We start from the raw sequence: 121420 nt of genomic DNA on the forward strand, positions 1-121420 counted from the left end.
ATGGCATTAAACGTGCACAACTCTTGTTTCTTAGCAACCTTATTTTTTTAAACAAAGGGGGTTTGAATACGTATAATTTATTAATTTTATGCTGTCAAGGCAGACAATAATGTATAACAGACAAAACTCATGCCCAGCAGTTGCTGGTTGTTTTCCATTATCTCCATAGAGCAAGGCAGAAACATTTGTGTTAGATGATTTTAAAAAAAAAGTATCTTCTTCACCCAAGTGTACAGAGTCACAGCAATTAAAGAAACACTTTCAGCAGCACAGACCAGCTACAAGTGCTCAACTTAAAATGAAGAAGTGAGACTGGGAGGATGGCACTGAGAAGTGTTGTGGTTTCATCCTTGAGTTAGGTAAATAGGTTTGGGTGAGAAATGGTGATTTCCCTACAATATCTCTGCATGCAGACCAATCCTGATGGTCCTCCCTGCTTCAAACCCTCTGTCACTCTCCCATTAATGACACTCAGGGAAGTCTTTGTTCAGTAACACCCACAAAGCATAAATAACATTTAATTAAATAAAATCTCTGCTAGGATTTAATATGCTAAGATCAAAGCATGTGGAAAGTGATCTTTGTCTCTGACAGGAGGTTTCCCACAGACGAGAAATAATCTATGTTCTTGCTGACAACACACTGAAAAGTCAATTTGTATTAAGAATGTGTTTACAGAACGTTCCCCTTGCTCACTGGCAGTCACATTCTAGGAGCTGTTTCCATGCAGGTGTTTGAGCTGTTTCTGCTGTTGGTGTGTTTGGTTTTTCCCTTTTCTCACAGGATTTCCCCAGCTCTGTCACCGAGCACTGTGTTTTTCTGCTGATACAACCAGAGCCCTGCCTGCCTGTTCTGCAAGGTGACAATCCCTCCAGCAGTTACGGGCTGCTGCAGATGTTTTAGCACCCCAGCAGAGCAGAATCCACTTCCCAGCTGCACACAGCCTGGAATCACTTGGCTGGGAAGAGTGTGCATGAACTGAAATGCCTTTATCACTTTATCACACTGGAGCCTCATTTTTCTCTGCAAAGCCTTAATCAGAAATCAAGTGTGGCCAAAGGCAGAGCACGTTTCAGGGAAGGTGTTAGCAGGCAGTGTAGGAAGGAAATCTTATCGGCTCTGCTGAGCTCGGTGGGTGAGTTTTACAGAGGGTTTGTCAGCACAATCCAAAGCACTGGCTGGGGAAATGAGTCCTGAGCCCTAGCCCTCTGGAATCCATGTAAAACAACACTAATTACTCCATCCTTTTCTCTCTGAAGTCAGGGAGATGTTGGCATTTATTTCAACAGAAGCAGCTCCATGGCTTTGATATCTCTCATGTATTTTTCTTCAAATCAAAGCAGAATCAAAAGCTTCTTTTTTTATTCTTCTGAGCACACAGTCCGTCAGAAACGAAAATATGAAATATCTGTGGAACAGACTCTGATGACTTAACATTGGTAAAATGAAGGTTTTTAGTGGTATTCCTAAGGGTAAGAATAAAAACATATCTTTATGAAAGACCGACTCTTTTAATAGCTGGCTGAAAGACTGGCTACAAGAAGGAAAGAAAAAGATGCAACTCTTTGTAATAATGGTTTGTTCCACCCTTCATAATGTCCACCTGGTTTGATTATCTGTCAAATCTTCTCAAAATTCAAAGACACCTTACAAGATGGTATGTGCCCCATGAGAGGTTTGAAACTTCTTAGGGTTGTGACTGTTGCTTTTCAGAACTCAAAAATTATTTCCAGGATTTGTAATTACAACATCACCAGAGCTGACATTATCCCTTAATGAACTAAAGTGACACTGAGACGTGACTCCATTATAGGAATAAATACAGGACCATAACTTCATGCCTTACTGAAATTAGAGTTATCCTAGAGATTCTGAGATTCATTTCTTCTGCCTTCAAAGGAGGAATTTTTCTGATTCATGAGCTTTGAAGAGGCAGGTGTTGGCTAGCTGGTCTGTCTCTCCATGGAACTGCATTTAGCACAGTGTCTTAGGAAATGAACCGATTAATGCTGAATGATACCAGGAACAGGAGATCATCCTGTGCCCATATTTCTTGTATTATTAGAAATTTCTCACCAGTAAAATCCTTTTTAGCCTCAGGGAGGTTTAGCCAGCAAAGACGTGCCCCAAAGAGTGAAATGTCCTGGATTTGTGTGGGTAACATGCATGATGAGTGTGTGAGAAACTGCTGAGGGAGGATGATGAAGGACCCATCCCCAAACTTCCCTAACAAATGAACTCCCGTGGGAAAAAGGCTGGAAAATGAGCTGGGTATGCTTCACAGGTACTCCTGTCTGCCTTTTCTAATGAATCAAAGTGTTTTGAACTCTGCCTCAACAGACCTGTGTACATCTGCTAATGTGCTTGGAAACTTGAACAGAAATGTTGTTTAGAAGGTGGCTCCCACTGGCATAGTTCCTTTATATGCTAAGGGTATTATCTGATACACCCAGGATTGGGTAGGAAGGGCTATTTCCTGCACATGTGGTAAGAAAATCCAGCTATTCCAGGCCCCAGGAAAATTACTTGCTCCCACGTAAAGAATCCAGCTTCCTTTCCTTAGATCTGTTTTCTTTTCCTCACTCTACAAAGCAAAATTCCTCTAAAAGAACCGCCCTAATGGCTTTCTACGTTGATATAAACCAAAAAGAACTGATGAAGGAAGAGAAGAGAAAAATTTGTATTTAGCTACTGATTCTCACCAGAGATAAGCATGATGAGCAACTTCAAATAAATACCCACAGTGGCCTTTCACAGGATGAAATGTCAAGGTTTCAGCCTCATACCAGGGCTTCATCCTCATAACCCCCATAAGGGGAAAAAAATCCTATTACCTGTGCCCTACAGATCACAAACTGATACATGATGAATTCTCCAAGTTATAAAGAAAAGAAGGAATTTTATTTCCTTTTGAAAAGGAAAATTTTTAAAGGAGGGAGCTCAGCATGGTCTCCTGAGAGCCAGGCCACAAGCAGGCCATCCCTCTTGTCTGAAAAACTCAGTTAACTTTGAAGACACCCACAGTTCATCGGAAAGGATCAGACAAGTTGTTTGAATACCCCAAGCAGGGCTTTCATTGTGCTGGATATGCAGATGGGAGCCCATTTACAAGAATTTGAGTAGATGGGCTTGCACAGTCAGGAAAGGGAGTGCTGCACATCACCAGAGAGGGGTCCTGCAGCAGAGTTAGCAGGCACAGCTTGAGTAGTTAGCACCAGCAGTAAGTAGTTAGTACCAGCTAGTAAGTTAATAGTCTAGTAGTTAATACCAGTTAGTAAGGCTGGATTGGTTTGTGTGAGGACCATTCTTATTCCCTTTTCCTCTCCTTTCAATGGAGAACTGAACAAAATTGAGGCTAGGGTTGAACAAATAAAAATTACAAAGCAGCCACACTGTTAAAGAAGGGTTAGGAACTTGGTCTCAGGGGAAGGGGAGGCTGTGCAGCACCCGGGGAAGTTGCTATTTCTCTTTCTGCCTGTGTGTCCCACACCTCAGAGAAGGGAAGGTGGGCTGGGATATCTGTCTTGAGTTACAATACAGAGTGTGATAAAAGGTACCTATGCTATCACCATCTGTTGAGGGTGGGGGCAGTGATCCTTATCTCCACGGGAGATATTCTGCTAATGGGCCATCCATTGAAACCAGGTAGGGCATTGTTCTTTATCTTTTCACAACCCATCCTTCCTCCAGCGAGTCATTTTCTGCTAATGGCCATTGAGTCCCACTGTGGGACTGATAAAATTACTGCATCCCATTGGAAGTTGCTCCAGCCAGGGGGAAGAGCCCAACATTTCTTACCAAGATAAAAACAGAGGTTTTGGGACACTAAGGGAGCCCCTTTCTCCACTGGACTCCAGAGGAAAACCGGATTTCTCCACATCACCACTGGACCTCCGGAGGGAAACTGCACCTTGTACAGGAGCACTGCTCCAACTGAATCACATCTGTCACTGCAGGAGGATGCAGCCACCATGGAATGGGACTGCTGCCAACACCCTGCCTGACGGGGTGTCAGGTTGTACTCTGACTTTGTCAGGGTTTGGAGTTTGTTTCTTTGTAGTACTGTATTTCTATTTTAATTTCCCTATAAAGGAACTGTTATTCCTAATTCCCATATCTTTGCCTGAAAGCCCCTTGATTTCAAAATTATAATAATTTGGAGGGAGGGGGTTTACATTCTCCATTTCAAAGAGAAGTTCCTGCCTTTCTTAGCAGACACCTGTCCTCCAAACTAGGACAATATCCCACAGAGCCCCAGGTAATGCCAGATTGGGGGTCCTGGTTAATGCCTATTCAGCTAATCTTTAATTGATGTGTGCTCATCTTAGCCCAGAGTGACTAGACTGTATCTATCTCAGCTGTGTTTTCCTTTGGACAGAGTAGGTGTGACTGCGAATAAAGAATTTCTTAATTCTGGTTAAGTAACATCTAATGAAACATAATTTTTAAAGACGGTTGTGATAACAGCTTAGTGTGAATGATACAGTCATCTTTCAGCCACTTTCAAAGATCAAACAGTTAATGAGTAAATACACTAATTATAGTTAATAAACAGCAATGTTCCTGCTGGTCTTCATTCAGCCCCTGATGATGCAGGAAAGTTTTGGCAGAACTTGGCAGGAAAGGGTTATCTTTTTAGGAACTTATTTTCTGAGAGGCACGGAGGGAAAAGGACAGTTGTGAAGGTGAACAGACATGTGGGATGCCAAGTGCTGTAAGCATCCTTCCTAACCAAAAAGGAACATCTATCCTCAAGAAAGAAGTTTTGGAGTATTTCCCAGTAGGGGCTAAATTCTTTCAGACTTTGTATTTTCTGGATCCTCTGGCTCTCGGTGGTGGACTGAAACTAGCAAGACTTTGTAAAAAATAATTTAAATATTATTTCTTTCATACACACATCCTCCTTTGCTAACTACTTAAAAAAAAAAAAATCACTTTTTTTTTCCTGGAAGTTTGCCAAGAAGATTTTCTCATTCCTTCTTCTTGCCTTCCCCAAGGCTGCTAAAGATGATAGTCTTTTAGATAACAGGGAAATGGTATGCACCATTATTTCTATATTCTTGCTTTTATCACTTTGAGGAAAAAGTACAGCTAATCTCCTGAAGTTAAATCAGCAGACAAACATACTGCAATTCAAAGTTAATCATTGAGTAAAACTTGGGTTCAGCCAAGCACGACGCAAAAAAACTAGAAGACAAATTTCAACCCAAATAAGAGGTATTCTCTACAACAAAATTCTTGCCTTTAGACCAACAAATTATTTTAGAGAGTTGGCTGAACCACTGGGGTCACTGGAGATGATGTTACATTCAGCTGTGCATGGATGAAAAGGGCCACATTCACACTTTTTCTCTCTACACGTTGTCCAAAAGCTGCTTCAGATTTGGCTAGCAGCTATGGGCTTTAGCTCATCTGCAGCACTTCAAGTGTTTCCTGATTCTTCTTCCTTTTTCATCCAACTTCTCTTCTGCCGTCAGCAGATGCCAGTGCCGATGGCAGTCGGGGTGTCATTAGTTGGCCTTGGACTTTCTCCCCAGCGCTTTTCTGCTTGCCTGCTGACCGAAACCTTGCCGAATACAGAAACGCGACAACACACGGAGCGTGACACCGCTCACAAACACAGAGCTTCGGCAGCCGGGAGGAAGCGCCCCGAGCTCCCCAAGCTGGCAGCGCTTCCCCCTCAGCGCCATCGGGCACCGAAACTGCGCGGAGCGACCGCAGGGGCCGTGGGAAACGGCGGGCAGGGGACAGCAGCGGCGGGGAGCGCACCTTGCACGGGCTGGGATGGGATAGGATGGGCCGGGATAGGATGGGCTGGGCCGGGCCGGGCCGGGCCGTGAGGGGCCGGGCGGGCCGCGGGCCCCGCCCCAAGCCCGGCCAGCCGCGCCGAGCCGCGCCGGCAGCATGAGGAGCGGCGCCGCCGCCGCAGCCGCGGGACGGGCGGAGCAGGTGCGGCGGGGCCGGGAACGGGCTGGGAGCGGGGCTGGAACGGGCTGGGAGCGGGGCTGGAACGGGATTGGGAGCGGGGCTGGGAGCGGGGGTCCCTCCGTGAGCGGGAGGGAGCGAGGGAAGGGAGCGCCCCGAGCCGGGCTCTGCTCCGCGGGCGGCGGCGCTCGGGACTGGCCGGGCAGAGCCCAGCCGGGCTGAGCTGTGCCGGGCCGTGCCGTGCCCCGTGTCGGGTCCGGTCCGGTCCGGTCCGGTCCCGGCAGTGAGGCCCCAGCCCAGCTGATCTTTCCGAGCGTGTTACAACACCGCTGTTGGTTTGGACGCGTCCTAATGAGCGTGTTAATGAGCGCAACATCCCTGTGTGCTCACCTCTCGGGCTGATCGGGGGTGGCATATGCTGGGTTTCTCTCCTGGCGCTTTGAAGTGTTTGTTAAGCTGTGATAGCGATTGTCTTGTCGTGCTCGCTCCGTTTTTCATGTGTAAATTCAGCGTGTGACTCGAGTTCAGACAGCTGCCTCGTGGACTGGTGACTGTAGGTTTGTCCCTACGCCTGTAAGGTTGAGCCAGTACAAGAAAGTTTTACGTTCTCTCTAAAGGTTATTGAAAAATATCTGGAGGTGTCTGTCGACTTTAAAAACTGTTTGTTGGTGCCTTCAGCCAGAATGGGCTCTGAGCGTGGAAATGGGATTGCCTTCTTGTATCTAAAGGTGGTCCCTTGCAGGTCAAAACTTTTCTTTTTCTTAATTTTTTTTTTCCTTTGGAGACTGCAAACCTTGCAGTGAGGTGGAGCGGCAGTCCTCTGCTGCCAGTCCCAGCCAGGGTGTAGCTGCCCCTTCTCTGGCTCTGCTTTTGGTTTTGAGGAAGTTCTTAATCTCCCTGTGACTCACTGTCCTAATCTTTGAAATGACTTAATAAGACTTGTCACGCTTGCCTCCCAGGGACATTAACATCTCATTGATGCTCACCAAGTGCCTTGATCTGGGGGAAAAGAGGGCATCTTGCTTCCTTCATTTCGCCACTTTGTTTTGGGTGCTAATTACATTACATGGGTGGAAAACAGATTATCTGAGAAGCGAGCTGGAATTCACGTCTGTTATCACTGACACAGGGAGTGTGTGCCCACTTATGCTGAGTCTGGGGTTCTCTAAAAACTCTAGGGTTTATCCTTTCTGGAGGATGCATCTGAGAAATTGCCCTGAAGCAGCACTAGACTTTTGCTCCTGACTCTAGAGGTGCCACACAGTTTTTCTCTGAGCATTATGAGGTCAGTAAAGGTTTTAAGAATTAAAACTGATCTTGAATCTTACGTCAGTCTCGGTTTTGTCATGTTTCACTTCTTTAGAAATAGAGAAAACATACAAATTCACAGTTCTCTGCTTGAAAAGTCAAGCTTTAGAATACAAAATGTATGCTTCTCAACCATTTTACGGGTGCTCCAAGGAGTAATTAACCACTTTACTGCCCTGATTTGAATGTTGCCCCCTGCTCCTTATGGCTGAAGGCTGCCCCTAGGCAGAGAGCAGAGCTGCAGGGGCTGGGACACTGGGGTCACACCAACACACACCTTTTACAACGCTGGCTGATGTTTGTTAGTGCTGTTCTCTTCACGGTGCTAGGAAAAAATACTGAGTTGCATCTTAGAGTGTGTGGTGGAGAAGTGAAGTTCTGAAGGGAAATTGAATCATGCTTCATTCCGCTTCCTACTGCTATGTGGTCTGCAGCAAGTGATGTGGCTTTTCCTGTCCTGTCTGTAAAATCAGGTGAACTCTTAACAAATTGGTATAAAGAAAAGCAAGTGAACTCTTAACAAATTGGTATAAAGAAAAGCATGAAGAAAAGGGAAGTCGTTCCACTCTGCATTTACTTTTTTTGTTTGTTTCTGTGAATTGCCTTGATGTTGCTCTGAAGTTGCACAGCGTTACCAGATCCCTGACTTCAGGGTGGTGCTGTTTGTGGGGAGAGCACATTTCCTTCAGTTTCCCCTAGAATCTAGAAGTGTGATCTGAAAAGGTTTGGTTTTTACTAAGGTATGCTGAAGCAGGGTTTTTATTTGGTATCCTGTTCCTCGTGGAGGTTGAGAGAGCCTGTGTTTTGGCAGGAGATGTTCTTGGAGTGTAAGAAACCATAAAACAGGAGAGGTGATTGCTCTCCAGTTTCTCCACGAGTATGCTCTAAGTCTTTCACCTCTTTTAGCACATATCTGCTCCAGCTGTCGCTCTGCTCTGGTATTTTATAACTGATACCTTGAAAACTCAGGGGAGGACTTTGACGTGGCACATGTTTCCATTGGGACTGTGACATTTGCTGTGAGTGCCTGGTAGCCTGTGTCTGTTCCTGCTCCTCACCCTGATGACCCTGGTGTCAGCAGAAAAGCTCTCCTTCCCTGGGGAAGAGCCCGTGCTTATCACTGGGACCACTTTTAGAGGTGTTTGTACGGCAAACTGACTCTTCCAGAAGTGATCTTAGTAGTTCAGGGTACGTTAGGCTGATTCTGGAAAATATAGGTATTCTAAATTAAGGCTGTTAAGTGTCCACTGATTCAGTGACTGTGCAGATATGCAGTTAATATTGTATTGTGACACATTCTGGAAATTGCTGTGTTTATTTTTGACCTGGAGAAGATGACTAACTCTTTCATGTATGCGTAGTTACATTTACAAGCAAGTAAAAAGTTATCCAAAATTATCTTTAGACTCCTAGTTCCATGAAAGGAAAAACATTCAGACTTGTCCCTAAATCTGAGCTGCATGTGCTATCAAACCCTCTTTCTGCTCTGGGTTGATAACCCTGTGTTCAGTGGGGGTTATGTTTGCAGGGGTTTTCTTATCTCCTCCACATTTTTGTGGGCAATTTACTGTGTGGGGAGAGGAACAAGAGCAACCCCATTCTGTGTTGGGAAAGGTAGGTGGTACCACAACACAAATTAGAATGCACTACTGCCATGGGTTATATTTAGTTAAATTCTGATTGTTCTTATTTCAATGTCCCAGTAACACTGGTGTGATGGCAAAACCTGGTGAGGTATGGTATATGGAATTGTGTGATGGAAACAGGTGGACTGGATTTAAACTTTTGTTCTTGGCTCTGGCATCTCCTCTGCTGTGCTCTGCAGAAACGAGGGCAGCAGTTTCTCCAATTGCTGCATTCAGCCAAGGGGACATTACCAATTCAGATTTTAAACTGACTGTGCCTGGCATTGTGTGTTGTGGAGTTTTGGCTTCCTCAAGAGCAGTTTCTTTGGATCTGTTAGTCCACATAAATCCTTCTCAGACCTTTTAAGCTGGCAGCTTATTGCCTGTTTAGACTGCAGTAATGCCCAAAGGGGTGCTGCAGTTCATCCTTCTCTATTGCTGCCATCGCCCAGCATCAAAACAATTCCCAAAGCCATGCAAAGTTGGGAATAAGCAGGGATGCTCTGTAATCAGCTTTAAATAGTGTTATGGTAATTCAGCAGACCTTAGACCACCCTTCCAGGACCAAAAGGAGCTACAAGAGAGCTGGAGAGGGACCTTTTACAAGGGCAGGTAGTGATAGGACAAGGGGTAATGGCTTTAAACTGAAAGAGGGCAGGATTAGATTGGCTATCAGCAAGAAATTCTTTGCTCTGGGGGTGGTGAGACACTGGAACCGTGATATTTTTTATTATATAGTGTTACTTTCAGAAGACTAAGGACATTAAATAAATACCTGATTCTGATAACATATTCTGTCATTTTCTTACTTGAATAGGTGATTCCCATAGCTAACTGGGAAGCTTTTAAATCTTCCAATACTTTTTTTTTCCTAGCCTTTGATGTACAAATCGTGTATGATGGAGTCCAGAAAAAAAAAAAAACAAACTAAATTTTTAAAAACAACAGTTTTGTGAACAGCAAAGCAGAAGGTGGAGCAGAAGACAAATTTTCCCCTCTGAGAAGCCTCGTGTTTGGCAGATAGTGGAATTCTCTTTTGAGTGTAATCGGATAAGAGTGTATTGCAAAGACCATAATTGTGTTACTGGCTGAGGTGAGCCCCATCTGTTAGTGGTGTTGCCCTCTAAACTCCTGCACGCAGGGAGCAGCACAGAAGGATTTGCAGGAACAAATGCAGGCTCTGAAGGCTGTTGCTAAAAGCAAAGGGAGGAATTCAGAACGGAATGCAGTGTTCTCTGCTGACACCCTTTCTAGCTGAGGAAAGCCTCTGGTTAAACAATGACTTTACAAGACACTGGGTCCTTTTTGGGTTCTGCTTATTCATAGTTTACCTCCTTTCAGACAGCTTCACCTGTTATATGTGCTTGCTAGCAGGCTGTTTCTCACTGATTGTCTTTATGGCCCCTTGTGCTGTTCTGGAGAATTATGTAAAATAGCAATCTGAGCTGATTAGAAGGAAAAACGGGCCCTGTGTTGGGCTTGACTCGGTGGTGGTAAGTATGCAGTCAGTGCTAATCACCCCCGTGTCACCACTCACCCCAGCTGTGGGTCGGACACAGGATCTGCTCCTGCACTTCAATTGCCACTGTCTTGCTCCTTCCAGAGGCAGCAAAGCAGTGACCACCCTGACACAAGAGCTTCCTTCTCCAGGTCTCATTTCCAGCCTTGCTGAACTCGGAGAACTCCTGATGGAATGTGATATTTGGGCTTGGATAATTTATGTGAACGGTTTCTCATTCAGATCTGATCTCCTGGCCTTCTGCTTGGTATTTGATTTTCCCCTCTCACTGAGTGCTACAAATTCCTTTGGTTGCTACCTATGCAGCCAACTGTTTCTGTCAGTTCAGAAAATTGTTTCAGTAATTATACGGCTGCGGGGACAGAAGAATATTGAAGGCTGGAGCCATTTTTAAGATTTCAGACTATGAATGTGGAGTGCAGGTTCCTCCCATTTCTATCTATGGATTTCTAAAGTAACAGCTGACATCTCTGTGTACAATATTTGTATTCAGAACGTTAATGTGGGTAAATGAATGTCAGAAACATGCACAGGGTTAAGGCTTGGACACAAGCTCCAGAAATATGAACTATTGGTGGATTCAAAAACTGAGTTTGTGGAGGTAATCAAGTACCTCTTGCTGTAGTTATTCTCTGAAACTCTGCCGTGGCACCAAGACAACATGAGGTGTCCCAAAAATGCCTCAGCCACATCTCATTTGTAGCTGGGATGCTTAGATAAGCAGGCAGGAAAATAGGTTAATGTGCACCAGGCCAGCTTTGTGCACGTGGTGGAGACAAAACTGCCTTTAGTATCCCCTGTGGAATAATTCTGGTGACTACTGCACCTATCAGTGCTCATGTTAAAGACAGAACAGAGCAGAGGGGCACAGCAGAAGGGTTTCTGTCTGGGGTTCATTCCCACTGAGAATGAACAATCACAGTGGAGTTCACCTCTGTGCATTTATGTGGGAAAGGAGAGCCAAGAGGTTTTCATCCCACACTTACCTATGCAAAGGTGCAAAGGGAAGTGTTATTTTCTGTCTGTTTTGGTTTTGTCTGAGCAAAGGGTTGTGATTGCTGAATACATTCACACAGAGGGCCTCCAGCATTGTTGAGTGCATGTTCTGAGAGGCTCCAACTGAGTTTCTGATGCTATTTCATAACAACTGCAGGAACTTGACATCTTAAGGCCCTATTTGTGCATTTAGATATAGACCACTACATCTGTCTACAGCTACTACCTGATTTAATGATTGATGGTATTAGTAACTTGTGTGTAGAGGCATCTTCAAACTCAGTTATGGAATCAAAGCATGTCTCCCAATTATTTGGTTTATCAGGCATTAATAGAGACCAGAAAGAGCTATATGGCTGTTTCAGAGCAAGGTGAGGTATTTTTGCATGTTGTTCACAACACTCTTCCCTTACAGAGGTTAGTCTAAGGTTCTCCCTGACACTCAGTAAAATACATGAATAGCTTTCTTGGCTCAGTTTTTTCTAAGGCAGCACCTGCATGCATCCTTCAGGATGGTCAGGAGGGCTCTGCAAAGTCAGTGTCCATATGAAACTTCTGCCTTTTATCATAAAGTATTGTGAATTCTGACCCACAATTTGTTTGTGAGGCAATTTGGCTTGTTTGAAATCACAAGCCAATAGAACTACAAACACTGGCTTCTGAAAAACAGCAGTGTGATTACCTGAGTGTCTCTTAGTTCATAAATTTCCAAGGTAAATCCAGGAATGACACACATAGTATAGCACACGAGATTTAATTTAGAGGTACATATTATTGCAGATATAGCACAGTTTTTTTTTTTTTTTACTTTAGTAGTTCTAGTGGAAAAAAATGTGAACCTCTAATTTTCAATTTTGTTTGCTCTACTCAGTTACCCAAGGATGGCAAGGTTTTCATTGCCACTCTGCCTTATCACTTGTTATCCAGCCAGTAGGCCGACCCATATACAACATTTATTGAAAGTGTGGGCAAGAGAGAGTAACTGGGACTTCTATAAGTCAGTTTAATTCATGACTTTGCTCAGCTTTCCTGCCAGGACTCAAGAGGCATTGTAAGGTTGTGAGCAGTGCTTCTGATGAGTTCATGGAAGCCATCAGTACATTCAGTTTTAATGACTGTTTCTCTAAGGAAAAAAAAAATACACCTTTGTCATACTAGAGAAGCACCGTGTGTTTTGAATCCAAAATTTCTACTTTTCTTTTGGGTTTTGTCTGTTGTATAATATTTAGCTGGGATATTTTGCCAGTCACAGGGCTGAAATAGGCATTTCTTTTAATTTTGGAGGAGGAGGTGAAATCAAACAATGTTTTCTTCCTTTTGGCCAGTGATTCTATTATGATTATAATTATGATTCTGATTTCTTTGGGAAGAATATCCAGAGGAATGAGAACTTTTCTCTATTCTATGTTTTCTCTATTTTCTCTATTCAGTGAGAGGTCTGGGGAATTTAACATGAAAACCAATAGATTATTTTGGACCTCATCACTAGAAACTAGTGTTGGCAACATAAATATTACCTCTCACAATTAGAATGAAGCAAAAAAAGGGTAACATTTACATCAGTTATTTACTCATTTAATTGCAAAACAGATCTGTATTCACATGGAGAGTCTCCGTGAAGTGTACCTGCATTCTCTTTCTTTCTTTGGCAATGGGATCCATGTTTCTGATACTTCTTGATATCTTGATTAAACTTGATAAAGTTTAATCTCGAAAGGAGTATTTGTAGTGACAGTCCTGTGTGAAGAGTTACTTTGCATCTTGTGACCCACTGGCCTTTTTTCATTCGTAAGGCTTCTCAAAGTCCATTTGCAGTGCTGTGCCTTTCCCGTGTTCCCCATGGGTGGGAGGGGGAGGCCAGGAGAAGTTTTCTCCATCCGTGCTGGGTGCTGGCACAGCAGTGGGTGCTGAGTCATGTGCTGTGCTGCTGCAGTTTCGCCTGGCACACCCCGGCAGGTGCATTCGCAGAGCCATCCTGTCCCTGCTGCAATGCTGGATGACTGGGTTTGTTTTACAGCACTGACACGCTAATGATAACCTTGCTCAGGAGGGGTGGAGACAGCTGAGCTTTCTGCTTGTGTAGCATGTTTTAAAATTTCACTCCAGATATGTGACTTGAAGGTTTGGGTCAGTGTCGCTTACAGGGCTGTTTTGAACTTCTGTCACAAAGTGTCAGACAGACTTGGGCCAAAGGTTCCTTTTCCCACCAAAATTGTACTTTATTGCTCACTCTCTTTACCTTTTTATTTTCTCTTCTAACCCTGTATTCTAGATCATGTTCTTATCACTTTTGATTAAACTTCCAGCAATAAAATTGTCGGCTTTGAGATGTTAGTTGTGTGTGCAGCCTCGCAGGGATCAGAAAAATAGGGTGTAGGCAAGAAAGGGGAGAAAGCCATGTGGTAATTTTGTAGGTAGCTGTTGCTGAAATCTGGTTTCTGTCTGGGAGTGCAAGGACGTTGTATTTACTGCACTTAACCCCAGAAGTGTCTGTGCCTGTGCAGTCACACGGTGTGTCAGAGCTGGGTGCTCTCTCCCCTCTGTGCCCAGGCTGTTCCCTCTCCCCTCCAGCACTTTGCACACCCGGGCTGGTGAAGCCCCATGAGCAGTGGCTGTGCTGGATGCCCTTGTTGTGATCCTTGCCCCTGCCTGCTGGGCTCTGCCCTAAGCAGATTTGCCCAGCTGACCTTTTAACCCGCTGGAGATGATGAGAGCCCTGCCCAAGAGCTGCCAGACCGGGTGACTCCGAGTGGCTCTGCCAGGAAAGGTAAGAGGAGCCAGCACCTCAGTGCATCACCCAGCAGCAAGAGGGTGGGCTGGAAGGGGCTGTGCAAAGCTGCCAACTTCTGTTTTTGGAAGGCAAGGGTGCTCTCAGCCTGGTGCTGTGCTGACCTGAAAACACTGAGGTGAACTGTTCTTGTGCTGCCATACGCTGCCCGCCAGGACTCCTTGGGGAAATGGGCTCTGCAAAACTTGATACATAATCAGTGGATATGCTGGGTGTTAGGTACCAGTGAAGTGCTGCCTTCTGCACTTTTCTCATAGCAGTCTCCCTTAGGCTGTGTTTATATATTCATGGGAACGTAAGGAGGGTTGTAGCAGCCAGCTCGACATCTGTAACTTGTACATCTTGACTAATTTTTAGTCTTCTTTTGTGCAAACCTATGGCATCTTTCGTCCAGTGAGGAAACCAGGCTTCTAGCACTATTAACTTGTCCTGTCAATCACACAAAACCAAGAATAAACTATTCTGGATGTCATTGACTTGTGCTCTAGGGCATCTGGTAAGGAAACCCTTCGTTTGCAAGGCTTTTGAGGTTTTTCTTGGTGTTACCTTGTGTTGCTGGTGGTGTTCTCTGGCAGGACTGGTGGTCAACCAGGGGCAGGGGTGGAAGAGCCCCTGCTGTGTGTGGTGGAGGGAGGCAGAATTCTCATCAGGAGGACACAAAAACCATCAAATGAGATACAGCAAGAACTTCTCCTGGGAGCTCCACATCACAGCAGCAGCAGCAGCGCTGCAGTATGTGCTCACAAGCCAAATCCACACCTGTGATATTCCCTGGATGTGTGTATGTGGTTTTGAACACAGCAGTCAGAGGTAGCAGGTTCATCTGCCTAGAGAGGAGCCCTTTTCCCCAGTCACAGAAGGAAAGTTAGCCTAGGGTTAGTTGGTAGCATCAGTGAAGAAGTCGTGCTCAGCCTGGCTGTGGCAGGGACAGGAGAACTGAGAGCCCTGCCCAGCCCCAGGAGCAGCACTGAGTGCACAGGAATGTTCCCTTGGGATGTTCCCAACCTGTGCTGGGATAGTCTGTGCTGCAACACAGCAGGATTTGAACTTCATGTGCTTCACAGTGCTGTGTGCTGGCAGGAATGAGGGCAGGGGTAAAGCCTCTCATGTTGTACCTTAAGGAAATGAGGAAATGGACTGACTCAGTGACTGCTGCAGTCACTTCCAGACTTTCTTTCATAAGGTTTTCTGATTTAGAAATGCATTATGGAAATGCCTGGCCTTGCCTGGCATATAAGCTATTTTAATGTTGCTGTGTCTTTTTCCTTTTATCCTATTTTTTTTTTTTATTTTTTTTTTTTCACTCTGGCTACTGGTGTGAGAGTTTTCTTTTAAGTAGTGTCTGGCTGTAGTATGACTTGCACACAAAAGAAAGCACTGTTTCTTGAAATTTTTGCTTCCAGAGCTGATATAAATACCCTTTAATCTTCACCTGAGATTTAGTTTTTATGTTGACTCAATATTTTTTCCTCCCCTTTGATGGGGGTGAGCTCATAACGTGCAAATTGTATCTTTTTGGACCTGGTGTGCCAACTGGCCCAAACCCTTTTATGCAGTGTATAAAAACCATATTATCACTGGCTTGTTCTCTTTGGTAATCCAAGTAGCAGTTCCAAGCAGTTGTTGCAGGGGGATAAAATCTATTTTAAAAATCCCTGTCTGGGTAGAAGAGCTGAGTTTCTGTGCTGTTTTTGTGTGTTTATGACCTCCCAGAGCCTGTGTAGTGAGCTCCAAGGATGAAAGATGCTGCAACAAAGCCTGTTCTGTGCATATGGCTTCTGGGGCACTGGTTGTGTTGGTATTTAATCACACTGGTAATGCAGTATTAGGGCATTAGCCAACTCCTCATTCCTTGTTAACTAAACCTTGATAACTAGAGCATAGATGAAGATCTGGTTACACATTTCAGTGAAATAAAAGCAGTCCTGTTTACCTGTATGCAAAAGAGAGGGAGAAATCTGTGCTAATATGGAAGCAGAATGAAGTCCAAGCCAGCATAAGGTCTTGACAAAATTTTTTTTTTTTAAATCATATTTGTAAAGCGGAGAACTAAACAGCATTTCTTTTGTGAATAGTTTAGATTCACATTTTTCTCTGTCCATTTTTTGAAGGTCAGTTCTCTGTTTTCCTTCTTGGTTTCTATAATTGGGGAGTACTAAAGCTGTTTGAACTATGTATTAAGGAACTGTAATGATGGAACACGTCCTCAGTGTTTTCAGTTGGTTTGCTTTGTGTAGGCACGTTGGCTGAACGGGTTCTGGGTTCCCTGGTCAGCAGTTGGATAAAAACTTCCAAAGTTCTGGCAGTTCCCATTCCCCAGTCCCTGCTCTTGGCAGAGCAGCACAGTGAGGAGGAATGTGGTGCCCAGGGGATCAGTGGTGAGGGCTCAGCTAAAGCAAAACCGACTTGACCCAGGATGTTTTCTGCAAACCACTTGCCTTCCTAAATGGTTGTTTTCCCTCCCAAAGCCAGTTCTAATCAGCACCTTGGGCACTCTGGGAGCTCAGAACCAGTTAATCCTTTCCCTTTCTGAAAATTGCAGGCTGTTTGAGAGTTGGGGCACTGAAGCAGCTTTAGTTCTGCCTTGCTGCAGCTGCAGGAAGAAATGTGATGCCTCTTATCTCCTGTGCCCTGAGCACAGCAAGCTGAAGCGAGTACCGTGCAGTCACACGTGGCAGCGTTCCAGGGTCCCCAAACAGCTGTGGCTGCTCCACATAACTCATGTCAATATATGGGGATGAAGCAGCAGCACTGCCCTGAAGGTCCTTGGGTCTGTGTACCATACCTGTGATGTTTGTGCACTTACACAGGCCCGGCTCTCTAAATGCACTGCTCACGTTGCCCCTCAGGTATGTGTGCTGGTGCTGGCCAGAGATGAATGCTTGCACTGAGAGATTTTGACTCTTCTGTGCAGTGAAGTCCATGTTAGGACTGGATGACAGTGAGAAAAACAACCTGTTAGAAAAAATCATCGTCCTATGCCTTGGCACTTTGAAAGTGCTTGCATTCCTACAGTGTCTGCCCACTTAGATGCAGTGAAATACAGGTACATGATAAAAAAAGCTTTTCAAATGGATGGATGACTAATGAGGAGCATGATGATAACATCTATATATTACAGCACAGGTCATTCAGTTTGGGAGATGACTGGAAGCAAATGGCCATTGTTGCATAAAAACTTCAACAGAGAAGGTGCAACCACCTCTGACCTTCATTGCTGTTGACAGGACTTACACAGAGAATTTAAACCTCAGGCTTGTGGAGCCAGGCTGTGTGATGAACCATTACTGTTAAAAAGTGGTTTTTTTTGGTGTTTTACAGTTTCTGGTAAACTTTGCTGTGCTGGAGAAGATGAATCATTATTTAATCCTGACTATATCTCAGCTTGCCTTGTGAAAACAGTGATGCATTTGTCATCCCTCCTGTTCTTGGTTAATGTTGTTCTTCCCTCAGAACATTTGATTTCTTGATGGGACTGCTTCCTAGCATATTACTCCCATGGGTCTTGTTTTTTTTTTTCCCCTTTCTCTAGTGGATGTCCCAAAACGAGTATTTCAGGATGTATTCTATAGCTTGACTGTGAGGATTTGTCTGCAGCAGAAATAGATCATGTTTTTGTAACTCCCTTGGCATCTTTATTTGATTTTTTTATACTTTGTTTTTCTTCGTTTTTTGGGAAGTCTGGGCAGAGGGAGGGTAGAAATTGTCCTGCACATTTTCTTCCAAAAATACTGTTTCTACTTTCAGAAACTATGTCTTTTCCAATCTCTTCTGGTAACTGTGGGTGCAGTTTACAAGGACAAAAAACATAAAACAGATACAAAGCTAACACAGTAGCTTTCTTTCTGTTTTTGTCTTTTTATGTAAACGCTCCTTGGAGCAGAGTTTGGTGTTTAACCTAATCTTCTGGTTTCCCATCACCCTCTGGCTGACTTGCCTGGGTGTGGCTTCTCAGTTCTGCCCTGCCATTCAATGGCTGTTTATTGGCGGTGAATTGGCACTGCTGCACCCAAGGAACCTATCATTTACAGCTCAGAACTGCTTTGGGGTTTCTTTAATTCCTGAACTTTGTGGTTCCCGTGGATTTCAGTGTGACTGATAGTAATTAATGCCCCAGTAAAGCACAGGAAGAACTGTGTGCTACCTTGAGTTAAAAAAAAAAAAATTACAGCGATGGAATGTGTTGATTCCTAAAAATGTGTGTGTATGCATATGAAATACTGCCCAGAATGTTTCATTTCTTTGATCATTGGCAAAGCAATCCTGTCTGTGTTTTCAATGGATTAATCCTCGCTACTGATCTGGAAGTCTGATGTCTACAGATGAGGGCAGCTCTGCCAAGTGAATTATTGTGGACTGGAGCCCTCAGGGTCTTGCAGCCCCAGTGCCAGCTGTTTATTCCTCTTGGGTAATTGCCACAGCCCCAGCAACCAGAGGGACACGAACTGGAGAGAAGAGATCTACAGATCCATGCTTGGAAAGATGATCTGAAACACATCCTGAGAGCTTTTGGCACACACCTATGAAAACCAACACTGGTGCTGTTCTTTTTCTCCCCAAAGACATAACCTGGAGCGTTTGCTTCAGCACAGCCATCGTTTCATATTTTTGCTTCAAAGAATCCTGAACAAATATTAATTTCCTTTCTGACAGAAGTCCTGGGGAGAAACAAAAGACGGCCTTACTTTGGCATCCAGTGCTCTCTGAGGGCACTTTCTGGTGTCTCCAGCTGATGTCTTTGGGCAACTCTCAGAGAAGCAGCATTGCTGCTGACCTTTTTTGCTTTCTGGACTGGAGGGTATCACAGTGAGTGGACAGGCTGTACCTGGGCATCGGGTGGCTTCAAGGATTCCAGACTGGTGACACTCTGTGTGCCTTGCTGCCTGCTGGGCTGCCCCAGAAATCCCACATGGCTGTGCCAGTTCATGCCTATCTTGCTGCCCTATCCTTCTCCATTCTTCTTGTTCTCCAAGTGCCATGAACCAGCATCATGTCTGTGACTGCTGACTAGGAGAATCTGCTTTTTACTGCTGCATGTGTTTGTTTTCTTTGATGGTGTATTTACTCTGTAATTACGTCCCTGTGCACACAAAGGGAAAGCGGCGCTAGAGGAGCCACAGCCGAATGTGGCTCACTTTTGTTGGTATAGCTTTGTGTGTGCCAGGGGTTTTGCTGACAGGGCTCTGTCAGCTGCAGGGTATGCTTTTATTTGTCTTCCTCACAGTCACAGTTGTGCCATCTGAGTTCTGCCTGTGACCTGAGGGTGAGGAGCAGAGAGGAGAGCACAGGACTGTGAGAGAAGTGGGATGTTGAAGTTCCCACTGGCAGCTGGGCAGGAGTGGTGCCAGAGTTCCCTCTCCATCATCCTCTTGTGTCATCCGTCCCTGCTCAGTGTGTCCTGCCCTGCCATCTCCCTGCTGCTGTGATTTTGGGAATGGAAAAATAGAGTATTACTTGCCTTCCAAGTTAGTCTGGCTCCGTGCTCCAAACATCCTATTGAAAGCAGAAAATCTTGTGCTGATCAAAAGACAACCAGCCCTGCCTATTCTGTGATTAATATCTACACTGTTCCAGCTTGTGAGCTTGAAATTAGAAGTGTCACTGTAGGGAAAGAAAGGCAGGAGTTTCAAAGAGCTTGAAGATTGTCCTTTAAATTGTTTTCACTAAGACTACGTCCATAAATCATCTTTCTAGCTTAAATAACAGGTGCTTTTTCTAAAGAGGTATGTCTTGTAGGCTGATGTTGCCCTTCTGTCTTCCTTTGTTCTTGTGATCCTAACTTAGGAAAACATCAGCATAAACTTTCTACTGTTGTTTATATTGTGTTTCTGATCTACTACAACAGAGCTGAAAAATGTTCTTCGTTACCAGTCTAAACAAGAGTCAGGTTTTAATATCTTGTTTATGCATAGCATTAACCCCAAATGACTGTGGTATAATCATCTACAGTTACCTTTGAAGATGCAGACTACATGGAAACTTAGCAACAGAGCTTTCAGCAGCCCTGTAAAAAATATTTAAGTACTTACTGTAACCTGCACAGATTAAGAACTGAGCTAGAGACATTTCTCCTTAAAACCACTGGACTTGAAGGTTTAGAGTTATAATTTCCACTGGTGTAGCTACAACAACATTGCTTTAAAATAAAAAGAAAATTTCTTTATTTTAGAACTCATTCTTCAGAAATGATGGTGTTTCTGTTGAGTAGATTAGTAGTTTGGTTATAAGCTGTGCTTCCTGTGAATATATCTGTAATATTCCATGCCAGGCCTTAGTGTGCACGTGTTTCCAGCTGTGTTTTATTGTGGATACTTCCAGCTGCAGCAGGTTAAACGGGCACAGCAGCACTTGTTGGCCTGTGCTTGAAATGTCTCATATAACTTGAAATGTCTCATGTAACTTGAAATGCCTTATATAACCACTGCAAAACAAGCTGATAGCGTGCACGGTAACCTTGTGAGTTCACAGGCACACAGTGCCTCAGTGGGAGCTGTTTTGAATTCCATACTTGGCCCCAAAAGTTATTTTGCAGGAGTTCTGTGGAAGTCGGCTTTTCATAAAAATACAGAAGAGTAATCTGGCTATTTGCAGAGACAGTTTGTGAGGCTTTGTTTAGAGGCAGCTTCTCTTCATTGATGTTTCTGGTAGGACTGTGCATCTTAAGGAATGGGTTGTCTGTTTGTGACCAGCACAAAACTAGTATTTCAGACCAACCGTGCTTTTAACTAGTTTTATAAGCAAAGCAAATGAGAGCTTCCCTTGTTACCAGAATCACATATAATTCTCTTTTCCTTTTATGTCATTTTCAGGACAACATGCAAAGACACCAAACCACCAAAAAGCTGTGTTTCTTCCAGATAGAAATGTTTACATTTGAAACGGCCTCCACAAAAACAAAGTGCATCACAGTAGAAAGTAAGCTGAAAAACTCAGGAGGACATGTAACGCGGCCAGTTTCACTTGCAAGCTTCACTTTTTGTGATGGCATTGATGTGTTTGACAGTTCAGTCAGGGAAAGAGGCAGCAGAAATGCTGGAGTTTTAACTGATGATGAGGAAGGGCTGGAGTACAGGACTGCTATGATTACCAGGCATTGCAGAACGCAGTCCTTTGTTTCTGTTGTTGTTTCTAACCTCAAGCCAACAATAAATGTATTGTATCCTGCATGCCAAACTGGAGCCTTAATAAAGGAATTTAGTCTTGGTAAACATGGCAGAATTAGGGCTGTATTGAAAATGGAATCAGGATTAGTGGTATTGAAATGCTAGGAATTTAATCCTTTTCTGATCTCCCCGAGGAACATGTTCTCAAGTATTAGAAGCAGTGCATTAAGGGACTAAGGAAGAACTTAAGTGCTTCAAGTTTGAATTAAATTAGGGTTGTTCTCGTTCCAGTGGGACAAACAAAGAGGTTTTTAACTTTTGTGGGTAGTACCTTGAGACCTTGCTGACAAGTAATTTGTATGGGGCTGCTGTCAAAAGTTGTGTTATTTTCCTGCAATGACTCATATGTCAGCTTTACTGCTTGCTGAGAAACTCCATGTGCAGATGTGAACGTACATCCTGTGACTAGAGATACTTGCTGGAATTGCCCTGACAGTGGAGCTGCTTTTTTCAGTGTTCTCAGGATTGTCTGCAGTAGCAGAGCTTGTTTTTCTGGCAGGAAATACCAGCCAAGACTGGAGACATCAGCTTTCCTTTGGATACATCTGTGCGCGTGTCACTGCTTTACCTTCTGCTTTCTCTCTGCCCCTTCTGCACTCCCTTCCTTTCAGCGTAACAAGATCTTCACTTTCTTCTTGGGCAGCCGGCAGGCATGAGCAGCACTTCTCAGCTTTCCTTATCTGACATTCCTGTTACCCTGGCTGGAGGCAGAAAGGGGGGCAGGGATAACTTCATTTTCCCAGTGTACTCCGTGCCCTCCAGAGACTCCTGCAGTGCCAGGGCAAGGCCAAGTTCTTCTGACTGCTTCATACATCATGCGTGGGACCTAAAATGGCAATTCTTGTGTCTTAACCCACGAATGCTTCAGTTCTGACTTAAAAGAACTATTTGTCCAGCCTATTTACTGCTCTCTCCTTCTTTTCCTTTCACTGACCCAAATTCTGAAGTTTCAAATAAAATGCATTTTATTGTTTCAAATCTACTCTAGTAGCATGATCCAAAGTCACTTTAAAAAGCATAGTTTGCAGTTTCAGCATCAATACTCACCTTGATGACATTTTTGGCTCTGTATTTCATCTCTAGAGTGATCTATTATGGTGAAGGAAGTAAAAGGATAAATGATAATACTCTAAGAACTCAAGTACTTTGCCAAGCACTGTTAATTTTTCTACTACAGGTAAGCAGTTAATGCATCACCTCTTAAGTCTTTGAGATGGTTACAGAACAGGAAACTTTAATTACAGGCAAGAATGACCCTGTTGAACTTCTCATCCTTATTGTGTTTCTTCTGAGTTATATGCAACATTGCAGTGAAATATCAGTGACTCTCCTCAGAAAGAAATGCATACTTCCCCATCAGCTGCATATACTTAGAGCACCATCTTCAGCTCTGTCATCTGTCAACACAGTGTTCATGCCAAAAAAAAAAAAAAAAAAAAAAGAAAATAAGTGGTATTCCCAGCAATCCAGAAACCTTAGTAACCAGTCTCCTGTCTCATCTTGCTCTTTTGACCACAAAATGTTACTTTTTTGGAGAGTATGACCTCTGACGCAGCAAGGAGAAATGCTTCACTAGTGAGCAAATGTCTCTTCTGAGATGCCACTCCTCAGTTTTTCAGTATGGGCGAGATCGGAGTGTGTTGGAAGTTCCTGAGGAGAAGGTTTTGTGCCCAGAAAAACCAGTCAGGGTCTCTGCTGTGTGCTGTTGGAGAAGGGAGGCTTTAGGGCTGGAGGAAGGCCAGACCTGTGTGAGTGCAACCCTTGCAGTCCACGCTAAAAATGTTTTTGTCCTTTGCCTGCAGTGGGTGCTGCCTTGTCCTCGCTGTCAGCACTGCCACATGCTGCTTTTCTCCTTTGCTTGGTTCAGATTCTGCTCTGCTCTTCCCTGCTGAGGGCAGCAGCTGAGGCCGTGAGCTCTGGTGTCTGTGGGCACAAAAAGGCAGCGAGTTAAACGCTTGCGATCGCACTCAGATCAGAGTTAACTTCTGAGGAAACTCGTGTTTGTGAGCACCCCGGGCTGGGGCTGAGCTAACAGCAGTGCAGTGTTCTGTAGCTCTGGGTGAGGCAGCAGGATTTGGGGTTATGGTAACAGGAGAGCGTGTCCGGCTGCCGCCGCCTCCCTCAGCGCTGGCACGCGGCACCGGTGCTGCCCCGCTCCCCCGTTTCGCTCAAATGTCTCTCAAATCATTTTGAGAGAAAAGGAAAAGAAATACTTCCACTTCTCTGTTATAGAAATATCTCAGGCAAGTTTAAAGGTCGGGTCAAGGAAGTGTTTAGCCTTGATTTTAAGGGGTTTTTTTTTGTTTTTAAAATAGGCCTCAAATGCTGAGGCGCGCGCCTGTCGAGCTGTTCCAACCCCATGGTTATTCGTGTTTATCTTCACTAAGGGTTCATTCCAACACATGCTAGCCTCTTGCTCTGTGTCACATGGCTGTTCCCTGCCTTTGCCATGGAGCTGTTGGGTCCCTTTAGGCCTGGCCTAAACCTGGGCTGTAGCTCTGCCTACCCAGAGCCAGGCTTGTTCCTGCTGGGGCTGTGCTCACCCATCATCCTGGGCTCCAGCCTGCTATGGTGTCCTGAGCTCCTCCTAAGTCTGTGCAAATTCATGACACTCCTCTGCTTGGAAAATCACATCTTCTGAAAGGTGTCCTGAGCTCTCCTGAGTCTGTGCAAATCCATGGCACTCCTCTGCTTGGAAAATCACATCTTCTGAAAGGTGTCCTGAGCTCCTCCTAAGTCTATGCAAATTCATGGCACTGCACTATTTGGAAAATCACATCTTCTTTAATGTGTCCTGAGCTCGTGCAACTTTTATCTTTTATCTGAGCTGGATATTTGAAAGCTTTGCACAAGCATCAATGTGCAAAGGCACCATGCAGACCTTCAATATTCTCACTTGTAACTTGAATTGGATGCTTTGGACAATAGAAACTTTTTCACCAAACTGAAATTGAGAGTGACCACATGGAAAGCCAAAGCTTTGTGGAACAAGCTTGATAAAAGAGCCACTCTGCTGCTTGGAAAATTACATATTCTGAAAGGTCTCCTGAGCTCTCCTGAGTCAGGGCAACTTCATGGTGCTCAGCTGCTTGGAAAGTCACATCTTCTGAAAGGCAGGGCATGTAAAATGTTCGTGCTTGTACCTTGCAAAACCCTGCAGAAGAGGGCATGAAACATGCTATAAATGAAGTACTCAGAGGGGAAAAGAAAAATTTCCTGACTTATGCTTGGCACCAAATATTTAATCATGACATTTGGTCTAAGAGAATGTACAAACTCTCAACATTGCCAATTTATTTTACCCGCAAACCCACAACAGACTGATGATGTGCATACAAAGGTTATTTATTTTGAGCACAGACAGGGAATGTGAGTGTTCCAAATGCTTCTTTATATCTCCCTGTGGGATCTCTTTAATAAGTTGCATAATATTTTTCTGTATTAGAGGATGGTAAGATAGACATGGTGGGTCTCTTCTTTACTTAAATACACTGGTTATGTTTTCTTTCTTCTTTGAAGGAAATGCAAGCAGAGAATGAATAGTTTGTGAACAGTGTTAAACTGAGAAGCATGACTTCAAAGACCTTTCTAACAATTTATTCTGAAACTATCAGCCAACAGATGACGTTCCAAGTAAAATAACTAATTATGTGAGAAGTTAGGCAAGCATTGATTTAGTTTTTGGTTTCTTGGACTGGCAGATAATTCTTTAATAGCAAGAAAAAGAATACATGACTTAAATTTCTGAACTTGAGTTTAGGTAAACCTCCTTCTGAGGACAAGTTTATACATAACCTGTAACAATTTTCTTGGAAAACGTGAAAGCCCCTTGGATACTTTCTGTGGACCTTGGCTGACTCTAAGATGCTCCCCATTAGAGTTGGAGAACAAGGTTAAAGAAGGATAAGGGAGTGCTGCAATGAAAGTATTTTAGTTCTTTGAAACTCGTGTTAATTTAGAATAGCATTGCTCTTGCAGGATATCAGGGTATTTATCTGGAATATCAGGCACAGTTTGACAGTGATCATGTTACTAGGAAAAGCCAGTGGGGCTTAGCAGGCCAAACATCATTACTTTATATCATCAGCACATGACAAGGTAAGGCTCCAAAGGCATAACTTCAGCATTGAACATGTGGAGACGTGGAGATAAAATTCCTTTCTATGTGCTAGAGCACCAAACCCTTTCTCATTTTGGCAAGACTGTTAGGAAAAGGGGGGCTCTCTGTGATTACTTGTTCTCTGGTTTCTTCAGTTCTGGTGTAACTTGTGATGGTGTTTCTGTGTTGCCTGTTTTGTGCATTTGCTTGTGGCAAGCAATTGTTCCAATTCTAAATTGCTCTGGGTAAGCTGCACCCTTGGCCCTAACTTGTGCAACAGCGTAAAAAAAATCCATCAAACCATCTTGACTTCTGGCTGCAGGTTTCCTTGAATTCTTAAGACCAAAATGTCTCATAAATTCTGCTTGGGGAAAGAATCTGGACACTGAGGGTTTGTTCATCAGCTATCTAGGACTGAAAAAAATACAAAAATTAGAGAAATCTTCAAGCTCTCAGTGAAGCTGGTTTTGTTGTAGCAGTAGGCTTGAGTTAGCAGGGATTTTGTAGCAGGTTTTGTGAGTACAAGTCATGGCAGCACAAGTGTGTTATGTTTGTTTGTAAGAGCACTGCTAACTTTTTGTGCCTTCTTGTCTAGTCTGCTGGGGTTTTGTGTTCACACTGTGTGTGCAGTTTGTGGGTTTAATTTTATCATGCAGAACCTGCTTTAATATGACCTGTGTTTGTCTTTTCTAGGAATAACATGTGTGGAAGTACTTGCTGTTGTTGATCACCTGCACCCAGCACAAGAGCTCCAGCTTAATCATTCTCCTCAAGCTCTGCTCTCAGAACATGGGGGAAAACGATGATGAAAAATACAATCAAGCTGGCCAGATTTTTGAAAATTTTGTACAAGCATCAACATGCAAAGGCACCATTCAGGCCTTCAATATTCTCACTCGCCAACTTGAATTGGATCCTTTGGACAATAGAAACTTTTACACCAAACTGAAATCGAGAGTGACCACATGGAAGGCCAAAGCTTTGTGGAACAAGCTTGATAAAAGAGCAAGTCACAAAGAGTATAAACGTGGGAAGTCTTGTATGAACACTAAGGTAAGTGGAGTTCAGTTTTGGACTTCATAGCTTGGGAATTTTTAAACTTGTTTTTCTGCAGAAGCAAGGTTTCTACCATCACATCCAGTGTGTCTGTTCAGTACCCTTCCTTTAATGTGCTGGAACTGGTTATCCACTGATTAGGACAAATTTTAAGGTATTTTTCTTCTGAAAGTTCTGTGGAAACCCACAATATAGAGGAAGGAGCCTTAAAACATGCTGTTTTCCAGTCTGTCTCAGACTTTCTGTCCTCTTTACACCTCATCACCAAACAGGTGTAAGATGCAAACCTCTGAAGAAGCAGGCTGCATTCATCCCAGGCTCTCAAGAACTACTTGCTGTATTAACCAGGGGGTTGCAGGGTACAGCCTGTGACAGATGCAGCAGGCTGCTCAGCTTTGTGTGTGCTCTAAGACACCAGGGCTGGCCAAATGTGTTTCAGCAGCACTTCCTCAGCTGCTCTCTGAAGGTGCTGCTCAGAGCTCTGAGGATGTGTCTCTGTCACCTGGCACTGGCCCCAGTTGCTGAACAACAGCAGAAGACAATCCTGCCCTATTTATGGATTGAAGTCCTTTCCTGGCTGTGCTTTTTCACAGGCAGAGTGTGGATAATTGCTCTGTGGTAGTTACTGAGGGAGAAGGTCTGCTGGGTTGTGTTTGCACAGTACTTACTTCCGTAGAGTTCACCACTGAGCACTGGTGTAAATCCTGCTGACAAAACTATGCACAATGCTCTAGTTCCTGCCAGTTGTTTCATCTGGCTATATCAGAATATTTCTCTAACTTTGTCCAAGGGCAGTTTATTCATTTACTGCCAAGTGAAGGCTAAATGTTACCCCAAGAAGGGTAACTTTTAAGAAACTACTTAACTGTGTAGAGGTAGAGCAGAGGGGAGGGGCATACTGGGGGATAACTAGACACCAAAATGTGGTGGGCTTTTTAATTAAAGCTATCACTGGAGTGTTCTTTCAGGGACTTAGTAGATAGGCAGTGTTGAAAGTCTCTTTCTTCTGGTTTGCATCATTGACTGGGACTTCTCAAAAGCATGAGGGAGAAGGACACCAAGTTACCTTCAGTACAGAGTCCTCTGGGTTTATTCATTTTTCACAAGCTCCCAATGATGATTAATGTTTTTTAAGGTCATAAGGGTCCTTAATATAGTTTTATTTAGTAAAGGAGTGTCATTGCAGCTATTTGCACTGTGTTCCTGGCAGGCTCTGTTTTTCTCCTCTCCTTTTTCCCTTCATTTCCCTTTTTGACCTGTGCTTCCTTCCTCCCTTTTTGTTCTTTGCAAAAGTCATTGAACATATGTCATGGAGCATCTTTGTGATGAAAACAGACAGGAAAATGAAGGAATGAGAAAGTGTCTGATGATTAACAAATTATGGGAAATATTCCACATGTACCTCACCATACACAGAGCCCCAGGTCCAAATTTCCATGGTGGTGAGTTTGAGGAAGTATTTGCAGCACAAAAAAAGCAGTTTTAAGAGCCATGTGAAATGTAAAAACTAACTCTTCTCTCAAATGGTGGCATTTCAAAGCCAAGACTTTGTTCTGTCAACTTCCTAAGCCAAGTGATTAATTTTTATTTTGTGAGAAGACTCTTGGAAATGGGCTGGTACATAAAATATATAGGCTGTGTAATGGTTTACAAGGCTGCCAAGGAGGAGGCTAATCAACACCTTCCACAGTGTTGGAAGAATGGTATTGCTGCCCCTTGAGATTAATGGTTTATTTTTAGTGGCATGGTGTAAGTATCTGCAGCAATTCATGGGCATTTCTATGATGCACTAATGACCAACTTGCAGATGGCCATAGAATGTCTGTATGAGAGGAGTGTGGGGATAGATATTCCGTGAAATACTTGGGGATGTTCATCACGAGCCTGGCCCGTGCCCAGACCTGCACCTGAGTGTGTCATCGGCGATTTAACTGGAGAAACATCAGCCTCCAGATGGCTGGGGATGAGAGCAGGGCAGCAGTCTGGGCTCCATGGGGATATCTTCCAGGAATTGCTGGGCTGTGAGTCACAGGCTGCTGCAGAGCCTGTGTGAGCCTGTCCTTGGGGAGGGAGGCTGCTGTGCTGGACAGGAGTGTCCCTGGGCAGGGAGGATGCTGGGCAGGGCAGGAGTGTCCCTGGGGAGGGAGGATGGAGGGCTGGGCAGGGCAGGAGTGTCCCTGGGGAGGGAGGATGCTGGGCTGGGCAGGGCAGGAGTGTCCCTGGGGAGGGAGGATGCTGGGCTGGGCAGGGCAGGAGTGTCCCTGGGGAGGCAGGATGCTGGGCTGGGCAGGAGTGTCCCTGGGGAGGGAGGATGGAGGGCTGGGCAGGGCGGGAGTGTCCCTGGGGAGGGAGGATGCTGTGCTGGGCAGGAGTGTCCCTGGGCAGGAGTGTCCCTGGGGAGGGAGGAGGAGGGCTGGGCAGGGCAGGAGTGTCCCTGGGGAGGGAGGATGCTGGGCTGGGCAGGGCAGGAGTGTCCCTGGGGAGGGAGGAAGCTGGGCAGGGCAGGAGTGTCCCTGGGGAGGGAGGATGCTGTGCTGGGCAGGGCAGGAGTGTCCCTGGGGAGGCAGGATGCTGGGCTAGGCAGGAGTGTCCCTGGGCAGGGAGGATGCTGTGCTGGGTACTCAGGAGTTTTCACCCCTGTGTGCATGTGGTGCTGGGCTCTGCTCACAGATAAGGGATCTCAGCTCAGAAGGGCTGTGCCCAGCAGTGCAGGGATGAGGCTGCAGGATGCACAGCACCCTTCCCTGCAGTGCAGCTACTGATTTTAGCTTGCTGTCTGACTATGTGCTTGGCAGTGAAACAGGAGTTCACAGCTGCATCCTGGCAGCCGTGCCCAGCCTTGCCCAGCAATGCCCATCTCTCACCCCCATGGGTGCTGCCCAAAGCAGATCAGCCCTGGAGTACAAACCCTACTTGTTAAAGCAGGATCACATCTCCAGCAGTGAGTTAGAAGTGGGTTTTTGCAGTTGCAGCTCTGTAAACAGAGCCAAGGTTGCTCGTAGGCATCATTTGAAAGAAAAAAAACAGAACATCTGTGACTTCAAGGCTTTAAGTGAGGTTGTGACCTTGAATGCTGCAGCTGAGCCTGCAGCTCATGGTTCTTAGATAGGGCTTTGCAATCTTCCCAATCTTTGGAGGAGATAAAGAAGATGCAGTTGGGTTCTAAATGGCTCATTGACTCATAGGAGGTTTTTGGTGTTTATTTGTTTGTGCTTTTGTTTGGTTTTTTGTTTTGTTGTTTTTAAATGAAAATCTGCTGCCTCATCCCAAAACTACTCGGGGTGGGTTTTTTTTGCATGGTATTTAGGAGCTGAATGCAGTACTTGATTTTTGTGCTTGTAAACTCTTCAGCCACACTTAAGTTACTCATTGCAATACACACAAGTTTTATACATACAGAACGTTCCACTCCAGCTAAATAACAATAATCCTGTGTCTTAACTGCTCTTGAAGAACATTGCCAAATATGGCTTTCAAAGTTTCTACCCTGATCCAATTTTAAGCTGGATGAATAAAACCGGTTGAGCAATTTTCAAGGAGTTCAAACCCACTGCTATCTCAGAGCTGTCTTACTGGGAGCATTATTTTTCCTTGAATTCTTTGTAAAAGAAAAAAAAAGCCATAAATGCCCCAAAATAAAACAAGAGTGCTGTAGAAAGATGTGCACAGAACTGGGGCAGAAATGAACTTTGTGAAACTGTAGGAGTCCACCTGTATGAGTCTTAAATCTTCACAAAACAAACTTCCTTCAATCTTGAACTTTTAAGTTGGGTCCTGTTCAAGATTTGTTTCTGGAGCTGGCACCTGCCCAGTTCACCAGCATTAAAGAGAAACACAAGTTTGTCCTAAACTGTAGCTATCACACTGTTTTTTGCAAATATGTGCAGAAAAAGCACAAATTTGTTATGCTGACCAAATTTCTCTCTAGTTTTCATCTTCTGCTAATTAATGCAGAGGAGCACAGTTGGACTCTGAAGTGATTATTTGTTTCTTCAGGGAATGAAGCTGGACTGTTGAAGAACATGAAAGGTTTAATGCCTGTTGTTCCCTATGCTAGCAGTTTGAATGTCAGTCTAAATTTTTGAATATGCAAAACATCATGAACCAGAATTCATCCAACTACTGTTAGTATATTCATTAGCCTTTTTAGGACATCTGGGAGCGTTACCTCTGTGTATGGAGCAGGTTTATTTGCACCTGATTTACATTTACTTTCAGTTAACCTGTGCAAATGATATGAGTATGTGCCTTAACATATAAATGAGGCTCCCACTGATGCTTGAGATAGGTATGAATATGTATTGGGGGGTAGGACCTGGCTCATGCTGTGCACCCGAAATTCAGGCTCTGCCATGCTTCAGGAGAGCAGGGATTTCTGCCATGGAAACATCCCAGGCTCACTCTCAGAGGTGTTGGTTCTCTAAAGCATGCAAATGTGATGTTGCCTTCCCCTTCAAAGGTGCGTGCTGTTCTTGCAAAACACATGCTTACCCTGAGAACCAAGAAAACTTTGTGTTTTTAAAGTTTTAAAGTGCTACCATGTAGTTATCAGCTGCCTTGGTAGACTCTGGCTTTTTTTTCTGCATGTACAAGTTTTTGGGACAAACCTCCTCAGTGGAGGAGGCACAAATTCCTGGGCACAGCTTTGGTTTTCTGAGCACTGTCTGTGTCGTAGACCCCACCTTGGGGCACAGTTCCTGGGCAGGGGACTTGTACAATCTGAGCTGCTGTTTCAAGGATAAACAATATTAGCTTAAAGCAAGGAAACAAAATTAAGCTAAGACATTTTGAAAGCTTCAAAATTTGAAAGCTTCAAAACGGCACATCTAAAAACATACATGTGCGTTGGTAGGTATATGTGTCTATGGAGCCATATAAAATCCTAAAAAAAATATTCAATCATCTTGAAGTCTGCCACAGAATCATTTAGGTTGGGAAAGGCCTCTAAGACTAAGTCCAGCTGGTTAACCCAGCACCACTGTGTTCACCACTAATCCCAGTCCCCAGAGGCCTCTCTTTTACTCACTCCTCAACTCGGCCTTGTTTCACAATGGGTGAAGTTTCCTTCCAAAAACTGCTGTTGGGAGACTTACTGCAAGAGAATGACTCTGGAATTGCTTTTAAGCATGTTTCCATGGCTTAGGTAAGGATGGAGTGGCTCTTGTAGGTCCTGTCAGGTGGCAAAAATCCCATTCTGCAGCCACATCCCTGGTGGTAAATCAGGCAGCTTGGGTTCCACATGGCTTCCCCTCCCCACCTTCCTGTGCCGTGCTAAACAAATACTTGTCTCTCGATGAAGCAAATCATGCAGCGTGTATGAACCTGCAGGTGAGGTGGCCAGATTTCCTCCCCAAGTGCTGACATTGTTGATCTTATAATGAGGATTTTCAGCCAGGTTTCTCCAGTGCTGTGTGTACCAGCACAGAAGGCAGCGAGTTTGAGTGTTCAACTGACGTGACTGATTGCATCCCTCAAGACAAACATTTGGTTTTTAATTGAGTAATTGAATTGAAAGATGAAAGCAGGGAAAGCCAGTTATGCTCCAACGGAAAAAATAGCCATATTATAATGAAAATTTTAACCTCCTTACTCTCTGAAGAGTAAATGCCCATCCCTTTTACTGGATTTACTAATTCCTTCGAAATAATTATTGGAATGGGTAGATTTCCAGACTTTATAATCAGTGTTTATAATGAACACACCAAACTTGTTGCAGATATATATTAGATAGTGTTGCTTATTTTAATAAAAAGGCATTCCTGTGAAGTCCACAGAACTTTTGACTGCCAGGTTAGGAAGCTGAGTGAATAAAACGTTGTGGCTTTTTGCAAAGAGGCATTCAGCTGCTTTGTGTGTGTGTGTTTTGTTTTTTAAAAACAAACAAACAGTGCTTGGACAGTAGAATTCAGAGGTTTTGGGGAACATTAAAGGCCACACTTTCTACTGACTTTTAAAGTAGCACCTGGGTGTGTTTGGTGTACTTGCAAGACAAGCTGTTATCTTGACACTGGTGCTTCTTGGCTTTTGCCTTATTTAGGACAGGGCTTCTAATGCCTTGCACCAGATTTCCATTGTAGATTTGTTTTTAAGGATTTTAATAAGCAATACTGTTTCAAAGTTGTAGAAAATAGGGAGCTGATGAGGATGAGTGGCAAGGAAGATCTGAGATGAGTACAGAGGCAGTAAATCACCCATGAACATGCAGTGAAACCACAGTTGTTGAACACTGCATTTGCACTCATTTCTCTCAGGATTTTTAGAGAGGGGATAGGGAGAAGCTGGGGTGATGACAGGACACAGAGCAGACAGTTCTTTGAAAACAAAACAAAGTGTTTGACTCCTTGTGATGTGTTTTAAACTGAGATTGGGCCAAATTACATCAGCAAAAACAAATGTTTGGCATGTGATTTGGTAATGAAATCACTTTATTTTCATTTTCCTGGAGACACTTCCACAAACACACAGTTTTTTCAGCTTTATCAGTCATGAAAAGGAATGAAGCCTGGCCAAAGCAGAGCAATCAGACAGTCTAGATAAGACTTTTTAGGCATGTGGAATTTAAATTGTTTTTGGCTTGGAAGGTAACAGTAGCTTTATATCTGTGCTGTTTCTCTGTCCCTCGCTTAATGGCTTTGCAAGTAATGGAGAGAAGGGAACTGTCCCACCCTGACCTGATTTCCTAGATGTTTTACAGAGACTCCCACAGGGAGCGACACGCAGCGACTTTCACACGAGCCACCACTATTGTCACCGCGAGTGGCTTAATGAGGTCTGAATGAAACAAAAGGTCAGGGCAGGGTGTGTGCCTGACCCTGGCTCTGCTGGGCTTTGGGGTTGGGTTCTTTGTGGCCGTGTCCATCCACCAGGCAGGCTGGCAGCTCAGGGCAGGATGCTGTGCTGGGCTCAGGTCCTTCTCCTGCCCTCCAAGGGAGCCCTGTGGTTGTTCCAGATGTGGTCCTTAGGGGTTTGCTGTTGGCTGCGCTTCCAGCTGTGCTCTGGTAACGTTTGTGTGCTGATAAGTGAGGAAATACATAACTTTTGCTACCAAGGAGTGATTAAGCACTTGGCTGCTAAACCCCGGGTTCCAGACAATAAGGCAATTTCCTGTCTCCTGCAGCTGAGGTCCTTCCCGAGGTTCCCATGTCTGCCCTGAGAATGGGGTTTGGGGATGTGGTTGCTCTCTTTCTGCTGACAAACAAAATTCTGCATTATCTGCTCCTTAGGGCCTCAGTGCAGATAGCTTTGAATACACTTTTCATAGAAAGCAAAATACCAGAGTTCTAAGATGCTGCATGAGAAGAGAAAATGTAAAATATATTAGTAGAAGATTACTTTTGTAAGCAAACAAGAAAATTTCTATTTGTGTTTTCTCTCTAAAAAGCCATAGCACTGCTGGCATTCCTGGTGAAAAAGGTTTAGCTGGTATCTGTTGAAAAGAAAAAGTAAAATTCCCTTTTGGTGCCCTTGAGCATTAATTTGCTTTATTTTCTCTGCTACACTGTTTAAAGGGCGATTGTTTTTGTCAGATAGTTCTTGAAATTTCCACATTCCCTAACAAGTCTGCACTTATATAATTTGTTTCTACAGACAGCCAGGTTTCTGCAAACTGTTTGCCATCTCAGGTCTCTGAGATATTTGTCTCTTAACCTGGGATCAACAGGGTAAGATTGCTAAAAGGTATTAGGACATCATGAACCTTCCAGCAGAGGAATGTAATACCTGGAGAAAATTGGGAATAGGCTGCAGAAAATGGTCTGGTGCCTGTAAGGACCCACACATCCAGCCACCTCCTTGGGGCAGGTGAGACCCCAGCTAAAGTATCCTGGCAGATAAACTGGGGCAGGTCCAGAGCAGAGCAGCAGGAGTGGTCAGGGCTCTGGAGAATGTTTCCATACCTTCACCTAAGCTATGCTGGGGAAAGCCCAAGGGGAGCACATGGGGCTGTTGGAGCACAGCCAGAGCTGCTGTCACCTTCTGGCTCTGGTTGTCTTGCTGGTGCTGATAGATCAAGTTCTGATCAGCTTGTCACAGTTTGTGTTTTGCCCTGGACATTTGCTGCTCCTGAAGATCAGCTCGTGTTTTTCCAAGAGTGCTGTTTCTAATTGACAAGCCAGCTAGGAGACACTGCCTGACTTGTCTTGCACCACTCTCTGGGTTTGTTCACCTAACTGAGATCCTGTCTGAGCAGAAGCCATGTGGTTCTGCCATGCTGGATTAGCCTTGTGCTGTTTCCTTCTCCTGCCCCTTGCAAAGGTTTAGGAGAGCAGCTCTGAAAGGACCTGTGAGCCACAAGTGTTCCTTCCTCCTGTCCCTGTCCTGGCTGCTCTGTGCCTGCCATCCTTACAGCACTTACAGTTCAGGTGAAACAACTGCTCCAGGGTAAATTGCACTCAGATCAGAAAACATTGCAGAGATGGCAGTGAGCTTCCTGCCAAGGACTACACACCCAGAGCACTAATAACAAGGTATGCAGATCAGCAAGTGCTCGGTGCAAGACAAGGACATTCCTCTCAGGTTTCTCCTGCCCCCCTTCTTCTCCTACTTGTGCTTCAGCAAGCTGGGAAACAAGGGGCTGGGGTGGGAAACAAGGGGCTAAGGTAGGAAGGAAGCCATTCCTGGCTGCTGGGGCTGCTCCCTTGGCCAGCTGTGCTCCTGCCTGCCCTGCCCTGCCTGGCTGGAGGCACCTGGGCTAGGAGGTTCACTCACCTGCCAGCCCAGGTGCTGGTAGTGGCAGAGCAAGCATGGCCAGTGCTGTTGAGGCAGGTGCCTGCATCTGCATCTCACCCTGCCTGGAATGCACAAACAGGCTCATTAAATGTGTAAATAAACACTGCTCTTCTGTGTGTGCTTATCTCCCTTCTGCTGCCTGCGATGTTGGTGTCAGAGACTCGCACCTCGTGATGTGCAACTTGCTGCCAAAGCTTATGTCTCTCTGCCCCTCTTTTTGAAGCATGCTTCTTTGTATATTTTTTCACCATTTTATATTTATTTTCTGAGACTCTTTCCCTCAGTAATAAGGGTTATTACGTACCACCTTTGTTTTCAGCCAAAAAAGGTTTTGGAAATAAGAACTAGAGGTGCTGAAATGAAACTTTCACTGTGTGATAGGCTGCCAGCAGCCTGGTTTGTGGGCTCTGTGACTGCTGTTAACTTTGCCCACTGTCAGAAGCCTTCTTAAAAAATCTTGTGCTAAAGGTAAATATTCTTAATTCTGGTTGTTTGAGCAATTCAAGTCTTTCTTGCTTGCTGGCACTTTTGGATGCTGTGTTACTTAGGAGTGCTGGTTGGTAATTCATAGTGTTCTCAAATTGTAAGAAAAACTGTAAAAAGTAAAGGCATTGTCTACCTATGGTAAACTGGTTCGTGCAAGTAACCAGTTAAACTAGAAAAAAAATCAGATTATCACTCTTTTTGGAGCTGTCTTTAGCTTTACTACTGAAATGTCTGTGAGTGCTGGCAGTGGAAATGCAGTGACTTTGAATGCTGCATGATGAGCTGGGGGAATAAACAAAAAAGAAAAAAAGACTCCAAGAGCCCAGAACTGTTGCCTTCTGGTACAGGATTGCATTTTGAGCTCATCTATAGCTGATGTACACTGCTGTACAGTCATTCTGCTTAGGAGAGTTAGGAATGATGGGATTAAATGATTAAGATCTTTAAAAATAAATAAATAACATTTAAAAATCTGGATTCTGCCTCAGACCTGATGTCTGGTTCTATATGAGCTCATTTACTCAGGACTGGCTTCTGAAAGCCACGTCTGAAATGGGTGTTGGTTAACAATTCACCTAATAGAAAAATGGATTTTAGAATGTATTTTAAAATATTCTGTGAAACACCTTCAAAGTAACTTGACTCCCCAGTTAGGTGAAAAAGCCAGTTTCCAAGTAGGAGCTCAGCTCGTTTATTAGATTGTTGTGACATTTGGTTCCAAGCTCCAGGTTTCTCTGCAGACTGGACACCAGGGTGTATTTTTAAAGCCTTGTTACCAAGCTCTTGCTGTGACAGAGCCATGGTTGCTGACCAACCTGCCTGCATGGTTCAGATGCCATGGAGCCTGAGAAATCCTTTCCTCTGGGTGTGCTGGCTGCCCAGCAAAGCCCCTGCAAACCATGCAGAGGATGAACAATTTTCTGTCTCTGCTCATGGGTCTCTCCCCACACTCATGGCTTGGAGCCTCTTGGTGCCTTCATTCCTTTCTCTCTCTCCATCAGCTCTCTGGATGGATTCTTTGTGTCCTGGCTTTGTTCTGGGCTCTTTCTGCAGAGTTTTTGAGCGTGTCCCGGAGCAGTATCTCAGTGTGACAGGCGTGAGCCTACAGAAAACAGGCCAGGTACTCGAATGCTGCCAGCCCTGTTCATGGCTGGGATAGTCAGGCAGCATTCTTTCTGCAAGGTTTATCTTGTTTTCCTTTTGATTGTTTAAGCAGCTGGCCAAGAAAAGAAAAGAAAGCAATCTCTTCTGGCTTTTGGGTGTGGGCTTGTTTTTCTTTTCTTCCCTGTGTTTTGGTTACAATGAAAGGCAGGTAAGAAAACAGCAAACACACTTAATTCCAAAGGATGTTGGAGGGCTTATTTTGGGCTTTATTTGAGGAGCATTTTGGATTAAAGCACTTACCTGGCTTCACGTGGATATGTTTACTGAAATCAGTGTAACATTTTTTTTTGCTAGTAATGTCTAGGTTTTTTTTGATAACTGGAACTGGTGCAGGGCAACAGGAAGTTTCCAGGCATACTTTGCTGTATTATGACTGTCAATTGCAGTTTTTTGGAAGTGATTTTGCAAATTGTTCTAAAAGGTCTGAGATCAAATCACCAGATTTAAATGCAACGAATGCCACCTGAGAGAGCTCTTCAGAAAAGCTCCAAAGTCCTGACAGCTGTGGTGCCTCATGGAAGGCACTATTGGCTTTCTAACACCATGAGTGCACACAGCCCCTCGTTAATGTGAGGCATAGCAGAATATGAGTTTCAGACGTCCTTCATACCATTGTTTTAATTTCAAACTATGGAAAGGGCTTTTTATTAATACACAGGTCTAATATTAGTACATGTATCCATGTGACAGAGAGCTGGATGGACAAGTGTGTCCAAATACATCCAGGAAAAATGAAGGCACGTGCTTTTTTCCGTGCAGAAGCTTATCTTCCAAAACAGAGAAAAAATTCCCAGTAAAGATGAGCCAGATGAATGCAATAAATGTACTAATGTTTCACTTGTGGCATTCTGACTCCATAAAACAGGAGGGCAGTAAAGATAGATCCTGTGATCCCTGCGCTGTGTGCGTCCAGCTGCGAGTGCAGCAGCTGCAGGACAGGGGCTGGGGAAAGAGCTCTGGCCAAAGTCACCCTGGCTTGGGTGGCCTCACACCCATGGCACAGTCCTAGAGGGAAAACAAAAATATGTTTATGCCAATCACTGATCTAGGAGAGGACAAAACTGCACATTTGAGGTGCTCAGGTGGGAGTACAAAGTGTAAAATACTGGAGGGATGTAAAGCAGAAATGGGCTCGTAGGGAAGCACTGAATTCATGCACTGACACAGGGTTTTGTTGCAGTTAGGGGTCTGAACTTCCCCAACAGTGATATTCATGTGGTGTTCACTCTCCAAAAATGCCCATTCAGCAAGATCCAGCTAGTCTTAACAATGTTTTAAGGTAGATTTTTGGACCTATCTGTAGTGTATTTAAGCAGCATCCTCATAACCCTTTGGAGAGTTAGGATGTCCCATTAAAATGCATCTAAGTGAAAAATATTTTTGTCAAATGACACATCTTTTAACTTTACTAATTCTATAAGGAGTTAATAAAACAGTGCAACAGAGACAAATACCCTTTTAAAGATTACATAATCTTTGTAGTCAAGTTTAATTTGCTCCTAGGCCTTTCTCCCCCCTTTCTTGGGGAGGATGGAAAATATAGTTTTTATTAAAGATAAAGCTTCAGCCTGTGACAGTTTTAGCATTGTTTGAAGGGGCATATAGATCTTTATTTTTCAACGTCTTCCATGATGATGTTTCAAATTTTAAATTGATTATTCAGTGGGTTCAGGGTGCATCTGGCTGTAGTGTTGTATCCGGTGGCTGTCAGTGAATTTATGTGATAAAATCTGGGGCTGCAAATGGGAGATGAACTGTAAGTCAGTGAGTCAGGAATGTCCTGCTGAGCTGTCCTGTTTTTGCCAGAAGCATTTTCATATCTAGTGAAGGGGATGGGCTGGAAACATCGTGGTGGAGAAAGTTCCTGGTGGCTGTCTGCCTTAGCTGCTTATGCAGCTGTTTTTCTTGGGAGCCTTTCCAGGGGAGCAGCCTGTCACTGCTGTTCCAGAAAATGTCTTGTTTTGTGCCTGTCTCGTGTTGTAGTGCACTAAGCCCTATCCCCAATAAGCCCTTGTCCAAATCCATGGTGATGTGACCCTCTGGGGTCAGCCCAGCCAGTCCATGGTGTATCCCAGATAAACTCTTGTCCAAGTCCATGGTGATGTGACCCTCTGGGATCAGCCCAGCCAGTCCCTGGTGTCCCCCTGTCACTTTGGGTGTTGCACAAAGGCTGGGCTGAGGTGAGAGCTGTCTTCTCTCCCAGTCCCACACCTACTATGGACTGTGAAATGAATGTTTGCCATGGAAAAGCAAAGCTGTCCCTGTGTCCTACAGAGCTCCTGTGGCTGCATGGGGAGCACCCCTGTGCTCATGAGGACCAGGGGCTCTGGGGGAAAGCCACAACAGGATTTGTCTGCTCTTGTGCCAAGAGATGCTGTGTGCTGCATCCCCCACCCCTGTGCTACTGCTGACTGGTAGATTCCTTGAGCATGCAAATGCTGAGAGCTGATGGCTTTTTACTTCTGTCAAGGTCAATGAGTAGATGCAACCTTTCAGTTATGGTGGGTGAGATTTTTGTGACTAGGTTGTTGTGAAGTGTTATTTTGAAGTGGGGTTTTTTTGTTTGTTGGTTTGGGGATTTTTTTGTTTATTTTTTTGTTTGTTTGAGGGCTTTTTTTTTTGTTAAACTGCATGTGTTGGTTCCAGAATGGGAAACAGGTGCTTGGATTCACAGGCTGCTGATTTAACAGTAGGGAAAGGAGGGATTGCAAGAGGCTTCTGCATGGTATCCCTTTCCCTTTCCTCCCACCCTATTTGTACATTATATACAGGAGATCATCTCAAAATCCTGTGCCTGGCACAGAAGCCACTCTGCTACTGGAGAGGTGATTTGTGCTGCTGTTTAGTTCAGCACTAGGAATATTTCCTGGAGAATTTTAAGATTTTTCCATTCCTAAACATACTCAGAAAGTATCATCTCTTAGAGTCAGACTGACCCTTGAGTGGAGTCAAGCTTATGAGAATTGCCAAATTCTCTGTGTGTTCATATTAATGAAAATTTCTGATACATTTTAATCGTAGAAGGAAGAAATCTGTGAAGTTCTGTTCTATTTCAGTCTGAAGACAAATAATGCATTGTGTACTGTGCTTGGTTGTAGTGTGGGACAAAATTTATACAGAAACAATTATCTTCTAGGGAATAGTACAATACTTTTTAACAGTGTCATAGAAACAGAGTATTTACTCAGCAACTTGAATAAACAGCTATAAAATATGCATGGGCTTATTAGTGTTTTATTGTTGAGTGCAAAAATGTCCATGCTTTATTCATTAAGTATGAACTTAAACTGAAGTAGTCCTGTCAGTAGGCAACTATTACTGGCCTGGAAACTTGGATTAGTTTTGTTCAATGGGAATTTTGTAACCCATGTTCTTTCTGCAACTTTGCCTTAACTTAGGTGCTGTTCTTGGGGAATGTGTTAAATTCACTGATGCTTCTGTTTTGACAGAAAATATTCAGGTACATCTGCAGGCAGAAGATCAGCCATGTACTAGAGGTTTTCATCAAAGAAAATGTATTCTCTTAGTATTATACTCTCAGTAGTAAAATGTAACCTCCAACATGATAGAGATTCTTCAGGCAGGTCACAAAAGTCTGGCCGTGGTCTTACTCTTCCATGAGCTGCCCTGTAAAACTATACAAGATTTTCTCCCTTCATTTCCAGCTTGAGCAAGAAATATGCAAGAGCTCTTTGTTTGCTCTTTTCAGCAGCTGTTACTTGGAATAATTTGTAGGAGATGCTTTGAAAAGTCAAGTTGCCCTTTAGCTTTGTAGGGGGTGGTCTGGCGCTGTTAAAAGCCAGTTGATGTGAGTGGTGATGTGGGCATTTGTTCATTCAGGATTGATTGTTTGAGACTCCCTGGTGCCATGCCAGCTGTCATGATCTGTGTTAAATTGCAAGAAATTAGTTCCAAAGGCAGGCCCTGGTGAGCCAGGAGACTGGGATAGCAGGAGGGGGAATAGGATGTTGTTCAAAGTTTGTGCTAGGCTGGCTGCAGGAAGGTTTCTTCTGGGACTCTGTTGGCAAGCAGGCTGCTGGGGAGTGGCAGGGGCCCTTCCCTCCCTTAATAAAGATAGGAACACAAACCTAGTAAGAATTACTTCTGCAAGGGTTTTGTGCTGGTTTTGACCCCAGAAGTTTCAAATTTATATGAAGAAATCCCAAGAGTAAGTTGCACACCAGCAGGAAGCGTCCTCAATAAATCAAAGAACAAATAGATGTGTGATGTAGATAAATGTGTTTCTGGAGGTAACCATGGCTGGTGGCAAACACACTACCATTTTTCATGGTGTCTCCAGGCAATTATGAAGAGACTTTGTCAATGTGATAGGAGGAGGGGAGAGGGCAGAATCCTCCCTAAAATGCTGACAGAGTGTGTTGCAAAGCACCAGGAGGAGCGAAGGGTTTTGTGTGTGGGCTTTGTTACTTGGCAGGGTCTGCTATGACTAAATCTCCAAAGACTGCAGTTTCCTTTTATTTTTTATTTTCTTTAGAGTTGCATTTATTTGTGTATTATACAGTTGGTAAGTGAAAAAAACACCCTCACCTTATCAGACCATGTATGGGCTTTATTTGTAAAATGTTTCTAGGTGTCTGTTCAACAGGACTGGAAAACCCTGTAGCTGTGAAGGCTCACTCACTTCCCAGAGCTCAGAGTTCCCATGTTAATCACAGGGAGCACGTGCAAAAGAGCATCCATCAGTGATCCTCTTCTGTAGCTGGGCTGCATGTGCCCTCTGTTTTCTTCCTTTACATTGTTACATCTGTTGATTTTTATGTTATTATTTTTTTTAATATTCGTCATGCAATGAGGAGTGTTCGTCTGAAATTGTGAATTAAGTACATTCTTTGAAGAGGAACAAAGCCAAGTGGCTAAGGCAACAGCCTAACTTTAATATCTCTGGTTAACAAAACACTAGCCTAAAGCAAAGCCAAAGCACCTCACAGGAGTTCTCCTTTCAATGGGAATTTATTAGAATTATTTATTAAATTGAAAAAAGACATTTTTGCACTTCAATGATTTGGGTTGGACAAAAGTCAGCACCGGATACTTTTTGCTTAAGTTGTTAAATCTGAAAACAAATGATGACCAAACCAAAGCAAATAAATGACTGTATTTTCTGAGATTGCTGTGTGATGGGAACCAGGCTGGAATCCAGGGAGTCTGCAGATAGAACTGTGCTTGCTGTGCAAGTGCAACCAGTGCCTGGCTCTGTGTGCAGGACTCACAGCAGTGTATTCTGGCCTTGGATTTTCAGCACAACCCAGCTCGGCCGTGCTGGAACTCTCCCATCCTCCCAGACCCACCTCAGCTCTCCCTGCTCCAGCCACAGCAGAGCTGGAACTCATGGCATGGGTTTTGTGAAATCCAGGAGGGTTTGGAGGAGTGGAGGGGGTTCGTAGGAGGTATGGAAAAATGGCATAGTCCAGCTATAAGACTGCTTCTAATCAGTTCTTAGTAATCAGTCAAGGAAATGTAAGCATTAGATATGCTTGGGGTTTAATTAACTGGCTTTCTGAAAATCCTTTGCCTCTTAGTCTGTGAAAAATTACAGCTGTCAACTAAAATTTGGGCAGGAATCCTCTGTAATGTAATTCTAAGGATGCCCAAACTTATATTTAAACTCCTGAAGTGTGATTGTCCTGAAAGTGAGGATGTTTAGCACTGGGTGAAATGGAATAGGACAGGATGAGTTCCCTGGCCCTGGCAGAGCAGGACAGGTGTGCTGAGTTCCCTTGGCATGTTCATCAGTAGGTAAACCAGGCTGTTACATCCACCTTTGAAAGAGAGTAGCTAATACTATAAGGTTACTGGCTTATCGTAGGTTTGTCCAGCAAATCTAGTAAATGTACACCCATTTCCTCTTTGAAATAAAAAAAGCCTACACCAAGACCACTTATTTCCTTTCCCCTCCCTTTTACACAACTGTAATGCTGCTTACTGCAAGCACTTGAGAAATGCTAAGTGGGGGTTGGAAATGTGCAACAGATGCTCAAAAATGTTGAGCTTTTGCTGTTTTTTATCTTACTTCTGTTCATCAGATGCTTTTGTGTCTACTTTCTCCTCTTTTTAATTTGGCTAAACACCACATGGAAAAAAAAATTCCTTTTCATTGATTTAAGTGACTTACAGTAATTTCATGATTATAAGCCGCACCATTTTGACTAGAATTTTGGTCTGAACCCGAAGTGCGGCTTATAATCAGGTGTGGCTTATATATGGACAAAGAAGGAAAAGTTGCTGTTTTAGTTTGGAGGACAGGTGTCTGCTGAGAAAGACAGGAGCTTCTCTTTGAAATGGAGAATGTAAACCCCCTCCCTCCAAATTATTAGAATTTTGAAATCAAGGGGCTTTCAGGCAAAGATATGGGAATTAGGAATAACAGTTCTTTTCTAGGGAAATTAAAATAGAAATACAGTACTACAAAGAAACAAACTCCAAACCCTGACAAAGTCAGAGTACAACCTGACACCCCATCAGGCAGGGTGTTGGCAGCAGTCCCATTAAATGGTGGCTGCATCCTCCTGCAGTGACAGATGTGGCTCAGTTGGAGCAGTGCTCCTGTAGAAAGAAGGTGCAGTTTCCCTCCAGAGGTCCAGTGGTGATGTGGAGAAATCCGGTTTTCCTCTGGAGTCCAGCGGAGAAAGGGGCTCCCTTAGTGTCCCAAAACCTCTGTTTTTATCTTGGTAAGAAATGTTGGGCTCTTCCCCCTGGCTGGAGCAACTTGCAATGGGATGCAGTAATTTTATCAGTCCCACAGTGGGACTCAATGGCCATGAGCAGAAAATGACTGGCTGGAGGAAGGATGGGTTGTGAAAAGATAAAGAACAATGCCCTGCCTGGTTTCAATGGATGGCCCATTAGCAGAATATCTGCCGTGGAGATAAGGATCACTGCCCCCACCCTCAACAGATGGTGATAGAATAGATACCTTTTATCACACCCTGTATTGTAACGTGCGGCTTATAATGGTGAAATTACTGTAATTGTTTGTGCTCTCAGTAGCACAAGTCCAGTTGTATTTCAATAGAGTAAGTTGGAGACTGTGTGGAAGTGCTGCAAAACTCTGTGTCACGCTTATCCTTTTCTCTGGCAGTGTTTAATTATTGGAGGTGGCCCCTGTGGCCTGCGGACTGCCATAGAGCTTGCCTTCCTGGGAGCCAAGGTTGTGGTCGTGGAGAAGCGGGACACTTTCTCAAGGAACAATGTGCTGCATCTCTGGCCCTTCACCATCCACGACCTCCGGGGACTGGGAGCAAAGAAATTCTACGGGAAGTTCTGTGCAGGATCTATTGATCACATCAGTGAGTATCTGAGGGCATGGGCACTGTTTGGATAGGAGCTTACCAGGAGAATAAGATTGGTGGAGATGTTCTTGGTTTGCAGAAAGTTCATTTGCCTTAACCATGTGCAAGCGTATATGTGCACAAGAGGGGAAAAGAAATGCTCTTGTTTAAGCAAAGTGGCAACAAACAAGTTGCAGTCTTATGGAGCAGATTTTTTTGTTAGGCTGGCATGGTTAAGCAACAGGTTTTGATTATGAGGTATGAAGAATATTGATATTTATCCCAGTATGTTGAAGGTAGACACAAATAGCAGAGTGGACAGTTTTACAGGGAAATACGCTGCAAAAATTTTGTATTCTGAAACATGCTGGTTAGCACATCCGTTAAATATCATTATGAGGCAAACCTCTACAAAAGCATTCTAAGAAACTCAACTGCAATGAGTTTTGCTGCGAGAGGAAACGGAGGCGGAAGAGAACAACATTCTGTGGTGGTTGCTATGTTTGCATTGATTACAGCAGGGGAAGTAGAAATGCTGCACACTTGTGTTCACAAAGGATTTCAGTTCTCAGCAGGCTGGGGGCACCTGGGATAAGCTGCTTGCTTATCAAACACATCTTTGTCACTCACTCTCCACAGGTATTCGACAGCTTCAGCTCATCCTCTTCAAAGTTGCACTCATCCTGGGAGTGGAAATTCATGTGAACCTGGAATTTGTGAAAGTCCTGGAGCCTCCTGAGGATCAAGAAAACCAAAGTATAATTTATCATAACACAGTTCTGTTCACAGCAGCTTCTCTTTGTGCCAGATGCTATGTGAAGTTGTGCAAGGCAGTGGAAGTCTGGTTAAAGAATTGAGAGTTTTTTGCCCCTCTAATTCAGGCAGCCTTGCTGTGTGCAGTTATAGGCATGATAGGTGTCAGTGTGACAGAGCACTGATAAGTCTAAAAATACAGCCCAGGCTGAGAAGCTGAGGTTTTGCACTATGCCTTCTGGCATGTGTTCGAGGCTTTGTAGGGAGTCTGGTGTGGCTTCTGGGGATCTTCTTGCAAAAACAAATTTTGATTGAGAATATAAATATTGAGGATGGATTAAATGCCCAGGGCCTTGTTTTGTGTTCACATTTGATATAACTCCCACTGGCACACAGACTCTTATCAGCACTCTTATACAAGATTTTTAAATAATAGAAGACTTCTAATTTTCTATTTTATTTTTTTTAATATTAGTATTTAGGATGCAGTATCACTACCATATTTTAAAATTTTACTTTAATTAAAACACTATGGTATCTCTTCAAAGGATCATACAGTGACAGTAGAAGAGGTATATTGGCTTAAGCAGTTAAAGTATACACAATTTTAAAGTATGGACAGTACACATACTCTCACATAATCAGCTTTGTAAAAAGATTAGATTTAGCTGTGTGGTCATGCTTCCATTTAATTTCTGTTTAGAAGCCAATTAAAAGCATTGATGGTGGAATGCCATTTTTCTTCTTTCAGTAGCCAGCTCTTCCTTGCTGTAACCACATGTGTGTACTGCCCTGCTAAGGTGGCTGTGGGGTTGTTTCTGTGAGAATCAAGTGCTTGAGCATCTTCTTATGGTGTGGCTGTGAGAGGAAGTTACTGCTTTAAATGATCCAGAGAATGAGAACTGCACCCTTTATCTCTGTGCCCTTTCCTTGCACTCTGAAATCACTTCTCCATTGTGATACTGAAGAATTAATAAAAATCATTTGTGTTTTCAGAGACAGGTTGGAGGGCTGAGTTTCTCCCCATGGACCACCCTTTGTCAGAGTATGAATTTGATGTTATCATTGGTGCAGATGGCCGCAGGAACACGTTAGAAGGTGGGTGAATGTGTGGTTTTAGCCTTATTAGTGCTCTTTAGGTTACCTTGAAAGATCTGACAGTCAGAGAACACAAAGCAGCAGGTTACCTTTCAGTCCACCAGGTCTGTGTGAAAGCTGTTACTTTATGTGGCACCTTTTGGTTTTGTTGTTCAGTTGTAGCTCAAAATAAAAGACATTTAATGTCATTTCCGCTTCTGAGCTCTGTGTGTCCGCACTGCCTACAGAATGCATCGTGGTGCCATTGGGCCTGCTGCAAGGTTAGGTCGTTGTGTGATGATTCAACCTGAAGGAGGCTGACAAGATACATGTCAGGAATTGCACAGCCTTTGCTGCTGTGCTGTGAATTTGCCCTGTGTGCTTGAACTCATGACCAAAAGGTGACTGCCAGGAATTTAATGAAAGCAACAGAGGCTTTGCTTCTTTGTAAATGAGACTGAACTTCAGAAGCAGTTCCTTTAGAAACAATAACAAAAATGATAAATAGCTCTAAGGTGTGGGAGGAGAGGGGGTAAATGTTTCCTGGTCAGAGTCACTGCTGAGAATTCAGAGCACCTGAGCTGTGTTTCTTAGAGAGACACTGCTTAAGCTGCTCCTGCATCACAGGAACAAATCTGTTACTTAATTATGTGTTTCCCTTTTAACTCTAATTATATCCATGCTGATTTCCGTTCTCTAAGTGCACTTTTTCCTTTTTTTTAAAATTAGCTTCATAGTTTGTCTGCTTATTCTTTTATCTGCCAGCCACAATGTGCTTACAGTTAATTCCTCCTAATGCTGGTACTGGAAATTTCCCTACATTGTTGTCCAGCTGTCCCCCATAAAAGACTGTTGGAATAGTCAGGCACCAGCAAAACCTAATTATTCTTATCTCAACTGCAGAGTCTGTTGAGAGGTTAATGTTTATCATCATACCAGGATGCAGGGGAGTGACTGGTGTACAGAAGTTGGTGTTGCCATATCAAATCTATCCCAGTGAAATAATGAGAGTATATCAAGAAGCACAGAGACAAAAATTCATAACCAATTTATTTCTTGTTGTAAAATAACAACATAACATTCTCTGAAGTCATCTGCAATGGGCTAAGCATACTCTAAGGATCCTCTGTCCTACTTCATAATTTAATTACAGCTAAGGGGAACATACAGATAGAAAAGCTTCAATGTGTGATTGCAAGATTGTGGCTTAGGGGGCTCTTTTCAGTGAAAAATGAAAGCAGAGATGAAGCAAGGAACTTCTCAGTTAATCTCACCTTGGAAATACAACAGTTAAGCCACTGAATACTTTTCAATCCCAAATATCTGTCATTAGCTGGTAGTGTGTGCACCTAAGCACTGCTGCAGAGGTTTCTATTTCCCACCTCGTTCTCTGCTGCTTTTGGCTGCTGATCTCTTGCCTCTTTTTTCATGAGGTGTTTACCACCTATATAACAAATACTTAACTTGCCATTTAGTATGTTAAAAATGTCTCCCTCCACTGAAATGGACCTGTTCTATTTCCAGACATGTCAAAAAAATTTAATGTTTTTCTTTAGTCGTAATTTTTTCCTTAACTTCTTCCCTTAGTTCCCCACCCAACCATTTTTTTAGTCCTTATCTTGAATGCAGTGCAGCTCCAGTTTTGCAGCTGAAGATGAGAAGAAAAGATTCTTTACATTCAAAGGAGTTTTGGAGGCCTGGTGGAATCCACTGATGGCATGTTGTTTGATGAAGTATAGGAAAGATACTGAGCTCCCTGAAAGTCCAGTCTGACGTTTGCAGTGGTTTTAATTCCTGTCTTTGCTTCCCAGGCTTCAGGAGGAAGGAATTTCGTGGAAAGCTGGCCATTGCAATCACTGCCAATTTTATAAACAGAAATACAACTGCAGAAGCCAAGGTAGAAGAAATTAGTGGGGTTGCTTTCATCTTCAACCAGAAGTTCTTCCAGGACCTGAAAGAGGAAACGGGTGGGTGCATCCTCATTTGTTCCACTACCAAATACAAGAGGCAGCAGGGGAGCTCTGTGTGCCAGGCCACACTCTTGTTACTGGTAACATCAGGTTTGAATAATGTGGGTAAAAAAATTTCCAAGTGATAAAATGTTGTTGATGTCAGAAGCTTGCAGATGACAGTGTCCATTTATGGTACAGTGGGATGTTTTTTTAGCTTGGGTGTTGCCACATCATGGCTTGTTTAAGTGTTTAAATTTTTCTCAACTACAAAAATGTCTGCTATGTTGAACAAATTTGGAAGAGCATTTTCAGGGCCCGGAGATTTTCCCTTAAGACATAATTTGTTTTGTTACTATCCGTTCACATGCTGAACAGCTTAAACCCTTTGAAAAAGTCTCTGCCCTTGTGGGAGGAGTTTATTCCTGCTTTTTGATGTGTGGAGCTGATAAACTGAGAACTAGAATCTGCTGTAAATACTAAAAATATAAACTGTGAAACACATCTTAATGGAAAGGGGTTTCAGAATAGTTGCATTCACTGTCTGTACAGTCAGTTCTATTATTGATTTACAGCTGATTTTTAAAAAATTATTGTTGAACCCAAACCCTCTGGTTAGGCCCAGAGCCCTAGCAACCCAAACCTCACTTTGTTCCTTGGTAGAACCCCATTCTGGCTCAGAGCTGTTAATGCTGTGGTTACCTGGCTGTTCCCTGACAGAATGCTGAATAACTTCAAACTGTGCTGAGGAAAACTTCTGGTGGGCGAGACCAATCTCCTCTCTAGTTTTGTTTTCTAGCATTTTACCCACTAATCCTTTATCCCAGGAAGGGGAGGCACCTGCTGGGATCAATCCACATTGTTAGAAATGCCACAGGCAGGGCATGGCACTGGCTGACAGATGTGTGTCTCTTTTCAGGGATTGACCTGGAGAATATTGTTTACTACAAAGACAGCACGCATTATTTTGTGATGACAGCAAAAAAGCAGAGTCTTCTGGACAAAGGAGTGATCATTAACGTATGTAAAAATGCTGGTTAAACCCTCTTGTATTTACTTGGCCCAGAGTAAGTGTGAACACCTGCATAAACGCTGGTGCATCTTAGAAAGGGTGTTTGTAGACTTAATCACTTCATTCAAGCTCAGGTCACTTGGATCTTGCTCTGACGTTTTTAGAAATTGCTTTTGCCTTCATTCAGCTCAAAGTTTTAGTAGAAAACTGAAAGCAATACTTCCTAAAATGGCTGAAATGGGATCTTGACTCACCTTGGAAATACAGAGTGGGAACATCACAGAAGGAAATAAAAACCTCAATTATTTAAGGGCGAACTTAGCACAGCTATGTCCAGTTTTTTCAGGCAAATAAGGAAGTGTAAAAACCTACCCCAGGCTAAATTGTAAATTCTCTGAAGTGGGCAAAACATAAAGAAGGCTATAAACATGATGGCTTGACCTTTCAGGGGTACTTGGGATTTTGAGGGGTTTTTTTTTCTTTTTTCTTCTTTTCTTTTTTTCTTCCTCTGTAAAATAGAGTTTATTTTCATTTGTTTCTAAAAAGCGTTATGGCACCACTTAAATTTCCCTTCCTGGAAACTCAAGAGAGGTCAATTTTTCTTGCAAAGCAGGACTGTGCCAAAACAGCCAAGTGTAATTTCCTGAAGGAAGTACTTGTGGGGAGCAGGCAGAAGGGCTCTTGGCTTTCTGATGGGACCACTTAGCTCAGTGCCATGACTCCCTGCCCTTTTGGAGTCAGGGGCTCCTAGGGCAGAGCTGTGTCCAGGATGGGAGAGAGGAGGGGTGGAATCCTTTTGGGGCAGTAGGGCTGGTGTTTGTAGGTGGGGGCAGCCCCAGGGGATCCCTGGGGAGTTCAGAGCAGAGGAGCAGCAGCTATGGCTCATCAGAGCTGTTTTCCTGACCTACTCAGCTCTGAGTGGGAAAAAAAAGCACCCCAGTGTGTCTGGAACAACTGGGCTAATAGGGGTTCTGTGGTATCATCTGTGATTAGGGGTCTCATCCACGATTAGGCTGGAAATAGAACCTGCCTTATTAATAATCACTGCCTTTAAGCAGGATGACCTGTAAAGGCAGGGCCCTTCACCACCCCAGCCCAAAATGAGCAGCAGCAAAGCTGCTACCATCCAGGTGTGAATGTGGAGTTGTTCCTGAGATGTCAGACCCTGAGGCTGAGCCCCACACCTCACAGCAGCAGTGTCTCTGCTCTCCTGTGCTTTCAGATGTGGGGGCACACTTTTCTGTGTGTGCAGAAAAGCCTTGCAGTGATGTGCGTAACATCTTTTGATGTCAGGGAAGCGATGTTCTGAAAACATCACATAACCAAGGAGCTGGGAGGAGCTATAATCCTCCCTTGCAAACAAAGCTGCTCCTTCAGTGTGGGCAAGGAGAGTTTCTCTGGGGCAGTACCAGTCTCTCTGCACTGGCTTTTTGGAGGAGATGACAAGTGTCCCTTGTTTCTTGTTGCTGTGAGATGTGTGAGGCTGCAGCGTTCCAGATCAGGGAGGATATTGGATATTGGAGTTTCTCATCCCACATCCTCCTGTCCTTGCAGGACTCCATTGACACTGAGCTGCTGCTCTGTGGGGAAAATGTGAACCAGAGCAATTTGCTGTCCTACGCCAGAGAAGCTGCTGACTTTGCAACCAACTACCAGCTGCCTTCCTTGGATTTTGCAATTAATCACTATGGGCAGCCAGATGTGGCAATGTTTGATTTTACCTCCATGTATGCCTCTGAGAACGCTGCGCTGGTGAGAGAGAGGCACAGACATCAGCTCCTGGTGGCCCTTGTTGGAGACAGCTTGCTTGAGGTACATCTTGGAATGCCTTCCAAGTAGTATTTTGGTTTTCATTTCCTTGATCCAGCCATTCCATCTACCCTCCAATATCAAATGTCCTCTTTAAGATGTCCTGAAGCAGTGGTACCTTCTTTGGAATAGACATTTTTTCCCCCTTTTTTCTTTTCTCTTTTTTTTGTGCCATGGTTTGTCATAGCTAATGCTTGGCTGGCAGCCTCTGGCTGAGATCCCATTTTGCTTTATGCAAGTTGTGTTTCTGTCTGAAAACTGTGAGCTCCGTGTCCTCAGCTTGGGGGCATGGCATAATTTTACTAAATTCCATCATAGACAAAAACTTGATCCAAATTATTATTGCAGTCCCTTTGCCTTAGTACATTCCCTTTATTTTCTTTCTGAAGTGAAAAGTGTATGCTGCAATTTTTTCTTTTTTAAACTCATGCTGACAGCCTGAAGCATTTGAAAAGAACAGTCCAAAGCAAATTTAGGAGGTGAGAAGGGCATCTCTTTTATATTCTCTTTGAGTAATTCTTGAGTCTTTTTTTTTTCTCAGCCTTCACCTTTTGAAACTAAGACATTTGTTTTTAAATATAAAAGTTAAAAAAGGAAAAAGTGAAAAAAAGTCATCTTTTTTCCCCCTACCTAAGACTTAAAGTAGAGACATTTTGTGCCTCTCCCTTAAGAGAGAGGCATTTTGGCTTGTGTCAAAATTTGCTTTGCATTTTGACTCTTTCCGGGCTATTTTTCCGAGACACTATGAAACCCTAGACTCCAAATTGGCATAGGAAGTTGCTTTTAGTGTAAGCATTGGAGAAGTGTGAGGATTTGGTGTGTGAATGCTTCTTGCAGCCCTTCTGGCCAATGGGCACTGGCTGTGCCAGAGGGTTCCTGGCTGCCTTCGACACGGCGTGGATGGTGAGGAGCTGGGCACAGGGCAAGCCCCCGCTGGAGATCCTGGCTGAGCGGTGAGTGCTGCATCCCAGAACCTGGGCTTTGGGCTTGCTGTGCTTTCTGACCCCCCAGAACACTGCTTGTGACCTAGCCCTTGGAGAAGGCTTCAAATTTGGGTGATGGAGTTAAAATCACGGGTGTGTGGTTAAATAGAAGTGGGTGCTTTCACATGGTGAAGGGTTTGGAATCTGAGGGTTTTATAGCATAGTAATAGGTATGGGACGAGGTGGAAGACTTTGGGTGGTGTCTCTTTTGGTGTTCATCTTCCTTCTTCTTCATGGCTTCAGGCAGTGGTTTCTTCTTGGACAGTCAGTGCTGCACAGAGGGTCACAGGAGTTTGGTTATTGGGTCAAAAGTGTAAATAATATAGGTGTTAATTCTCTATTGGACTGTTTAGATTTAAGAGACCTTGCAGCTAGCTAAGTTCACCTCCATTTTGCTCACTTTTAGTTGGTAGCCAAAACTGTTGCTGAATTCTCTGTGCATTAGATAAGACTTAATAAACAACCAAACCCCAACAGGAGAAAATCCATCTCCTTCGTGTATTTTTTTAATCCTGGCTCTGAGTGAAGTCAGAAGAAACTTCAGACAAATTACTAATTAAGTGGTGCTAACACCACTTAATCTGTTACATGGTCCCCAGCATTTCTAGTGCTGGGAAGAGCCACAGCAGTGGTAGAAGGCAGTGGACTCAGAAAGCTCTCATAATATTGCTATTATTAGGGTTTAAATCACTGATTTATGTCACTTAAGTGTGATCCTTAAAGAAATGAACCAAAGAGACCTTGTATCAAAAAAGCCCAAACCTCCAACCATCTCAACACCTGTCTTTTATCATAAAAATAAAAAAAAAATTCTGTAAGGGGTCTAAATAGTTCTTCAGCGCTAGCAGCTTCCAGAGTTGGTCTCTGTGATTTTAACTCTGCAGTTTAGCTTAGTGGTGCTGATAAATATGTGGCAAAGGAGAATTGTTGTAATGCTGCACCAGAAGTTTTTTTGACTGGAGCAAGAAAATCTATAAAGTACAGTGGCAGTCCTGGTGTCACCATGGTGTGATGGTTGAAGTTGCTGACTGAGGTCCTGCTGGCAGCCACCCTGCTGTTTTGGGGCAGAGTAATGGGGAGAGTCATGGCTGTGGGAATGCAAGCAGGAGCTTTACCAACCTCAGCTCTCTGGGAAGCTGTAAGGTACAAGTCTGTGGGATGACTCAAACACGGCCTAGTCCCAAATGGAAAATTGAACAGCATAGGGAAAAAAGCTGTGGTGGTTATAGGAACTGCAGGATGACAGGATTTAGTGCTACTATGTGGTAAAGAACTTACTCCTTGAGTAGATGCTAAAACAAAACCAGATGACTGGATGATGTAACCTCCTTTTTTTTCCCTTCTTTTTCTTGCTGACTTCCTGCCTCAGGAAAATATGGGCATAAGCTCTAAGTGTCTGTCTTGTCCCTTTTCTGTCTGGCATCCTTCTGTTGAGTGAGGATAGGAAATGGGATGGATGCATTATGCATTTAGTCCTTAACACTTGTCCTGGCAGAACCATAGTAAGGTTCAGGCAGCTGCAAAAAACCCCCACTCTCTTTCTATAATAAATATTTATTTTAATACATAACTCTTGCATCCTTTTCCTCTACAAGAGAGAGCATTTATCGGCTCTTGCCTCAGACGACCCCTGAAAATATTAATAAGAACTTTGACCAGTACACCATCGACCCGGGAACCAGATACCCGAACTTGAACTCCAGCTGTGTTCGGCCTCACCAGGTCAGTACTGAAAAGGCTTGCTTGTGAAATCACTTCTTTTTTTGTCAAGGGTAAACAGAGCTGCAAGGAGTGTGTAAACAAAATCTTCAGGGGACTCCTTATTTTAGAACCAGCTTCTGATAAAGTTAACCTGGAAACAAAACTGGTTTTTTGTCTGGTGTTATGCTGGTAATTGCTTTTCCTTGTAGGTGAGGCAATTATATGTTACCAATGAGCTGCAGCAGTGTCCTCTTGAGAGGGTGAGCTCCATCAGAAGATCAGTGAACCTCAGAAGACAAGGTAAGTGGCACCTCCTGTTTGCTATGCCTTTGCATTTGTGGCCTTCTGAGCACACAAAAGGTGACTGAAACTTTGCTCTCCTGTTTGTGCAGAGTCAGATATTCGGCCCAACAAGCTTTTGACGTGGTGCCAGAAGCAGACAGAGGGGTACAGGAACGTGAATGTCACTGACCTGACCACCTCCTGGAAAAGTGGCCTTGCCCTGTGTGCCATCATCCATCGCTTCAGGCCTGACCTCATGTGAGTGACACCTGTGGAGCTCCCTGGGTGAGGCATTTGGGCAGTGTGAGACCAGCCAGGACACCCCTGGCACTCTGCAGTCCCTTCTGTGGCTGCTTTCTGCAGGGAAGTGCACACCATGGCCAGGTTTGGGGGTGGACAGGGTGGGCTTGGGTTTGCTTTGTTTCTTCTGTATGCCCTTGCCTGTAGTTTAAAATGAAATAGATGTGCTTTCAAAGAGCTGGGAAGGCTTTGAACCCTCTGATTTATCATGGTTGTGGGAGTCACGTGTCTATCTAAAACAAAATTTGCAGTTCTGGGGGAAGGTGTGGAGCTGTGTTCCTGGATCCCTGGAGACAGGTTTTAGTGTTTGTTTGAAAGCACAACCATGAAGCCCTGAATTACAGATGTGCTGTGTGAGCCTGGAGTGAGCCATCCTGTGTGCTGGACTGGCTGCTGTGACAGTCAGGCAGGGAAATGTTGGACCAGGGAGGTGGAGGTTTTGCACAGAGCCCTTTCAATGGGCACAGCAAGGGCTGGGCTTTGCAAATGAACTGCCCTAGGGGTTGAGTGTGAGCCAGCATTCCCCTTTTGGCACAGTTCCTGGTGTCCTAGTGCTGCATGACCCAACTTCATGCATCTGAATATTCTGTAATGTCCCATAGTTAGATACAAGTGCGTAACAGGTGCCAGGAAATGGCAATTGCTGGCACTGCTGGCTGCAGTCAGTGGGGTGACTGACTCTCTTCTCACCAGTCCCCAAAATGCAGTGGATGCATTCTCTTGTCTTCCTACAGAGCCTTAGGAGTCATACATGAATTACTGTCCACCTCCTTTTATTGTGGATAAAGGAAAGGAATGATTGAGCTTTTTTATGAGGTGTGACAAATTGGAAAAAATAGGAGTGGTACCTAGGGTGCTTGTTTGTACAGTTTTGCCAGAGGAAGAGCTGAGACTTTAAGAATAGGGTATTTTGTTGCCTTGGATTAGTTCAAAGCAATTGGAATTATGGGTGTTTTTGGGGGAGAGGGTACAGAAAGCAAAGTAATCTTTGCTGCCTGTGGAAAACATGTTCTCTACACTGCTCTCTATGAAGTGGATAAATTTATCTTCCTGAGCTAACAGACCTCCTGCTGTTCAATTAATGTTGTGTTTGGATCTTGTTGGCTTTTTGTATTCAATGAGCCTGGAGGAGGACTTGGCTGGATGAGAGCCAGGCAGGCAGGAGAGGTGGCTGCCAGTGACAGCCCCCAGCTTCAGAAATGGCCAGTGGGTGGGAGAGAGAAGAGGAGAAATGCTTTGGGGATTCAAAAACTCACATTCCACTGCGAGGAGAAAGAAACTACCCTGCCTGGAGCTTTGTAATTTATTCACATGTTTATTTTAATCACGAATTTTGGAAGCTGTTCAAAAGATCAGAGTCTTAGAATAGGTCCCATAGAAACTGGATTAGAGAAGTGGATAACAGAGTTCCAGATGTGTGATGTACTTATTTAGTGCACTGCTAAATTCAGCTGGGACCTGGACAGGAGATCACTGCTCAGACTGTGCATGTAACACTTTAAAAAAGGAAAGGTGGTGCCTGTGCATGTGTGTGCACACATACAGCATGCTCCTTCCATGGAATACTGCCCTAAATTTATTCTTCCTGGCTTTGATGATTTATAGAACTAATTGAACCCAAGTCATCTGTTGCCAATGGACAAAGTCTGTAGTAGTCCAGCTGTACTTGGAGAAGGAAAAGGTGTTTTAGCAATTCTGAGGAAGAACTGCATCTCTCCATAAATAAAGGGATCTTTTCTTGGGGGACTACATCAAGGTCCAGTTCAGTGAAAAAGCTTTTAAATTTCCTATCTGCCAAATAACAAATATTTCTGCAATAAGGGGATTAGTAAGGCTCTTACCTTTGGCACTGTGTGGACCCCGAGCTCTGGCCCAGTGAGATGCCAGTGCCTTCATTCCTGGTGCTGCTGTGCCATTGGCATGGCACACTGCTATTCCCAGAGGGATCAGGGATGCCCAGCTGTTCCCAGAGGGATCAGGGATGCCCAGCTGTTGCCAGAGGGATCAGGGATGCAGTTGAAGGATCAGGGATGCCCTGCTGTTCCCAGAGGGATCAGGGATGCAGTGGAAGGATCAGGGATGCCCTGCTGTTCCCAGAGGGATCAGGGATGCAGTGGAAGGATCAGGGATGCCCTGCTGTTCCCAGAGGGATCAGGGATGCAGTGGAAGGATCAGGGATGCCCTGCTGTTCCCAGAGGGATCAGGGGTGCCCTGCTGTTCCCAGAGGGATCAGGAATGTCCTGCTGTTCCTAGAGGGATCAGAGATGCAGTGGAAGGATCAGGGATGCTGTGCTGTTCCCAGAGGGATCAGGGATGCAGTTGAGGGATCAGGGATGCCCTGCTGTTCCCAGAGGGATCAAGGATGCAGTGGAAGGATCAGGGATGCAGTGGAAGGATCAGGGATGCCCTGCTGTTCCTAGAGGGATCAGGGATGCAGTGGAAGGATCAGGGATGCAGTGGAAGGATCAGGGATGCAGTGGAAGGATCAGGGATGCAGTTGAAGGATCAGGGATGCCGTGCTGTTCCCAGAGGGATCAGGGATGCCCTGCTGTTCCCAGAGGGATCAGGGATGCAGTTGAAGGATCAGGGATGCCCTGCTGTTCCCAGAGGGATCAGTGACACAGCCTTACCCCTGCTCTGCTCCAGTGACTTCGAGGCTCTGAAGGAGGACGACGTGGTGAGGAACAACCAGCTGGCGTTCGACGTGGCCGAGCAGGAGTTCGGGATCCCGCCGGTGACCACGGGCCAGGAGCTGGGCTCGGCTGGGGAGCCCGACAAGCTCAGCATGGTGCTCTACCTGTCCAAGTTCTACGAGCTCTTCCGGGGCACCCCTCTGCGAGCTGTGGGTGAGCACGGGGCTGTGGAGTGGGGAGGGGGCGGCTCCTCGTCCTGGCTGCCCACCAGCACTGCTCTGCAGCCAAGAGTCCTGTCCCAGCTGAGCCATCCTGGCCTGCAAGAGCTTCCCCTCTTAACACAGGAAAAAGGGGGAAACTTGATGGAACACCAGGGTTTTGTGGGTCCTTGGTGGTTTCAGGGAGGAGGAGCAGCTGGATAATTGCTGCCTGACATCATGAGGTCGTGTATCAAGGTCTGCACACAGCACATCCATGCTTGTGTTTTTATTTTTTTAAAAAGCACTGTATGTACTTTTCTATTATGTATTATAATATATTAGTATTATGTATGTATTATTGTATTATGAACATACAATGTTCTACACTGTATGTATTTACTTTTATTTGCCTGTTTCTTATATATAATTGCTACCAGCACTCAACTGGGAAGCTTTGGCTCAGTCAGAATAATTTAAAAACAAATCTAAGTAAATACCCTAAGCAGTTGGTTTTTTTCAACAGATGCTGCTGAGAAGCAAAATGGAGAAAATAATGATCTTGGTTCAGCAAAATCATCGAATTTCATCTTTAATAATTATATCAATTTAACTTTGCCAAGAAAACGAGTACCGAAGGTGAGTTGTGGAGCAAGACTTGCTCTATGAATAATATTTTTTTTTCAGGAAAGATTAAAATTAATTTTCAGGCTCAGAAATAAGGGGTTTATGTATACACTGCTATAATTTTCTGAGCTATTTCTACCTGCTAGAAAGAGTCCTGTAGCTCTGTATTCCTGAAGTTAAATATACAGCCATTCTACTATATACCAGCTCAGATAATCAGTGCTATGCTGGACTGTTTATTGATTGCTTGATTTTTGAAAGAAGCAGTGATTTGCACAGTTTGTGGGTGCTGTCAGGGTTCTGAAAGGAAGCTTTCCAGCTCTTACAGGAGAAGCCTGCAATGGTGACAAACAGTGGGCAGGGTGATCAGCAGCTCTGGGATAACAATCTCTTAGTCATGCCCATGTACTTTTCTCTCGTGGACACTTATTAATGAAAACTTACTGACAGACCCTGTTATGTTCCTGTATTATAAAAATATCCATGCCCATACATGCTGTGATTGAGGACTACAGAGCCTTCAAGCTTTGCAGGGCCTGAATTAGCACATGCACACATCTGCTGCATTTGTCAGTGTTTTAATATACTACTTTTTAAATTTGCTGCTCTCTTGTCTTGTAGAAATGTGATTGCTATTTTTTTTTTACCTGAAGAATTACTCCAGAATTCCCAGATACTTCCTACACTGACTTTTGTCTTGAATATTTTCTATCCACAAACGTTTTTTCAAAACTTGTGGACAGTCAATTGTCCAGTAACTTCAAATATCCTTGTTAGGAAATAATTTATTCGTGCCACCCACATATACACAAAACAAAGTGACCTGATAGCCAAGCACTGAGAAACCAAACAGGCAGAGTAAACTTTGTGCTTTTTCTCGTGGGTGACTTCTTTAGAAGAAAAACCTTCATTGTGACCACAATGTTTTTTTTCCACTGAGTTGTTTGCAGAAGTAAGTAGACTTTTAGCAGTGGGGAGAGCTTTCCATTACTGAGCCCTAGAGCCTCTGATTACCCTCCTGTCACGAAATAAGCCTTCTGTCATAGCAGGAGCTGGAGTTCTTGGCAGTACATGAAAGCACGAGGTGATTTGCTTGGAGGGCCCCTGAGGTTTCACACTGCAGGGGCTCGTTGGGAACCAGGAGTGGAAGTGTTTATTTCCCAAATCAGCTTGGAAAACAAGGCATTTTGTGTGAGCTTCTGCAGCTCTGTCCTGGATGGGCTGTGAAACCAAGCAAGGTGGGTTGGGTACTTGGGTTAGGACAGATTTGGGAGGGCCATAAGCAGCTGAAACTGGCTGGGAAATGAAGCTGCTTGAGTTTTAGGGTTCAGTTTTAGGGTTCTTTCCTCTGCAGAAAGTGGTGCTGGGCATTACCCAGGTGTGCACACATCTATCACATTTCCTCTCCAGGCTTTAGGAGAGAAGACTGTTGCTGCTGAACTTCCCATGGTAGGCAGTTTGTCCTTGGATTGGGCTGGAGGAAGGATCCTTATCTGGGACAGGCTGTGAGGGACCAGGAAGCAGAGCCTGGAGCTGGGGTGGCTGTGGCTGTTCTGGCAGCCTGTGCTGAGCTGGATCATGTTTTCCATTCTCTGAGTGTCAGCCTGGCTGGAAAGGAACTGAGATTTCCTGTGCTCCAGACTAATAAATGAATGGAGGTGTTTACACAATGCAGGGCGCAGCCCTTTTGGAGTCTTGCTTGGCAATTAAATTGCTTTGTCTTTCACTTCTTTGTCAGCGTGTTAATGAGTCCTTTATGTCAGATTTCTGAAAGGGAGCATCTTGCTTGCTCCATTCACTCAAGCAAAATCTGCTTTCATGTGGCCAGGGCTATTATGCAGAATACATTGTGCTGTGGTGTGTTCACCCTTTCTGGGTGGACTGATGACTGTAGGTGCTGCAAAGCTGGGTTGTGTTGAGCTGCTGCTTGAAAGAAAATGTACCAAAGCAGACAAAGCAACTGAAATATTGTCATCTGATTCTTATATTGTCATCTGATTCCTTTGGTGTTTGCCCACAAGTTGTTTGGGATTACTTGTCTTCACTGCATTTATTTCCAACAGTCTATGTGTAAAAAGGAAGCCAGCATTCTTTGATCTTTCTCTCTTTATTTCTTTTTGAGGATTTTTAAGTTGACTGAGCAGGCACTAAATTGCAGCATGGGCAAATGCAAATAAGTGGAATGTAGTTTATTGTTCATAAATGATCACTGTATCAAATCTTCACAACTGAGTATTACAAGAAGTGATAAAACTTTCCAAGCACTGACCAGTTTTGAAGTTTGTGCAGGCTGAGTATGAAGCATTACTGATTTGTGTAATCTCTAGTTGAGTAAAATAATGAAATACGTGCGTGGCTTGAGCACAAAAGAAGTAATTTGGTTGCTTAAGTATTGTAATGTTCAACCAGAGTGGGGGAGGTGAACTTTATGAGGGAGACAGATCTTTAACAGCTCAAAAAAGGAGGTATGATTGTGCTATGAATTCATGATCTGCATGCAGATAGGTTAAGAGAGATTTGGGGGCTGCAGTGAAAGTGAGGGGTTTCTGGATTTTGTTACTTCTGTGGAAGTCAGTGCAGGCTAGCTGAAAATTCACAGAATAACTCGTGCTGGAGAACCTTTTTCTTCAAGGACATGTTAGTGCTTTATGAATTATAAACTCCTCTGTAGTGGAAGAGGGAAGGATAAACACCCAAGCTGTAGGGCCTGTGTCCAGCACAGGGTTCTGACAGGCTGGAGTGCAGTGAAAGCTGCACCAGGCCTGTGGGACAGTTCTAGGTGCAGGAGGGGCAATCCTGCTGAGCTGGGGTGAGATGGGGCAGCCAGACCCCGATGCTGGCACTGCTCCCTGGGTGTGCTGGCTGGGCACAGACCTGGGCATGGGACTGCTGATCCTGGCAGGGAGTGCTGGGCTGAGCCTGGGAGCTGCTGCACTAACCCGTGGAACTTGTTTTGGCTTTGCCCTTTCAGGCTGAAGGGAAAGCAGAGGAGAACGAGACCAACAAAAGGCGTCGGAAAGGGCTCTTTGGTGTCTTTGAGCAGGTTGGTGTTCAGTGTTACCCACCCCTGCCCAGCTCCCTGGTGGGAGGAAAAAAAACCTCTTCCCTGAAACCTTGAACTTACTGTGGTGTGCACTAAAGAAGAGCTCAATTAATTTAAATCATTTGGCAAGGAGAGAGCACTAACTAAATTGCACTAATTTTTGTTCTGACACAATAACATTTAAGGTACTGGATTTTTTTTTCCTTTTCCTAACTCAGCTGATTAGACAATTTTTTATTCGAAGAGTTTGCATTGCAGCTTGGTTTCTAGCCCATCTCTGATCAGTCACCTTTGTGACTCTGCTTTATGAACAGCAGGGCTGATTAATGTTCCCTTTTACTGTACTCAGGGACCCAGAAAATACTTTTTGGTGACTTTTGCATGCTAAACATGTCATTTTAGTATACTGCAGACTGTATTTCCTTTCACCCTTTGCTGATAAGGATGTTATCTCTCTCACCTCTCCCTTCATGAGTGCTGTAGGAAACCTAAGAAAAACACAGTTTGTTGTTTCCTTGCAGACTGCAGGCTTTCCAAGCCAGGGGACAAACAATGGGAAAGAACAGAGTGATGGCAGAGAAGGACTGAACCAGAACAAAGTCAAATCAATGGCAACTCAGCTGCTGGCAAAGTTTGAAGAGAATACTTCCAATACAACTCTGCGAAGACAGGTAGGTCACAGATGAACGTGGAAATCATCTCTGAAATTAAACTGTAGGCCCTCTTTGTGAAGGTGGTGCAGATTTCCAAGGGAAGTCTGGTTGAAGTGGGTTGTCTTTTAATTTGCATAAAGAATTAAAAAAGTATTTCTCTCAATACTTGCTGAATAAATACAACTCTCACAGATCGACTAATGCATGTAAATATAATGTATTGTTATGTGTTATAGCATCTAGAAATCTCATGAGAGTCAGGAGTTTGTTATGTGGAAGTCTAAGCTGGCTGCATACAGTATTGCAGAAGGCCTGTTGTTGCCTGTGTTTTTCAAATAAAGGACACTGCATGTCCTGTGGAGTCTGTCTTTATGGAAAATCTCTAGATTGTCAAAGTGTCAAAAGGATACTTTAATCTTTTGCAAGATATTTCAGGCTGCCATTTCCATTCCAAAACTAGGCAGAGTGGAACACGTTTGTGCATTGTACAGCATTTTCATGGTTTGTTGTTAAATGTGGCTGGAGGTGTTTGAAAAACAGTCCCATGCTGCCAGTGTGGGGATGAGAAGCTCAAAATCACATTTCAGCCAGGAACAGTTGGGATCAGCAGAGTTTGGTCCTGTCACTGGCAAGATCTGAAGGATGAGCAAGGTGTGGATGTTTTGACAAAGGTGGTGGCTTTTTAAAATTCTTTGTCCTTGTATCTGCCTGTTTATTTAAATATTTAGGCCCTCCAGTAGTGTAGGCTTTAGAGATGTCCAGTGACTTTCTGTATCCTTGAACCAAAGTTGTTTGCACACTACCTGGCTACTTGTCAATGCCCTGAGCTTTCTGTGTGTGGTAAGTGGCCAGAGATTTCCTTGGCCATGCTGAAGGAAGTTATTCTGATCATAAACTCTGGTTAAAAGTACTGAATGTGTTCAACTTTAGCTATATCTTTGATGGTAGGAGTTGCTAATAAAATGGGTAGGCAGAAAAAAAAATCTGCAGAATGTGTTGTTAAGCTTCATAGAAATGTCTTTAAAAGCAGTTTTTACTTCTTTCTGCCTCAGAACTTCTTTGAATCCTATTTACTGTCTTTCTTTTTTTTCTCTCCTTCACTCTGTTTCTGCAATTCTTAAAATGCTTTCCAAGGAGCTAACAGATAGAGCAGCCCTGCTGTCCTCTGAGCCTCCTGTCAATCCTCGCTTTGCTAAACCCATGGATCCAAGCCTTCTCCCACCTCAGCCAAAAAGGCAGGTAGGAAGCTCCTGTGGGTAGCACCTGGCAAGCACAGCATTCCTCTTGCTGCTGGGAACTCGGTTACTGCAGAGCTGCACAAGATACAAAGCAATACTTGCAATTGGGATGGGATCTGCAGAGGTCTCAGACACATTTAGCTGGAAATTGTGAACACACATTAGAAGTTTATTTTACACCTGCTTTGCCAGGTGAGAAGACTCTCTGAAAGTGTGAAAATACCCTGAAAACACAAGGGTTGATTTCTGTGTTGGCACATCTAGGCTCCAAATTGTATGAATGTAATTACACAGCTGCATTAACATGTGAGAAAACTACAGCAGTACCCGAAAATTCGTGCATGTGCTCAGTGCTTTGGGCTCTTGTAATGATAAAGCTAAGAGAGAAACCTGGCAAAAATGTCTGAGATAAAAGCTTGAGCATTGAAAAGCTGATATTAATGCCCAGGTGTTTAATTTCTCTAAGTAGAACTTGTGATAGGAATTTCTGCTGAAAGCTCTTTTGCAGCTTCACATATATGAGGAAAAATGTTGACAGTGTAGTCTGAATTTTTCTCTTAGTACTTTCACTGAAAGCAATCTCATCTCAAACAGTATTGATATTCACTTTACATCAGAGTTTTAAACTGAAATAAACATTCTGCAGTGGCACTTGAAGAGCAGTCTGCAGTGAAATGAGATCTGTATTGCATGTGGAAATCTGCAGCTCAGAAGCTATTTTATATGAGAACTCAAATTCAGAGATGTGTTCTGAAGTCCTCAGAAAATGCCTTAAATCTGAAATACATTATATACTGATTTGGGTCAGACTAGATCTAGAACTATGGCAAGAACTGCTGAAATCCTCATAAATATAATTTGATTATAAGCTTAGTTTCAGGCAGATGTGATGCTAGAAAAACCCAACCCAAAACTTTTGCTGTAAACCCTAGAAGATGTTCTTCTGCAGTGCTGCTGTGTGAGGTTACTCACAAAACCTCAAACCTAGAGAAGGATGTCCAGGCCTGCACTAGATTTCAGTGCATGTGCAGGAGCAGCAGAAGTGCAGTAGAAGTGTGCAAAGAGTGGTGTGAGAAGATTTTATTTCTAGTTCTGTGCATGCCTGTGCCGCGCTTTCGGAAGCATCCTTAAAAGCTGCGTTTGCTGCATGCTAGTGCACAAAGCAGAGTTTTGTTCACTTCAAGTGTTTCCCAGTTTCAGGTGGTAGCTAGGAGTGAGCACGAGGTCAGGGAACCCCAACAGTCTTTAAAAGGTTCTGATCATATGGCCAGGAGAGCAAAGACTGTGCCCAAAACAGACCCCCAGCCCAGTGTGTCAGAAACCTCTGAAAATCTCGCATCTGCCTGTTCTGCTGCATTTGTACTTTCTGGAGTGCTTGAGCGTCTTCAGCACCTGGAGGAGAAAATGAAACAGGTGACAAGCAACTTCTTTTCCTTTCTGTCTCTAAACTGCCTGTCATAATCTGTGTACTGTGGTTTTGCTGGCTTGTTCTCTGTTGACTGTAGGTTGTGTTAAGAAAATAAGAAGTCTTTCTACAAACTTCCTGTGTTCTGTTGATGGATGTGGTTTTAACTGAAATCTCTCTCTCTCTTTTCTTGGCTGTCCTTCCCTGGCTGTCACTGCAGAAAAGAGCTCAGACCATAGCAAATAGGGAATTCCATAAAAAGAACATTAAAGAGAAAGCAGCACATCTTGCCTCAATGTTTGGATACGTGGAGTTTCCAAAGGTGAATTTTAAGTTTTGCACCTGAAGAAATGCTGAATTGGAAGATGTAAAAGAATTGTGAAAAAAATTGCAACAGTTTTTTGGTTTTAGCTTTCTTTCATCCTATGTGGATCTGAAAAGTAATGTGGATGCCACTGAAACTAGTAAAAAGTGTTGTTTAAATGTTATTGCACAATCTGAATCATAAAGCTAATCAGAGTGCTTTAGCAGGAGAGAAATGTGTTCAAATTAACTGTGTCTTGTGCTTGAGCACACACTGCTGCCTCACAGTTTCTAATCAGTTGGTGAGCAGTGGTACTTGGTGCACTCTGCTTTTCCCTGGATTTCATTTTGCTTTCTCCCAGCATGATCTTACCTTACTGCCCACTGTGAATATTTCTATTAAAAAACCAGTACAATAATGTCATTTACCATGAAGATGCCATGATGATTTCCATGGGCCCTTTCTGTGCAGAGGTATTGAGAAGAGTAGAACTGTCATTGTTGCCTTTCTGGTTCTTTTGATGCATGACTGTGAACTTAACCTGTGTTGATGTCACTGTCTCTTGGATAACTCTCCTGTTTCTGCTCTACACAGAATAAGCTACCTACTAAAGGCTTATCCCATTCTCAGCCCCCAACTCCCTCTTGCCCTCCACCTCATCATTCAGCTGTTGCTGCTTCATCATCTGTTGGTTCAGCTTCCTCTGCTGTTTCTTCTCAACAGGTACTCTATTAAGAGATTTTTCATGTAAAACCCAAACTTGTACTCAGGCTGCTTGAGAAATGGCTTGGATGGAAGGTGCTGCCCCCAGACCTGTTGTATAGATTGTGATTCACATTTAAATCAAACTTTCCATTTTTACTGCTGTTACTTCTGCATGTTTGTAAGAGAAATGGCTCAGGTAAAAGCTGAAGAACAAAACAAATGGTTAACATTTTTTTACTTCAGTTCTGAAAATTTTGCATTGCTGCTTATTTTAAATGATCTGCTGTTGGATAATACCACAGGCATGCTGAAGAAAGCTTCATATTATAGAGCAAACTGGATGCTGTGGGGTTGGTTGGTTGGTTTTCTTGAGTGGCATCTGTGTTTCTTTACATAAGAATATCTGTCTGCTCTGCAGGGGAAAACCTGCACAATGATGGTTATTTTATTGTTGTCTTAGAATGGACACGTGTTAGAGTTGTATGAGCAGTTACCAACACAGACATTTTATTATTGTTTGTTTAATTATTTGTACTTTAGACTTGCTTCTGCATGTGAATAGCTAGAATACAGTTCTTTGTAACAGCAGACCTTGTGGAGAGGAAACATCCCTCCTCTGAAAGGAGATGACACTTGGGTCAGAGTTTTTACTGCTGAGGCTGGTGTTGATGGGCTGTGCTGCAGTGGCTGCCTGGCTCCCAATCCCCAGGGAAGTCCGGGGGACACGGCCCTTCAAGGACACTGCAGGCTCAGCAGGAGCCTCCCTGCACTAATCCCCTAATTCCCTTCAGCTTCACAGTAATTCCTTTGCCTGGATTTACCTCCTACTTTTTGTGACCTAAGAGGTATAGCATGTGATGGGTTTTAAGTTAAGTCATGGTTTCCAAAAGATTGGGGGCTGATGTTCATTTGATTTGGAGAGCTATTGTGACTCTGCAAGGAGAACAGAAAAAAAATCCAAACCCAAGCTATCTGAAAAGCCCTTCAGAATATGAGAACAGGCTTTTAATTATATGGGAACTCTGTGAGCAATAATTTCATTGGGATTTCAACATCTCTTCTTGGAGAATGTTTGTCCTGAGCAATGTTTTTTTTTCAGATATTTTAAAAACTGCATTTTGTTTGAAGTGCCCTGACAGCCTTGATTAGTTTGCCTTTGTATTTAAATGGTGTGGCAATAGTTTGCTGTGTCTTGGTTTCACTCAGGCTGTGTTTACTTCAGCTGAAAAGTGCTGCTCTCTCTAGAGATCCTGGCAGGATGCAGCTCAGCTGAAGCAAGAAGATCTAGTTCTGTCAGCAGCACAGTAAATATATATTCATCTCTCTGGGTAAATATTTGGCTGCTTAAGTAGGACTGCATTTACACTCTGGCAGATCTACATGCATGAGTATCCTGATGCCTGCATACACAGCTCCAGGTGTTGTACAGGCTCAGGACCATGGTACACCATGCATTTCACAGGTGTAAATATGGGCATTTTGTGGGGGGGGAATTTTGGAGAATTTTTAAGCAGCAGGTCTGTTGATCTAATGATCAGTTGATCTTTTACTCCTCCTGTCAGGGGCAGGGGTGGCAATATAATCTGTCCCTGCCCTTTCATGGTCAAGTTGTTGTCCCTGTGTTCTATCCTTACAGATTGCAGAGAATGTGAAAATTTTATCCTGCTCTATAAAACACTGACTAAATGTGCAGAGCTATGCTATAAAAATAAAAATTCATCAGTATTTCAGATGCATTTTCAGGTGCTGTTCAACAGTATGTGTGGACCTCTGCTGTGAAAATGTGCTGGGAACAGCCCATCTCTCTGCTATCTGAAGGAAGGTTATGGGTCTCAAAATTTGTATTTCTGGTCTCTGTTTTAAGAATTATCATTAGCTAAGTGTAGACTTGAGTATCAGGACTTGAGCTGTTCTGTGTTGCTGTCAGTGTTTCTGCTTTTTCCCCAGCAGAAAAACAGAAGGTAATAAAAGTATTTTGAGTTCTGTAAGGCTTCATGATATATGACCTATAAATACCAGCACCCTCCCATAGTTTTAAATAGCTAGTGCTGTCATTTTAATTTCAGGTGAGTTCTGAGGCTGTTGCCAGACATGACAATCCATTGCACCTGTTGAGTGTTCCTTGGAACAGTATTAGTTGTGGGGACACAGTTATTGAAAAGGGTGGCTATGAAATCATGCTGTCTAATTAGTGAAACTTGTTATTAAGTTTAAGTTCTGCAAGGAACACTTGAAAAGAAGGCTGTGGGACAGTATTGTTTCTTTCAAGACATGGCAGTCATTACAGCTCAGTGAGAATTACCTTCTGTGTGCAATATGCCAATAATAATGAAAAGTACCTTCTAGCTTAAATCAGCTGGCAAAATTCACATAGCTGGAATGATGAGTTAGCATATATTATATTACAGGCTGGGCTTTGGTTATTCCTGTTTTCTGCTCAGGGTTGGATTGACCTTCAGAAAACTCTGTTCATCTGAGCTTTGCGGGAGTGAGTCTCCACAGTGTGTGGTAAGAGCTGGGAAGTTTTTGCAATCAATTTGCTCCCTGCAGAGCTTGGACCAAGGACTTTCCTTCAGTGACCTGATTGTAATTACCAGCAGTAAGCAGGGCTGAGGTGTTTCCTACACACAGTGACTTATCACCCAAATGTCGTTTATCTTGGAGGGAAAATACACGTAGCAGCTTGTACCAAAAGTAAACACCCTCAAAGCAAAATGAGACCTGGAAAATCATTAGGGATATGAAAGAAGAAAGGGAAAGCATTGTATGCTTTTGGAGGCAGAGAGTGTGTCTCCTTTGTTTTATGAGAATGCTACTGAGGCTTACTTGGCTGGCTGTGCAGTTCTGAATGAGAACCCAGGGAAATACAGAAGGCAGAATTGTCTTCATGGTACTAACCACCCTGGTCAGCCTGCTGAAATGCAGCTCAGCAGTGTGAGGGAATCACAGCCCCTTGGGATCTTCAGGAGTTTCCTGTTGTCACCCTGTGAGGTGACTCTTCAGGGTTCCTGTTCAGCACAGGCTTTAAGGCTGCTGCCATAAAGCTGCCTGAGCTGGGAGCAGTAGCCCATTCCATGGAGACAGTGGCCCCAGCATCTCAGAGCTGTGTGTGACTTCAGTGCAGCAGTGGCCACAGGGCACTGGGGACATTCTCTGCAGTGGCCTCAGGGACAGTGGGGACATTCTCTGTGTGTCTCAGGGTGGCAGGTGCTCTTGGGGCTACCCTGATGGATCCTCATCCTGCCCTGATGTCTCTGGTTGGTGGCTGAGTGGCCTTTGGACAGAACAGTTCTTTTGGAAGGGATGTACAGCAAACTTCTCCCACCTAACCAAGTCAGGGCTGACCAAAAGTTGAAGGGAATTGTTGCTAAATTAAATTGAAATCCTACTTGCTTTTATTTGGAGTGTGGGTCCATGTTCATTACAGGAACATTTCCTTTTAATAACATTTCTCAAGTGTGTATAAACATGCAATTTTCTTGTTTTGACTGCTTTAATGTTGACATAGATTGTTCCAATGGGTGGAGAACAGATCAATTTCAAGGTGTAGTTCAGGCTCAAGGATACTTTTCCTGAAATTCAACTACTTGCACTTTACCCACAGCCTTGTTATTTGACTGATTGCTCCAGTATTTATCTAGTTGAAGGAAAACTTTCTGCTTCAGCTTTGAACACTTTCTTTTACTTTGGAGCTTATGGACAAGAACTTGTACGTGGCCCAGAAATTGCTCAGCATATTCAGAGGTGCAGAATTTTGGGAGGAAATTTTTTGTTCCACATTCTTAAACAAATGAAAGGAATGTAGTCTTCCTGTAGTGGCAAATAGTACTTCTTGTAGTGGTTTATAATTTGGTGTACCACTTTGGACAGCTTTGTGGTATGGAATTAGAAGTTTGCAGTTGTTACCCACAAGTTATCTAGATATTGAATAAAAGTTTAAAGTCTTTTTATGTTAAACAAAACTAAACAGGACAGACATTTGTCCCTCAAGTGGCCTTTGTAATCTTAACATTATATTTTGTACCTGCCCAGAGGTTAATTATGAGGTAACTCAAAAGATAAGGGGAGCTGTAAAGGGTTGGATGTGTTCCCTTGATTTTTTTTTATCCGTAATAATTTTTGAAAACACACCCACAGTGCATTATGTTTTTTAAACTTGATAGAAAATGCTTTAAAATTGTTTTGAAGTCTTCCAAGTACTGTTGCATTTATGTTTTTCTGCTTTCTTCTTGGTAACTTTCTGGTAATTTAAAAGCTTCAATTAACAGGACTTGGTGAGGGGGCAGTAGATAAACCATTTTACTGAGAAGAAGGGGACTGCCTTGAGATTTGGGCTCTGTGAGAGGCAAATGAAGGGTTAGGATATTGTTGCCTGGAAAGGCTGACCTGGAACAGAGACTAGACAGAGCAAAAGGAATAAAACAGGTATTTATTGAAAGGATAAAACAGGTATTTATTGAAAGGATAAAACAGGTATTTATTGAAAGCATTCACCTTGGGCAGTGCAAGAGCCCAGCCAGGGCTCCACCCAAATCAAATCCAAGCTGGATCCTGGTCAAGAGTTTTTACACTTTTATAAGTTTTGTTCATCTTGGGGTCAATTATCCAAGCACAGCCCCAGGCTATGAAGTCTCAGCCCCCTGGCTTGCCCCCTTTTCTCTTTGCTGTTGTTTCTGCTTTTCTGCAGTGTGACCAAGCAGATTAAAGGAGCTGCTTCCCTCTCACTAGCATGGTTCCTCCAGTTTGCCCTGACATTACAATGAGTCACTGGGCAGAGTGGTGCTCACAGGGCTGGTGCTCAACAAAACACTTCTGTGTGGGTCTTGGCTGGCACATTTTTGTAGAAAGTTCCCTGAAATGTCAGTTTGAGGAGTGTTAGTGTGGAGTTCAATCCCACCCCTGCTCTGAAATACAACAACCAAGTGCCAGAGAAGCTGAAGTGAACAATAGGGGTTTTTTAGTGTCACAATGTCCAGCTCAGATAGCCAGGCAGTGGCTCCCAGCTTTTTCCTCCCAGCCTTTCATGGACACAGCAGCAAGCCTTGAGGAGAAACACTTGCTCCCATCAGGAACTTCTCAGGGAGAAGTCTGTGGGCTGCACAGAGCCTCCTGTGGCCCCAGCTGGACCACACTGGTCACGCATGAACATGCTTGTGCTCTGCTGGACTTGCCTTCTGCTCTTCCTCCTGCCCCCCTGGATCCATGTTTGCATGTGTCCACATCATTCTTGTCCTTTTTTGTCTCTAAAGTCTCTTTCAAGGGTAACTAAAGCTCTTCCTTCTATTCTTCATCTTCTCCCCTTTCCTGCTCAGACAACTGTAGGAAAGGTCTCACGTGCCATTGGAGCTGTGGCTGAAGTTCTTGTAAATCTGTATGTGAATGATCACAGGCCCAAGCCACAGCTTGAACTGGTAAGACTAAACCCACAAAGAAACACTAATTTGACTTAAGAGCAGTGTTCCCAGAATGCCTGTCTTAAGACCCCAGTTGTGGAGTACTTGAAGCCTTAGGAAAAGTCTAACACTTAATTAAAGAATCAAGTGCACATTGGCACAATGTGCTGATGAAAATGTTGCTCACCACATCTTCTATTTATATTTCTGCTACTTGACTGTGTGAATTAAAACTTCAGGAGGCTTTTATTAAATGTAATTGCTGTAGAATTAATAGCAGAAGACAATTATTACTCAGTGTGGCTTCTAAAGCAAGTTTTGTGCAGTACATGCTTGTGCAGTTATTTTTACCACACGAGTGCTGAATCACTGTGCCTCCTTTTGGAGAGGGCTGTTTCTCAACTCTGACCCTGTTCTGTGTTGAATTCAGAAGCGGTCTCTGGACAGAGCTGCAGGTTCTTGCCCCAATCCTCACTCTCCATCTGCTGCCTCCAGTGCTCAGAGATGCCAGGTACTGGGAAGCCAAGCAAGGTGTTGTGGTGATGACACTTAACTTACCAGCCAGCACTAAACTCAGTTGTTTCAGCTGCACTGTAACTATCTCATCTATTAACACCATGGTTTTGAAAACACATCTGTGTGGGCTTCCATTTGCATGGTTGTTTGTTTGGAAAGATTCATGCTCTGAAATAATCCATGGATTGCTAATGGCAGATCTGGAATAAAATTCTCAACTTCTAAGCACAGGACTACATGACAATGACAACTGTGAGTTCTACTTAACACTAAAAAATGGTTCCAAGGCTGCCTTTTGCTGGCAAATGAAAGATGAGTTGTGTGGACTGTGTGCTGCTGTCTGAATGTGCCTTGGACTTCTCCATCCCAGGTGTGGAACCTCTCCTGTGGCAGCAGGGATGGTGGAAGGGGAGGAGGGTGTGATGGATGTGGCAGCACAGCACGCTCACCTGTAACCAGCCATAACACAGTAATGCAAAGTAACATCCTCATAGCCACCTCTAATAAGGAAAGGGAGGTCCAGTGGCATCTCATCAATTTCTAACTCACTTTTCTGTACCTTTTGCATGTATATCTGAGAGGGGATGAGGTTCGTGGCAACTAAAGAATGTTAATTACCAGCCTAATTTCAACAGACTTTCAAAATAGTTCCAGGTTGTTAATATGGATTGTATTTTGAATGTGTTAAAATGTTCTGTATGTGTGAGGTAGGAAACAAAGAGATTTTGAAGCTAACCAAACCCAGGTTGGGCTGTGGTCTCTGGAGGCACAGGACTGAGAGGGGAGGCACGGCTGTGGTGATGGGAAGGGTGGTGCAGCCAGCAGCCTTGAACACTGTCTGCTTTTCCTCCTGGACCTCAAAGCACAAACCTGCGTTTTCCTCCAGACTGTGTCTGAACTGAGTCTTCAGGGTGTTATTTTTGCTTGGCTGCAGATGCAAGTCTGCTGTTTGAGGCAGACCTGAGAGAGACACGAGTCCCTGAGCCAGGGCAGTGCAGGGTGACCAGGGGGTGATGCTGCTCCTGGCTCTGAGTAATCAAAATGTTGGTGAGCTCCCAGAGGGAAACTGAATGCAACTCCAGCATCAAAGTCACCCCTTTAAAGTCCTTGCGATGTCTGATTCATTAATTGCTGCATAAACCTACAGAATGGCAAGAATGAGTAATAAAGAAACTGACTGGTGCTTACCGTAATTTTTCTTGGAGGGTGCTGTGCAACGCTCCAAGCAGCTACAGCAGCTGCCCCCTCCATCAGGGTTTATATCTGGGTGTGGAGCCAGAGCTTTATGTTCTGTTTTTATCTTTGCACAGGGTTCTCTGCGAAAGGAATTCCCCAAGTCCATCGGGGGGAGTGACATCTGTTACTTCTGCAAGAAGCGGGTGTACGTGATGGAGCGGCTGAGCGCCGAGGGCCACTTCTTCCACAGGGAGTGCTTCAAGTGTGACATCTGTTCCACCACGCTCCGCCTAGGAATCTACGCCTTTGATGTCGAGGAAGGTAATGGAGGAGCTGTTTAGGAGCTCTTGGAAATGTCTGGGTGTTGTTTTGGTGGAACTAGGGAGGAAGATGTGCCAAGCGTGCTGCTTGTACCCTGCTGATCCTTGAGTCCTTGTACTGGCAGTCCCAGTCCTTCTAAAGAGTTATGACAGACCTGAGCTCTCAACCAAGAAAACCAAGTGCAAAACGAGTGACCAAAACGCACTTTGTTGAATCACAGGTCAGAGTAAGGGAGGGGGAAAAAGGAGTGAGGTTTCTCCAGTATTATAGTTGTTCTTATCTCTATTTAAAACTGGCCATTAAATAATGTGATCTGTAAGGACAAGCCATAATAGTGGCAGATTTACATGGATGCAGGAAATGTAGGTTATTTCCTTTAAGATGTTATGGTCAGGAGTAGGACTGGCCAAGCACAGTGTGATTTATTCCAGGCTCCAGGCTGCTGTAGACCAAGAAGTTCAGATCTTGGATGCTTTCATCCCTCCTAAATCCTGGGTTTGCCTTTTTTTTTTTAATTTGTTTTTTTTTAAGTTTGGAATGGAATTATCAAACTGAATTGAAATTCCTTTTCCCCTTCCAAAGTATTTGAGTAGATCAGAGTATTAACCTGATCTCCCTCTGCAACAGGATTAAAAATTCAAGCTCTTCTTTTTCAGTGTGGGGAATCTGCAAAGATGCTCTTTTGAGCTGATTGTTTGACTTCGTTTTTTCTGCTTGATGTCTTGGTTTTTTTTATGTTGTTTTTTTGCTGTTTATTAATCTTACACCTGAGAGGAAAATAAATAAACCTTGTGTTATTGAACTAATGTGCAAATCTGTAAAAGAAACCAATTCAGAGCTGTTAATCAGAGTCAATGTCAGGTTTCCCATTCCTTTTGCTGCCCAACTGTTCATTATCCTGGTTTTGGTTTTTTTTTTTTTTAGATGCAACAGTGATTTTTCAGTTTGTGTATGTATAGATAACATATCCTATGACTGATTTTTTTTCCCTCTTGTAGGTAAATTTTACTGTAAACCTCATTTTACGCACTGCAAAACCAGTACGAAGCACAGAAAGAGAAGGGCAACAATACAAATCCATGGACAGGTATGGAGTGAGTGTGTTGCTGATGCAGTATTGGGGCATCTTTGTCTGGGGCAGGATGCAATACCTGTGTGTGGAGGTGGGTGTTTTCTGCCTCACTTGCAGTAAAGGCACTGCTAAAATCCAAACCTCCCGGGTCTGTGCCTTTGGTGGATTTCTCCTCTGGTTCTCAAGGGAATTCAGCTTTTCTGTGCAGAGTACAGTAATTTCATGAGTATGAGCCGCACAATTTTGACTAAAATTTTGGTCCGAACCCAAAGTGCAGCTTATAATCAGGTGCAGCTTATATATGGACAAAGAAGGAAATGTTGCTGTTTTAGTTTGGAGGACAGGTGTCTGCTGAGAAAGGCAGGAACTTCTCTTTGAAATGGAGAATGTAAACCCCCTCCCTCCAAATTATTAGAATTTTGAAATCAAGGGGTTCTCAGGCAAAGATATGGGAATTAGGAATAACAGTTCTTTTCTAGGGAAATTAAAATAGAAATACAGTACTACAAAGAAACAAACTCCAAACCCTGACAAAGTCAGAGTACAGCCTGACACCCCGTCAGGCAGGGTGTTGGTAGCAGTCCCATTAAATGGTGGCTGCATCCTCCTGCAGTGACAGATGTGATTCAGTTGGAGCAGTGCTCCTGTACAAGGTGCAGTTTCCCTCTGGAGGTCCAGTGGGGATGTGGAGAAATCCAGTTTTCCTCTGGAGTCCAGTGGAGAAAGGGGCTCCCTTAGTGTCCCAAAACCTCTGTTTTTATCTTGGTAAGAAATGTTGGGCTCTTCCCCCTGGCTGGAACAACTCCCAATGGGATGCAGTAATTTTATCAGTCCCACAGTGGGACTCAATGACCATTAGCAGAAAATGACTGGCTGGAGGAAGGATGGGTTGTGAAAAGATAAAGAACAATGCCCTGCCTGGTTTCAGTGGATGGCCCATTAGCAGAATATCTGCCATGGAGATAAGGATCACTGCCCCCACCCTCAACAGATGGTGATAGAACAGATACCTTTTATCACACTCTGTATTGTAACGTGCGGCTTATAATCAGGTGCGGCTTATAATAGTGAAATTACTGTAAAGCTGAAATTGAGAGCAAGTGGAAATGCAAATGTATGGTACGGCTTGAAGGCAGCAGGACTTCCATACTCTGGAGGCACATTTAACTGTTTTTTTTATTTTTAACGCTTTTAAAGGAGGCGCTAGATGCGTGGAAGAAAGTGGAAGCCAAGGCCACAGAGATCAGCACAGAAAGCACTTTGTCCACTGCTAGCAGCCCAGAGGACAGGTCCCCAGGTATCCTGACTTCCTTCTTGGGGGGCGCGCTGAGCTGGCCCCTGCGGGTGAGCAGGGAGCTGCTGGCCATCCCCGGCCGCCTGGCTACCTGGATGCATGGTGTCCTGCACGCTGCCCAGCTGCATTTCAGGGACAATGCCTATAACTATACCTACCTGTACGAACTGCTGAGCCTCGGGGTGCCCCTGCTCTGCGCCCTGCTCGAGGTGCTGGCTCTCATGTACCGCGAGGCAGAGCTCTCCCTGGAGAGCCTGCTCGACTGGGGCAAGCAGTCCTGTGGCCTTTGAGCCCTGTCCTGCTCACTCGTGCCTTGCAGGTTTGCAGAATTAACAGCCTGGCTGTTTTCTCCAGTGGGGGGTTTTTTGGTTTTGGAGGGGTTTGTTTTCTGCTTTCCGTGCGATTTCACGCGTGACTTCGTTGGATGGTGGATTCCTTCTGATAGAAGCGAGGTACAATGGAGATTTTCAATATAAAATGTACTGTATGGTAGAGCATGAAGGACAGTGTCCAAACACATTTCCAGAACATGCACTCAGATGAAGGATATTTTCTAGATCATTTCCCCCCCTGTTTTAGTCTGTGATCAGACCATTGGACAAGATGGTACATTTTGAAACCATTTTTCTCCTTACTCTCCCCAGCTTTTTTCTTTTTTTTTTTTTTTTCAGTTAGACCAAGAAAGAATGTGTGTTCTTTCAGGAATATTTCTGACAAATGACTGGGTTTTGAAACCTGAGTATGGCACATAGCATTTTTTTTTCCCTTTGCTTTCATCTTTCTTCTAGGTTATGAGGTTTAAAATTTGCATGAATATGTTTCAAAAAAATCACATACATAACTCATATTACTCCTAGTCATGCCTTTCACATTGCTTGTGAAGGATACCTTTCATTCATAGTGGGTATCATCTGTTCCACTAATTTATTGGAAGTTTTTAAATAAATTTGAAGAGCAAATGATAGTTGAGTGAAGGCTTGACTGAAATTTTAAGTCAAAGGAGCTGGTAGGAAGAAGTAGACCAGCCACTCCTCAAGTCAAAGCTTCCTCATTTGGTGGCTGATGTGAGGAATATCAATTTATGGAGCGCTCCTCTGTAACTGGAGTCACTCCTCTTGTGCCTCTGGGCAGGCTCTGCTCCCAGTGTCTTTTGGAATTCTTTAAAAAAATACAGGTTTAGAGCAAACATCAAAAGCCTATAAATGTATTCTTAGGCAATAATTTCTTACTTGGGTAATTCATTTCAATGTGTGCAGCTGGAAAGGTGAAATTCTGTTATCTAGAGCAGCAGATGAGTAAATTTCTTTCAGATGTCCCCCTTAGTCTGTTTAACAGCAAGGACACAGTGACATCCCAATGCTCATTACTTTCAGCCTAGTTAGCCAGCCAGGTAAGCATGCTCCCTGCCTTTCAAGTACTTATTTATACTCAGAAGTTTACCAGGAAATAGGTAAATCCTTAAACATGACAGTATGTGTGGCCTGAAATGAAAAGCATTTATTTGTAGCCAGAAGAATGTGGCGTACACAATAGGAAATACTTTTGCATTCAGTTAGTGCAAAACTGAGGATCACCTGCCAGTGGTCTCAAATGACTGTGCTGCCTGTGGGCTGGCAGGTCTTGGGGTTTGTTGTTTTGTTTTGATTTAATATAATGTGGGAAAAGATGATTTGAATTGTTTTACCTCTTAGGTATGAAAAGGAAATGTGTCTGCTGTTTAAAATAAATGACGAACTGGATCTTTCTTCTAGATAGTTTGACTTTCTTTGAACTGTGAGGATGAGCTTTTCACATTTTAGAGTGGTTATGTATTTTGGGGGGGAAATTGTTGTTTTTATGCACAAAACTTGAAAAAGTGCTTGAAGAAAATGGTTAGATATAAGGTAGTATTCCTTTTCAAAAATTGCCATTAATGCTCAAACATGTATTCAACCAAACTTTGCTACAACATGGAGTGGACACAGCAGTAATTGCAGTTACATGGTGGCCCATCTGTATATGTGGAATGTATCTGCACCTTTCTTACAGCATTTAAAAAACCCTTTTTGGAAACACTGTATTATTTTTAATTATTTACTAATGATGGCAACTGCTTCACCCTAAAAAAGAGACAGCCTGCGGTGTGGTTGCTCCTGCAACACAGCAAACTGCTGAGTGGTCTGCCAGTCAGGTCAGTTTGGGCTGCCATCAGTTTTGGTTACAGTTTGTTAATAGGAGAGTCTTTAGGAACACTTCTTCCTAAAGTTTTCTCCTACTGTTTACTGTGGCAGAGTGAGCATAATGGTAAACGTAGAGAAAATGGTGATGCAGTAAGAAACTTGGAAATCTCTGGCCAATGAACTTAAACCAAATGAATCTTACTAGTAGAAAGTGTAAAAATAAGATTTAAAAAAATAAATTAAGATGATATTGTATCGGTTTTATACAGATTTGTGTAATGGGGCATAAATCCCTACATTTCCACAACAGAATTCAGGAACTTGCATAAAGAAAAAGTTTTTAACTACCATGCATATTCCACTGGGATTCTGCTGGTGATTCTATTGGGAGAGTTATTTTATTGGTATCACTCTAATTGGTCGATTTTTTTTTTTGACTTCTTCATCTTGCTGTTCTGCTAGTAATACTCATACCTGTTTGTCCTGGTTGAAAACTGAATGAAAAAACGGCAGTTTCATTTGGCCAGTTGTTCTGTGTACCGATGTAATCTTCCTGATGCTTTCCTACATAACCAAGTGAAGTTCTGTGTTTTCTTCCCTGCTGTCTTCTCTGCCAATCTCCCTCATTGCTTTTAGTCCAATTCAACATTCCGGTGCTGCACCCGCTCACTGGCTGAAGCCTTTCTGCTCTCAGGTGATTTTTTTTTTCCAGTTCCAAAATTACGTGACTAACCCTGTTGTTTGACATCATTTCATTGTGTGTTTTGAGTTTTGTTTTTATTTTTAACTGTTGGAGCAATCTGTGTGTCTGGTATATTAATGGAGCTTTGGCATGATGATTTTAACCTGTTGCTGAGTTCACAGTTCTAGAAAAGATCATGTCTGTGCTTTGTAGGGAATGTTTTTCTCTCTGTGTCTGTGCATGTGCGCTTCCCTGTGCCTTTAAGGTAAGTTAGGCAAAGCAGAGGGTTTCTTGGAAGAACTTAAGGCCTTACTTCTTTAAAGAACTGTGAAGGAAAGGTGTAAAATAAGGCCAGGGTGTGATTACCCAGCTGATGAATCTGTTTGCAAGGAGCTCACACACTCCATGAGAGAGCAGAGTCTGAGCACTCCCCTGCTTTCCTACTGGAAAAGTCTGGTACAGAAGGTTCTGCAGAAAAAGTAGCCAAAACCAAGCACACCCCAGTCTTCCACTCCCAGTGACATGTTTAGGCAGGCCTAACATGCATGTGGTTCTGGGGCTGAGCTGTCCACGTGCTGAGTTCCAGAGTGCTTTGGTCTGGCTGGTTTTATTCCCTTGGCTGGTGCTCTGATGGAGGGGTTTCTCTTCACCACCCCTCTCCACCACCCACCCCCACCATGATTTTGTGTGTATTTTTTACACGAGTTCCAGTTGGTGTAATCACTAGGGGACAGTCTGGAAGGGGAAATGGATCCCAGCAAGAACCAAGGGCTCAGGCTGAGCAGCAAGTGCACTGAGCCTGGCTGATGTGGTCCTGACCCAGCTGAGGATCCCTCTCAAAGGGAAGGGCCTTGGCACTGATCTTAGGAGCAGTTTTAGGAGGGCCAAACATCCTCTGCCATCTGCCCCATATCCCAGCCTCAGGCAGCATGCTCCTTATCCTGCTGGTCTGTACATTTGCATGGCTCAGCCAATAGTATTTATTTGTGTGGCTATCCTAAAATGAAGGCTCTGAACGTCCCCAGGCTGTGCCCACACAGAATCTCTCCATGTTTCCAACATCACTTGCTGCACAAATGGCTGGGATGTGACTCCCAGTGTATTTCAGGGCTGCACTGTGTTCTTACAAAGCTCAGCATGCTTTAATATGAAGGTCATGACATAAAGGTCTGCCATTTCAAACCACTTCCTATTGCTGTGTTTTTTACTCTCTGTTGCAGAGTCTTCCTTGCTCTTCCTGCCCAGTGAGGATTCTGTCCTTCTCCTCCTAAATCTTCTGTCTTCATTTTACTTGATAATCTTAACTGAATATTTTTATTAAGTAGTTTTTAACTCTGTATTTAAATTTTCACATGAAGTTCTGTATTTTGCACACGACAAAAAATTGTTTTAGCTTTATTTATGATATCTGCTGTAAACAAAAATAAATGTAGTTCTTTATAAGTCTCCTTGTTTCATCTCTTCCTTTTATACAAACTTCCTGGGTACAGAGACTTGGTAGTGACTTCACGCTGGTTTTGCACCTTCCTCTTGAGGTGGAAGCTGTGGTGTTATCCTGCTTGTGGCCTGAACCAGAGGCCAGACGGTGTCCCTGTGCTGGTGTCACTGCATGTGTGTCCCTTGAGGAAGGGCTGCACCTCAGGAGTTGTCCCCTGGCTGCAGCCCCAGGGTGGCTGTGCTGGCACTGAGCCTGCTGGGCACGGGGAGCTGGTGTTGGTGGGCATGGGGCACACACAGACAGCATTGCCCTCCTCTCTCTGCCCTCTGCTGCCTTTCCCTGCTCTGCTGTTCTACAGATTAACATGTGGCATGAAGGTAATCAGTGACTGTTGGGAGTGTTGGATGTGTTCAGGAAAAGCAGGTAATTACCCAGGATCAATCTTTACCTTTGCTACTCACTCTGGAGTGCTATTCCCAGCACCTTCTGGAGCCCTGGAAGCTGCAGCCCGTGGTGTCCCATTGCCTGTTAACAGTTGTCTTGCCTTATTTAATTTTTCTTTATTTCATTTTTGTATTTTAAGCTGGTGGCAGAATTCTTTTTAAACAACAGGTTCTCCAAAAGCTTTCCTAAATCTTCTTCCCCTTCATTTTCTTTCTTTTGCTTATTCTGCAATTCTTAAGCTATAATCTCTTCGTTTGCATTTCAAGAAAAAAACAAACCCCAGAGAGAATAGTCCCAAGAGTTTAATTGAAAGTTTGTGTGATTTTTTTTTTTTTTAGAACTAAGCCTCACTGGGGCTGTTTGAATGACAGAAATTATTTTTTTTTAATTGTTGCTAAAGACAACATTGCCAAAGAAGAACAAATGTTATTCTCAATGAACTATTCCTTCTTCCCCACCAAAGGAAAAGCCACCAGGCACAGTAGAAGTTTGCTGTTGGAGAGGGAGATGAGATATCCATCATGAAAACTTGGGGCAACAAATCCACTGAGGACAATGCTTGGCACTTAATGGGAACAGACACAGCAATTGGGGTAAAACTGAATTTCCTCTTTGCACAGTTGGCAGTTTTAGGCAGAGGCAATGGCAGGGAAACATCAGAAGAGATTTTTTGCCTGCAGAAGGTGATGATTTGTTTGGCACTGAAGCGTTGAGAGGCATCAGATGTTCATGCTGTTGTCATAAAGTTTCACTCCTTCCTGCTAAATGGGAGTAGCATAACTTGGAACTGGGGTAATGTAGAGTGGATTTATTTCTCCCAGAGGTGCAGAAGGCCCAGAGGGACAGACCTTGCAGCAGCCCAGGCACTTGTGGGCAAGGCAGGACACAGAGTATGGATAAGAAATAAAGCAGATGACATGATCAGCACAAGAGGAGGAAGTTTGTGTTTGTTCCCTCACTCTTGGTCCAAATCATGACACAGCACCACCCCATGTTCCCTGTTTTGCTGCTGCTGGGAGAGCAGATTGCCAGAAGCTGCTGGGACAGCCTGGTGTGAATTGAACCAGCTGGGCTGGGACTCCTCACCTTGCCCTGTGAGCAGGAGACCTGGATCTCCACATTTGGATTGAAAATAAGTGCAGAGATGTGCCTATTTGCTCTGTTCAATTTCTGTTTTTTAAAAGCCAGGCTAACCTTTCATTCTCAAAGCCAGGCAGCATTAACTGCCTAAGTGCCTGTTAATGAAAACCAAACATGTCAGCATTCACTAAAGGTAACCCACCTTTATTATAATTATGCTAAGCCTTTAAAATTAAAAAGATCTTGCAGGTTTTAAACTCACTTGATTTGAATAGAATAATACAGACGAAGCTTCTTAAAATGGCTCAAATTCAAACATCAGCCTTTCATTAACTCCACCAAGAAGAGTAATTTCTATTCCTCTGAGTTTCTTCTCAATTGCTACAGCTGTAAAATGCCAGTGAAAGTTGCTTCTGTGTGTCTTCCAACCTCAAGCAAAGACTATGGTCTGCATTTTTCCACAGCATTATGGCAATTAGTTATTATAATTGGCTTTAATTCACTTCTGGCTCACTAATTTCTCCCATTCCAATCAAAACATTGAGTTTTGAAATGCACTGAGTTCTGCATTAATATTTATGTTTTCAAAGACATGACATGTTTGCAGATGACTTGGGGTTTTTTTGCCTGAAAGATCATGTCACTAAGGAACATTATGAATTAATGCCTGATGCAAGTACATGTATTAGTCATGTAAATATTTCCCCAAGTCTCTTTCCTTCTCTTCATGAACTGTGCTCACATATAAAGAAGGGAGGCTTTAATCTCATCAGCTGGTGGGCTCCAGGCTTGTTTGAAATGGATGGAATTTCTGAAATGTTTTTTTGAAATGTGAAATGATGAAATTTCCATGTTGCTGTAGTACTGAATTTGCCCTTTCAGCACTTGTTCTGCAGGTATTCCTTAATTCATTAATTCATTCAGGTTTTTGTTTTAAGGTTTTTGGTGCCTTGAATCTGTGTCCAAAAATACTGTTTTGATGGACACTGGAAACTGAAAGTGGTGTTGCTGCACTCCAAATTCATAATTAATACATGCCTTAATATACCAGACTAACACAGATTGCTCTAATTAAATCTATATTTACTCTAAAATGATAGAAGTAGTGTGCTATCATAGCAGGTTTTGTTTGAAAATCCATTTTTCCTAAAGACACATATTCAGTATATCTAATAGGTTTCCTCTAAGTTTCCTTTTTTTCTCCTTTGTCTCTGTAAATTTTTGTTCCGTTTGTATTAGCACATAAATGTGCTCTGTCCCTTTAGATGCATTAAAAAATCGTGGGGGTCTCTGGCTTGGAGAGCTCCAAACTCCCTGATTGCATTTTGTGCCAGGATTCAGAAGTGTTTGTTTACAAAAGAAGTGATGGAGACTTGGAAGAAGTGTTTTGTTCTGCTGAAAAACTTGTGTAGGTGCTGGCAGGGCTCACAGGGGAGTGGGAGGAGAGGGGAGACAGGAGGAGGGGGCTCCTCCCTGACCAGGGATGGAGAGGGGTGGCAGGGAAGCCTCTGCAGGTGGCTGGGAGCCAGGCAGGTGCTCTGTGTCCCCCTGGATAATGGGAGCAGCAGTTCCCTTTGCTCTGCCTCGTGCTGGCCACCACAGAGTGCAGCTGGTTTCTGGTAGGAGTGTGGAACAAGCAAAAAGAGAAGGGGAGATGTGGCAAGAGCTGAAAGCTGTGGAATGTCAGCCATCACACCTTGTGTAGGAATCCTCTCCCAAGGGCAAAAGCCATCCTGGTGCTGTCTCAGGTGAGATGAAAAGTCCAGGCTGGGACAGGACATGGGTTTGGGAATGCTGCTGGAAGCCTGGTGTCCTGCTAGGGCAGATGTGTGGAATAGCTCAGTGGGATTGTTCAGTTTGCAGCTCTGGCACAGGCAGTGCTTCCATGTGTGTTCTGAGCTCAGGGTGCAGCTCTGGCAGCTCTGAGCTTGGCTTTCACTCCTGTGGGCTGCTGAGCCCTGTGCCTCAGCAACACCAAGGGCTCACCAAGCTGGAGCTGTTTCCTCCTCACGTGGGCTGTGCTGCCCTGCAGGGTGCTTTGTGCTCAGGGTGTCTGCTCAGGGCACCCCTGAGCTCACTGGGTTCATTCCAGCTGTGCTTTCTGCTCAGGATGTCACCCTGAGCTCACTGGGTTCATTCCAGCTGTGCTTTCTGCTCAGGATGTCACCCTGAGCTCACTGGGTTCATTCCAACTGTGCTGCCCTGCAGAGTCTCCCTGCTCAGGGAACCTGTGAGCTCACTGGGTTCATTCCAGCTGTGCTTTCTGCTCAGGGAACCTGTGAGCTCACTGGGTTCATTCCAGCTGTGCTTTCTGCTCAGGATGTCACCCTGAGCTCACTGGGTTCGTTCCAGCTGTGCTGGCACACCTCCCTCCTGTCCCCACAGCTTTCCTGGAACACTGTGTAAGCTGGACTCAGATGGTTTTTTTGTTTATTGCACAGTGAGAAGGCAGGCAGTGAAGCGGGCTGGGTGTGCTGCAGATCCATTTGTGGTCTGCTGACTGGGTTTCCTAATGCTGGTTCTCGATGCCAGCTGGTGTTTGCTTTCACCACCAGAGCTGCCCACGTGTGTGAGTAACTCCAGAAGTGCCCACTCCTGTTAGGGCCTGAGTCAGCAGCTCCATACAAGGCCAGGCAGGGTCCTGTGCCCTGTGACTGAGTGATGAGGTGACAGGGTGATGGCAGGGCAGGCAGGAAGCCAGCTGGGCTGGAGCACTGCAGGGGCACTGTGCCCTCTGCCAGGCACCCAGAGCAGTGCTGCCCTTCACAAGGAGCTTTCACTCAGCCCTGTGCCAGTCCTGAGGGGCTGGGGCAGTTTTGGGTAAGTACTGTTGGACTGTTCAGGTGCCAAAGCATCACATCCCCCTGCAGCTGGGACAGCTGATTCCAGCAGGTCCCATTCTTCCTCCCTCTCCCCCAAACCAGACCCCCAAGGAATTCTTTCTTGTCTGCTTTTCCATAGCTGTGGAGCAGCTGCCTCGGGGCAAGGCAGCTGTGGCAGGGTCCCCTTGCACTGCCAGCAGCAGGTAGGGATAATTTTTGTTCCCTCTGAGTGCCCTGCTAGGGGTTCTCCACTGGGTCAGCCACCAGACCTTGTGTTTGGTGTGTGGGGATCCCCAACCTGGCTGGATCAGGAGTTCTTGGAGGTGTTTTCTGGACCAACCTCCCTCCAAATAGTTTGTTCCTGACCACTGGTACCTTGAGTGTGTTGTGGGCCTAATGAAGAAAGATATAATTCCAAAATTTAGTGCTTCCTGCCTCTCTCTGTGTTTTTTATCTGCCTTCAGGGGTGTTCTCTGGATTTGTGTGAGTTTTCATATTTTGGTTGACTTGGTGAGGTTCGCTCCCCCTTTCTTCTTACGTGGGGCTCCCATTTGGTCTGACTCACTTTAGCCAAGAAATCCCACAGGATTTGCTTAAAAATGAATTCTCCTTGCATGACTTAAAAGCAGCTGAATGGGAGGAGGAAGGAGAAATGTGAGCACTTGTGGCCCAGCAGCACTGACTGGATGGGGAGCAGGCTGCAGCTGCCTTGGGTGGGGATTTTCACTGGAGCATCTCTGACCATTTTTGTCCGTGCTGGATGGACAGAGGCACGTGGGCAGCAGCCAGTGCTGATCAAAGAGGAGCTGATCAAAGCCAGCTGGGCTGCTGGCAGCAAGGGAAGGATTTTTGGCAGAGCCCAGGCTTTGTGGCACTGTGGGCTGCACGTGCTCTGCCCGAGCCGGGGAGGAAGCGGCAGACCCGGTCCAGCTGCCCCAGCAGGAGCTTGGCTCTGCCCGAAGCTGGCAGCTTCCCAGGGCCTTGTCACCTCCTGCCAGGGCACAGCAGAGGGATTTGGCTTGGCACAGAAGTCAGGAGCAACAGCAGCCTGGCCAGAGTCAGAGCCAGAGCCAGGCTGCCTTGTGGAACAGGAGTCACAACACGGACAGCATCTCCTGCTGGGGCTGGGAAAACTCAGATGGGCAGTGAGTACCAGTGGTACCCTGGTACTAACACCCCTTAAAAATGGTACTACCACCATTACCAGTGGTACTCTGGTACTACCACCCCTTAAAAATGGTACTACCACCATTTACCAATGGTACTACCACCCCTTACCTGCTCTCAGGGCTGTCAGAATATTCATGTTGTACAGCACAGACAAGCGAGATCTCTCCACTGCTGTGCTGCACTGTCAGCTTTGCCCACATCCCTGAGGAAGAAAGGCAACCCAAAGTACTGGCAAAACCTCTTGAGGTCCCAGAGTCCCTGATCCCACATCCCAGGAGATTTCTCTGGTTTCTGGGCATTGGGATGACTTTGGCTCTCCCCACTGATGTTATTTAAAAAAGAAAAAAGGCAAAAATGCTTTTTAGGGTATGCTGGATTATATTCACTTATTATATTATTATATTCACTTATTATTACTCACAGATTGTTATCACTGTAAGCAATGTGAATTTTACAAGCCTGTCATTGAGAGAATCAGGGCTGCACTGAACTCTGGGTGAGCAGAAGAGCTCTGCTGGATTTCCCTGCTTTTGGTTAGCACACAATGCCTTCCTGAAGGGCTCAGCCAGGGGGAGCATCTCCAGAGACATGGAGGGAAAGGTCTTTTATAATGCCTTTGTCCTTCACTGCTGCATCTCTGACTAACTGGAGGCCTGGTGCAGACATTGCTGTCTCTAATGCAAAGGTGAGCTGGCACTACATTAAATTAAAACGCTTGGCATGACACTTAATGGAGAGAAAAACAATGTTTTACTGGAAAGGGGTTTGTATCTTGGTCTGTCCTTGGGGTCTGCAGGGGCTCTTTGGCCAAGCCCATGGACTGCAGTGAGTTTTGACCAGTCCTGACCTCTGGGTGAGGACCAGCCCAGGTGCAAGCCCTGCAAGCTGAAGCCTTAGGAACAGCCCTCAGGTAACACAGAGCTGAGCTGAGCCCTTGCCCTGTAAGGGGAACAGTCCATGAGAGGTGAGTTTGGAAATGGGGACAAAGGAGAAATTGTTTTTATCCACATTTTTCATTGTGTTTGAGTGGGAAGGCCAGATGAATACGTGATTGTTCTCTTCAAATCACTGGCTGTGTTGCTGCTGTTTAAGTAGCTGGAGGCAGCTAAGCTTCACTGCTTGCACAAAAAAAAAAGAAAAAAAAAATTAGAACCCCAACCACCAAACAAACCCCAGAAACCCTAAAGCCATGTTATTTGCTCTGAATGCATGTCAGTCAAAGACTGGGGCAGGGTTATGGATGAGAAGGACCATCATATGTGGGTGTCAGCGGGGCAAGGGGGAAGTTAACAGCAGCTGAAGGGATGGAAAACATAAATCCTTTTAATCCTGTCAGCAAGTTGGGGCTGTGCAGGTGCAGACCCCAGAGCAGCCCAACCAGCTGAGCTGTGCTGGCTGCAGGACCCTTCTGTGGTCATTGAGGCTCTGGAGCACAAATTCCCTGCTGGAAGTCTTTCATGGCCAGGCACAGGGAGGAGGAAATGTGGAGTGAGCACATGAGATGGAAATGAAGTCAGACCTTACACAAATGCTATTTTGAGGGACTGTTTCCTGCTTTGAGGGAGTGGTTCCTATTTTCAGGAGGTGTTTCCTATCTTGAGGGAGTATTTCCTACTTTGAGGGGCTGTTTCCTGAGGACTGGGGTTTCCTCTGGTGTCACCCCATGCTCCAGATCTCAGTGGCATGGCACCACAGGCAGGAACAGGGCTGTGCCATTTCCATCCTGCACAGGGGATACCTCTGCAGCCTTTTCCTTTTGTAAAGCTCAGTCCCTTGGCACCACTCTGCACGGGCAGGAACAGGGCTGTGTCACTTCCATCCTGCACACAGGATACCTCTGCAGCCTTTTTTAAAAGCTCAGCTCCTCTGGCTCAGTCCCTTGGCTTCTGATGGGAAGGAAATAGGGTGCTGGAGCATCTCTCTTAGGACAGGCTGAGAGATTTGGGCCTGGAGAACAGGTGACTGAGAGGGGACCTGGTTAAGGTCCATCTGTATCTGAAGGGAGGGAGAAAAGAGGGCAGAGCCAGCCTCTGATGATGCTGAGCAATGGGACAAGAGGCAATGGATGGAAAATGGTGCACTGGAGGTTCCACCTGAACAGAATTTCTTCACTGTGCAGTGATCACACACTGAACAGGCTGCCCAGAGAGGATGGGGAGGTTCCCTCACTGCAGATACTCCAGAGCCAGGCACAGACTTGGGAAAGGACTCAAGCAGCAGCAGCCTGAGGTCCTTCACTGGCATTCTGAGGTCCTGAAAGTCTCGATGGGAATCAGGACACTGAGATTTACAGCCCGGCTTCCACCCTGAAGTCAGAACTCCAGCAAATCAGGGTCCTCCTGCTCAGCCTTGCTGTGCTGACATCTCACTGAGGACCTTGCTGGTGCTGCAGGGATGGGTGGCTCTTGGAATTTGGGGAGAGCTCTGAGGCTGGAACTTTCTGGATGACCTGCTTCTAATTTAGCCCAACATCTGTCCAGGAGCATAAACTTGTGCCCCACCTTTGTGTAAGTACCCAGCCTTTGGGCTAATTCAGCAGAAATTAGCCCTTCTTCTCCAACTGTGCAAAGTCAAAGCTTTGAAGAGGTCCCAGGTTTCTTTTTGAATGCTTTGTTGGTATCAGAACACAACTTCAGCAGAAATTAGCTCACATAGCTCTTCTCTAACTGTGCAAGATGGTCCAGTCTGCTTTTGTGGAGCTGAGTGCAATGTAATTTATTCCATTTCTATGTCACACTGCAAATACTGATGAAATATGTTATTAAGGAGAGGGTTTGCTGTCAGTCCTGAGTGGTTTGGGTGGGAAGGGACCCCCAGAGGAATATCCAACCCCCTGCCATGGTCAGGGCAGGGCTGCTGCTGCAGGTATCACTGTGATGCAAGCTTGACTTGCTCAGAAAGGACTCTGCTGTTTGCTGCCTGAGGGGGTCAACTCCTGGATGCACACCTCAGGAAGGGAGAGATTGTGATCCCAGAAAGACATTTACCCAAAAAGAGAAGAATGCAACAGAAAAAACCCCAGAAATTAAGCTCTTCTGAGAGGTAATGGTGCCATCCATCACTGTCACCTGGTGTCCTGGATGGCACCCTGAGGTCCTTCACAGCTCCATTACATTCCCTTATGATTGGAAACTGGATGTACAGCAAGCTACTGCAGAGGGAGGTGGTGACTGGAAATGTGTTCCTGTTCAGGAACTGTGCTGGAAACCACTGTAGGCTGTCTGTCTGTCTGTCTGTCTGTGGGTTTTGATGGTCTCCAGCTGTGTCTCTCAGTCATAAACATGTTTTCTCCCCTGTCCTGTGGCAGGGAAAGCCATAGTGGGGTGCAAGCCAATGGCAAAACTGATTTTCTTTAGCAGCCACTTGAAGTGATCTTGGGCAGCATTTATTGCCATAATGGCTACAGAATTTATAGAAAGAGCTGGCAAGCTATTATTTGCATTTTCTTGGTCTGATTTTCATGTGAAATGCAGCATCTTTTAAGGAGAAAGGATTTGGTGTTTACAAATTGGCTCAAAACACTGATTTCTACTTGGCTGCTGGAGCCCACAGCATCCTTGTGTGGGTGGCCTGGCTGGGGCCAAACTAGAACATAAAAATCAGAGAGGTGTGAATTTCTTCCCATGTCTCCCAGAGGAAATGAAACCTGTGCAGTCAGGAAACTTTCTGTGCCTGCTGAGATGCTGCTGGGTGTAGGGGCTGAGCATGTTCAAGGTGAAAACTCCTGCAGGGAGAAGGATGGGGTGAGTGGACTCCTGCAATAAAGGAGGCACTGCAAGTTAAACAGGAGTTTAATTATGTTAACTAGATGGTTTGCTCCAGTAGATGAGAAAATAAGCCATGTCTCAAGTTTGATTTTTTCCCCCCATTTACACAGGTGTTATTTAGAAGCAGCAGTGTTGAACTGGATGCAGTAAAGGCAGCACACATGGGCAGTGAACCAAGCACAGCCACTCTCCTGGAGTTGTCATTTGTCCCTTCTGCACCAAGCCCCAGGGAACTCTGCAGCTGATGTGTTTGTGTTTGTTGGGTGGGAGTTTGTGAGTGGACAGGGTTGCTCAGAAATGAAGGTTGCTCATCAGAGATGCCCTCCTGTCTCACGCACCTGGGCTGAGTGAGGGAAACATGCCTTTATTCTTTATTGCCCCTTTATTTATGGATGTGAAGTTCAGGGGTAGTGCTGTTCAGCTGCTTGGATGCTGCTGCTTTTCACAAATCAGGCTCTGTGTTTGCTATGTGCAATCAAAAATAACCTGCAGGGTCTGTGTTTAGAACTGGCCTAAACCTGCAGTGTGAGGCTGAAGGTTCAGCCACCCAAGCAAGGTTGGTTCCTCTGCCTCCTGCCACACCCACAGCTCCATAGGGGCTGGGAAAGAGCCCAGAAATCCCTGCAGGTGTGGCTGGCACCTGTGGCACTGCTGCCACCAGCCTGGTGTCCATCCTGCTGAGCAGCACCAGCACCTGCAGCTGCTCCTGAGGGATCCAGGCTGCTCCTGGAGATTCCTTCTGCACGGATGCAAGCCATGCACACACCCTCAGCAGAAGGAGCACTGCAGCACAGGGGTGAGGTGCCCCACGGAGCCCCTGTCCCTGCTAACAGCCTGCTGTCCCTTTGTGCCTCCCCAGGCTGCTGGCTGCCCGTGGCTGACGAGCCCACATCCCCCAAGAAGGCCAAGAGCACCGTGGAGCAGCAGGAGCTGGAGCGCTGGCTGTGCCCCGAGTGGGTCCCTGTCAGGGTGATCCCTGAGGAGGAGATGGCTGAGCACAACCTCCTGGCTGTCAGGGTCATGGTGGCCAGTGATGGCAGCAGGTACCTCAGAACACACCTGAGAGCAGCTCGGTTTTCTCTGGGATGCCAGGGAAAATCATAACAAAACGCAGTACTGGGTGTGTGTACAACTGGGGGGGAAAGAACAAAAAAAACCCCATGAATGCTCAGAATAACATAAATCCCCACAAGGCACTTTGCAGGAAATCTCCAAACATTCCCATCCCACACAGGGGCCTGAATCACTGAATCATCAGGGATGAGCACTGCTGTGATCAGCCTGGGTTCAGTTCTTGGAATGCAGTTTTTGGTACGCAGGGATTTGGGTGTGGTGTGGCAAAAGGGGCATCCTGTGACACAGCCCCATCCTGCAGCTCCCCACCCTGGCTTTGAGAGCCTGCCCATCCCCAGGAAATCTGAAATTTGATGAACCTCGGGGAGCTGTCAGAGGAAGCCCAATTTCTACACACTCATTAGAATATGTTTGCTTTAGGGCAGGGCTCTGTGGCTGCTCGTTCCATCCAAAGATTAGATTGGTATCCCCTGAGAAAAGCACTTTTCCTTACAGAGGACTAAAAAGTAAGAGGGGAGTGAAAAACAAAAAGGAAAAAAGGCAAACCCAAGAGCCCAAGCGTTGCAGTGATGATTGCCCAGGTCTGGGGGATCAGCTCCTTTCCCTGCCCTCATCCACTGCCCAGATCTGGGGGATCAGCTCCTTTCCCTGCCCTCATCCACTGCCCAGATCTGGGGGATCAGCTCTTTTCCCTGCCTTCATCCAGGCAGTGATGATTGCCCTGATCTGGGGGATCAGCTCCTTTCCCTGCCCTCATCCAGGCAGTGATGATTGCCCAGATCTAGGGGATCAGCTCCTTTCCCTGCCCTCATCCACTGCCCTGATTTGAGGGATCAGCTCCTTTTCCTGCCCTCATCCAGGCAGTGATGACTGCCCTGATCTGGGGGATCAGCTCCTTTCCCTGCTCTGGACAGCAGGGCCCTGTCTCCAGCAGGACTGGGGTGGCACAGAAGGTGACAGCACCGCAGGGTCAGCCCCTGCATGAAAGGGGGACGAGAAAAACAGCAAGTGAGAAGTGGCAGTGCTGAGCTGGCTGCAGGGGGCTCAGTGCCACTGGGAGAATGACCAGCTCAGTGACACAGCTCTGCAGTTCAGCCTTTAGGTACTGTGAGTAATGACCCTCTTCCAGCAGAGATGAGGAGAAACCTCATGCTACAGCACTTACCTCCTTGCTGGCCAAGGAAAACACACGTTTTGCTCTTTAAAACAGAAAGATACCAATCAATGTTAGTGGCAGAGCTCTTTCTTTTTCTTTGGTGTGGCGTTCTGCCCGATCTCAGCGTGCTATCTCTCCATCCACACAGGGTCTCAGCTATCAAAGCCTTCATGTATTTATATTTTTACATCTATATGTCTGTATCTATCTGCTTGAAAAAGGAAATTCAAGGCCACTCTGATTCAGCTTTCTGCTGAGAGAGCAGTGCACCTGCAGAGGTGTTCCCTTCCCTGCTGTCCTGCCTGCCCTGGCCTCCCAGGACTGCTGGTTTGATCTGGGTGAAGCTGGGGCCAGGACTGCTGGGTGCTACCCACATGTGTGGCTTTATAGGGTCTGCAGCCTCTCCTTTACCTCTTCTTCCTCCTGTCACAACTAAACTCTGCCTTCTGCTGTGAGAACACAGAGCAGCGTTCTCCTGCTGCCCCCAAAAAGTCTGCTCAGGGTGTGAGCTGCCCTGGGATGGTGTGAGCTGCCCTGGGATGTGTGAGCTGCTCTGGGTTGTTGGTGGTGAGCTGCTCTGGGTTGATTGGTGTGAGCTGCCCTGGGTTGTTGGTGTGAGCTGCCCTGGGGTTGTTGGTGTGAGCTGCTCTGGGTTGTTGGTGTGAGCTGCCCTGGGTTGTTGGTGTGAGCTGCCCTGGGATGGTGTGAGCTGCTCTGGGTTGTTGGTGTGAGCTGCTCTGGGATGGTGTGAGCTGCCCTGGGATGGTGTGAGCTGCCCTGGGATGGTGTGAGCTGCCCTGGGATGGTGTGAGCTGCCCTGGGTTGTTGGTGTGAGCTGCCCTGGGATGGTGTGAGCTGCTCTGGGATGGTGTGAGCTGCTCTGGGATGTTGGTGTGAGCTGCCCTGGGTTGTTGGTGTGAGCTGCTCTGGGATGGTGTGAGCTGCTCTGGGATGGTGTGAGCTGCCCTGGGATGGTGTGAGCTGCTCTGGGTTGTTGGTGTGAGCTGCTCTGGGTTGTTGGTGTGAGCTGCCCTGGGATGGTGTGAGCTGCTCTGGGATGGTGTGAGCTGCTCTGGGATGGTGTGAGCTGCCCTGGGTTGTTGGTGTGAGCTGCCCTGGGATGGTGTGAGCTGCCCTGGGTTGTTGGTGTGAGCTGCCCTGGGTTGTTGGTGTGAGCTGCCCTGGCATGGTGTGAGCTGCCCTGGGTTTGTTGGTGTGAGCTGCTCTGGGTTGTTGGTGTGAGCTGCTCTGGGATGGTGTGAGCTGCCCTGGGTTGTTGGTGTGAGCTGCCCTGGGATGGTGTGAGCTGCCCTGGGTTGTTGGTGTGAGCTGCCCTGGGTTGTTGGTGTGAGCTGCCCTGGCATGGTGTGAGCTGCCCTGGGTTGTTGTGTGAGCTGCCCTGGGGTTGTTGGTGTGAGCTGCCCTGGCATGGTGTGAGCTGCCCTGGGTTGTTGGTGTGAGCTGCCCTGGGATGGTGTGAGCTCCTCTGGGTCGGTGTGAGCTGCTCTGGGCCAGAGGCACAGCTATTAGTCACCACAGTAAAGCTAAGAATTAGCTTGGCTGTATTGTTTGCATGCAAAAGAGGCTGAGCTGGGTCCTGCTGCACTCGTTTATGGCAGTGGGAATGTGGTCACATCAGAAGGGCTGGGGTGTCTGTTCCCTGCAGACTTCAGAGATGAAAGGGATGGCCTGATGATGAGAAAAAGGGCTAATAATCACCTCAAACCATTGTTGTGCCCTGGGGCAAGGTCAGGATGTGCATGTCATCTACACGTGTGTTTGTGTGGTGTGTTTTTAATTCCATTTACACGGAGGATGCCATAATCTGCCTCTGTGATCAGCTCAGGTGCCTCCCTGTGCTGCTCAGTGTTCCATGGGCTGGCCCAGCAGCTCCTAGGAGTGAGGAGAGTTTGCTTCCTTCTGTCCTACAGACACTTTCTGCTCAGGCAGCTTCACTCAATCCTCTCTCTAGCCTTATGCTGACAATTTTCTCCAGCTCCTGGACTCAGCCTTGCTTTCTGGGCTATCCTCACACCTCTCCTCCAGGCTTCTTTCTCCTCTTATTTTCAAAAATCTGCAGGAAGAAGGTGAAAAGTGCAGAGTTCTGACTCTTGTGCATTGTTTGCAGGCCAATCCCAGCACTGGAAATACTGAGGTGATTCCTTTACCTCACCCTGCTGTACAGCCCTGCAGGCAGAGGGAGCAGGGAGAGGTTTCACCCCAGTCCCTCTCAGCAGCACCTTGATTCCAGCTGCTGGACATGGGTGCAAACCCAGGGGGGAATGGGCAGAGCTCAGCTGGGGAGCACCTACAAATCATAATAACAGTGCTGAAAGAGGGAAAATGAGCTCTGGCTGCCAGACAGCTCTTCCCCTGAAACACCCACACTGCTGCCTGGAATGTCCCCTGAAATGTCTCTTCCATCTCACCTTCCCTGCAGCTCGGAGCTGGAGTCTGATCCCAACGGGGACTCCTCCAGCTCGGAGGTGGGCGAGGGGCAGAGCTGGCTGCCCGAACCTTCCTCCTGCTCCAGCCCCATCCAGAGGTGGGCACTGCTGGCCAGGAGCCCCGTGCTGCCCGAGGACAGTCCCACAACATCCAAAGTGGCTGATGGTAAGCACTGTCCTCACCTGGGGCTGCAGGTGGCACTGAGGGACACTTCTCAAAGTGGAGGGAGTTCCCTGCAGTGAGGGAGGTTGTTTTTTGGGGGGGGGGTTTCTGCCTTTTTGGTGCATTTCCATGGTGCAGGGTATCCTGGAGGAGCTGTGCCTTGTGCTTGGCTTGCAGGGCTGGGATGAATGTTTTCCCACCAGCACAATGCCAGGGTGGTATTGGGCAATGCAGTATCTGCAGCACTGCCTGGGCAAGGGTGAGGCTGGGAATCACCAGAGAGCTCTGCTTGCGACAATTTGGGTTTCTACAGGGAGCTGCTGAAGGGTTTGTAGCCAGGGGAAACACAGGGAGCAAAGGATACAGCTAGCAGGGAAGTGGGGACAGGCTTGGGAACAACCTGCCTTCAAGTGGGAAGAAACTGTTTTTTCTGGAGCTGGTCAGAACTAAAAGATGTGTTAAAACCAGAAAGTAAAAGGCCACCAGCATTCGTTTCTTCCCATCTCCCACCACCCCCACATCCATATATGCATTTTAAATCCAGGGAGAAAAAGAGGGAATTTTATACAGCAATTCAAATCAACTCCAGAATAACAGAGCCCTTGTTGAAGGCAAAGGGACAGCAGCAGACCCAAAACGTGCCCAGCAGAGTGTGGCTCCACACAGCCACTAAAGGATTTTGTCCTTTTTCTCTTGGTGTCACACTGCTGCCACCCCTGGCTGCTGAGGTGATTTCCCTGGCACCATCCCTTCCATCCCCTGTGTGGGGTTGGGATCTGTGAGGGTTCCCCATTCCCATCCATCCCTGTGTGTATTTGGGATCAGTGCAGTTCCCATCCCTGTGTGTGTTGGGATCAAGTGCAGTTCCCCATCCCTGTGTGTATTTGGGATCAGTGCAGTTCCCCATCCCTGGGTGTGTTTGGGATCAGTGCAGTTCCCCATCCCTGGGTGTATTTGGGATCAGTGCAGTTCCCCATCCCTGGGTGTATTTGGGATCAGTGCAGTTCCCCATCCCTGTATGTATTTGGGATCAGTGAGAGTTTCCCCATCCCTGGGTGTATTTGGGATCAGTGAGAGTTCCCCATCCTGGGTGTATTTGGGATCAGTGCAGTTCCCCATCCTGGGTGTATTTGGGATCAGGCAGTTCCCCATCCCTGGGTGTATTTGGGATCAGTGCAGTTCCCCATCCCTGGGTGTATTTTGGGATCAGTGAGAGTTCCCCATCCCTTGGTGTATTTGGGATCAGTGAGAGTTCCCCATCCCTGTATGTATTTGGGATCAGTGCCGTTCCCCATCCCTGTGTGTATTTGGGATCAGTGCAGTTCCCCATCCCTGGGTGTATTTGGGATCAGTGCAGTTCCCCATCCCTGGTGTATTTGGGATCAGTGCAGTTCCCCATCCCTGGGTGTATTTGGGATCAGTGCAGTTCCCCATCCCTGGGTGTATTTGGATCAGTGCAGTTCCCCATCCCTGTATGTATTTGGGATCAGTGAGAGTTCCCCATCCCTGGGTGTATTTGGGATCAGTGCAGTTCCCCATCCCTGGATGTATTTGGGATCAGTGCAGTTCCCCATCCCTGGGTGTATTTGGGATCAGTGCAGTTCCCCATCCCTGTGTGTATTTGGGATCAGTGAGAGTTCCCCATCCCTGGGTGTATTTGGGATACCCTGTTCCCCATCCCTGGGTGTATTTGGGATCCCCTGTTTCCCCATCCCTGGGTGTGTTTGGGATCAGTGCAGTTCCCCATCCCTGGGTGTATTTGGGATCAGTGCAGTTCCCCATCCCTGTATGTATTTGGGATCAGTGAGAGTTCCCCATCCCTGGTGTATTTGGGATCAGTGAGGGTTCCCCATCCCTGTGTGTATTTGGGATCCCCTGTTCCCCATCCCTGGGTGTATTTGGGATCAGTGCAGTTCCCCATCCCTGGGTGTATTTGGGATCAGTGCAGTTCCCCATCCCTGTGTGTATTTGGGATCAGTGAGAGTTCCCCATCCCTGGGTGTATTTGGGATCAGTGCAGTTCCCCATCCCTGTGTGTATTTGGGATCAGTGCAGTTCCCCATCCCTGGGTGTATTTGGGATCAGTGCAGTTCCCCATCCCTGGGTGTATTTGGGATCAGAGCAGTTCCCCATCCCTGGGTGTGTTTGGGATCAGAGCAGTTCCCCATCCCTGGGTGTATTTGGGATTCCCCGATCCCTCCATCCCCGCGGTCAGCGCTGCCCTCTCCCGGTGCAGGCTGCTGGGGAAGCTGAGCCCTGCCCCTCTGCTCCTCCTGTCTGCTGTTTCCCCAAGGCTCTCTGCCTTTATCTGACCCCATGTCCTTCTGTTCAGCACTCCAGAGAGCCAACAGCTTCCAGTCCACAGCGTTAAATAAGTACCAGAACTGGAGGAGGAAGATCCAAACCAGTGAGTAGAGCCTGAGAAGTGATTGTGTCTTCTATTCATGCTCTTTGCCTGTCCTTCAGTTGTCTGTTTCCCTCTTTTCCTTCGGAATTTTTGAGTCACTAGTTGAGGAATCAGAGATCTAAAGCACACCAAATGTTTATTTCCATTTTGTTACCCTCCTGAGATCAACCTGTGTGACTGTTCTCTGTGCACCTGTGTACCATCAGCAGGTGGTGTCCACTGTAATTCTGCAGATGGGAGCTCACACCCTGTCCCAGTGCTGCAGATTTCATCTCTAGCCCTACATGGATTGCTTTGAGAGCTTTTTTTGAGAGCTTGAGAGTGTCACAGTTTGAGAGTGTCACAGTTTCTGAGTGCTACAACTTCTGAGCACCAAGACAGTGGCTTTTGATTTTTAAAGCACGCCTTATCTCAAAGTTTACACACAAATACACAAAACTATGTAAAATTTCAATCAAGCTTTAAAAATCCTTTACAAATCCATTTGTCACGTTTGGAACGGTGGTGACAGCTGCTCTTTTAACCCTCTGCAATGAGAGGCATTTCTGCTGCTGCTCAGGGTCCCAGAGAAGTTTTGGCTCTGCTTCTGAAACAAGTGGGATCTCTGTGCCCATGATGGGACCAGTGCTCAGAGACATTTCAGCTTGCTTGCTTTGAATGCCCAAGTAAGCTTTGGGATTATTTGTGAGTGCCCACTGTGGGATGAATATTTATATCTCAAATGAGATAAGATGCATTTCCTCTTGGTGCCATCAGCCTTTCCTTCAGGTCAGGTGCACATGAGCAGTGTCACTGCCCACCCACAGTCCCCTGGAGTGCCTCACATTCGGAAAATTCAGTAAATCTCAGTGGAACACACACAGGGCTGTTCCATGGTCCTGAGGGGACCAAGCTCTGCCTCTTGAGTACTGTGAAGCACGTGGGAATTGGCACAGGCATCAGAGTTTGGCTCCACCAAAGGTTTAAAGTCTTGCCTTAATTGATCTCAGCTTTTAAAAGATCAGTCCATTCTAGTTCTTGATCCAGGTTTGTGTGTGGGGTAAGAAAGATTGTTAGACAGGAAAGCAGAGAAGACTGTCACTCTTCATTTTGAGTGATTTTCAGTTTGTCCTCAGCAAGGGCATCACCTAATGGTTAACCAGTTAATTTTTCCATCATTTTGTTAAAATCTTCCACGTGCCTGAAGGGCTCTAGAGGGAGCCAAAAGCCTTTGAGAAGCAATGTTCTGCATGAGTCTGCCTGAACCTCAAGTATGCTGTTAAAATGAGGTGTAAAGCACAGTCAGCATACACTGGGAGCAGAATAAAAGCTTTTTTTACTCTCTGGAGGAAGACTGTAAGCCATAGTTTCTATATTTAATCCAATTTGATTACAGGAATTCATATGATCATCAGTCACATGGAAATACCTCCCTCTCCTTTTCAGACCTATTTCCCCAAACACATATGTTTCATAAACAGCACGGGCTGGGCAGCCAAGGAGAGGAAATCAGTGTCACAGCTAGATTGGCTGAAAGGCTCAGAGCAGGATATTACCTTTCAAAACCTTTAATCCCCATTGCGCAGCCACAGGGAACGCCGTGCTCCTAATTTATCCTGGGATTTTGGGCCAAGCAGATCCTGACAGTGCCCTGGGGAGCTTTTTGTTGGTTTTTGGTTTTTTTTTTCAAAATCCTGTTTTGAAAGCAAAGCTGGGAATACAGGTTCAGCATCTTGGTGGGAATGGAGCCCCATGTTTTCCCTGTGGCAGATGGGGAGCTGTGGCTTTGTGTGGAGCAATGTTCTCCCACGTGCAGGCTCTGTCCTTGTGAGCCTGCCCACGAGAGCTGGGCTGGGGGGCAGCTCTCCCCCTGGGCTGGGGGTTTCAGCCCTCAGCAGTGTTCTGGCTGCCTCTGCTGCAGCACTTGCATGTCCCCCAGTGTCCTGAGCCATGACATTTGCTCCTGTCAGAAGGCTTTAGTGGATCAGGCTGAACCCCCCTGGTTCACTTATGCAGGTGGTGGTGGTGCCTTTTTTTATCCTAACTGTGGATTCTCATGTTTTCCTGTAGCTTAATTACAAATACAAAGGTCAGCCTGGCTGCCATCCCTGCAGGAGCTCCTTGCAGCTCCAGCACAGTGTGTCCCTCCAGTCCTGATCAAAGAAAAAACATAACATAAAAACATAACAAGCTGCAGCAAGGCTGGGTGCAAATAGGTGAGACACAGAGGGAAGGGGACTCAGCCTCCCTCCCTGGCTTTGCTGAAGTCCACCTGCAGGAGCTGTCCTCTCTGTCCCTGGAGTGCTGCTTTTGTCTTCATGCACCTTCTAATCCCCATGTAGAGGAACCCAAGTTTGCATGGATTTCAGAACTAATGGTTGGGTTTGGGAGTTAATAACTGAGCTGTAAATACACTTGTCATGTTACAGCTGGACATGATAACACCTTGGATCAGGGATACTTTGGTTTGTCCAAAGATTATTTATTATGTAAAATTCCCACAGGCACAAATAGTGGGAAGTTCTCCTGCCTCCCTTCAGGTGCAAGTTTCCTCCTGTAGTAATTAATTACCTTGCCAGATCCTAGGAGAGCCCCCATGGTGCTGCCTGTGTCCTGGCTGGGGAGACTTTTTCTGTCCTTGCTGCCTGCAGGTGGATGCATTTCCCATGTTTTCCCTGTTTGGATGGACAGCCCTCTCAGAAGTCCATCCATTTCCTTCATTTCTTGGAATTACCCAAAGTTCAGAAGTCACAGGTTGTTTTGACTGCCTGAAAGCCTCTAAAGAGGACTGGCTTTCCAGACAGTTTCCTGGAGCTCCAAAGCTGCTTCATTGCACCCAGCCAAGAAGGGGAAGCAGTTCAGGTCCACCACTAAAACAGCAGCATGTGTTTGGCACAGCACACACACACATGTGGGTGAAGCCATAGCAATGCTGGAGGTCACTCCATCCAGGAGAACAGAGCTCAATCTCCTCCTCTTCTTCAACTGCAGACTTCACTCGAGACCAAGTCAATCCCAGTGGGAAGGTAAAGCTTGTGTCTGTGTGTGTTTTGCAGGCTTTCCTCTGCTGTCGAGCAGGAAGCCTGGGCTGCAGGGGAAGGACAGCCCAGCCAGCTGCCAGGCTGCTGCTGCTGCACAGGAGCACTCCCCAGCACAGGTAGGAAGGGCAGCTGAGCAGGGCAGAATGGCTGGCACTGCTGCTTTCAGTAGTTTTGGTCCTCAGTAACCACTGAGCTTGGAGTCACACCTGCACTGCATGTGGGAAGAGATGTCATCTCTGGGATTTGATGTCATCTCCTGGATTTGATGTCATCTCCTGGATTTGATGTCATCATGCCCAACTCAAACAGCTGTGAGACTCAGGCCTCCATCACACGAGGAGTTAGCCACTAATCTGTTGCACCAGTCATAAAATCACAGAGCAGTTTAGGCTGGAAAAAGGCTTCACATCTCCCACTGCTCAGGAGCATCTTCTGTGTCCTGCAGGACCTCAATTTCCACGGTATTTTCTGGGGTTTTTTAATTTTTAGTTTTTTTAATGCTGAGGAAGGGAGTGGCTGTCCTGAGTGCAGCCCTGCAGGAGGGTGGTGACTGAGCTCCCCCAGCAAAGGGCAGCACATCCCTGCTCTCCCAGAGCCAGCTGGAGCAGGGACCAGCCCACATCCTCCATGCCCTGGGAAGTTGTCCTCACCCTTGGCTTAAACATGACTGAAATTGCTTGGCCCCAAGGCCTGTGCTGGGAAAAAAAATCAGCTCTTCCACATGCACAGTGGTGGCTGGGATCCAGGGCAGGACAATGGGGCCAGGAAGGAACATCCCAGGGGAGCAGAGCTGCACCCCTGAGAGCTGCTTGCCCCACTCAGCTCCTGCTCTTCCAGCACTGCTTAGTGGCTTTTCCTTACTCTGAAAGGCAAGGATTAAGAGGGTGTTTATTTGTTTATTGTGCTTCTCACATTTTTGTGTAATCTGAGATCCTGGCCAGTAACAATTTTAGCCACCAAACAGAAGTGTGGAAGCATCACTGCCTTACTTCTGATGCTTCTGGGAAATGAGAAGTCAGACAGATTAATGGCTTCACCCCTGTGAATTTGGGTATCTGGCACATAAGTGGAAGCAGGAATTCAATCTTCACACCATCCATTATCACATAGCACTGATGATAAAATGCCTCCCTTTTAAGCAGGAAGGAAGAACTCTAGTTTTGTTTGGCTACATAAAGTGGGTATTTATCCCTGTTACTGTTTTGGTGGCTGAAGTAATGAATTTAAACCTTTACCAAAGGAAAAATAATCACAAGAGGGAACTAATTGAATTGTTTAAAACTACCATCCTAGATTTGATGATCTTTTCTTCCACTCCTACCTCTGCTACATAAAGGTGCAATATTAGAAAAACATTTGGAGAGGATGGATAATGATCCTTTTTGCTTGCTCAGAACTCTAAGGTGATGCAGCTGGAGCACACACAGGAGACTAGAGCAGATCTGCTCTTGTCTCTTTTCCTGGAGATAGGACTGTTTCTTTCTAAAGAAAATATTAAAGGTAATTCATAAAGATATGACAGATTCTTAGCATGAAAAACATTATTTTTAGACTATTAAGACTTCCAGTAGTGTTAGATCTCTACTCCTAGAGAAATATTAGCCCTTTAGGGAGAAAAGCTTTTCTCACATTATCATCTACATGTGTTTTTGTGTATAAATTAAATATTATGTTCATTACTATTATGTTGAGATTAAAATGGATTAGAATATTTTATGAAATGGAAGTGTTTTTATATCCCTATTTTTTTAATGCACCTCACAGTTGTCTTCTTACAAGAAGCCACCAGAAATTCCAAGAGGACATTTCAAGCCCTGCAGCCCGGTATTTCAAAGGAAAGAGAAAGGCAGGGAGATGCCTGAAGACACACACTGCTGTGTTCCCCACTGTGAGCTTCAGAGCAGCACCACAGGTCCTCCAGGGCCCCCTCTGGGGAATGGGACACTGGCTGCTGATTTCTGTGAGCCTGAAGACAGTGACAGTGGGACACACCCAGCCCGGGGCTGGAAGGGAGAAACAGGGAAATGCATCTCTGAACCAGAGCACTTCACCAGGAGGAGCAAAGCGCTGCCACCGCTGGGCTGGAAAGAGAAAGATGGCAAAAGCAGCAGGCAGCCAGAAGGAAAGCTTGAGCAGGAGCTAAAGGAGGCAAAGCAGAGGCTGGGGCTGCGTGGCTGGAGCAGGACAGACAGACAGAATGGGAATGATGGAGCCCTGCGTGCTCCAGGGGAAAAGGATGCTGCCTGCAGAAAGGAGCTGCTCCAGCACTCTGCTGCTCCTGGGCCTCTCTCACTGGCAGCTGCTGCTCCACCAGCTTCACCTGTGGCTCTGAAGGTGCCAGATGTGCTTTCCAGGGAGCATGCAGCTGGCCAACCAAAATCCCCACTGAGGATCATAGCCAGTGCTATCAAAAGGTCCCTCTGGGAGCCCCTGGCCTCAGCTCCAGAAGCACTAAAGCAGGACTCAGACAGCAAAGTCAAAGGCTCTTCAGAGCACACCTTCTTCCGCTTCCCCAGCGCTCCTGGCTATTCCCTGAGCCAAAGGAACAGGAACAACAATAACACTCAGTCACAGGACCCTAAAGTAAGGGAGCAGACAGGAAAAGACAGAGGAGATGGGAGCCCTGACTCAAACCTGTCTCATCCTCCTGTGGGCTCTGAAGGGATGTCTCTGAGGGATCACAGGGAAGAGATGTCCTTCACACCCTACAGGCCTTCCAAAACAGCCCATCTACCTCAGAAACCAGCTTGCACTAGGATGGAGGAAGTCCCAGGGCTCCTGGAAAAGTTCACCTTTGAAGACAGTCCTCTAGGGACTCCCGTGGATGAAGTCTGTATCCGTAAGAAAAAGTCCACTCTTCTTTCATCTCCAGAGCCCAGGAACTCCCTCAAGGGCAATCTGGATGTCTCTGCACAAAAAGGGTCACTCTTCAATAGAGTGAGAAGCAAAGCTCGTGAAAGGGAACAGAATTCCTTGGTGTTACCTCTGCCTGTCATTAAGGACCATTCTCCAGAAAGGTTGTGTTATCCTTTCACAGGTGAGGACCCTGGTGGAATTACTTTGTAATTATTATTATTATTATTATCATCATTATTAATTATTACTGTGTAATAGCACTTAACCTTTGAAAGACCCATGCATGACCACACATCTGTGGTGTGCTGTGTTCAATTTCTAGTTATTTTCTACATAAGGAGACTTAAACACATTTTTGTGGCTAAAGTTCAGGAGTTGCTACAGGTCTAAAGGAGCAGAGTGGATCTGCAAGCAGGAGCAGCTCACAGGACTCAAGCTTGGTTTGCTGCTGGCTGCTCTTGGGTCGTGTTTGGGTCAGGAGGTGGAAGGGGTGGCAGGGATGCTGGGCAGAGCAGTGACACTGAGCTGTGGAAAGGGAACTAGAGCAGGCAAGCAGAAAGACCAGCACCAAAAGCTGTTTTTGCAGTGCAGAGAACATTTGTTTTCCTCGCAGGAGGAAGCAGAAGCAATATGGGTGCAGCAAGAAGCTCTGCTCTGTGTTTGTGCTTCCTCAGCAGGTGTCTCCTCAGCTCTGCTGTCAGACACCCTGCTGTGGACATACTTTTGGGAGCTTTGCAGTGTCATTAATATCCCCTTGTTGTTTAATTTGAGAGGAGAAAGCTCCCTATTGACCTCCTCTGACCTGTTTGAGAGTCTATCTGGGCAGTGATTAAAAGGCATCAATTTTCTTGTTTGCTTGCAAGAGCAAGGTTAGTATTGAAACTGCAGACAAGTCCAAGAAATATTGATGCCAGACCAAGAGCAATCTGAGTGATCTGAGCATAGGTTCAGAAGGAATTAAGTGCAGCACAGATTCAGGTATGAAATATGAGGCATGAGAGCTGCAGCCACCTGTCTTTCTCTGGGATCCATCTTCCCACTGCAGAAAGTCTCAGTTATTTAACTCAATAACCCATTGAATTTTGTCAGCACACTTGTCTCTTGCTTTATGCAATTGCAATCCAAACTGGAACCCCAGAATCGCTGCTGTGCCTCAGCAATAAAATCTGCATGTGGAATGGAAAGTCACTGAAATGTTCCTTTTGTACTCCTGCTTCAGAGCTGCTGCACAGAGAGGAACATAGAGGATGGAAGGCACTAGATCTGGAGCTTATTAAAACTGATAGATAACTCCTGAGAGATAACATAGAACTGATAGATAACTGAGAGATAACATACAACTGATGGAATAACTCCTGATAGGTAACTGATGGATAACTCCTGACAGATAACATAGAACTGATAGATAACTCCTGATAGACAACTGAAAGAATAACTCCTGATAAATAACCGAAAAATTATAGATAACTCCTGATAGATAACATGACACTGCTAGAATAACTCCCACTCTCATTCCTGCATTGGATCCTTGGAGCATCCTTTATCCAGCAGCTCACAAAACCAGGCAGGAGATGTGCGCTCAGCACAGAGCTGCTGGCTCACACTTCTCACTGTGTTTTAAATGGGAGACTTTTCAGAGCCTGTAGCTCATCACTGCCCATCAGCTAAGCCAACCCTTTACTGAATGCATTCCAATAATTGGTGTGAAATGGATTGTTCCCACATTTAACTCAGGGGATCACCTCGGGAGCCCCTCATGTGACACCTCCCTCGTTTTTCAGAGGTTTCCTGGGAAAAGGAGTCCCTTGGATGTTCATGTTAAGGGGGGGTTCTCAGTATTGCACTTTCATTGTTCCATGGGGAGGGAAAGCTCTAGTACAACATATGCTAATTTGGAAATGAGGGAGATGCTGGAGTACTCAGGAAATAAGAATTATGTAATAAATAACTCCCAGCCTGAAGGAATGAGATGCCTGGAAAGTGAAAGTCTGAGTCTAGGAGACTGGAGTTAATATCTGGAAATGAACCTACATTTTTGAGATCACTTCTGCAACACACTGAGCTTTAAGGCTTGGCATATTTGGAGGCAAATTATTATCATCCAATTTCAGCATTCCAGTTCTAAATTTCAGGATTTAATGACTCAGTAAAAGTGCCTAAGTTTGAACATTTTTGTGTTTGTTTTGTTCAAATTCTCACAGCTACTGGCTAAGTTCTGCCTATCCCACCCTGTTTGGTTTGAGGGGTATTTTGGGTTTTGGTTTGGGGTTTTTTGTTGTTTGTCTGTTTAACTGTGTTGGAGCAGGCTGCTTCTCCTCCAGACCTTGCAGCACTTCCTAAATTATTGATATCACCCAAAGGGGGGGCAGGACCCAAATGTGCTGCACTGAGCCCTCTGAGCTTGCAGCTGCACTGAGCACAGGGACTGCTGCTTCTAAAACTGAGATTGCTGAAAAAAAAATTTAAAATCAGGATTTTGCCTCAAATTACTTGGATTTGCTTTTATTGCTTTACTATCTGGGATGAACACGTTTCAGGGATCCTGAGTTTAAATTAGGGCTAAATTAGGAGACAAAAGTCCTACTTCAGCCCTGGGACCAGAGCAAGGCAAAGGAGAAACATCTCCACTGGGAGGAGGGGAGGTGATTTTAATCTGCATACACCTAGAAAGCCAACTGTTGCCTTGTAGACACAAAGAAAAACGACCACTGTTAGCTTTAAATAATGTACATTTCCAAGATGCCCAGCTGTTAATCATTAACCCTGCAGCAGGTTGAAGCACAGAGACAGATGTTCCAAAAGCAGTTTTATTTTCTGAAATAAAGAGAATGAAGCTATGCATTAGACAAATTAAGAAGAAATTCAAATATTTACACCCAGTTGAAACAAGATGCTGGAAAAACAGGCATGATAAAATTGCTGCAATTAAATGTAATTTAATTTATAATTCTGAAAGCACGCTTCTTGCAAAAGCAGACTTTGAGTTTTCCTTATGGAGTGTATTGTTGTGATGTATGGATCTTCCTGACTTCTTATGGCATTTTAATCAACAGCCCAATGATGTGATAATATTCCTAAAGCAGAAAAATAAGTGACGTTTGTTTAGACATAATTAATGAAATATTTATGTTGCACGAGGCTGTGTGATAAAGCCCTGTTCTCTTAGTCCATTTGCTTCTGATTACATTTGTGATTTTTTTATATGACCAGACATTCTGACGCCAACTATTTTACACTGAGCAGATGTCATGTAGTAAAAATGGGTGCCAGATGCTACAAGCCACATAAGGGTAATTTGTTTAAGAGCTGGCTCAGACTTGGTGCATTCAATTACACTGTATGGTGAGCCTTATACAATCATTTGGGTAATATGGCTAACTTCACATATACATTTTAATGAATGCTGAGTGCATTCAGAACAGCGTGCTACGTGGAATTAATTTATTTGTTTGTAGGACCCAGAAAAAAAAAAGATAAAATATATAGCCAGACGGTTTTTGACAGGGATCAAAAATTTAATTAGCGCTGTCAGCTGAACTTCCAAATTGCTCTAGGTGCAGCTGATAAGAACTCAGGGCAGGTGCAAAGTGTCTGTAAGAACAGTATTTTTTGCTTCACTGACCATTTTGTTATTGTGTTTTAGGATATGAACACCTACCTGCCAGAAAACAAGCTACTGGGTATTCTACTTCATCCTCCGATGAGGAGTTTGAATCCAAGCCTTCATTAACACACAAGGTAATCTTGAGAAAAGAATTTCCTTAGCTGGGCTGTATTTAAAGCCCATCACATGATTTAGATCTAAACCATGCAGCAATTTCTCCAAGTGGGGATCACTGGAGGTTACATGTCATAGAGAGAAAACACTTGAAGACAGATGAACATCAACATTTCTTTTACCTCTTTGGCTCTGCAATCCCCCCAGGTGATCCCAGGGCTGACAGAGGAGGTCTCAATTTGACAAGCAGACACAAACCACTTTGAAACTGATTCTTAAGTGGCTTTAATATGTAGCCCAACAAGCAAACCCTTGAACAAAATGAAGCAAACAGATGCAGATTTCCTTTGGGGGAATACAGATTCATTTGAGGAGTGCTGCAGGCAGGCTGCCTGGAACATACTCTGTGGCTCCCACACTCATGCTGATGAGGATGGAGTCACACCCAGGCCCTGAACCCCAAAAGGGCAGGAGCAGGAGAGTGCAGCACCCTGAACCCCAAAAGGACTGACTGCAGGGCTGCAGCATCCTGAAGTCCCCTACTCAGCTCTGATGTGAGGAAATACAGCTTTTAGTGTCTGAAGAACTCATCAGAAATGTGTTCATCTTTTTCCTCTGCAGAATATCAGTAAATGTCACTAATTGTGTGAGGTGGCCTTTTGATCTGCTGCCTTTGGGGGTGGGAGAAAAAGAAAGAAAAAAAAAGCACTGAAAACTAAGTGGGACTTTGGATGGAAACAGAGGAACCAAAGCACAGCAATGTGTGGCAGCACGTGTGGCTCTGTGTCAGGATGTGCTGACATGGCAGGATTCTTCATTCACCTTTCCCGTTACAGGAAAGACAATCTGCAGTACAATAATGCTATGGTCAATTAAAAGAGGTTTAAGTAAAATAGAAAGAAGAAGGGATAGAAGCAACAAACAGCAGGTCAGGCAGTCACAGGGAGGGCAGGACCAGGCAGGGAGAGGGCAGAGCTGCAGGGGAGCTCCAGAAATGGGAAGAAGGATCAGCCTTTGCACACAGGCATTAGCAGTGATCCACTTTTGATGCACATTCCCCACTCAGTGAGCTTCTTTCAGCTGCCTCCTGCCATCCCTCTTCATGCCAGCTCTGACTGTTTCCCAGTGCCACCACTTATATCTGGCAGAACTCAGTGGCAAAAATTTTAGTGACTTCCTGGCTGGTTAATTTTTTAATTGTCAGGTCTATGTTGCTCAAGTGTCCTGCCTCCTCAAAAATGGGAACAGCACAGCCTTGAAGCACTTCAGGAGAGCTTGGGTCAAAGGCAGGATAGAGCCAGGACAGTGATTCCCTGCCCAACCCTGCAGCACATGCTGTCCTGATCTCCTGACAGCAGCAGGAGGAAAAAAGCAAAAATCTCTGTAATGCTGCACAGACATGGCATTAGGGGAGGTTTCATGAGGCTTCAGGTAGTATCCCATGATGGGAATTCACCTCCTTGTAGCTACAGCAATGGAAATGGGTTGAATTTCCTTCAGCTGGTGCTTTCCCCTGCCCATGCGTGGCCATGTGTAGTAGGGTGTTGCTCACAGTCAGCTTTGGGCTTTGGAAACTCAGGGTTGCCTTAGGAGCTTGAAATGCTTTAAAGCCAGCACAGCAGGTGCATGTAAATGTTCCCCCATGGATGTTTCCCTTCTGCCCCTGCAGTGGGCAGAGATGGGCTCAGACTGTCCCAGGGGTCAGTCCCAACCCCAGTGGCTCCAGGATTCTGGGGAGCTTTGAGGAAAGGTGCCAGGGCAGACTCGTACTTTGATTACCTTTTTCTTTCCCTCTGTGTCTTTTAAAGGCAAAAAGGGCTCTCAGAAAGAGAAGGAAACTGGAGAAGGAGACAAAGCAGTTGATTAAACAAGAGGAGCTGAAGAGACTTCACAAAGCACAGGTGAGGAGGGAGCTCAGAGGTGTCCCCTGGGGTCCCAAGGGGGACTCTGAGAATGGGGGTGCCCAGAAGGGGCTCTGCAGCTCCCTCACTGCTCAGTGGGGCTCACTGCCCTCGGTGCTGCAGTCCCCCCAGCCAGCAGCAGCAGGGAGGTGCCATGGCAGGGCCCTACATCTCTCTGGGGCACAAATCCATGTCAGACCCTGAGAGCATCGTAATTGCCATCATAATTTTGTAAATGTGCATGAAGAACAAGGGGGAACAGTGGCAATGAGAGAAGGGAGCTGAGGAGGGAAGGAGATAGAAAGGGGAAATAACATCAACCCTGTAGAATGTAAGAAACTCAGCCATTACCTCTGTGCATTACAGGAGGATACAAAAATACACTGATGGCTTTTGTTCTCTCCCTGCCACAACAATGAAAGTGGATCCATTTTTTCCTTAATGATGGGAAGTCACTTCATTTTATACAGGCCCTGCTCTTCAGAAAATGCTAGGAAAGCTCTGGACCCTACTGATGTATTATTATTTCCAATTACAGTTTAAGATTTGCAAATGCACTTCTGCACAATTCGATCTCAGATGTATCCTATTTACAAGGGAAGAGGAGAAGCTCTGTTTTAGTTTTTATCTGAGAATTGCAAATTATCTCGAGGTAACACTGGATGCATGCATGATGACTCCTATTTTAATGCTTTGTGGAGATGGTCAAGTCCAAACTTTTTGAATGATCTTTCCTATTTGTTAGGCTGTTGCTGAGGGCTTGGCTTGGAATGCCCTAACGCAGCCTGAAATGGGAACTGCTGAGCATCTGTCTTTGACATTTCAACCTCTGAAGGTGTTTCATGCTTTTTATCCCCACCACACCTCTAAAAATCTTATTTCAAAGAGAATGGACAATGGATGTAGAAATCCTTCCTGGAGTGCCACTGAATTGTCACATCTTAGCTATTAGACCCTTTTCTTTCTGGGTCAAAAGCTGGGGAAATATGAAGGCAAGCCAAACAAAATCCCTTGGACAATAAAATAGCTAGCAGAGCTTTCCAACTGTAAACCTTCCCTATTTATAGGAACTTTACTAATGAAGTATCTCACAATATATGTCTCTGAATATGAACGTACTTTTTATACCTTGTGAGACACAGAAATGTTATGACCTCTTTTCTTTGCAATGGGAGAGCTAAAACTCAGAAAAAACTGAGGTTCTTTTGGTGCCTGTGATACTGACTGACATAAAATTGTGATGGACACCTGGTGGCACATTTAAATTGCTTTGGTGCCTGGTTCACTCAATGAGCTGGCAAGAGCCACGACTCCTCTGAGACCTTTCCAGGCTGTTTCTCCAAGCACTGAGAGCATCTTTTGTCTCTGAATTTTGAAGCTGTGTCTGTAGCTTTTCCATCACTCCATTTCTGCAGGCAGTCCAGCGCCAGCTAGAAGAACTGGAGGAAAGACAAAGAGCCCTGGAGATTTTTGGTGTCGAACTGGAGAGAGAACTGAGAGGAGAAGCAGGTACACAAAGCAGAGTTTGCTTGTTTAGTGGTGGGATTTTCAACCTGTTCCAAAGCAGAGGGGTTTGATGGTTGTCATGGAAATAGTTTGGTGCAAAATCTGAAAAGGAACAATAGCTGGCAGGACAAAAATGATTGATAAACCTTTTTCTCAAACTCTCTGTCAGCTCAAGCACCTTTACATTGATTGCTTTAAATTTCCTGTTGGTTATCACAGATTTTGAATTACTAAACCTGAATTTACATTTCCTCAAACACCACCCCCCATATTTTTTTTTTTTTTTAAATTTAAGTCCCATCCTGAGTTTAATTTCATCTTGTGGAGGGAACCAGTGAGGTTTCCAGGAGCTGTATCTCAGTTACCAAGCCAGCAGCAGCCCGTGCCTAGTAACAGAGTCCTTAATGACTTTCCTGGAGTGTGAAATGCCATTAATATGATTAGAACCAGTGGCCATGCTATAGCAACAGCAGCCTGCAGGCACACACACAGACCCCAGGAGCACAGCTTCTCCCCCAGTGGGCAGAAGGTGACAGGGGTGTCACCCTGGCCCAGCACAGGCTCCCCCTGGGCAGTGGGATGCTGCTCCCCTGCACACAGGGGTGAAGCAGAAGGACAGAGCCCCCTGGGAACGGGGCTGGGAGTGTCAACCATGCCCCTCAGGGACTTCAGAGGGGGCTGTGGCTCTGTGCTGGAGGGACTGACAGCCTGAATGGAGACGTGTCTTTATTTACCTCCCCTTAGAAAGCCGAGCCTTGTGTTTTCCTGACAGGCAGTTGCACAACACGGAAAGCCCAGATATGCTTTGGCACCTGATCTTGTTGTTGTCTTTACCAGGCAATGCAGTCCAACCCCTCCGTGCTGGCCTTTTTAATGCGATATTTCAAAGCTCTCCCCCCTGTTCTGGCACTGCACTAGTCAGTTCAGCAACAGCCCTTTATATTTATTAACTGATTTTCTAGAATTGGTCGAGTCAGTCTATTCCAAATTTTATTTAAAAATTTATCATCTGTTGTTCTTAAATAAAATCTTAACCCTTTATCAAACAGCAACCCCCTTACTGCTAAAAAGGCTCTAAAAACTTGGAGAGTTAGCTTTTCTCTTCTGATCTGTATGAAGGTGGTTGTTTTTTGGAAGCCTCAGAAATAGAGAGGGACAAGAAGCTTCTAGCTCTTGGGATAGACATGGAGCACCAGGATAAATGGCCCAGAGCCACTTCTTGTTGTTGCTGTTTTGACAATTGCATTTCCTAAAGAAGGCTGTCTGCCAAGAGATCGATGCTTCTCATTCTCTTACCATCTCTGGTAATTGGATTGCCCTCATTAAGGTGAAAGTACTGTTTTTTTTTTCTCCCTGTTGATTGTTTGTGTGTAGGTGGCCAGTTACAAATAGGGCAGATACTGAAAGGTAGGATGTTGCTGTCTCTCAATAACTCTTGTGATGCAAAAGCACGAAGCCATGAGTTTCCCAGAGAAAATGTGAGCGCTTTGTTGCTCGTAGAAACATATGTGCAATGATGCAGGAATGGCTGAGCTTAATATTCTGTTCAAGCTTCCTAAAAATAATGAGCATTACTGTTTAATGAATGACCGGTGTTTATTAGGTTAAGTTGCATTTAAGCAGGTCTTCGCTTATGCAATTGAAGTGATTTAATAGGTATTATTAAGGTAATTAGAAAACGATCACAGTTCAGCAATAATATCGAGCTGCAAAGGTTGTGAATAACCAAATTTAGAGGCAGGCCTGCAAACAGCAGTCTGCAGTGACATTTACGCAACTCTCCTCTAATAATTCTGTGAGCCTGGGATGAATGGCCTCTTTGTTAGGGGGAGTTATTCATTAGCTCCTCAACTGAATTACCAGAGAACATGCGTGGGTGCGAAACAACTGCCATGAAGACTGATGAGCAAAACGAGGTTTTGATGATCTTCTAATTGTAATGACAACAATTCATGCATTAGAGGGGAAAAAAACCCAAAAACAACCCCCAAAAAACACCCCAAAAAATGAGAAGAAATAATATCAGTCCTCTGAATAATTTTTCATGCTCGTTATTTCCTTTATTCTGCTTCAAAATACCAAATAATAGATCACTGATGTAGCGTTGCTTTGTTTTCCACTGACATTTGTCAAGGCTTATGGAGAGCTTCTGCCTACAAGAAAATACAGAAATAAAAATCTCAAAATATGTTTTCCACTGAAATTAGCATAAGAGCTCAGTTGACTAAACAAGTAATGAATAATGAAGGTAAAGAAGAAAACCTATGTTGAAGGAACGTTAAGAAATGTCTCTGTTCACTTTTGGAAGGTGAACAAATATCTGCACATGTTGTAGCTAGTTTTGGATTTCACAAAAAACATCTGAGATATCTCAGAATTTTCAACAGAAATCAGTTGCAAGCCTGCAGAAATAAGGAATGTGAGGTTTAACTGCACCTAAAAAGGTGCAAACTGGCCAAGATCCCTTTACTGAGTGATGATCAGTTCAGGAGGGTTCAGGTCTGAGAGGAGTGCTCAGTAAATACTCCTCCCCAGCCTATACAATTCCCTGAAAAGTGATGAAAATAGAAATACCTGTGATGTAATTAGAAGAATGTCTGACTTTCAAATGGATCCCAGTCAGAGGAGACTCAGACAGAAAGGCATCAGAAACACTGCTGAACTTCCCAGGACTCTGGCTGTCTCTCCCCTTGGTAATCCAGTTTAATGATACTCTTGTAATTGGTGTTTCTGGAGCTTTACCCTGGGACCTTTTGGGTTAAATTTCAGTGCTCTCAGTCATATGAAATAAAGGTGCACTCCCTCTTGAAGCAGGAGAAATCCTATAAGCTTCCATCCACAGAAAACATGTTAAAAAGGACAGCAAGGAGAAGAAATACATAAGTGCTCAGGCTTGTCATTTGAAAACAGGCCCTTACCCAATGAGAGATTCACCCTCTTCTTCAGCAAGGCAGAGTCAAGCTGTGAGCTCTTGGGGACAAAGGCTGTCTGTCAGTGATGCCCTGACCCAAAGTGTTATAAAACCACCCAGTAATCACAGATTTGTCATTCAAAGCAGATGCAGATTTGGTTGACAAGTGAAGGGAAATCTGCAGAGGATTTGGTGGTACATCTGATGGCCACTGGAAGCAGGGATTAGGTTGCTGCTTGGCAGTGTGTGCATCCTGAAGGCTGGTGGTGCTCATGAAATATCCACTTAGACACAGCTCAGCTCTGAAGCCCAGTTTAAACAGAGACACTGTCTTATCAAAGGCAGAGCTAAGAGACAGAAACAGTGCCCAGTAAAGTCTATGTGATTATTTGAAAGGAAGAACTTCAGGACAAAAATGATTTAAAATCCAATGCATCTTTAGCTGCAATAAGCCACAACTGTCAAGCAAAACCAGACAGAAAGGTCACACCAGTTGTACTCAGCCATTTCTGGGGTAAGCTGCATAGAGCAAAACCATCTCCATTTGAAGTCATGTAGGCTTGCACAGGAGGACTCCTGGAAGAGAACTTAGTTGGCAAAAGCATTGGAAAGAAAGCTGGTAAAGCACCCTGAACCTTCTGTTTCCCACAGATTCAGGCACAAAGGATGAAAATCAGATGCTGCACGAGTGGTTTGAGCTGGTCATGGAGAAGAATAAATTGATGCGTTATGAGTCTGAGCTCCTGATTATGTAAGTAAGGACAAGCATTATATTAGAGATGGGGAGGGGAGAGGCAAAAAATGTACTCACAACTCACAAGACACCTGAATCCCTTCCTGTGTTTGAGACTGCTGAGGAATAAAAGCCAGAGTAGCTACAACCTGTTTTGAACACAGATTTGCAGCTGAGGCCTCCTCATCCTTCCCTTTCACAGCGGTTCAAACTTTTCAGTTCTGTATGATCCTCTGAACCAATGTGGCACAGAGATGCTCTGCCTTCACAAAATGTGGGTCCAGTGAACACCAGGGCACCTTCTCCTGAGAAGAAGAACAGTCTGACAAATCCATCTGTTTTTATTGGACATAGGGAAAAAAGGTCTAGAAGTCCACTACAGCCATGAAACAAGCAGATACAAACACAAAAGGAACCAGTGAACCCCCCTGAGATGTTGTGGTGGATGGAATGTGTGCTGTGGCTCCCTCATTTGCCTCCCTGTGGACACTCTGGCAGAGGTGGCTCTCAGCTGTCTCTCCACTCTTCATGGGCAATGTGGGAGCAGCCCCGGCAGTGCTCACTCTCCCCTGGGATTGCCACCTGTGCAGGCTGCTCACTGCCATTTATCATTTGTGTGTGACTCAGCCCAGCCCTGAGCTCCAGCTGTTTCTCCCCAGCTGTGCTGGTGCTGCCAGGGCTGAGCCTTTCCTTTCCTTGTCATTGGGTGCTGTGGCAGCAATGCTCTCCTCTCACTCCATCTGTGAGTTAAAAAGGCAGCAGTGGGCTGCTTTTAGCACTGTAGGACACTCAATGTTGTTGTCTGGATGTGTTAACTCCTTGGCCTCAGGACTTTTCCTGTGCAGAGGGACTGGTGGGTTGATGAACCTTGTGTGTGGGTTCAGCCCCACACTGTGGGTGCCAGCAGCAAGGCACAGATGGCTCACAGCCATAAGCACTGCTGTGTGGGGGGGAGTTGAACCCCATACACAATGTAAAAGGTGGCAGTGGTACTTCTGGAGCTGCTCTGGAGGTGTTGGCACAGGCAAACCTTTTAGCATTGGCAGCCCACGAGGAGAAAACACTGGATAAACAGAACATGGAACTTGTCATGGAAATGATAATTAGCATACATGTCTTCATTGAAAAAAGCTTCTTTAACACACTGTTTGCTGCACCCAGAGCCCAAGAGCTGGAACTGGAGGACCACCAAAGCAGGCTGGAACAGAAGCTGAGGGAGAAAATGGCCATTGATGGTGAGTCAAAGGGGACAGACCCTGCCAACCCTGTTTGCTCCAAAACCAGCCAGGCTGCCTGAGGCTCCTGTGCTCCCTCTGGGTGCAGCTCAGCCAGCCAAATGTGAGGTCTCCTCCTCTGGCTCCTGGTGGAGACAGCTGGGCTGAGCTGCCCAGTTTGGGGCTGAACTGGAGCAGCAGCACTGCATGTGTAATTACACTGTAATTTCACGATTATAAGCTGCACCATTTTGACTAAAATTTCGGTCCAAACCCAAAGTGCGGCTTATAATCAGGTGCGGCTTATATATGGACAAAGAACAAAAAGTTGCTGTTTTAGTTTGGAGGACAGGTGTCTGCTGAGAAAGGCAGGAACTTCTCTTTGAAATGGAGAATGTAAACCCTCCTCCCTCCAAATTATTAGAATTTTGTAATCAAGGGGCTTTCAGGCAAAAATATGGGCATTAGGAATAACAGTTCTTTACTAGGGAAATTAAAATAGAAATACAGTACTACAAAGAAACAAACTCCAAACCCTGACAAAGTCAGAGTACAACCTGACACCCCATCAGGCAGGGTGTTGGTAGCAGTCCCATTAAATGGTGGCTGCATCCTCCTGCAGTGACAGATGTGGCTCAGTTGGAGCAGTGCTCCTGTACAAGGTGCAGTTTCCCTCTGGAGGTCCAGTGGTGATGTGGAGAAATCCGGTTTCCCTCTGGAGTCCAGTGGAGAAAGGGGCTCCCTTAGTGTCCCAAAACCTCTGTTTTTATCTTGGTAAGAAATGTTGGGCTCTTCCCCCTGGCTGGAGCAACTTCCAATGGGATGCAGTAATTTTATCAGTCCCACAGTGGGACTCAATGGCCATGAGCAGAAAATGACTGGCTGGAGGAAGGATGGGCTGTGAAAAGATAAAGAACAATGCCCTGCCTGGTTTCAATGGATGGCCCATTAGCAGAATATCTGCCGTGGAGATAAGGATCACTGCCCCCACCCTCAACAGATGGTGATAGAACAGATACCTTTTATCACACTCTGTATTGTAACGTGCGGCTTATAATCAGGTGCGGCTTATGTATGGACAAAGAATGAAAAGTTGCTGGCACCCGGAAATGCGGCGTATACTCAGTGCGGCTTATAATTGTGAAATTACTGTACACTGGTGTGCTCTGCAGGCAGCAGGGTCTGAGGATGGGCAGCAGTGCAAAGGAACTCCTTCAGTCACCTCAACAGAAGAGGCTATCTGCTTTATGCAGCACTGATGGCTACCACAGTGTTTTGGAACTGCTTTGTGGTACTTGGGATCACAGCTGGGCTTCTCCTTTTGTTTGGGGCTGGAAAAGGAGCAGAGGAGGAGCAGTGCAGGGAGAAGAGTGGTTCCATAGCACTGAGTACCCCAAAATATCCTGTTGTGTTCTAGGCATGTGGATTTCCAGTGATGGCAGTTTTCAGTACATTTTCTGAAAAATGCTTTTCATTTTCTTACAGGTACTACATTTCATGTTGGGATTTCTCCCTTATAAACTAAATTTAAACTACAGCTTAATTGCTTCTATAATTAATTTCCTATTGCTTTCAGTCTAAATTTTGTTGAAAGATCTCCTCTAGACCCTAGGAACCCTAACTTCAAGTGGCCCAAATCCAGGAGAAAATTCCCCTGAACTGTAACTTTAACAATACTAACTGCTATCGACTATATTTGTCATTGACTATAATGCTAATTCAAGCTGTGCACTAACAGTTAAAAGGCAAACAGAGGTCTGGTTCTTCAGCTCTTTTTTGTGACCTTTTAGACAGCCTCAAAGATGAGATGGATCTGAAGGAGGAGGATGAAATTTTTACCGAGATGATGCAAGTGGTTGAAGAAAGGGACAGACTCGTTTGTGCCTTAGAGGAGCAGAGAGTGAAAGAAAGAGCAGAAGACCAGCACTTTGAAAGCCTTATCCTATCTACAGGTTATCAGCTGAGCGGGATTTAAACAGCCACATGCAAACAAACATCCTTGCAGCAGTGCTCCCTGTCACGGAGATACAGTCTTCTGGAAAATGAAGGAATTCAAATTTAAAATCAGCTTATTTGGGAAACACGTCATTTTGTTATCCAAAGCTTTAAAGCAGTTCTTTTGCTTGTGCCAGAGACAGTCATTTCACTGTCAGCTCAAAGGATCACTGGGATACAGATTGGGACTGAATTTGCCTGTCTGATGGGCACCAGGGTCTGTGAAAGGGAAATCAGAACTCCATTATTCTCTTGGTGTTTTATTTTAATGCTGAGAGTAGAGTTTCTGAGGCACATGGTGACATCACTTAGTATTTTTGAGACAGCCTTACTTTCCATCTGTTTGTCTGAATCTGTGTGGCTTTGTTAGTATTTTGGCATGTGGTCAACTGTAGAAAAGTCAGAAAACAAGCATCTCATAAAAATAGGGTTAGTCTTTATTTCTGGTGGAGGAAGAGTCATTTGACTAATGACTACATATAAGCACTTACTAAAACTACTGTAAATGCAATGTCAGAAATTAATTTTTCAGGCATTTATAAGTTTTATTGCACTGTGTATTTTTGAACAAGAAGTTAAAGCAATATTAAATCCCTGCATTTTGTAAAATGGTAAGGGATTATCAAAGAGATGACTATCCTTACAGCTGTTACACGCTCAAAGAACTTTCTGTATATCAGAGATTAAGGTCTTTAAGATAAGATAAAAGGTAATTTGAAAACAGTAATTCAAACCCAACTGATATTTATAGGGCAGTACCATGACAGACTTCACATTTCTTCATAAAATACATCACAAATTGTATTGTTGGGTGTGATGAATGGTATGGCAGTAAAGACCTCCCCAAGAATCATCCCATAAAAGGACTGCAAAAAATGTTCAGTTTTTAATATCAACATTGATAGAAAAGATTGTGAGTGTATTTAAGTTACATTTATCTTGCTGCTTGAGAATATATGCCTATTTTTTGCTTAAAGGGACCATCTCCTATCTTTTTTGTACGTGCATTTGTAGATATTGGCAGAACAGCATGCAGAAATTATCCTAATTTAAGTAACTTCTTAAATCAGAGATCATTCTGCAGTTTAAGATTGGTAGTATTCCCAACTGTATGTGTGATGCACTGGATTTTCAAACTGGAAAGACAAAGGGAAACTGAAAGACTGGGGGGTTTTTTTGTTTGTTTCTTTTTGGGTTTTTTTGTTCTTTTGGTTTTTTTATATCATTTTACCTCGTGCTCTGGGAGGATTTGATGTTCTCATTATTTTGTGAATGGTGCTAGTTTGCAGCATCTGCGTATGGTACAGCCAAAGATAGAAGCATTCCTGTTGAAAAAGCTTTAAACTGGAAAACCTCTTGGTGAGTACTAAAACAAAGTCACAGACACACTGGATCCTGTCACAATAATTTATGAGTTATCTTCAGGGTTTTTTTTTGTTTTTGATTTTTTTTCTGTATTGCAAGAAATTTGAAATACCCTTTCTAAAGGTAAAAGCAAGTTTTTGCTATTGGCCACGGATGAATAATATACCTCTGTTGGTGCAAGCTTTATACTATTCTCTGCAATATTTATTTATATTTATTTATTAGACTGCTTAGAGAGGGTAAGAATGTCTGGTTACCTGTTACATTTTGGATGTTGTCTCTGATTTTGATTGAAAAAATGTGTATTTCTAACAACTGTGTGTAGCAAAGCTGTGCACTGTAGAGTAGACAGCTTTACAGATTTGGTAAATAATTAGCAGTAAAATATTAATTAAGATTTTAAACAACGTTCTCATCCACCATAACTTGAGGGATGCCCTTAAAACACAGCCTTCAGGGCTTTAACATACAATTTGTCTTTCATCACAGTGAAAAGACACAGAAGAATCATAAAATGTGTTCCAAAATAACCACCAGACTGTTTTTTCCCCTTCTCATTCACTGGCTAAGCATACCTGATCTTCAGATGACATTTTTACTGAGATGGATTGCAGTGATTGATTTTTTAAACCAACTCTATTACTTAAGACTGACATAAAGTAGGAGAGGCAGAACAGCAATAAATATTTTAATTTTCTCTGTTGAGAACTGCTGGTATTTCCAGTTTTGCAGGGAGAATTCCTGGGGTTTATCACTGTCCCCAATCCTGCCTCATGCAGTCCTGTAGAAAAAGTCTAGGAAATGTCATAATTTTCTGTGAGATTCATAATGGTTTCAAAGTATTTTTAACAAGTTTGAAAGCAAAATTGTTAGAGCTTTGCACAGGAGGAGAATTCTGCAGAAATCTCCAGTTATATCAAGGATTGTTTTTTTCACCTTACTTGTACAATTAAGAAGTCCATTCACATTAGTGTTGCTGTGGCAAATAAACCCTGAGATTTCTGTTTATAGCTCCATGTTCAGCTATAAAACCAAACTCCAAAGGGTGCCTTCCCTTTAGCTGCATTCTTGAGAGTATCAGAGTCCACAGAAGCTGAGTGCCATCCAAAAATATTCTCTGCTAAAGAAATACTTTTCTGGATGCCCTGTGGTTGTTACACATGCTCCACCCAAAACTGCCTGCTCTTGGGTGGAAAAACCTGTCAGGCTACAGCTGCCCTGCCTGACATCAAGTACCTCACAAGATTAGATCAAAAAATAAACCATGCAAGTGATTTAGAAAATCATAAACTCCTAAGTCATTTAAAGCAGGTCATGGATATTGTGAGAGTAAAGAAGGGAGTTAAAAAGGGAGAAGCTATGCACTGTTCACAGGTCAATTCCATATGGTTGGCTTGTACTAGAAATGTATTTAAGCACTGGTTTGGTTATGAGTTTTCTTGCTGCTCAATCTTTTCTGTAACTTGGCTCACTAATTTATAATAGATTTGTTCATTTTTAAGTTCATGGCACTGTCATTTTGGGGTACAATGTGTTGTGCTGGAATGTACTGAGTGTGTTTAAATGGGCTGGTTGTGAGAAATTTTCTATTTGAAAGAATAAAATTCTGTCTCACTCTTTGAAGTCCCTGAATCATTTCCATAGAAATTTCTCTCCACTGACACCTACAGTGCAATAATGTGTGATGAGGACAGATCTGTAGGTAAGAAATGAAATCATCTTCTGAACTCATGTACTGGTAAGTAAATCACAGCACCCTGCAGTGCACAGATCCCTTAAATCATCTTCTGAACTCATGTACTGGTAAGTAAATCACAGCACCCTGCAGTGCACAGATCCCTTTTGCAGTTCAGAAATAATGGCACTCTGAGGCTAGGGGGCTTCTTTAACAGAAGAGATTACAAACCCCAGGAGACCAACAACTTCCACACGTGCTTACACAGGAATCACCAGCTGGTTTCCTTGGGCTGGACACACAAGTTATAACAGCTCCTTGAAGACTTGGAGGATAAGTGTTGATCAAATGGTGACCAAAATCTTAATTGTCAATTAATTGCCAATTTTCAAATGGCACTAACTTTACCTCTGTCAGTTCATCTTGTCTTCTTGTTTTCTAGCAGTGGGAGAGTCTTGCTGACCAAGACAGCATGCTGCCCAGAGGAGAGAAGATAGGCAAGACTGGGGCCAGCACGATTGTCCCCTGCTCAGTCCCTCTGGACTCATTGATAGATCTCTCCTCCTCACAGAGGAGCTTCTCTTCAGAGGCCAGTGTGATTTCTGACATCTTTGAACTGAGGTTCTTCTTTTAGTGTCATGTCCCTTCCCTTCCATCTTGTGGACTTTTCTGGCCCAGGAGCAGGGCAGAAATGCCATCACAGGAATTTACTGAGGTTCTTCTAATCACACACACCCTCTTTGTCCCCTCTTCAGAAGATCACAGGTCTAAAGAAACTCGGTGCTTAGGGACATGGTTCAGTGGTGGATTTAGCAGTACTGGGTTAATGGCTTGACTTGATCTTAAAGGTCTGTTCAAACTTAAACAATTCTGTGATTCTGCAAAAAGCTTGGGAAAACAATTTTGGAAACCACTGTTTGAATCAGGACCAATCCATTTGCCTCCAAGGTAAAGGGACACCTCACTGATTTTTAGTGTGTTCAACCCTGGGAAACAAATTTAGAGGTCTCGTGCCTTGAAGTTTCTGCTTTGTAGCCCAGTGCATGTGTGATTTCCACTAAGATTTTCACATTAGTTTAATAGTCCTTTTCCAGAAAGATGCAATCTTTTCTTCCTTCTTGAGCAAGTACCAGGATGTGGCACAGCAAATTGGAGACTGTACATCTTCTAAGACTTCGCTTCTGTTTAGATCTCGAGCTGTCCCTGCTGGGGCTCGCATTTTGGCATCATTCAGCACGATGGGTTCACCATGAAGCTTATTTGGCATGGGTTTGCAACTGGAGCTTATTAAGAAAAAAAAAATCCTAATACTGATTTTTTTCCTAAAACTGTCCCAAGAAGGACAGTTGCCAATCAAGTAAACCTGGCCCAGTTTTTGTAAATAACTAATTGATTTAACATGTTACCAAAAGCAGTGTACCAAGATGATCCCATTTTACCAAAAAGTTTTAAACCCACTTTCTTTCCTCTGAAGCCTTCAAATTATTCATTTATCAGGCTGTATACAACATGTTATCTTTTATCTTTCATGTACATTTTTCCTCATCACATCTTAGTCTTATCTATTTTGCTCCTTGATGTACAACAAAAATTCATGGTATGTTTCAAGAATCTGTTTGGAAATACTCTGTTACTTTTATAAGTACTCTTATAGTACTCTTTTATAAAACTATGTTATTTTGTTATATTATTTGAACAGAATATTCTTACACCAAAGAAGTTAGAGTAGAAAGCATAGGTGTCCTTTAAATTCCAGCATGTGCATATGCCCACTCTTAATCTCACCTTGTGAGCTGGAAAGAAATTTATCTATCCTGAAGCGTGAGTTTTAGGTGATGCTGGCAATGAAAACCTGGAGCCTTGTTATCCCTGCTAGGATGATTTCTGCTGTTCTGATGCAGCCACATGGAGATGGCGTGGAAACACCTTCCCTGCTCAGCAGGCTCCTTTACTGTGCTGTTAACCATTACTCAGGGAGGGGTGGGCACGTTCAGCAATTCACCGCACAGAGCTGGCAGGCCAGCACTAGGCTCAGGAAAATAAAATGTGCAGACTTTGGTCTAGTTCTCTCCCTAAAGTCAGCAAAGGGTGCTCCTGCAGGCAAGCACAGCAGTAGCAGCAAGTTGATAAACTGCTTTTAAAAATTCCACTTCCATTCTTTAAATGACTGAATGGTCAAGAGGCTGGAGCAGAGCTACACCCAGGAGAAAAATGTTAGTATTAAAAAATACTCTGAAGCAAGTGAATGATTTATTGCACAGTCTTTACCAGCTTGGCTGCTGTTTCTTGCTAGCCTAGCCTGTGGTTGGGACATTACATACCTCACCTCTTCTGTTTCATTGGGAAAGCAAAATTCTGCTTCTGAGCATTCTGAGTCTCGTATTAAAAGAAATAAAAACCAGCTGTGCATGGACAGATACGCAGGTGAATGAAAATTATTTGAAGGGTGGAGGGGAGGAGGGGACTTAGCCACCTTTTATTGCCTGGCAGAAGTACATATGTGAGCAGGATATAATTAATTTGATGTAATGTTTGGCTCACGTGTCCGAACAAGGCGCTGACAGGGAGCTCCCATGGTCTGCTCCTCATTTCTCTATGCCAGGTGCAGCAGGGCCAGCCTCAACAGCAGCCTGTGTCCTGTGCTGGGATCGTGGAGCACCACCCTGGAAGTGTTCCACTGTCAAACACAGAGCAGAGCAAACCCTATCCCCACAGCTGTCACAACTTGTGTATACCTATAAAGGCTTTTGTGATGAATGCAATATTAATTTAAGGCCATAACTTAGACCTTGCGTACACCTACAAAGCCTTTTGTGATGAATGCAGTATTAATTCAAGGCTATATGTTCATATATATTCCTACATAAAAAGAAAAAAAAGGTAGCATATGTAATTCTAAATTTCAGATACAGAGGAAAAAGTTGTAACTATCCTCAAAGAGAAACGTCACAACTGGAAAAATACTGCAGTAATGTTACACACAATGAACTGCACATAAGTCCTGCAAGAAATCCTAAAATCAAAACTGTAAATTTAGGGTCTGGCTGTGGCTTTAGCATCATTACATAAACACAGTATTTGAGTTTCCAGATCTGATAAAGTTAATCTTACACACATTGTTTTATTTGAC

General features: G+C 44.7%; 1 protein-coding gene across 4 annotated transcripts; it reads left to right on the top strand.

Moving 5' to 3' along the window:
- Window positions 1-5884: 5884 nt before the first annotated feature.
- On the top strand, window positions 5885-118178 carry MICAL2 (microtubule associated monooxygenase, calponin and LIM domain containing 2). Of its 4 annotated transcripts, XM_033062574.1 has the most exons (36): window positions 5885-5949; window positions 26117-26476; window positions 43956-44163; window positions 44785-44901; window positions 45895-45996; window positions 47787-47942; window positions 48844-48944; window positions 50491-50748; window positions 51583-51698; window positions 53324-53450; window positions 53639-53729; window positions 53822-53969; window positions 56658-56857; window positions 57368-57480; window positions 60440-60511; window positions 61033-61182; window positions 62299-62403; window positions 63597-63815; window positions 64028-64129; window positions 64706-64834; window positions 70129-70227; window positions 70640-70720; window positions 72036-72222; window positions 73221-73309; window positions 74492-74591; window positions 89010-89193; window positions 92821-92993; window positions 95322-95396; window positions 98432-98532; window positions 100181-101453; window positions 104916-105010; window positions 106799-106891; window positions 108307-108400; window positions 111960-112059; window positions 113203-113276; window positions 115046-118178. In XM_033062574.1, the coding sequence occupies exons 2-36, from the start codon at window positions 26213-26215 to the stop codon at window positions 115228-115230; spliced, it is 5781 nt and encodes a 1926-aa protein (XP_032918465.1). In that variant the 5' UTR covers window positions 5885-5949; window positions 26117-26212; the 3' UTR covers window positions 115231-118178. The 4 variants fall into 4 exon arrangements, 3 of the variants coding, with proteins under 3 accessions (XP_032918465.1, XP_032918467.1, XP_032918466.1); XM_033062576.1 differs by lacking the exons at window positions 89010-89193; window positions 92821-92993; window positions 95322-95396; ... (6 more) ...; window positions 113203-113276; window positions 115046-118178 and adding exons at window positions 77384-77441; window positions 78650-78824; XR_004418210.1 differs by lacking the exons at window positions 89010-89193; window positions 92821-92993; window positions 95322-95396; ... (6 more) ...; window positions 113203-113276; window positions 115046-118178 and adding an exon at window positions 78650-78824 and having other exon boundaries at window positions 74492-77441.
- The last annotated feature ends 3242 nt before the right edge of the window (window positions 118179-121420 follow it).

Source organism: Catharus ustulatus, chromosome 6 (assembly GCF_009819885.2).
Source record: "Catharus ustulatus isolate bCatUst1 chromosome 6, bCatUst1.pri.v2, whole genome shotgun sequence".
In the NCBI taxonomy this organism is placed as follows: domain Eukaryota; kingdom Metazoa; phylum Chordata; class Aves; order Passeriformes; family Turdidae; genus Catharus; species Catharus ustulatus.

Excerpts from the sequence above, each read along its gene's own strand:
- MICAL2 (XM_033062574.1), top strand. The coding sequence starts at position 26,213 with ATGGGGGAAAACGATGATGAAAAATACAATCAAGCTGGCCAGATTTTT. Across the intron at positions 44,902-45,894 it reads TGAGGATCAAGAAAACCAAA|AGACAGGTTGGAGGGCTGAG; the intron begins GTATAATTTATC and ends TTGTGTTTTCAG. Across the intron at positions 70,228-70,639 it reads CCAAGCCACAGCTTGAACTG|AAGCGGTCTCTGGACAGAGC; the intron begins GTAAGACTAAAC and ends TGTTGAATTCAG.